The 122283-nt window shown below is 42.5% G+C and overlaps 5 protein-coding genes across 10 annotated transcripts; 1 reads left to right on the forward strand and 4 right to left on the reverse strand.

The window, feature by feature from the left end:
* Nucleotides 1-13279: 13279 nt before the first annotated feature.
* Nucleotides 13280-17655, reverse strand: c5ar1 (complement C5a receptor 1). The gene is made up of 2 exons (XM_066704004.1): nucleotides 17564-17655; nucleotides 13280-16533 (listed from the first exon to the last, which is right to left on the reverse strand). The coding sequence occupies exon 2, from the start codon at nucleotides 16518-16520 to the stop codon at nucleotides 15450-15452; it is 1071 nt and encodes a 356-aa protein (XP_066560101.1). The 5' UTR covers nucleotides 16521-16533; nucleotides 17564-17655; the 3' UTR covers nucleotides 13280-15449.
* Nucleotides 17656-36809: 19154 nt separating this feature from the next.
* LOC136749585 (protein LBH) lies at nucleotides 36810-51429 on the reverse strand. The gene is made up of 4 exons (XM_066704005.1): nucleotides 50984-51429; nucleotides 42062-42143; nucleotides 41130-41385; nucleotides 36810-38060 (listed from the first exon to the last, which is right to left on the reverse strand). Exons 2-4 carry the CDS (start codon nucleotides 42137-42139, stop codon nucleotides 38002-38004), a joined length of 393 nt encoding a protein of 130 aa, XP_066560102.1. The 5' UTR covers nucleotides 42140-42143; nucleotides 50984-51429; the 3' UTR covers nucleotides 36810-38001.
* Nucleotides 51430-56649: 5220 nt separating this feature from the next.
* Nucleotides 56650-90434, forward strand: dmpk (DM1 protein kinase). Of its 2 annotated transcripts, none has more exons than XM_066704006.1 (15): nucleotides 56650-57810; nucleotides 73410-73501; nucleotides 74180-74263; nucleotides 74644-74739; nucleotides 75253-75401; nucleotides 76219-76312; nucleotides 76931-77131; nucleotides 81529-81804; nucleotides 82784-82863; nucleotides 83890-83986; nucleotides 84334-84491; nucleotides 85131-85228; nucleotides 87054-87115; nucleotides 87467-87541; nucleotides 87929-90434. In XM_066704006.1, the coding sequence occupies exons 1-15, from the start codon at nucleotides 57657-57659 to the stop codon at nucleotides 88028-88030; spliced, it is 1818 nt and encodes a 605-aa protein (XP_066560103.1). In that variant the 5' UTR covers nucleotides 56650-57656; the 3' UTR covers nucleotides 88031-90434. The 2 variants fall into 2 exon arrangements, with proteins under 2 accessions (XP_066560103.1, XP_066560104.1); XM_066704007.1 differs by having other exon boundaries at nucleotides 56651-57810; nucleotides 81529-81777.
* Nucleotides 90435-94562: 4128 nt separating this feature from the next.
* fbxo46 (F-box protein 46) lies at nucleotides 94563-107340 on the reverse strand. Its single transcript, XM_066704008.1, has 2 exons — nucleotides 106969-107340; nucleotides 94563-97447 (listed from the first exon to the last, which is right to left on the reverse strand). Exon 2 carries the CDS (start codon nucleotides 97317-97319, stop codon nucleotides 95289-95291), a length of 2031 nt encoding a protein of 676 aa, XP_066560105.1. The 5' UTR covers nucleotides 97320-97447; nucleotides 106969-107340; the 3' UTR covers nucleotides 94563-95288.
* A 2308-nt stretch (nucleotides 107341-109648) lies between these two features.
* On the reverse strand, nucleotides 109649-121249 carry LOC136749588 (von Willebrand factor A domain-containing protein 5A). 5 transcript variants are annotated; one of them, XM_066704012.1, is made up of 19 exons: nucleotides 121141-121249; nucleotides 120527-120574; nucleotides 120093-120295; nucleotides 119658-119868; nucleotides 118651-118814; nucleotides 118150-118270; nucleotides 117073-117248; nucleotides 116746-116834; nucleotides 115898-116042; nucleotides 115581-115663; nucleotides 114120-114234; nucleotides 113170-113328; nucleotides 112693-112796; nucleotides 112183-112337; nucleotides 112051-112089; nucleotides 111571-111588; nucleotides 111189-111355; nucleotides 110571-110724; nucleotides 109649-110230 (listed from the first exon to the last, which is right to left on the reverse strand). In XM_066704012.1, the coding sequence occupies exons 1-19, from the start codon at nucleotides 121154-121156 to the stop codon at nucleotides 110151-110153; spliced, it is 2247 nt and encodes a 748-aa protein (XP_066560109.1). In that variant the 5' UTR covers nucleotides 121157-121249; the 3' UTR covers nucleotides 109649-110150. The 5 variants fall into 5 exon arrangements, 4 of the variants coding, with proteins under 4 accessions (XP_066560109.1, XP_066560108.1, XP_066560107.1 ...); XM_066704011.1 differs by having other exon boundaries at nucleotides 111189-111319; nucleotides 112183-112418; XM_066704010.1 differs by having other exon boundaries at nucleotides 110571-110697; nucleotides 112183-112418.
* Nucleotides 121250-122283: the final 1034 nt, after the last annotated feature.

Raw genomic sequence — 122283 nt, forward strand, 5'->3', positions numbered from 1 at the left:
ACCACATCTGTCTGTGATTAGAGTGGGGGATTGGGAGTTAGGAAAGTTGCATTAAAGAGGTAGACTGCTTTTGCTGCTCCGACCAGCCCAGCCCAGCTGCACAGAGTTTGAGTTCTAATAATTGGGTTATTAACTTAAGAAATTAAAGAGATTGGAGGAAGGTGGGGGGGGCGGGGAGCCAGAGAGATGGTATGAAGGGGGGGAAGTGAGAATAAATGTAGAGAGAGAAAGATAAAGCAAAAGAGCAAGTGAAAGAGGGAGGACGAAGGCGAGAGTGAGAGGGAAGGGGGGGAGGGAGAGCGCAGAGCAAAAGAGAGGACGAGAAGGCGCAATGGAGGGAAAGGGGGCCCGCAAGATTTTTTTTTGTCTTTCCTTCAATTTGACTTTCTCTTTCCCCTTATGTTTCCTCACTGTTCCTCTTGGAGTCCCTGTGGTAATTCCTTTCAGAAGCAATTACTAGCCTGTTTGTTTTGTTTATCACACAATAGCCGTCTTGATTTATTTATCCCTGTCTTTCAGAAATTCCTTTTTTTCTGTCTGCTTTCCCTTAAATAATTGATGGCCTGCTTTCCTCTGATGTGTTGATCATTCTTTCTCTTTCTTTGTGGAAAATTAGATTGAGAGTGTTGAGTTTTACTCCTCACTCCAATTTTTACTCACTCTCTTCCTCCCGTCTGGTTACACTTAAAGTATGTATGCAAATATGCAGACACGGTTGAAAGTACCCACACCCGTCATCTGAAACAATGTTATTTATAGCTGAACACCTATTGTTGATTATATGCTCATTACATTATACTTAGTCAGCGATGAAATCATTTCAGATACAAGAGAAAACTAAAGATTCCAGCTGGCAGAACTGATTTAGGACAGGGGATTGGAAAGCCATGCTACAGAAATCAATGGAATCTAATCCTGTCTTCCTAAAAGATTCTTAGACATAAGAGTTTAAGTTTAGAATCAGTAAGAGTGTCAATTGTCAGTTTATGGACAGTTATGAGCTGAACATGCAATATTTTGTGCTAATTAAAATGTTTATAATAATATATATAAAGCAGGCTAAATTATCAAATGAAGAATAATAAAGGCACTTAATGAAACAAAATGACTTCAATTCCAAATTAGGCTATACCTTGGAGTATAATACTTTCAAATAAATAAATCCGGACCATTTAAGTAACTGATTTAAAGTATTAGAAGGTACTACTACACTTTTGGGTATACATTAATTCAATTCAATACATTCACATCAATTATATAATACAGAAATAAGTTGCAGGATAATGCGTACATTTGAAATAGTTATAAATGTATAAATCAGCCATCCCTAGTTTACAGTTAGCAATCAGAACATTATCCTGAGACTAGAACTGCCTATTTAATATTCAGAGGGGGGGTTATCTATGTACCTATGTCATGGGATATTCTACAGAAGGGGGAAAGAAAACACACAACAAAAAAACTTTAAAACAATCCAGACTATTTCAGACTTAAGTCTCTCCAAAAACATTCCACCATTCTGGGACGGGAGCCAGCAGTTTAATGGAGATATGTCTGATCTAATCCGGAGATTGGGAATAATAACATAATTCACCTTTTAACAGCCGTCTTTCGCTGTGCTGTCAGCCGGACGACAAACCTCTGGGCAATCCTACATCTGTGAAGCAAGTGACCCCTGCTGACCGGAGAGGGTACAGCCATGTTGGATTGCCAGAGCCAGAGCTCCTGAACACGGAAGTGGATCGTAATGGTCCAGCGAAGCCAGCATTGACCGATCTTATGCACAGTGGCAGAGATGATGGTAGGAATCCCTTTGCGAAGCAGATGCTATAAGTTTGGAGGACAAACCAGAAGAGTATTTTAAAAGATCTTATTTTGCACAAATGCACAAAATATCCGGAATACATTGTCTGACATACAGGAGGGTGTAAAATGTGTAATGGCTCAAACTGCTACACAATGGTCAAATGATGGGCCACACATCTACCAACACAGTAATGCACCATGCAGTACAACGGCATTGCATTGAGGGAATTTCACAGGCTACTCAGTATCCTGACCTCATCCCCATAGACAGACCTACTCTGCCTGGAAGTGAACTAAAGCCACAGTCTGTGTGACCTTGTGTTCCCCCAGAGTGGTGTGAATGGTCCTCCTGATTACACACACAACCACTTGCACACAAGGGATACAGGAATTCCCCCCCAGAGATAGACACAGCTCAAAACTAGATGGGAAGTAGTGTGGAATAGTGGTCAGGGCTCTGGACTGTGAAGTGGAGGACTGTGGGTTCAATTCCAGGTTTGAAAACTGCTGTTGCACCCTTGAGCAAGGTACTTTACTTGCTCCAGTAGGTACCCAGCTGTATAAATGGGTAAAAAAAAAAGTGATATATTGTAACAATTGTAAGTCACCCTGGATAAGGGTGTCTGGTAAGCATATGAGTAATAAAAGTGAGACTGGTAAGGCAGTTTATAGCATTTTGGGTCAATGAAGGTGGCACAGAGGAATTTTGAACAGAATCACATTTATTCATATATATATATATGTGTGTGTGTGTGTGTGTGTGCAGTACAAATATATATATACAGTGAGGGGAAAAAGTATTTGATCCCCTGCTGATTTTGTACGTTTGCCCACTGACAAAGAAATGATCAGTCTATAATTTTAATGGTAGGTGTATTTTAACAGTGAGAGACAGAATAACAACAAAAAAATCCAGAAAAACGCATTTCAAAAAAGTTATAAATTGATTTGCATGTTAATAAGTATTTGATCCACTATCAATAAGCAAGATTTCTGGCTCCCAGGTGTCTTTTATACAGGTAACGAGCTGAGATTAGGAGCACTCTCTTAAAGGGAGTGCTCCTAATCTCAGCTCGTTACCTGTATAAAAGACACCTGTCCACAGAAGGAATCAAACAATCAGATTCCAAACTCTCCACCATGGCTAAGACCAAAGAGCTGTCCAAGGATGTCAGGGACAAGATTGTAGACCTACACAAGGCTGGAATGGGCTACAAGACCATCGCCAAGCAGCTTGGTGAGAAGGTGACAACAGTTGGTGTGATTATTTGCAAATGGAAGAAACACAAAATAACTGTCAGTCTCCCTCGGTCTGGGGCTCCATGCAAGATCTCACCTCGTGGAGTTTCAATGATCATGAGAAAGGTGAGGAATCAGCCCAGAACTACACGGGAGGATCTTGTTAATGATCTCAAGGCAGCTGGGACCATAGTCACCAAGAAAACAATTGGTAACACACTACGCCGTGAAGGACTGAAATCCTGCAGCGCCCGCAAGGCCCCCCTGCTCAAGAAAGCACATGTACAGGCCCATCTGAAGTTTGCCAATGAACATCTGAATGATTCAGAGGAGAACTAGGTGAAAGTGTTGTGGTCAGATGAGACCAAAATTGAGCTCTTTGGCATCAACTCAACTCGCCGTGTTTGGAGGAGGATGAATGACCCCAAGAACACCATCCCCACCGTCAAACATGGAGGTGGAAACATTATGCTTTGGGGGTGTTTTTCTGCTAAGGGGACAGGACAACTGCACCGCATCAAAGGGACGATGGACGGGGCCATGTACTGTCAAATCTTGGGTGAGAACCTCCTTCCCTCAGCCAGGGCGTTGAAAATGGGTCGTGGATGGGTATTCCAGCATGACAATGACCCAAAACACACAGCCAAGGCAACAAAGGAGTGGCTCAAGAAGAAGCACATTAAGGTCCTGGAGTGGCCTAGCCAGTCTCCAGACCTTAATCCCATAGAAAATCTGTGGAGGGAGCTGAAGGTTCGAGTTGCCAAATGTCAGCCTCGAAACCTTAATGACTTGGAGAGGATCTGCAAAGAGGAGTGGGACAAAATCCCTCCTGAGATGTGTGCAAACCTGGTGGCCAACTACAAGAAACGTCTGACCTCTGTGATTGCCAACAAGGGTTTTGCCACCAAGTACTAAGTCGAAGGGGTCAAATACTTATTTCCCTCATTAACATGCAAATCAATGTATAACTTTTTTGAAATGCATTTTTCTGGATTTGTTTGTTGTTATTCTGTCTCTCACTGTTAAAATACACCTACCATTAAAATTATAGACTGATCATTTCTTTGTCAGTGGGCAAACGTACAAAATCAACAGGGGATCAAATACTTTTTTCCCTCACTGTGTGTATATATATATATATATATATATATAATTTATTTCCTCAAAGCTGAAACCGTAGCAGCTCTGTCTCAGCTGGCCTGTGTGATTTCTTTGCCTATAAAGAGGATTTCAATTCACTGGGGCTATAGATCTGTGAAAGCCTGTCATGGAGGATATGAGGGGGAGAGGGCACATTCCCTTGTCAAGATATCAGCCTCAGAACTCTGCGATAAACATGGCATCTGTATGGGCTGCATGCTCTGCATAGCTGCTTTGGGTTTTCTCTCTATGCACTGCTTTCGCTGTTCATGCTCAGAAGCAACCCAGCTCCCGTGCTGACCAGTGGACAGAAATATTACACACTGAAAAGCCTTTTCCATCTTCAAAGCAGTCTGAAATGGAATTCCAGCAGGGCTGTGGGGAAAATACGGCACTTGGGTGGGGGAGGGGGTCTGGCGAACTTACACTTAAGTCCAGGATCAATCCCCCTCGCTCTAGTGCTATAACAGACATAGCAGTAGCAGAAGAAACAGCATCGGGAATTGTAGGAGCAGTACTCATGTCACTAATGGGGGGGGGGTCGATGGTGTTATGATCTGAGGCAGCTTTCGTCTATCTGTATAACACAGGCGCCCATGCTTGCGCCGTAAATCTGAAGTCTTGACACTCTCCATAAATCACGGTTTCCCACCCTACTCTGCTCAGCCCCCAGCTGTCAATGGCGACCCCCCTAGATGGATGGCTATTGATCGCTCCCCAACAGTTCCTCCGGCAGATCCGCACTCAATCCCATTAGCCACAAAATGCCTCTTCAGGGAATTCCCCCAACATCCTTTTCCCTAACTCTCCGCTGACTTCGACCTGACACACTATATATGATTGAAATCAATTTCAATAAGCCCTTCATAGCACTTCCCACTTGTGTCGTTTCTCTACCCCTAATTCCTGCTCTGTACGATTCTCCGCTTTCCCATAAGGATAAGGTTTATATATATACACGAATTGTCTATCTCTCTCTGTCTCTCTCCCTCTCTCTGTTGCTAGGTGCTTATTGATCCAACGGCCTCACTGAGATGAACTGTCCAGGGGTTGCAAGGTTCTGTGAAGAAATTGGTTGCCCACATCCACTACTCTTCACATAAAGACACACTTAATATTCTGTGTTAATCTTGCCCTGTCTTCGTCATGTAAACTATTCCAATAACTGAGGCTCATTTGAAATAAGATGATAAACAAGGAGAGAAAAATGGCACAATGTTTTAACAAGGTTTCTTTAAAAAAACGGGACATAGAAGTCTTTGGGACTTCTATAAGGCGTGCATGCAGTGTACAGCAGGGGCCCCAGACAGGATTTTCACTCGCAATGCACCAGATATTCACTTCTCGTTCTGTCTTTGCTCTTCGTTTCTTTCTCTCTCTCTGCCTCTCCCTCCCTCCCCACGCTCTCTCTCCTAATTTCTTCAGCTCCGTTGCTATGGAGTGTTTTTATATTTAGAATTGTATGGCCAGGTTGCCTTAGCTGTTATTAAGTGGGCTGAGAAGACATCTGGAGATTATGTACCAGCTGGGGGAAAAAACCTCTCCCAGTTAAAGGGAAAGAACGGGGCCTGGTCACTTTCCACAGTCCGCTGCCTATGCGTAAGTCCCGGTGTGGCTGCTGGGCGCTGGCACTTGGTTGGTCATTGTCAGACAGTGTGGGAGAGTTCACTGTCAGTTCATGGCTGGTACTCCATACTATGCACAGTGAGTAGAGTGCAATATAGTACCTGTAGATGTCTTGTAATGAGGCAAACCATCTTAAAGTGCTTTATAAAGAGTCCTAGAGTAATAGATAGTAATAGTCGTGCACAAAGTAAAATCAAGAAATCGCAATCCAGCTAAGATCTAGACTACTTATAGTTCAGAAACACTTGTATCATTTTAATTCTGTTTGTTTCTTTGCTATACCACTCACATTACTGTCTGTGCCATAACAACATGGCTGTGTGTACAGTTGCTTGTTGAATTTTAAGGCAATCAGAAAGGTGCCAATTTAATAATAATAATAACAATAATATTAATAATAAAAATATCCACAATCCATGTAGGAACTGCCAATTGCCTCTCGACATAGACAGGACAGGTGAGTTTATGTTGTGCTCCAAAACAGTGGGCACCCAACTCAGGACACATTTCAGCGCTCACCGAAAACACTGCAGGCCCGTAGACTCTCAGCTGACCTCAGGGTTCTCTGAAGCCCAAGCCGTTTGAGGAATCAACGACACCACAACCACCCCCCACCCACCTCCGATCCTGCCCACGGGACTGCTGCTTACAGCCGGCCAATGAAAAAGACATGATTCGAGTCAGGAATATATCACTGGACTTTTCAGCCCAGACAGTTCTGTCCACCCACAGATTGAGATATGGTGACATTTATAATAGGCTGTAACGTGTATCCAAGCATGACTGTGATACAGACACACAGAAAAGAGAGAAAGATTAAAAAAAAAAAACGCTGCACTAAAGTAAACATTTCTCCACTGATGAGAAAAAAAAATCTAAAGAAAAAAAAAATCACTATGGTTACAAAGTGCAGGAGCAGGATAAGGCAGAGCCAGAGGGAGAATAAATATGTACAGGTATGATGGGCTCTGCAACACGTCTTAGAGAGAAGCAGTCCAGCAGGTTGTAGAAATCACCCTCAAATCGATCAATTTATGCTTCATTCTCACCTCTTTGCTTATGGCAATTAAATCCTTTCAGTGATCATTTCGAAGGAAAGGCCTGAATGCCCCTTTGTCCTCGGGAACAATTTGTCGAATATATGCCTGCGCTTGGTTAATTGATCAATATCTAAAATGTGTTCTCAGTCTTTAGAAACGTGCAATTTCATTAACCCTATCAAATGAACAGGACTCGGGCTCTGCAGGAACAGGGATGCAGAGCGTTCGCTCGAAGGCTTGGTAGTTACTTATATGTATAAATCACATAGGAGAAACAATCACAGCCAGCCAATCACAAAGCAGATCACGAAGTGCTCGCCCAAACTGCACAGGATAACATCTCTTATACAATAAAAGACACCTTTCACACAACACAGTGGAAGGGGTAAGCTGTGGTTTCTGATGGATGCCCACATCAGTTCATGCTGCATTGTGGCCTGTACACATTCTGCCACCTCTTGTGTGTGAGATGCTTCTGGGAGCCACTCTGCTCTTTTCCAAGCTGTTCACCCCAGCTTATCCCTGCACAACGTGACGACGCCCCTCGAGCTGCTGCTGGGTGATGCTAAGCCAGCGCTATCACAATAGGGCAGGAGTGACTGTGGGGCTGCTGGGAGGCATTCTCCCTGCAGGATGTGGTGACTGACAAGTGCTCTAATAGTAGAAAGGTGGCGATGTGGAGACGGTGGGGGGTGGGGGTGCGAGTGGGTTATTGTTTATCTTCCCCACTGGGTGTCTCGGAGTGGAGAGGACTGCTAGCAGGTTGAACAAACAGCAGGCAGTAATGAAAAGGCAATTTGCCAGATTGCTACAGGCTCTGACGTGATGGAGCACTTACAGGGACCAGCCATCCTTCTTAATGGAGCTCCCCTTCCGTTCCGCTAGCACACATCAGTGCGGTTGGCTCTCCGGCTCCAGCGCCGTGCCGGGAGGGAGAATAAAAACAGCTACTCGTGGGCACGCTAGCTTTCCTTCAGCGGCTTTTGCTTTCCCCCCCACCCTGACTCTTCTGCCCTTGACATCTCCCCTTTCCTAGACTGCATATGATTCTTCAGCAGTTGGGCTCTTGAGCTCAATTCCAGGAGGGCCCAAGGCTCCCGATGACTGGACTGGGTTGATCATCTGACAAATGGAATGATTTGAATATTTCTCCATCTTCAATCAAAAATAGCATAAGAACATAAGAAAATAATAAAGTTTACAAACGAGAGGAGGCCATTCGACCCATCGTGCTCGTTTGGTGTCCATTAATAACTAGGTGATCCAAGAATCCTATCCAGTCTATTTTTAAATGTTCCTAAATTTTCAGCTTCTACTACATCGCTGGGGAGTTTGTCTCTCTGTGTGAAGAAGTGTCTCCTGTTTTCTGTCTTGAATGCCTTGAAGCTCAATTTCCATTTGTGTCCCCGGGTGCGTGTGTCCCTGCTGATCTGGAAAAGCTCCTCTGGTTTGATGTGGTCGATGCCTTTCATGATTTTGAAGACTTGGATCAAGTCCCCACGTAGTCTCCTCTGTTCCAGGGTGAAAAGGTTCAGTTCCTCAGTCTCTCAGTAGGACATTCCCTTCAGACCTGGAATAAGTCTGGTTGCTCTCCTCTGAACTGCCTCTGGAGCAGCAATATCTTTCTTGAAGTGTGGAGCCCAGAACTGTACACAGTATCCAGATGAGCTCTAACTAGTGCATTGTACAGTCTGAACATCACTGCCCTTGTTCTCAATTCTACACTTTTGACAATATACCCTAACATCCTGTTTGCCTTTTTTATTGCTTCCCCACATTGTTTGGATGGAGAAAGTGAGGAGTCCACATAGACTCCTAGGTCTTTCTCATGCGTTACTTCATCTAGTTCTATTCCTCCATTTGCTGTGTAATTATAGTGGACATTTTTGTTCCCTGCATGTAATACCTTGCACTTGTCCACACTGAATTTCATCTGCCAGGTGTCGGCCCACAACTGAATATTATCTAAGTCCCTCTGAATAGCCTGTGCTGCCGAGATTGTATCTGCTGAGCCACCTATTTTAGTATCATGTGCAAATTTGACAAGTATGCTAACTATCCCAGAGTCCAGATCATTATTATTATTTATTTATGTATTTATTTATTTTATTTTATTTTTTAATATAGATTAGAAAAAGCACAGGCCCTAGTACTGATCCCTGTGGAACTCCACTCCAGTTAGAAGCGACTCCTCTAATCGACACCCTCTGTTTCCTATATATCAACCAGTTCATAATCCATCTACTTACATTACCCTGAATGCCTACAGCTTCCAATCTGAGGATCAGTCTTTGGTGTGGAACCTTATCAAAAGCTTTTTGAAAATCTAAGTTTATCAAATCATATGCTTTCACGTGCTTAGCATGCTATGCCATTTTCTGCCAAATGATAACTGGACTCACTGAAGTAAGTGAAGACCTCAAGTGATGGAGACCGACACCCCTGTCCTACACTGACCTATACCAAAACTCAGTCATTCCCCACATCACTCTCTGTCTCAGCTCTGCGGCCCTGTATGTCCACTACAATGGATTCCTAACCATATTCAATCTGAGAGCCGCTAGCTTCTACCTAGAACTACATTAAATGCTGTATGGACATCTAAATATATCATCTCAAAAGCCTTCTGGGAAATCTAAATCTATAATTGAATGCCCTCAACTACTGTTATCCATAGCCACAGTTACTTGTTCAAAGAAATGCAACAAGATCTAACTTTGGGGAAATCCACAGTCTCTCAAAGCACTGCTACAACACCCAGACACTTCCTATTCATGTTTCCATAACCTGACATGTAACAGAAGTGGGCCTGATTGCTCTCTGTAATTACTGGGTTGAGAAATACTAGTAGTTCATGGTCTCTGAATGGTGTCCCTCACTGCCTGGAGCATGACTGGGAAGTTACCAGCAAAGCCCTGGCAATTTCATGCTTTAAGCACTGCTAGAGTCTTTAACATAAATGAAGGGACTTTCTTTAACTTGAAAGCAGACTCATTTGTTTCTGCCTACATGATCACCTGAGTAAAATACAGCATTGCTACAATGAAGGAGGGTGACACTGTATTAGTTTAAGCCCCTATGGAAATTGGATTTCTCTTGCTCAGCTTCTGTAAAGTATTAGTTTTTTCTTTGTGGATGTGGTCTGATATCGTCCTCTTTACATGTTCTACTAAATACTTGGAGCTGATATTTTTGCTTTAGTGACCCAGTAAACCATTTAGGTCACCAGCGTTTACTAGGCTTTGATTCACTAAATTCAGGGATGAATTGGTTCTGTGCCCTGAGGACGCTTCTTCGGTTTGTCTCAGACTTATGTCCTCTTAAACCTGCTGCTAGATTCTGTCTGTCTCTCTCTCTCAGGTTCTGTGCTATGGTTATTTTGTCTAGTTTCCAATCTCTCTCTCTCTCATATAATGCCAGGCTTAGTTTCACCTTCTGGACTCGAGTTAAATGTTGGTCTGCTTACAATGTGGTCAAGGAAACGATCCAGTAGATTAGAACTGGCCCTGATTATGCCTGTGCCATGAGACTCAAAAACAGGCTTGCAACTTTGCAGCCAGACAAGTTGTGCATTTCAATGACGACACGCTGACCTGTGAGAGAGGCCGCAGTCTCTCGGTTTACTCTCAGGCGCTTGGATTACATTGGAAACGTCCAGTCAAGCTCCAGCTGTGAATCACGACCCTGAGACTGTAATTGCTGTGGTTTCCATTAATTCACAGCAAGAAACCTCTGGCAAACAAACAGCTGCCATCAGATACTGGGTTTATAATTTACAAGTGTAGATTTGGTAGAGATTTCATTTAATTTAGCTTGCTCTCCGATACAGTGAGTGCTTCTAAAACTTACTGTGGCTTATAATCAGACATTAAATGTTTGTCTGCTTGGTTTCTGCTGCAGTTCTCTTGTATTTTTTGTTCCATTTCATTCTTCTAGACCTTTTGTATTTTCGTAACTGTACAGAGCACTGAGAGATAGCAGTCATAAATGGTGCTTTGTACATGCACTGGGTTATACAAATGACTGTAGCACGTAGAATCAGATATGCAAAATAAAAGGCGCAGACTGGGAACATGTATCCATTAGTCTATACTTAAAACACAGTGGCCAAGACAGACACATGCACAGTAGTCAGAACATAAAATAAAAAAACACATATCAATAATACTAAAATCTCAACTGCAACCTCAAACCTCACCCTGTAGTGCAGGTTTGAAAGGCAATCTGGATTAATTTCATGGTAAATTTCTCTGTGCGCTCCAAACCACTTAAAAGGATGTGATCTGCTTCAGTAGTTTTGAAAAAGAGAAAAATTAGAAGAAATTAGAAGGGCTATGACTTGCAGGCAGGCATTGATTAGATGCTAGGAAAAGGGAAAAGGAAATCTGGTTGGATCCACAGCACCGGAGCGTGGTGCAGTATACGGGCCTCTTGGGGACCAAAAACACCAGGCAGATGGTCTGCGCTTTTAATACTGATTACAAATCAATTGTTTTACGCTACATTATTTGCAGGGCCAGATTTAAAGTACACAGGGGTATAGGTTAAACCAGATTTAAAGGTCCCTATACTGAGAATGGCTTATTAGCATCACAGTGTGGCATGGCTACAAATTTCTTCAGTTCAAAACGCAATGATGAAAACAATACAACCATTATCTAATGCAGTCACTATTGCCGAAGCTACTTATAAATAATGTTCGTTTTCCCGAGTGGCGTTGATTGATTTATTGTTTGTCGTTAATTGTTTTACAGCACTTATAACATATTGTTCGGCACTCTTTGACAATTAAGCTAATAGGCTAAGGAGTGAGTACATATTTGAAATCAGGACAGGTTCATAATAATGCAACGTAATGAACAGTGTTTGAATTGAGGGTTGGCTTGTATTTCTTTTTCTTTTTCGGGGGCAGCAATACTCTTCTGTACAATTGCAGGTAGCTATGCTAACGTTACTCTGAGAAACGCGGTTACATGGAGCAAACGTCCTCATTCTGAATAAAATGATTCAAGTTATCAATTTCTCCTCATTATAATTGAAGAGAAAAGAATGCTTAGGCAGTCAGACACTAATCTTTAATTTAATGTCAGCCTATTTGCATGTCGTCTGTTTGTGCTCTGCAAAGAAATGTTTTAACAACTTTTGTTGTTGTTGTTGTTGTTATTCTCGCCTAAACCATATCTTCCTTATTTTATCACTGTGAGATCTAGTAACCTTAAAAACAAATTAAAAAAAAAAAACTGTCAAAGATTCAGGAAATGTAAAATGACACTGTATTGCGTAAGAAACGCAGCGGTGATGTTTCTGCATGTTTGTTCAGCTGGGTCTAGCAGAGGTTAGACAATGGTAACTAGTTGAATATTGAATTGAAAATGCAAATGTCTTCACAGAAACATAGGTTGTTTTGTCTATGTTTAGTTATCATTGCAATGGTTGTTATTTTAAAGAGAGATTATTAGATATTTATTAAGATATTTATGCCCATAGTCTATTCTTGAAGGATAATGTCATGACGAAGAAGATGTTTTGGCAACACCCCTCCTGGAAGCTGTAGGCATTCAGGGTAATGCAAGTAGATGGATTATGAACTGGCTGATGTATAGGAAACAGAGGGTGTCGATTAGAGGAGTCTCTTCTAACTGGAGTGGAGATCCACAGGGATCAGTACTAGAAAGATATCGCTGCTCTAGAGGCAGTTCAGAGGAGAGCAACCAGACTTATTCCAGGTCTGAAGGGAAAGTCCTACTGAGAGACTGAGGACCTGAACCTTTTCACCCTGGAACAGAGGAGACTATGTGGGGACTTGATCCAAGTCTTCAAAATCATGAAGGGCATCGACCACATCAAACCAGAGGAGCTTTTCCAGATCAGCAGGGACACACGCACCCGGGGACACAAATGGAAATTGGGCTTCAAGGCATTCAAAACGGAAAACAGGAGACACTTCTTCACACAGAGAGTCACAATCTGAACAAACTCCCCAGCGATGTGGGTGAAGAGACAATTTGGGAGCATTTAAAATCAGACTGGATAGGATCCTTGGATCACTCAGTTATTAATGGACACCAAACGAGCACGATGGGGCGAATGGCTCCTCTCGGTTGGACACTCTCTGATGTTCTGATGATCTAAATAAAATAGCACACACGTGTGTCCCTCTGCGCAACCCGGTTGTTATTCCGGGTGCAATATGGGACGCAGGTTCCCTGCAATCTGCCACAGCCAACAGTTCCGTGATCCCAAAAGGTCTGGCAAAATAATAGTTTTAGTTTAATATAAAACATTATTTGCCATTAAAGCTTTACAGTCGGAACATGGGCTCTGCGTCAACAGACACGTACTTATTACACTTATTTTTATCACCAGCTTCCAAAATCAGAATAATACAAAAAAAATGTGTTATGATTTTCAAATAGTAATTCAAGGAGTGTTTTTAATACGTGCTTTATTAACAGGCAATGCGTGTCATGCGTATTGCGGGCCAAGGCCAGCTGACTGGATCGGACGTGCGGCTCCCCGCTGCACACCTTCGCACCGGGTTTGAAAGTTACCGACAAAATGAAATACACAAAGCTGTAAATGAAGCACTTTTAACAGATTGGTTTACACTGCAGTATTTAATACAAGTTTTGTAACAACTGTGCTGGCGTCGAGTATTTTTTGTGCTTCAAGTCAAGCCTAATAGAATTTCTCGCTGCCCCAAATAAAATATTAAAATCCGGAAGATGATTACCTTCTGTAATAATAATCATCATCATCATCATCATCATCATCATCATCATCATAATAATAATTGTTTTTGTCATTATGTTGTGGACCTGTCGTGACGTTATTGTAATTCTGTTGTATTAAACTACTCGTATTTGGGTCGTCGTTACAGTTTCAAGTCAGGCTACACTTCGCTGATCAAGACAAAAACGGCTCTGCTGAGTAACTGATACTTTGGGTGGGATGTAAACCAGAAGATTTTTGATTATGGAACCACGGTCTTCAGATTAAACTAAATATTACAAAAACAAGGAGAGACTAACTCTGCTAAGAAGGTTATGTAACTGACAGAAACTCAATTCCTCTGTTCCAGTGCGGCTCCGGCTCCTGCTGCTATTTCCCTGTGATAAGTGTTCCCCCTTGTGGCGGAGTTGTGCTAGTGCACCTTAAATCAGATGAATGTGAGATGAATAACCTCCCATATTCAAGACGTTGGCATACTGGCACAGCTTATTTGTTCCCATATGGGGAACGATTTAACAACATACTGAATTCTCCACCTTAGTAGTAGACTTGAGAATCTGGCCAGTACATTAGGACACATGGGAAACAACCTGGGAAACATTATACTTTGACACTTCATAAAGGGGAGGTCAGACTTATAATAATCCGTGTCTCTGATATGGGTTTGACAATGGATTTACAAATACTTATTGGAGACACCTTACAGGGATAAGCTGTGAGAGGACAGATGATGGTGATATTAAAAAAAATAATTGTAATAATAATAATAATAGGTGTTGTAGTAGTAGTAATAACAGTAATACAATAATGACAAATTATACAATAGAAGTGGCTCTTCTTAATGAAGTGCACGTTACTTACAAATTAAAATACCTGTAATCTTATCAGTTGTGACAAGTTGCCACACCACAGATGGATAAACCACACTTCGCGTGTTCAGTTCCTCTTTTCATGGTCCCATACTAACACAGGGACACAGGGAGAAACACAGCCATTTTAGGTTATAAAATTCACACAAGTGAGCTCACTTCAAATCTCAGCTTCACAAAGACGGATCTCGATGTGTGAAAAGACTTGGAAGGGACATACAATGAAGTGGACACAGCATCGCACAGAATTTGTCCCTCTGAGCATCCCACTTACATCAATCACTGGTCATTTCAGCATTCATTTCATTGCATTAACTTTTTCACAGCTACTTTTAAAAACAATATTATGACCTCAGTAATGGGATGTCATACATACATGTCATGGCACCATTTTAATCATACAACCATTTCAGTACTTGTACTTTCAGTTTGTAAATACAAGTCAAGTGTGGGTGTAAATGGAATTAAAAGAAAATACAAAAATACACTATCAACATGAAACACAACTTCATAACTGCAGGAAACATTCCTTTGCCAAAACCTTTTATAAACCCTAAAATTATATATATATATATATATATCTAAAAAGCAAATACTCTGAAGACATTAACCTGTTCGGAATAAGAATAACAAAGTAGAAAGTTAGTCTTCACTGCACTGTATCACTTGACAGTAAGCACTGAGGCTCGTCTACAATAACAGCATCTGAAGCATGCATATAATAGAGAAAAACACAAAAAGCACAATCTGTGGGTGCAGTTACCAGACCCCAGACTTTGTTCTATAAGTAGCGAATAAAGCACACTTTGTAGTTGATGCTGTTCTGAATCAGGTTTGATGCTTGCCGAGATATTTTGGCGAGCTAGCAGGTGGGACGCTTCTCGGATCAACGATGACTCAAGCAGGCTTGAGATGTGGCCTGGAGATGCGTAGTGTTTTTGAAGTCAGCTGCGGCCTGGCCCAAGCTAACAGCCGCCGCCTCCTGCCCCCTGCCTCTTCAGCACATGCTATGCTGGGGCTTTTCCGACATGGTCCTGCTGGTGGTACGGGTGCAGATGGACTGGTTGGGGGCGTCCTCGGACATGAAGTTCTCCAGCACGCTCTTGAGGGACTTGCGCAGGCTGTCCTTGAAGCTGCGGCCCACGCAAACGTAAAGCACGGGGTTGAGGCAGCTGTTGAAGTAGGCCAGGCACAGCGCGAACACATCGGCAATGCGGATCTGGTGCATGTGGTGGGAGCTGGACGGGGTGAGGAGCAGGATGAAGCCCAGGATGTGGTAGGGGAGCCAGCAGAAGAAAAAGCCCAGCACCACGGCGCAGATCACCTGCCGCGTCTTGCGGGATTTGGCCTGGCCTGTGCCGACCCGGCCTGTGCTGGCCCGCCTATAGACCACCGCGTGACAGTACATGATGATTATGAAGGGGGTCAGGAAGCCGAACAGGAAGCGGAACAGGATTAACATCAGGGCAAAGTGGTCGTGGGTATAATTTGGCTGGCAAAGCAACTTATTGCTCACGGGGTCTCGCTTCTCTTTCATATAAGAGAACATAGGACTACAGAAGAGGAGTGCCAGCACCCAGACCAGCACACACACCCACCTGGCCTTCTGCGGCCTCCTCCAGTTCTGGCACCACACTGGCTTGCTCACCAGTGCCCAGCGGTCGAGGCTGATGAGGACGAGGAGGAAGACGCTGCAGAACATGTTGAGGAAGATCAGCACGTTGATCAGCTTGCAACCCAGGTCTCCGTAGGGCCAATGGTAGTCCATTATCAGGTGGGAGATGAGGAAGGGCAGTGACAAGCAACACAGCAGGTCTGCCAGCGCCAGGTTGAGGAACCACAAGGTGTTGACGGAGCGCTTCATACGGAAACCCGCGATCCAGATGACCAGCAGGTTGCCTGGCACTCCCAGCAGGAAGACCAGGCTGTACGCCAGAATGCCCGCCAGCTGCTCCTTGCCCACGCCTGAAGGGGTTTTGTAAAACCAGTCGGTGATATTGTAGTCCGATCCGTTGTAGTCCGGTCCATTGTAGTCCAATCCATTGTAGTCGTCATCGTATTTGTCCATCTTCAGTAAGACTCTGAAAAGGTACAAGGGCATGGTGAAGGGGTTAAGGGACGCCTCACTCTGAACAGTCCCGCTTGATCCATTAGCTCAGAATCTAATCGAGCCGACTGACTTGTCAACTGTGACCACAGTAGGGAAGGGATCCGTGTCTGCCAGCATGAGTCCCCAGATCAGTTAGAAACCATCAGGCCGATTGTTCCTGTACCCATTGAGTTTTGTTTTCAGAAGTGCATTCGAACACATAGAACGACATTTTTTATTTTGATGCTTAGATGTTAATTACACAACCACATCAATTTGATAAGATTTATAATTTATCATGCGTTAATTTCTTTCAGATTAGGGCAACACTAAACATGCATCTTGTTACAAAGAGCACTGTAATCACGGAACCAGATGACCACCCTATATGTCACTCCCATACCTCTAATTTCCTCTAAGTAATTATGTTTTATAATTTATTTTAGTGCTGGCGCAACATGTTACAACTGAAATCATCTGCTCTTGCCACACCGAAAGCGTGATCTGTAACTTTCCTATTTGCCTTCTAAAAAAAGTCAAAATAGGGCAATGAGCTTCCTGCATGAGTGTCATAGCTCAAAATTGAATATCAGGTGCAGCGCAGGCAAACGGGACGATTTATAATTAGGGGATGGATGTCAACCTAAGATGCCAATACAGCAAATTAGTGACTATTCAGAGAGACTTTGGATCCAAAGACTTCTGTGTTTCAATGGATCACAATGGGTTTTCAAATGCATTTTAAAACTATTTTTTCTTAGATTGGTTACCCAAGTCCTGTCACACAAAGGTAGATAGGAAGACACAATCAGACTGAAACCCCCACTGATCCAAGTGCCGTTATGATTATGCTACATACCTCACAGATTGCTATATCTTAATTCTAGCACAGACCTGCAAAATCTTGGTAATCGGTGGACTGCAAACAGTGCTTTTTAAGCTGAAAATCCTCATTATTATTATTATTATGATTATTATTATTATTAGTAGTAGTAGTAGTAGTAGTATTAAATCTGACTTACCTTCTATAGGCTGGAGTGCAGTGGAGCAGTCAGTGTCTGCAGTTCATTTAAGCAGCGGCTGTGTCTGTGAAAAGTGACCCGTCTTATTTCAGCATTTAGCAATTGCAAAACCGCGTCACTTATTTCCTTATTTCACTTATTGCACTTATTTCCTCAGTGTTGTTTGAACTATCGGACAGCTTGATGCTTCCTTTTAGCTGGTGCCATGATGATATAATTTGATTAAACAATACCTCTACACTTAATTGCACAGGCACGTGTTGTGATATTTTGGTCAAAACTTAAGTGATTAACTACCGTATTCTGGCAGGCAAAAGGAATATGTTTAAAATGATTATATGATTAAATGATTATACTACATTACATAGATGAGTTATTACTGTATTTTATTGCTACCTGCCCTTATGCCAACTGAACAAAACTGTAAATAAATAACAACACGAGTATATCGATAGAATATTGATAGTATTGCTCACTGTTGATATTTTATAATAAAGATTTTTAATATACAATACATATAACCATCCAACTGTCCAGAGAAGAAATATTGACGACTGACACTCAAGAAAGCTGGGGCTTGACCTCTGTATTGTTTTTATTCTGTATACAGTGAGGGAAAAAAGTATTTGATCCCCTGCTGATTTTGTACGTTTGCCCACTGACAAAGAAATGATCAGTCTATAATTTTAATGGTAGGTGTATTTTAACAGTGAGAGACAGAATAACAACAAAAAATCCAGAAAAAACACATTTCAAAAAAGTTATAAATTGATTTGAGAGAACCTCCTTCCCTCAGCCAGGGCATTGAAAATGGGTCGTGGATGGTATTCCAGCATGACAATGACCCAAAACACACAGCCAAGGCAACAAAGGAGTGGCTCAAGAAGAAGCACATTAAGGTCCTGGAGTGGCCTAGCCAGTCTCCAGACCTTAATCCCATAGAAAATCTGTGGAGGGACCTGAAGGTTCGAGTTGCCAAACGTCAGCCTCGAAACCTTAATGACTTGGAGAGGATCTGCAAAGAGGAGTGGGACAAAATCCCTCCTGAGATGTGTGCAAACCTGGTGGCCAACTACAAGAAACGTCTGACCTCTGTGATTGCCAACAAGGGTTTTGCCACCAAGTACTAAGTCGAAGGGGTCAAATACTTATTTCCCTCATTAACATGCAAATCAATGTATAACTTTTTTGAAATGCATTTTTCTGGATTGTTTTGTTGTTATTCTGTCTCTCACTGTTAAAATACACCTACCATTAAAATTATAGACTGATCATTTATTTGTCATTGGGCAAACGTACAAAATCAGCAGGGGATCAAATACTTTTTTCCCTCACTGTACATAATTTATTTTGAACTACATTCTGATTGCTACTGAGAGAGAGGGGGTGGGGGCTGGCAAACATTCTGTTGCTAGAGAAGTGCGGTTGAAATTTGTTTACCAATCATGGTTGCAAGTAAAATGATGACGCCACATCCCAGGCATGTGATGTGGGCATTACAGCTACATGTTTGGAAAGATCATCCACCTAATACAACTCACAGACCTCCCAGTCCCTCCCCCTTAGAGCAGTGCTGCTGGATCTGCAAAAAGTGCTCAGAGTTGGTTGTGAAATCTGGAATAACAGTTCCGTTTTTTTCACCTCCTTAAAAAAACAATTTTATTTTTAAACTATCCTGATTGCAAAATGACCAAGTTTGTGCAGCGCTTACAATGCGGATTTAGAATAGGTTCAATTCTGATCACGATCATGTCCATCACATCTCAGTTTTATGTGGAAGTTGTCATCTTAAAACTAGTGTGCTTGAGCCCCCACCAACACACTGTCCTGCTCCTTTACAAAGCTTTACAAAGTTAGATGTTGGTTTGTTTACACCAACAGAAGTAATTAGGAGGATGTAGAACAGTGGTGAGCAACCTAATTTAATCAGCGGCAAGTCCAGGTGTCAAATAACTGTGTGGGCCACAAGACCCCATCCTTCCATCTTCAAAACCACTCATCCTGGTGAGGGTTGCAAGGAAGCCAGAGGGCACAAGGAATACACCCAGGACAGGACACCAGTCCATTGCTGGGCAACACACACACAGCAATTTAGAGAGACCAATCAACCTAACCAACATGTCTTGGGACAGTGGGAGGAAACTGGAATGTCCTGAGAAAACCCATGCAGACACAAGGAGAACACACAAGCTCCACACAGACAGGCACCCACAAGCCAGGACTTGAACCCAGGACCCCAGAGCTATAAGGCAGCAGAACTAGCCACCATGTCACCCCTCTGCAAGACCCCTTTCACAATTACAAGACACAAATGCTACATTTTAATTAAAAACTAGCAATCTAATGCAATAAATACACATCAACAATGTATTAAAGCAGTCACACATTGATACAAAATAAGTTGTTGTCATATATATAATACTTTACTGTTATTTTATATAATTATTTGAGGGTTGGAGGTGGGTGGCTGTGGGCCCAAGTGGATGCACTTTGGGCCGCAGGTTGCCAACCAGTGGTGTAGATTCAATATTTTACGTTTTAAATGAGAAGCAAATAAGAGTGGCTGCAGTGTCTGATCCCAAAAAAAAATTATGTATACCCATTTGGAGAATGTTTTTGCATTAGCAGCAAAGAAAATGCTTTTTCAGATCCATTAAGAATATGGTGAACAATTTAAGCCGGCATGTTATAAACACATTGTAGAACCGTCTCGGAAATAAGTGGAGAAGTCGCGGAGACAAAGCAAATAGAACTTTAATCAAGCGGCTCGGAAGCCCCACGTCAGGAATAATTCCTTCAGTGAGACTTAATGTTTACAAACATGAGTGCAGCTTTATAGGAAAAATGACGTAACATCTTATGGCCGTTCATCCAATCAGAAGATATAGGTCCAGGTCCGTTTACGATCTGTCCTCCCGTGAAGAGGTGATGGATCCAAAGCAGATGTCCGTCTTTGATGTGCACTAGGATGATGCGATCCCACAGTCGTCATTTACCTAGTGTCAATCGTTCTTTAACAGAAACAATTCTGGAGAAACGATTAAGCCATAAACAAATTCTCAGCAGACATCTGTAGGCTATTTCGGCACTGTGTGATCTTTCATTACTGACAGGAGTTTCTAACAAACCAACCTTGTTGACCCTTTACTTGTCCTGCTAAATCTAATCTGCTCAGTCTGTATACAAACTACTTCTAATGCTAGTATTAATATAAAACATTATATAATTATCACAAAACATTTTCTTCAACATCCTATACAGAGTCTTCATTCCCTCCTTTTTGGCAATAGAGCGAAGCGAATAGAAGCCAAAATAATCGTGTTTGTCAGTTACAATAATTTCTTCCTCCTGAGGGGCAGGTGGTATAGTGCTGCGTTTTCAGGTTCCATCCATCCCAACCTGCCACCTACGAGGTGTGTATGTATGTATGGTGAGGTATTCAAATAATCAGGGGATAGGAATGTCTTTTTCTTTGCCTGGTTATATCATAACTATACCTTAATGAATATTGAGCTCTCTTATGGAAATTGCAGTGGCCACCTACAATTTCCTGGAGCTTTACTGTGTATCTCAAATTATATTTCATCTTGCCCCAGGTCATAAAGGTCAATCCCCAGTTACATAATACATACATTGTTTTGCTTCTAAAGGAATACAAAACTTATGTTATTTTTACAAATTCAGTTATTCACATATATTTCTGTTGCATTTTAATTTATAAACATTGTACATTCCATACATCTCAAGAGAAGGGCAATGGACTTGTTCTTACTTCATGACTCTTATTCTATTCATTTGAGTAATTTGACATCTCCACCAAAAGTACATTATAAATTAACTACCAATACAAGATATGCTACTGCGGATGTCATTTGAGCTGTTTTCACAATGTATTGCAGATTCCTATAATCTGGACAACCTTTAATTTCAGTATTTTAACTTATTTCTCCATTAAGTCAAGCATCACTTCAGCGTTGTGGACCTCAACATCGGTCTGTTCAAGATGCCGTGAGGCTGTCTTTAAAGCCGCGCCCTCGGCCTACTGTGTCTCAAGGAGAACACCAGCGTCTTCTCCATATGCACCTCTGCCACTACGAGTCAGACATCAGTTCCTTCAGGACACGATTCATAATGTGCATATCTGCCATGTGCAATAAATCGGTCATCTGAAGACACAATGTGTGGTTCGCACAACATCAGAGATCCTCCTTATAAAAGGCATCTCTATCACATGGACAGTAGTTGACATTCACACAATCTATGAGGTTTCCAGTAAAGGGACAATTCATAATAATAATCTTGATCCCAATTTATCACAGATTATTTCAGTACAGCACTCAGCTGTTGTCAGCAGCATCATATCTCCTGTGTTACTGAATCAACTTTACTTCCTAGTGTAAATACTCTTTTGTGTGGAGCTGTTAAACTTTCAAAACAATGTGCTTATCTCTTTCCTTTTATCTGACTTAAATATCTGAGACAATTTTAATAATTATTACAGCAGCTCTTTCAACAACATAGTTAATAGTTGTTAGGTAAATGATGGCTGTTATTAATCTTTTTCTCAATTCATTCTTTATAAATGAACCATCATTTGAAATTATTTCCATAGTTTCATTAGGAACAACTCCTGTTATTCCTATTTTCATTATTATTATTTATTTATTTAATATTTCCTTCCAACATTGCCAGTGTCTTGATTTGTATTTTACCCATTAATGGACATTCATTGTCTCCATATATAAATTTACTTCGAATAAACCTTCATCTTTAAGAATAGATTATATAATTCCTTGTATAATTCCATCCTATTTCTACTAAACCTTGTAATGACTGCTGTACACATCTTTGCATAAACATTATCATTATATTTCCCAAAAGTTAGAACCAAATTGGCACTGCTCTAAAGCCAATTCTATCACCCAATAGACTTATGCAATAAAACCTTTTTTTTTTTTTTTAACTAGAGCAAATATGTATTATTCGTTCATTTCAAAGCATTGGCTTTGTTATCACATACAATTTTTAGAACTAGTTTTTCACTCAATTCCCATATATAATAATACAATACACCTTAGTAGCATTATTCAGTGTGTATCCACTTACATCACTTTGAAACATCACATATCATTTCACACTTCAGTCACACATCCAAACAGCACAATTCTTTCAATCTAGTAGTCACTCTATTAAACTATGGAAAGGATAGTTCATGAAATGCCCATAGTCCCACCAGACTCTGTATCCTTCAATTGCGCTTAGATTTAAAAGAGGTTGGAGTTGTATGACTATTCATGTTTCTTTCCAATCTATTTCCATATTGTTTCTTCAGGCCTTTCTCCAACTTTTCCTGAAAGATAATTTTATGTTATTTTCAGCACCTGAAATCAATCAGAAATGCATTGTTAATAATCTGTCTGTCTATTCCTGGACATCGCCACCCTCCTGTTTGTCAATTGGAATCAGCAGAGTTAGTTAGTTTATCACTTTCACAATATTATGGTAAACATCGTATGTTTCCACCATCCCCCTCCCTCCTGTCCGTCCTCACACACTGGCATCAGTGGCCATGAGGACGGATTATGGGCCGCAGCACTAAGAGCGGAGGCCAGTGTGAGAGGGGAGACTATGCACTGATGTGTCATGGCATGTGAGTAGGGAACCTGTGGACTAAATGTGAGGGAAATTCATTGTTGCTGGTTCCTGTGAAGACAGATAATAGTAGTTATTTTTCTATTCATCTGTATCAACATCAGTATTATTAGCATTAGTAATGTAACTATTCTTGATTTCCCAGGACATTACTGTCAGTTGACAATGTTGCTTGGTTTGTAGTAGTACATCTGTATTTAGTTACAAGGCAGCTCTCTTATCTCTCTCAGTGGGGAGCTGGCACTTTCACTGCCCCAAACTCCCCCCTCCTTTTTTTTTTTGTTTGTTTGGGGGGGGGGTGAATCCCTTCCTGATTAATAGGGTATTTCTGTTTGGGAAAGCACTATTTCCATACAGTTTCATGACTTTAGATTTTAAACTATATCTCATTCAATGATTTATTTCTTTTACATTAAGTTATACCTTAAGTAACTTCCTTATTTTCCCTCATATTCCATTAAATCGCCATCAAAACTCTTGTGCTGAAAGTGGCAGCACATTTCTTTCACACATACCAAACTCCCTTTTTACAGCTTCCCAAGCCTCATCAACTCTTAAACCCCTTGTCAACGTCCTCAAACCTTCATCAACATCGCTCAGACCCTCTGAAAACATCACTCTGTATCCTAACAGCTGTTCTTTCTCCTTTTCCTAATTTCTTACTAGACAATTCAAGTTATATTTATTGACATGTATTATTACTATTTATACACATATTTCGCTCCATTATTTGAGTTAATAAATTCAGATATTTTCCTAATAAAATATATTTTTAGAAAATAAGCATTTTAATTGATTTCAATAATGATTCCCAGATACCCAGGAAATCAAATTTTCTAAAAATGTGTTCAGTCAATGATTTCCCCAATGAAGAGCCTGCGTGGGCACTAAGACTGTCTGCCTGCACGGCTCATATATGTCTTTATTGTGTCACTTCCTCCTATTGAAGTCCAATCTACACCGGTACATGTTCAGAAGAACTGTTCCCAGATTGAACTGATCAATAGTTAATTTCTTACCTACACCTTTGTATTTAGGGATCTTATATCTGGGGATTTCAAAAACTCTTCATTGTGGAACTCACAGCTACCAAATGACCACACCTTTAATTTCCTGGAGTATCTGGTTATCTATGTATTCATATCTTCACCAAATTTCACTGTTTCCTAAGATTCCCATTTCAAAAATTAGCTCTAATTCAATTTTCAACATTTAATTTTTTTATTTCTGGTTCGTAAAACTCATTCTAATAGTATTTTTATGTTTTATTTTCTCCTTCAAAATTATGCAATACTAATTTTAGCTCACTTATTCAATGCTCATAATTTATATTTCTATAGTATCCTTACAATTCTTACACTTTGACTAATTCACTCATCTTAAATCCAAGGTCTAATTTTAACTTTTATTTCAGGTATTTTATGCTATGCACCAATAACCAAATATTTTCTAAAATAAGACTATAATATGTCACTATACTGTTTACATTCTCCTGCTATGGATTTTACATCAAGCTGTCAGTCAGGGCTGCACCAGAGTGCTGCTCCTGTGGATTCCAGCCTTCAGTTTTCCTTTAATTTGACTTTACAGAATTTGTCCATAATATGATTTTTAACAAACAAATTCTTGTTCTTCTGAGTCTTAGAGGACATAATTACTATTTATTTACTTTATTAGTATTATTAATCTATGTATTTAGTGTATATTTTGTATTACTTTAACATTATTCTTATAATAGAATGCATTATTCATTTCTTATTTTTGATGCTTTATGCACTCTGTATACAGTTAGATGTCTAAATCCTCATTAATCTGTTGTTAAAACATCAATAACTGCGTAATTGTAAATATAATTCTGAAATTATTGGTTACTTCCCTTCTCAGTCTTATTCTGGACTATGCACAATATTAAAAATACAAAGCATACAAAACAGACATTTACCTTACATAACCTTCAGACTATTATGTTTATATATATATATATATATATATATATATATATATATATATATACATAAACACACAAAGCACATACAGATTGAAATCCAAAGATAATTCAGATATTAGATTAGTGGCGTGTTTTGTTGACCCTGCAGTGTCTCAAACAACCCTTAGCATTTATTTATTTATTATATTGTTATTATTAAAAATCAGATGTAAAATAATCTTTGAATTACACTACTTTGGGGTTTTCTTGATCTATTATGATCAATTTCTTCTCTAAATTCTTATTATTCAGACAAAGAATTATAGAAACTTTGTCAGTTTTTTATCTTGCCTTTTTACCTTACCATTTTAAGTTTAACATTTTAAACTTGTAGGAATTCACATACAGACACGTATTTTAACGCCATTATGCCAATCCTATCTTTGCCAACGATGGGGCTATATCGCTGGACTTTATGTACCTCGGGTTCCGTCTGGTTATTGACTGCCACTAACTCTGGCCCTAGTGTACAAGGGTTTCCTTGCTTAACTTGGAGCTCAGCAGGCCTCGTCATACCTTTAGGTTGCCTTGGTATCTCTCCCCGCAGATCTGTCTTACCTGGAGTTCACCCTACTGTGAACCTCCGCTGTACAGTCAACCTTTCTATTTGTTTTACCTCTGCCTCTCCACAGGTTCTCATTAAATTACAATCTGAGAGCCTCACACAATCCCGAGATCAAATCTAAATATACAGGGTGGTCATTTTTAAAGCTACTCACCCATATTTTGGTCCCAGGAGTGGAGGCAAGTTCAGATCCTCGTTCGTGACGCCAAGTTGTAGAACCGTCTCGGAAATAAGTGGAGAAGTCGCGGAGACAAAGCAAATAGAACTTTAATCAAGCGGCTCGGAAGCCCCACGTCAGGAATAATTCCTTCAGTGAGACTTAATGTTTACAAACATGAGTGCAGCTTTATAGGAAAAATGACGTAACATCTTATGGCCGTTCATCCAATCAGAAGATATAGGTCCAGGTCCGTTTACGATCTGTCCTCCCGTGAAGAGGTGATGGATACAAAGCAGATGTCCGTCTTTGATGTGCACTAGGATGATGCGATCCCACAGTCGTCATTTACCTAGTGTCAATCGTTCTTTAACAGAAACAATTCTGGAGAAACGATTAAGCCATAAACAAATTCTCAGCAGACATCTGTAGGCTATTTCGGCACTGTGTGATCTTTCATTACTGACAGGAGTTTCTAACAAACCAACCTTGTTGACCCTTTACTTGTCCTGCTAAATCTAATCTGCTCAGTCTGTATACAAACTACTTCTAATGCTAGTATTAATATAAAACATTATATAATTATCACAAAACATTTTCTTCAACATCCTATACAGAGTCTTCACACATAAAAAGCCATTACTGCTCTGGACCCAAATTGATTGCTACTCTTGGAGGAACATCCTACACTGACAGTCAAGAACAGAGACCATTACAAGGGGATTTAACAGATATTTAACATCTTGATAGCAGTTGAGGACATCTACCCCACTAACCTCATCAATCAACAGTGACAACAGGACAATGTGGAAACTAGATTTAGAAAGTTCAAGAAACTTAATCTGTGTGGTAAAACGACCCTTATAACAGTGCTTAAAAGCTACTCCGATGAAAGTAAGCAGTTCCGTGTATTAGTACACTACCGGTCAAAAGTTTTAGAACACCTCCATTTTTCATTTTTTTATTGAAATGTACGCAGTTTAATGTCTCCATGTATTCTTTTTACAATGGAAATCAAATATTGTTCGTAAAGTTCTTCCCAACACTGTTGCAGAAATTCCCACAAATGTGTTGCGCTTGTAGGTTTCTTTCACCCTTCTGTCCAGTTCATCCCATGTTTAGCGTCATCATCTTGCTGTAGGATGAACCCCTGACCAACTAGGCGTATACCAGAGGGTATTGAACTGTGCTGTCAAATGCTGTGGTAGCCGTTTTGGTTCAGGGTGCCACTCACTGTGCAAGTTGCCGAATGATCCCAGTAAAATTATTTAAAAGTTAGTATTTGGTAATCATTCATTTTTAAAAGTACTGTTTTACCTCAATGTTTAATTAAATGTTAAGCTTAAATACAGCACAATTAATAATAGACAGTGTATACTTATAGAAACAAGCAGTGAAACCACACCCTGACATTCTGGGTACATTTTGTGAAACTGCGGCAGGATTTCTTTAAAAGAATGTGGATAGTGAGGTGTTCTTTCAAGAGTCTAATATAAAACACAGGTATACATAGCCTCACTCACTGACAACTATTTGAGGACTCACACTGAGAATGGGCGCACACTTCCTGCCATTTTGCTCATGACATTTTGTAACCATAGTTACCATGACAGTATCTGCAAACCTACCCCAACGTCTGTGCCACCGGCCCCCAGTCTTCTGGTGCACCGCAGTGTTCCCAACCCTGATGTTGGAGGACCTGCTACCCTGCTGTGTTTTGTTCCAACCGAGCTTTCAATTACTTAAGAACGTAAGAACATAAGAAAGTTCACAAACAAGAGGAGGCCATTTGACCCATCGTGCTCGTTTGGTGTCCATTAATAACTGAGTAATCCAAGGATCCTATCCAGTCTGTTTTTAAATGTTCCCAACTTAACTGTCCAGATCATTAATATAGATTAGAAAAAGCAAAGGCCCTAGTACTGATCCCTGTGGAACTCCACTGACAACCTCACTCCAGTTGGAAGTGACTCCTCTAATCGACACCCTCTGTTTCCTATACATCAACCAGTTCATAATCCATCTACTTACATTACCCTGAATGCCTACAGCTTCCAATTTGAGGATCAGTCTTTGGTGTGGAACCTAATCAAAAGCTTTTTATATATCTAAAAAGTATATCATATATATCTAAGTATATCATATCATATGCTTTCACAAGATCTATAGCTACAATAAATTAGTAAGACATGATCTGCCTCATCTAAACCCATGTTGACTATCTCCAAGAATATGGTTTTCATTAAGATGCTCCTCTATTTTCTGTCTAATAATTTTCTCCAACATTTTACAGGTGATGCAGGTGAGACTGATTGGTCTGTAATTCCCTGTCTCAGTTTTGTCCTCTTTCTTGTGGATTGGTATGACATTTGCTGTCTTCCAGTCAGTTGGCACATCCCCTGTTCTGAGTGTCATTTGGAATATTTGACTTAGAGGCCTATACATAATTTCCCTCATTTCTTTAAGTACTGTTGGAAATATCCCATCTGGCCCAGGTGATTTGTTTGTTTTTAATTCTGCTAGTCCCTTTAGTACCTCCTCCTCATTTATCCTGATCTCTCTTAGGGTTTGACTGGACTGGCTGTTAACCTGTGGCATGTTATCAGTTTTTTCTTTTGGAAAAACCTCTGTGAAATACTCAGAGAACATTTGCCACATCTTGTTCATTTTCCAAAATACTTCCATTTTTGCCCTTTATGTTTCACTTCCTCCTTTATTGATCTCTTGCTGTTGTAATATTGAAAAAAGCTCTTTTCATTAGTTTTAGCTCCAAGAGCTATGTTTCTTTCTATTTCCCTCTTTGCTTTCCTGATCCCTTTCTTAAGGTCTCTTTGCAGCTCAACATATTCTATGTATTTTGTTTCATCACCATCCCTTTTGTATGCGCTATACAACATTTTCTTTCTCTTGATTTTTTTGCATACCTCTATTAAACCATTTTGGCCAATGTTTTTTGGTCCTCAATTAAAGTTTTTGTACAAATTTCTCCTGAGCCTCAAGTAGTATATTCTTAAAATATACCCATCCATTTTCAACTGAATCTGTATCCAATGTGCTCCAGTCTACCTCTTCTAAGTGCCACCTCATACCTTCAAGGTTTGCTTTTCTAAAATTGTAGACCATTGTTTTAGATTTGGTCCTTGTTTTTTGAAAGAATGTGAAGAACCCAGTCTTGATGCACAGATGATACCATGGATTTATTTAACATGCCAGGCTTGCGAGGGCACAACATGGGAGCTCTCCACCTCAGTAGGGACTCTTTGAACAACAGAAGTGGACAGCTTTTATACATTGCATGACATGTGGGTCTGTGGGAAGGGACAGTCACAGGATCTCAAGACAATGCTGTGGGAAACAAGTTCCTGTTGTGAAACTGCCCAATCTCACAGTTTTAACAAAGGACAATGAGGTAATCAGTCACTATTAATGTAACATCTTCAGCCTTGAGAGAAGAACAGGAAACCACAAACAAACACTAAGCATACTGGTATCTGTAGGCTATGTTTGGGTGTTCCTCTTATCATGATAAACAGAAGTCAAAGTGGAGAGGAGAATGTCTAGAGGATATGCCCTCAATAACTGCCTGTTGCTAGCTTGATTAATCTAATTTGCTCAGTCTGCATATTATTATTAATATAAAACATTATACAGCTTATATTAAACATTTATATTGGCACTTCAGAATGCCTCAACGCTAAACATATTGTGATCACAATTTGCCATTGGTTCTCTAACTAGTGTCCCTCTGACTCTGTCCTGGTCATTTGAAAAGATCAAGTCAATGCATGCACTCTCTCTGGTTGGTTCCCTGAAAAATTGAGTTAGAAAGCAATCATTTACCATCTCAGCCATTTCTATTTCTGCTTCTATTTTATTGAATCTTAAAGGGATACCTCAGTATTTTGGCATTTTAGCCTGATGTCTTACTCACCCAGAGTCATACGAATCCATGGAAAGAGTTTTCAATTCTGTGCATCCAGTTTGAAGAAATGTGAATGTATCCTTCCGTTAGCTTAGCAATTGCTGGAAGGAAATGGTCACACATCGCTGACTCTCAAAAGCCAGCTAATAGATCTTAAAAATACTTAAAGCCTGGGTGGACAGCACATTTGTAATTATAAAATCTCTACAAGTCTGTACAAAAAATCTAAAGTATTTTGATGAATATGTTTAAACAAAAATGTTTTTCTTTTGGAACTAAATGACTTAACTAAGCATTTCATCAGCTGTGATGCTGTGAGGTGCAAGGATATGCTCGCTGTTTGTGAATGAAAACACAGAGACCGCAGGTAGAACCAAAAGTAGTCCATAAATATGTGGAAACTTATTTCTTACAATTAACACATTTGTTGAACTATTTATAGTATTGTACGACTACAGATGACAAACGGCCAAGCTTTTGAGTATTTTAAAGATCTATTAACCAGCTTTTGAGAATCAGCGTTTGAAGAAACCCTCTTAAATTGACAAAACGGAGTTGTGTTGCAAATGGAAAAGAAGTCTTTAATCAGGCCGGCCCAGAAGAAGAACAGAGCGAAATCGAGGCAGTCTCGTGTTCAAACAGCTTTCTTACAGTTCTCTTCCGGGTTATGTATTTTATACAGTTGTATAAAGGTGAATAATGTCTAATCAGCAGAGGGCAGTGTCCCGGATGTGCATGTGGATTGGCTCAGCCCTCGCTTCTCTACTTCCTCTTCCTCCTTTGGAGTGTAGGCTTACCAAACAGCAGAGGTGACGTCACTGTTTCCACCGCAGAGCATTCTGGGATGCACAAAGGACTGTGGGGGAGAGAGTGGTTCAACGCGTTTTGCACGTGGAACCAGACGAAGAGAAAAGTGTCTGCAGGGGGAGGGGAGAGAGAGACAAAACTATACAACACAATATTTTATATATTCCATTCAAATAAATATATATATATATATATATATATATATACACATATATATATATATATACATATACATATATATACATATATACATATACATATACATATACACATATATATATAGATATATATATATATATATATATATACTCACCTAAAGGATTATTAGGAACACCATACTAATACTGTGTTTGACCCCCTTTCGCCTTCAGAACTGCCTTAATTCTACGTGGCATTGATTCAACAAGGTGCTGAAAGCATTCTTTAGAAATGTTGGCCCATATTGATAGGATAGCATCTTGCAGTTGATGGAGATTTGTGGGATGCACATCCAGGGCACGAAGCTCCCGTTCCACCACATCCCAAAGATGCTCTATTGGGTTGAGATCTGGTGACTGTGGGGGCCAGTTTAGTACAGTGAACTCATTGTCATGTTCAAGAAACCAATTTGAAATGATTTGACCTTTGTGACATGGTGCATTATCCTGCTGGAAGTAGCCATCAGAGGATGGGTACATGGTGGTCATAAAGGGATGGACATGGTCAGAAACAATGCTCAGGTAGGCCGTGGCATTTAAACGATGCCCAGTTGACACTAAGGGGCCTAAAGTGTGCCAAGAAAACATCCCCCACACCATTACACCACCACCACCAGCCTGCACAGTGGTAACAAGGCATGATGGATCCATGTTCTCATTTCATGTTCTCAATTTCTGACTCTACCATCTGAATGTCTCAACAGAAATCGAGACTCATCAGACCAGGCAACATTTTTCCAGTCTTCAACTGTCCAATTTTGGTGAGCTTGTGCAAATTGTAGCCTCTTTTTCCTATTTGTAGTGGAGATGAGTGGTACCCGGTGGGGTCTTCTGCTGTTGTAGCCCATCCGCCTCAAGGTTGTACGTGTTGTGGCTTCAAAATGCTTTGCTGCATACCTCGGTTGTAACGAGTGGTTATTTCAGTCAAAGTTGCTCTTCTATCAGCTTGAATCAGTCGGCCCATTCTCCTCTGACCTCTAGCATCAACAAGGCATTTTCGCCCACAGGACTGCCGCATACTGGACGTTTTTCCCTTTTCACACCATTCTTTGTAAACCCTAGAAATGCTTGTGCGTGAAAATCCCAGTAACTGAGCAGATTGTGAAATACTCAGACCGGCCCGTCTGGCACCAACAACCATGCCACGCTCAAAATTGCTTAAATCACCTTTCTTTCCCATTCAGACATTCAGTTTGGAGTTCAGGAGATTGTCTTGACCAGGACCATACCCCTAACTGCATTGAAGCAACTGCCATGTGATTGGTTGGTTAGATAATTGCATTAATGAGAAATTGAACAGGTGTTCCTAATAATCCTTTAGGTGAGTGTATATTTGAATATTTATGCAGAGCTGATGTCATTTATTGTATTTAAATTTCTGACAAGACATCAGGCCTTTCAGCGATTTATGACCATTTGCTTCCAGCAGTTGTGCTAAGCTAAAGAAACAATACATTAAAATTCCTTCAAAACTGGACGCACAGAATTAAAAAGTTTTGAATGGATTCATATGACTCTGGGTGAGTAAGAAATCAAAATACTGAAGTATCCCTTTAATTGAAGTAAAACAAATGCTTAGTTTTGACTTTTTAAATTGTGTAATAAAACAGTTGGTTCTTTAATAAGTTCTTTATATACAGATCTATATTTAACGTCAAACCCCTACTGTTTAAAATAACAAAAAGCCTCTGATTTAGGAAAATATTACTTAAATTAAGGGTTCAATTAAGACATTGACAGCTCAGTTGGAACAAAAACCAGCAGGGTAGGTGGTCCTTCAGGACAGGGGTCGGGAACCAATGGGCAGACATATCACTCTACTGGGGATGCTGGAGTTAATTCATTTGACCTTAGAGATAGGTCAAAGATCATGGCATTTCCAGATAGATCATACATGAGTTCCTATAGGTGTTCCATATAAAGTTTAAGCCTAGCTGCACTCTGAAATAAATTATGAGCCAGTTCTCACTTTGTCCTTAAAGAAAGGTAAAATGTCATAGGTCAATTTCTAACAGACCTTATCTGGGTTCCATCGCAACTGTTAGCCTATCTACACTTTGTACGGAAGTATCAATAATTTTAAGCACTGATTTAAGGAAAGGTCAAATGTTAAGATCAAGGTGCTTAGACTATTTTATCAGTAAAATGTATGATGTTCTTTACAAATCTGAAGTCAGACTGCAGCTTGAAGCATTGCATCTAGTCTAGTCATAGTGAGTTTGACCTTAAAGAAAAGGTCAAAGGTCAGTATCATATTCTGACAGCCCATATAAGTCCTATGTTCTATATTGACCACAGGTTGATCACTTCTGTGAAGCATTATAGAGCTAAAAGTGAAGAAATTTTGCATTTGACTGTAGTAGAGAGATCAATGCAGGGAATCAAGGACATTTTTAAATAATATACACATGCTTTACCATGTTCAGTACTAAATGTGACAGTCTTCAATGAAACCACTTATAAGTCAAAAAAGCATAATTCGTTGAACCCTAAAGAAAGGCCAAAGTTAAAAAATGTGACCTTGAAGGAGAGGTCACGTTCAAGGTCCTGCATGGATAGAGCAAATATGGTTTCCCATATGTGTTCTATAGTGACCTTCATTGTATCTGCTACCCAAAAGGCATTATAAGCCATCAAATGTCGATATATTTCTTGGCAATATCCCATGATCCATAGCTCAGATCAGAAAATGGTTAGCATTTTTGGAAACTTCATACAAAATTCCTATCTACAGTATGTTCAATAGTAATATTAAAATCTGCATCAAAATAAATATTTTTCAAATAATGCAAGTGCACAGTGTCATGTTATAACTTGCCAAAAGGCCTGTCAATCCCTCTTATGCTTTAAGGTTCTAACCCAGAAAGACAGACTCAGTCATGGCTGTGGTATGGCCATTAACCCTCTTTATTTTAATCAACATCAACGTACACCTCTAGTGTCTAACACGTGCAGTATGAAATGCCAGTACAGTTCTGTAGTGCAGCAGAGAAACCCACTGATATGCAGCCTGAACACACTCAGTTCATACGTCAGCAGCCATCAGCCTCACTGCATTTACAGATCACACCCTCGTTAATCAGGAAATTCATTCGGGCTGTTCTGAATCTGATCTGTTGGTGATCGCATACATATAGTGACTCCTATAGGGTCATATACACCAGTAGCTCAATAATTGGATCTCCCATTTAAAAGTCACAAGATAATTTCCATTTGTCCATGTGTGTAATCTGAAGTGCCTCCTGTAGCGTTATGTTGGGTGTATTTGGATAAGAGCATTTGGGCTCTGAGCTGAAGCACTGATCTAAAGAAAACCTCTCCCCCCCAAAGTTATCAGATTCCCTTAGCTCATCAGCTTGGAACTGGTTTACATCAAAGTGACAGTTTTGGGGAGGATGGCACCAAGAAGAGGCCAAATAGTTTGGAATTCTGCTATGAGATGTCTGGAGAAAGGGGCCTGTAGGTGATAAAAACTCTTTGAAGTGGACGAGAGCCGAAATCCCGACATAGAGCTGCGAACCCAGGCCAACCGGCATTTCCAAAAGATGGCATGGATTGACATCAGTCATAAATCAAGCCCCCCTCCAATAGGACACTGGGGGCTGAAACCGAAATCCAATCTCAAAAACTCAAGAACCAATCACCTATTGATCTGACAGACTATAAGGAACAGCGGACAGTCTTTCTCTCTCTCTCTCACCTGAACCAATAACTCGCTGCCACAGCTCAACCTGTAGCTCTGTTGCCAGAACCGGAACCAGAAACCAACCAAGTCTTTGCCGGCAACAGAAGAGTTAAACTGGGAGAAGGAGATTGAGCCGTACGAAGAATTCTTTAAAAGGACTTTATTAAATAAAGAACTTTACAGACTGCGCTGCCCACCTGTGCCCACCTGATCAGTGGAGTTTTACAGCTGGACAATTGACAAGTCGACTGTATACGAAAGTGTCAGTCATTTAAATAGCTATTTGAGTCTTAAGAAACTTGACCCTTGGAACGAACAGGGCCCTGCTTTCCTCAAAGACTTTGTCTTCAAATAAGTACGGTGAGAGACCCTGCTTGCCAAGAAGATTTTGTGCACAACCTTGGAGCCTTCAAACCAGTGGAAAATCTGTTTGGAAACGACTCTACTTTTGTGAAACCCCAACTTCCAGGTGCATCGACTGAGAGGAAGTTCTTGGACAAAGCCGAACCGGACTGCCTTTGTTCCAAACCACACGGACCTCGTGCCGTGTGCTGTTATCTGAGCCCGAAGACAGAGAGGCCTCTCTGCGACGAAGTTCACATAAGTTTAACAGTTTGGAGTTCATGATTCATGACATTTGAGAAATCAATTAGAAATGTTAATCTGTGATTCATAACTCTAGAATGTGTAATATCATATAGTTTTCTTAAATATAAATGTGTGTTGCATTAAACTGTTTTGTTGATAATTTTAGAAATAAAATCTGTCAACGTCGAGAAATATCTTCTCATTCCTGTTTAACTGTTTAGTCTGAAATTGACACAAGTTAATAGACATTAGATTATTGGTGGCCCTGCCTATCCTTAATCATTGAATAATAATCAGTTAAGGGAAATTGTGGTAACAAGTAATGATAGGATCTTTCTCTCCACCTAAACGTAAATGAGACTGATATATATATAACGAGAAGTTACCTGACATAAATACTAACCTGCGTAGTTATTTAATGTCTGACTAATAATACTAACGAGAGACTCCCCTTCGTCTTACTAACCGGTATTTTAGTCAATGTGTTTATAACCTTTTTTTGTTTAACGATTTGTGTTATCATATGCGATCCCATGGTCTTTGATTTGGTCACGGAAGTGATTTGTCTTTGATTTGTTGATCTAGAGTTGAATTTTAATTAGTTTTTCCCTTTTGTATAATTAGTGTAGTGCTACATTTAGTCTTTGTTTTGAATAAATTTGACAATTTATATCTTTGGAATTGGTGTCTGCGTCCAATTATTACAGAAATTGAATTCTACAAGATTCCAGGATTCGTGATAAGGTGATACTATAAATTCACTTCTTTAATTGAATTTTATAAGTGTACCTTACGCTACACTCCTGTGGGGCAGCCCGCCCCATCACAATCTCTTGTGACCTGGAGCAACTGTAAGCTTCTGATCCATTTAGCAATTCATCAGCTCAATATAATGAATCCGTGACCTAGCATAGATTGCCAAAGACAGGCTGCACAGTGACCACAGACCCCTGTCAGCAACTGAACGCGCCACACCCTGAAAGCCTTATAAGTTGAACACGGCATACACACAGTGCAGGGGAAAACTGAACCACATGTAAACAGTCACTTCTGTGTGTCTGCATACTTCCATCTGCACTTGAAAATGAAAGCGTACTTTTAAACTGATCCACTTTCAGTAGCTTATACCATTATATTGGCACATCACTGGAACAATATTGTTGAATATATTTTTTAAATAATAACTATGGAATAAAAAGAAAGAAATACCTGCACACTTACTACAGCTCCAAAATTTTAAAAGAATTTATTTAGCCCATGTTTCACAGATTTTTAGTACAAACAACGTTTCGATCTACCAGAGATCGTCTGATCTGATCTGGTAGATCTGACTGGCAAACAGTGCCTCGGAGCTCAGAGACTGGAAATGACATTTCAGCGTGTGAATGGCTTACCTTTCCAGAACCGCCCCCTGTGGGATACAATAGTTATAAGCCTCCATAACTTAAGCCTCTGCTCCATTTCTTTAGGTGTTATAAAACAAATGGCTCCCAGGTGGACATCGAAGAGCTCTAGCTTAGCTCTATAGTCCACAGATTAATGTTAAGATGTCAGTGGAATCAGATGCGCATACATATATTAGGGCCTATAATCAGGGTCTATTAATCAGCTAATGAATTGATCAACAACCAATATTTTCTCCATTGAATCGAGCAGATTTTTTTGTTTTGTTCCCCTTCATTATAAAGACTGGCTATTATCCGGTTAACACTAGAAGTGCCGATAGCTCTTTAAACGATGTGGTATAATGAATGGCAAACGAGTGAATAAAACTAGCACAAATGTAGTATTTTAATGGAAATATTAACATAAAACATTAAAATGATTGGTATAAATAACATCAAAGCGCTTTTGTTTTTTCTAAACGGGTAAATTGCACAGTCAAAATACATAGATGAAACAAGTGTTTGTGGTGTAATCACACTACATTTGTAAAAAGACCTCCCCCAGTTTGTAAGAATCCTCGCCCCAGTGTGCTCGCTCTGCACTAGTTGGTTGGACTACAGTCTGACATCCTATCACCGCTCAGATTCCAGTGGGCGGAGTCACAGTTACCATCTTCATCTGGCAACACACACATTTGTAAAACGTAAACCAACATTGAGGTTTCCAATATATAGAGGAAGGGAGGAACCCAATGGTGTTTGTTTAATTGCTCCAGGGAGCCCATTCCCAAGCCAACTGGAGATGATTTGGAGCTCCCCCTGGCAAAGAACCGTTCCGACTGGATCCCGGAACAAACATGAAGAATGTGTTGTGGGACTTGTGGAAACAGTCAAGGGGATCAGTCAATTGAGGCTGGGGAGGGTAGACCTCCAGCAGGGGCTTAAAAGAAACTAAGCCAGAAGATTGAATAGTGTACTCTGCAGAAAGTCAGCAAAAGGTCTTGTTGAGTCGAAGCACTATGGGAGTTGTCAGAGTCTCAAGTGCAGTCAAAGAAGACTTCCTTGGGGGATGCTGCTGGGTGGGGCTGGCAGTGTGACGGGGGTCTGGAACGACGCTTTGCCTCCCTCCCTCCCAGTTATCAGCATGATATGGCAGAAACAATTTTAAAAAGGGTTTCTGCAGCGGTCGCACAGGAGTCCTCGATTCCCAGAGTCACAGAGTCTGAGTCAAAACTGAACTGACAGAGTAAGGAAAGAGGACAGATGACTTGGGCGTTAAAAAGGGAACAACCCTGCCTAGTGGAAAAACAGGAAGAGCTACATTTGACAATCCATGGAAGCCCAAGCCTCGATCTGACGTAATCGGGCGTCCACTTGTGTCTTCAGTTTGGACCAGGACGAGAGCTTGTCCAGCGTGGGGGTTGCTGCTGTGGTCCAGAGGCAAGGGGAGCCGAGTTCTGTGATGGGGTTGGACATTGGGACGGGGGGTAGGATCAGTCGATTTGCTGTGACGAGGGGGGGTCATCTTTGAATTCCACTGCTGAGTGGAAATCTGCAGGAGACAGGAGGGGAAGAACAGAGATCTGAATGAAAATACAAAAGACTCAAAGAAAGCTCATGAATTGCATTAGAATCAATGTGTACTGGAGAATGTCCTACAGCTGTAATGTGTTCAATGCAAACTTAGTGGCAGTTATGCACTGTTTATCCTGACTTTAACCGCTGTAATTCATAGAGAGTTGATACTGAAAGCAATAACACTGTTTTTGTATTAACTTTATTCAGTGATTCTCCCCTCTTAACAGGGGACTTGGACTGATAGCCTGTATATGCCAATTCTGTGTGTATAGTTGTGAACACCACTTCTTTCAGGCCTTAAAGGGATACATCTGTATTTTGACCTCAACATTGAGTAATTTCCTACTCACCCAGTCATACGAATGCATGGATACCATTTTAAGGAGTATGCATTCAGTTTCATGTCGTTAGCTTAGCACAATTGCTGGAAAAAAATGGTCACAAATCGCTGACTTAATGGAAACCAAATGTGCACAATGGGTCAAATGGCCTCCTCTAGATTGTAAACTTTTGTTCTTATAAAATTTGTAATTATTTTTTACCTTTTGCTCCATTACTGGTTGAGTATTTTTTTAATACAAGCAATTTACATCTGTCTGCAATGATTTAAAACAGTTTTTATGTTTTTAGAGCCAACATGCAGATGGCAAGATTGCTTCAAATCCAAGGAGTCAGACATTACAATTGACCCCATAACCAGGGTCAGTTCTAACAGTAGCTAGGGTCAAATGTAACAAGTTGTGAAAATTCATAAAATAACAGAAAAAAACTGGTAAAAGCTAAGTGCTGTCAAGATGTAGGGTCACAGTCAAGGGCTACGGGAAAGGGAGCAAGGAGGAAAACAATCAAAAATGCAAGAAGCATAAAAAACTGTGAAGTGCTATCTGATAGAGGGTTAAAAGGACTAATATTATAAGTACTGTCTGAAAAGATGTGTATTAAGTAAGCACAGGAATGAGGTCAAGGACTCTGCTGTTTTGACATCAGTGGGAAGGTCGTTCCACCATTTAGGGGCCAGGGATGAGAAAGAGTGGCTCTGGAGGAAGGGGAGTGGAGAGGAGGCAGAGTTAGCCTTCTGGCACTGGAGGAGCGCAGTGGTCTGGAGGGGATGTATGGAGAGACGAGTGTCTGAAGGTAGCTTGGTGCAGTGTGGTCGAGACAGCGGTAGGTGAGGGTCAGTGTGTTGAACTGAATGCGTGCCGGTATCAGGAGCCAGTGGAGGGAGCGGAGCAGTGGAGTAGCGTGTGCGAATCGAGGCAGAGACACCAGACGAGCCACAGAGTTCTGGATGAGCTGGAGCGGCGGGTAGTAGATGCAGGCAGGCCGGTCAGGAGGGAGTTGCAGTAGTCCAGGCGGGAGAGGACCAGTGACTGGACGAGCAGCTGAGTCGAGTAGTTGGTGAGGAAGGGACGGATCCGGCGTATGTTGCTCAGGAAGAATCTAGAGGTGCGTGTCAGCATGGTGATGTGATGTGTGTAGGAGAGCGCAGGATCGAGGGTGACTCCTAGATATAGTCTCATGCAGCACTTTTTACTTAAAGTACTTAAAGTAAGTTTCTAAAGTACAATGTTGTCCAATTTTCAAGCTGTAAATGTTTTGAAAACTAAATCTGTGACTCACAATTCATATGTACATTTTGCTGCTCCAGTGCTACAAGGGTACAGATAGTGCAGGACCTGCGCTGGACATACACTTTCTTCCACATCTTTTTTCATACATTTGCTTTGCATTATCAATCAATCAATTATCAAGTGTTTTTCATTGCACTGTATCAGAGTATAAATACACCTGGAGACTATATACAGACACATATACATGATTGTTTGTTTATTACTTTTAAAATATTTTCAAACACACTTCCAACTGTTAAATTTGAATAAATGAAAATGATACCACTTGCTTTTTGGATTTAAGTCCACAACTCTGTACAGAACAAAATGTATGATCCTCTGCTAATCTAATGGGGAATCAGATCATAACACAAATCTGCAAAGACAAATATAAAAATTGCATTTTTTGTATGTGGTCAAATGTTACAACTTACCGCATCCCTAGGAGCCATGACTAAACTTCAATTTTAGACATGAGACAAAATCACCAATTATGTGAATTGAGAGTCGACATATGAATGATCAATATAATATGTGTGTGAGAATGTGAACTATGGAGCACTGAACTATATTACAAAAAGAAAATTGGTTAAAAAATATACAAACATAGCTAAAAAACGTTTTTTAGGGGATAAAATCTTTAGATTTTGTTACATTCAGCCTATTTCTCACAAGCAGGTAGGAAACCAAATTGTGCGTGTCCAGAGTGAATGACAGTCTGCCTTGACTTTGATTAGAGAAATTCAAGGTGTTACAACTGTCCCTGGTCTCCTTACAATGTTTCTGAATGGGAAAGACATCAATGGATGTGAAAATCAAAAGGTTTACAAACACACAGCCCAATCAACTGGATTTGTCCAGCTGAATCACAGTTGACCCAGCCCTGAGGTATATCATTAATTAATAATATCACAAGGCACTGAATAACAGTGTTGCTTGTGACCTGCAGAGGCATTGCGCCAGCACTATGACTGTCTCGGTCAGTTCACTTGAGGGAGACAGACAGATAACTCCATTCAATGCCACATATTATGTAAATCCCTCCATGGACAGACAGTTTTTATTGCGGGTGGGGGGGGGTTATCTTAATCTGCTGACTAAATGCTGCTGCTGAGATACTTAACCCAGATTGTTGCAATTTAAAAAAAAAGTGTATAAATATAGAAACAAGTTCCACGTGTATGTCGCTTTGCTTGAAAGCATCAGGCTAGTCAATTATTAATGATCATAAGCATAATTCACAACACAAAAAGAATATCAGGGCATGAAAATAAAGGTGAAAAAATAAACAATCCCCATTTTAAAAAGAAAGCAACATACAAGGAAATTGTTTACTTAAGTGATGGCCACCCAGCACACCAGGTGTGTGTGAGTGCGTGTGTGCGTGTGCACGTATGGGGGGTTAGTAGCGGCTGCTGGCGGTCAGCACCCACCCCTGTCGTCCTTGTCGTCCTCGTCGCCCCAGTCAGCAATGCTGGCGGGGGGGATGCACTGCTCCAGGAACAGGTCCTCGTCCTCCTCGAAGGAGCCCAGGTCATCGGGGGGCCAGCGCAGCTCCCCGCTCTCCACCTCGCTCACCTCCGTGGGCTCCACCACAATGGAGGGCAGCCGCTCCTTCTGGCGCATGCAGGCTGCCTCACAGCCCAGGCTCCCCGGGGACAGCACCACCTCCACAGGGTCTGGGAATATCTGTCACGAGAGAGTCCGACAGAGAGGAGTGGACTACATGTCCCAAAACACATTCATAAACAAAAATATAAGATCGCTAACAAATCATCTAGACGTCAGTTACTAAAATGTAGATAGAAGATTATAATATAGATTACAAGACTAGAATAATTAGGTTATTAATTGTATCCGAGGTAACTGAGCCCATTTTCTGAACACTAATGTCTAATCTTCCTCACCTATACAATACCAAAAGGGGAACGACAAACGTCACTATGAAATTTCAGTTGGGCATGATGGCGAATAAAACACAGGTACAAGAGAAGATCAGACTGATCTACAGGCAGCATCTAAGCAGATGGGTCTCGAGGAGAAGGTGAGGAAGGTGAGAGACTATGCAGAAGTGATGCTCACAGTCAAACACACAGGAGAACAGGACTGCATTCTCTTCAAGTCTATTCATTCAATTGAGCTATTTGTCAGTAGATATAAGGAAAATAGATTTTACAACAGAGAGTATTAAGATTAAAAAAAATACATAAAAGATGTGGTTTCGTCTCAGGGCAGCTGAAGACTAAGGGGAGTCAAAATATTTCAAAATATGAAAGTGAAATGGAACATTAGGGGTGATGGGAGGAAGGGGAGGTGAAGGGCTATGGTAGGCAGCAGCGGGGTGGACCGCTAGGGGCAGCTGTACCTGGAAGGGCAGTCTGTCCACTTTCCTCTGGGACTCTGCCTCCTCCATCACAGAGTCCTGTGGGGTGATCACTTCCATCACCCTGCAGAGAGAGACAGGGTGCACAGCCTGTCAGCTCAGCACACACAAACACAAATTGACACTTTCTCACACTCACACACAAACTGACACTCTTTCGCACTCTCACACATTCAAATCTCACTCACATTCTCACACAACTTAAACATTAAACACTTTCACTCACAATCTCAACAACATTCTCTCCCCCACCAACACATGCACACATTCACAAACGTTCAAGACGCATTGAAATGCACATTAAATACACTCACACGCAAGCGAAACCCTGCCAGCTTTCTTCTCACAAATAAATCCTGCGAGGCTAGACAACCAAATCCCTAATCTCTGCAACACTTCCACAGGAATCCTTTTCATTAATTAATCTATTTCTCCCTTTGGTTAGGGGTCGTGCTTTGCTGGGCTTCTCAGACGAAAGTGACATTAAAGTCGAAGGCATAATTTTTTAGGGGGCGGTGAAATGCAAATTGCTCCAATTCTTGAAACTGAAAGCTGTAAAGGTCAAATACGAGAACCAATCAAAAAACATTTATGTTGACCAATAAGAATACACCCAAAATGTTTGGTATGTGACCAATCATAACACAATATATTTTTGACCAATGAGAATGATCTTGGGACTTGGCCAATCAGGACGAACATACACATTTGTCCTGACAGGGAAAAGTCATGGCAGAAGGCACTGTTGTCATACGAGCTTAAGTATCAAGGGATGCGAGCACCTGTTCCCAGAGTCGTAGACAGGCAGTGCTCTGGTGCTGCTGGAAGGGGGGTGAGAGTGAGCAGCTGGCTCATCTCTGGGGTCAGAGGGCAGCACCACTGTACAACACCAGCCCATTTGCCAGCCTGTCCTAATCCACCCATTCCTTGCCAAAGCTGCCAGCAACCCCCCCCCCCCCCCCCGTCACATGGTGCACACTACAGGAGATTGGATTCCCCGCAGCAATCAGAGGGAAGCTTCATTATATCATAAAGGATTAGATCGCAAGTAATTTCATTCTCCCCAACTCTCCACCCCCTACATCATCTTCTCTTCTTCGGTTAACCCTCTCACAGACTCAGGTTGCTCATTTTGAGGAAATCTGTTAGTTGGGGATGGAATCAAAAGATGGTGGTGGCGGTGTTGTGAGCTCTTGTAAAGTGGGAGTGAACACATTTTCTTTCAAATTGCCAAATGCAATTACGTTCATCTTCGCTGTGTGTGGTGTGACTCTCTTCCACCATCTGAGTGGAATTCCATCTGATACCGCCGACCACAACGCAGTCTGCGCAATTGGCATTAGCATAATGGTATTCCAAGGGCGAGGAGGGATTAGGCCAGGAATTGTTATTGAAAAGATGTATTTAAAAAAAAATGATCATAATAAAATAAAATAAAAATACAGTTTGTAAAAAGATGGGATCAACAGAGTTGAAGACCCTGGTGGAATCCTGTGTCACGAACACAAAATGCTCCTGTTGAAACTCCCGGCTGAGCTATTGCTGCCGTTTCTTCATGTACCAATGTACAAATTAATGAATGAATAACAAATATTTAAATGTAAATATCATAATTGCCTGTAGGAGAGGCATCTATTAGGTCTAGGCCTTAAGTCAGGCACTCCTAGAGTTTTTTTTTTTTTCTTATGACAGTCTGTCACCGTAGAGAAGTTTATGTTTTTCTCTCCTCCTTGTCTGAAGGTTTACTTTCTCTTTGTACTACTACTATGGGTTGTTTAATGGGTGAAGCACTCAGTCAACTTTTGTAAAGGGCACTATACTAATTAAAAATTGATTGATAATAATACATGTAGCCAGTATTTGCACATTCCTGGAGGAGCCAATAAAATCTAGTGAATTTTTCCTACATCTCCCAATATCGTCAGCAGCTTAAGACCTGCCAGGAAGGGTTTAGCCGGGCCCATTAAGCAAATAAAGAGTTCAATTAGGTAATAAAGAGATCAGCTGTAACACAGGCAGAGACAAAACAGAGGACTCAGGCTCACAGACCACCGCCAAGCTCACTGTAGGTTGCATGAAGTGCCGTTTCCGTCCTGGCTCCAGTCTGGGACAAAGCTGGTTTTAGTAAATAGAGAAATTGGCACCATACACTTTCTCTCAATAGAAAGAGAGAGAGACACAATGAGAGGGTTTCTTATATCACATAAGAAAAGAGTAGAAGTTTTTTTTTTTTAACATTTCCAATCAAAAACCTCCCAACTATAGAGTAAAGTGTATTTACATTTAATTTCACTCACAAGGAGAAAAACTAAACATAACTTATCTAAACTAATGTACTAGCCTGCTTTACAAGAGACAAACTAAAGGAGGATGTGTTGATCAGGTCTGTGGGCCATCGTGAAACGGCAATAATCTGATTGGATTAGGGAGACCTGTTCGCTCAAAATGACACTACAGGAGCCAGCTATTTCTGCATTTCTAAATCATCCTGCACTGAGCTCAAACGGACATTACATATCTAAATATACAGGGGTCCTTACACATATAAGGAAATGGGAGCCTTTATGAATGTTTGGCCTTCTAGGATCAGGAAAGGCAAATTCACAGAGACACTAGCTAAAAAGGAGCAAGTAGCTGTAAATCAATGCAAGGAATCCAGCCTCTTGCACTATACGAACCCTAGTCAGTTTCAGGTATATAGTCAGGGTGAATACTGACAGCTGCATTACTAGAAATGTCAGAATCCTTTCTGTAAGCCTCATATAAGTGGCAAGTAGAAGCACATTGCCCATGACAGTAAAGTAGTTATATGACTATTACAGAGAAATGGGCCAGGGGATTCAAACAGGGCACCAGATACCCAGAGCACCTGGTGAAATACTTTTGCTGCTATAGCCTGTATACACAGCATTTCAATCACAAAGTCACCACACAGCAATGCAGATTTGTTTTCCACACTGGTGGTAATGCTATATTTTGTAAGTCACCCTGGATAAGGGCGTCTGCCCAGATTAATAATAATAATAATAATAATAATAATAATAATAATAATAATAATAATAATAATAATAATAATAATAATAATCTTGCGGAATACATCTACTTCCTCTTTTAATGCTATGAAATGAAAATAAAGTTACATGGGAAAAGAGTATATGGATCTGAATAAAGACCGCACTGACTTTGCCTTCTTTCTGATTAACTACTATATGACAGACTATAAAACCCAGCAACTTTTAGTTTTCATTGAACTTTTCTTTTTAATGTTGACAGGGGAAGTAAAATCTCATTGCGTACATTACTATATGACAGATGTGGTTGTGGGTTTCTCACTTATGTACTTGAAACTATAATCTCTTTGAAATTATCTTCCCACTTGGAAAATTCAGTTTATCTTAGGTTTTAGTAGTCCAGGGACACTAAGGGCATAGCAGAAGGAAGCTCCATGGGCCCTCCTTTCAAAGGATTTGCTTGTTCCACAACTAGATTCACTTCACCACTGTCGCTAATATTCAGACTCAGTAGAAACAGCTCACAAGTAATATCTGTGCATAGGAATGGGAGTGTATGTGAATGGGCTACACTCAGAGAGAGAAAATCTCTAATGCCCAGAAGGAGAGAAAAAAAGGGAAATCAGAATTACTTGCGCAGAATTGTATTTGCAATGTATTTGCTTTCGTGCTTCACTTTGTTTTGGTTGACAACAATCATGCAATAGTTCTGTTGAGACGTGCAAAGCCCTGGTGAAGCAACTGAAATTGATGTCATTAGCGTGTATTTAGATAGCTGAGTCAGTGGAAGTGTTATTACTCAAACAGCAGACTGCAACGCTTTGTTTCCCAAGAGCATCCGTTACCGTTCTCCTTCGTCTCCTGACACCACAGCGTCAGTTCCGCAGCACTCGATGGACTGCTCCGTTCTGTGTCCTGAAGGATGCAGTGTGCAATCCAGCTTAGCGATGCTGCTGACGTAAGAACCTGAGCCGTCTATAAACAGGCAGGTTACCAGATACTGCTCTATTCTCGCACACTCACGTTTCAAGCAGCCTACAGCCCTCTGACAATATAATCTCAAAGTGGATATATGCAGAACACCCAGATCTATATTAAGGGGAACTAGGTTGGCTTTTTTCCCCCATGAATAAGATGGCAGCAAAAACTAAATTAACATCAAGATAAGTGCAAAAGGTATTAAAATTGAAAATAACTGTGCAGTTACTGTACAAACATTACTTTTTAGCGCCCTCCCCAGTCTTTGAGTTTTGGGAAAGACTATGAACTTAATTACATGACTGGTTTACTGTGCTATGGGCCTTTGTGACATTGCTTGTAAGAAAGGAATTCTGGGAAAAAGCGGATAGTCATTTGAAATTGTATCTTCTCAGGTTTCGGTCTACTTTCCCCACTGAAGGAAAAAGATGCAAGGGCTCTCCTCCACATACCTTTGCACCCGTTCCAGATGCATACCCTGGAGAAATCTGATTCCTAAGAACATTTCATGCAGATTTTTTTTTATTGGAGAATAATCATCCCAATTTATTGTATTATTAGATGACATAAGGTTATTGTAATAGTATTTTGCCCACCTCTGGCAACAGCTCATATGGTTCCAAGACGGTTTAAGCATCATAAATAAGCCGGGGAAAGCAGATCAGTGTCGCACAGCATCAGTACTCCAGAAGTGGGCTTCAGCCTAGGCCCAGGCAGCGGCATTCACGCATAAACCAACCCAGCAGGGCAGGCGATTGCACAGGAAAGCAACTAACAGGTAAGTGCAGGGTGATGGACTGGATTCCTTCAGTTCCGACAGAGTTCTTAAATGGCCATGTGTGATGGGTAACAGCAGTGTGTATGTAGTGAAGTGGGAGGGGGAATGGAGGGAGGGGGCTGCATCTCCTCTAATCCCCTCAGTAAATCCTTAACAAGCTAACGAGGTCAGCCACAAGATGATGGAATTGACTTCACACCTAGGATTTGTGCACAGGGATTATAAGGTGCCACTGCGGGAAAAACCTGTTTCTAGTCCCAAATCTTCTTCCCGATGTGTCATTTTGCAGATTTGGGTTCCAGTCCGGCCCTGTAAGGCTGTTGTTTAGCTCTACATACTTTCTATGTTAACCACTTATGGCTGCAAGCACTCTTCAAGGTTGAATGGAAAGTCAAAAACACATCTGATGTGGGAACCAAGATTAAGACAAGCATTAAAACTACTATGTTTCACAAAGGGTTAACAATGCATGAACTATAGAGATTTACTTCAGGACTCTGATTTACTCAACGGCTGAGAACTGCATTGGCACCGTTGGCACGAAGATAAATGGAACAACTGGGATAATTACAGCCTCTTATGACACCAGTCAGCCCTGCCTGGAAGCCAGAGACTTAACAGTTAGGTGTCCGCCATGAAACGACTTCCTCGAAATCAGAAACCATGTGTGCCCTTGTACCAGGAAATAAGGGCAACACCTCTGCACTGACTGAAGTGAATGTAGATACCTATTTCCTGTCTGTATAAAGTAAAAAGGACTTCAATATCAAAACTCCCATCTAGTCCAGAGCTGAGCAATATACACTCACCTAAAGGATTATTAGGAACACCATACTAATACTGTGTTTGACCCCCTTTCGCCTTCAGAACTGCCTTAATTCTACGTGGCATTGATTCAACAAGGTGCTGAAAGCATTCTTTAGAAATGTTGGCCCATATTGATAGGATAGCATCTTGCAGTTGATGGAGATTTGTGGGATGCACATCCAGGGCACGAAGCTCCCGTTCCACCACATCCCAAAGATGCTCTATTGGGTTGAGATCTGGTGACTGTGGGGGCCAGTTTAGTACAGTGAACTCATTGTCATGTTCAAGAAACCAATTTGAAATGATTCGACCTTTGTGACATGGTGCATTATCCTGCTGGAAGTAGCCATCAGAGGATGGGTACATGGTGGTCATAAAGGGATGGACATGGTCAGAAACAATGCTCAGGTAGGCCGTGGCATTTAAACGATGCCCAATTGGCACTAAGGGGCCTAAAGTGTGCCAAGAAAACATCCCCCACACCATTACACCACCACCACCAGCCTGCACAGTGGTAACAAGGCATGATGGATCCATGTCCTCATTCTGTTTACGCCAATTTCTGACTCTACCATCTGAATGTCTCAACAGAAATCGAGACTCATCAGACCAGGCAACATTTTTCCAGTCTTCAACTGTCCAATTTTGGTGAGCTTGTGCAAATTGTAGCCTCTTTTTCCTATTTGTAGTGGAGATGAGTGGTACCCGGTGGGGTCTTCTGCTGTTGTAGCCCATCCGCCTCAAGGTTGTACGTGTTGTGGCTTCACAAATGCTTTGCTGCATACCTCGGTTGTAACGAGTGGTTATTTCAGTCAAAGTTGCTCTTCTATCAGCTTGAATCAGTCGGCCCATTCTCCTCTGACCTCTAGCATCAACAAGGCATTTTCGCCCACAGGACTGCCGCATACTGGATGTTTTTCCCTTTTCACACCATTCTTTGTAAACCCTAGAAATGGTTGTGCGTGAAAATCCCAGTAACTGAGCAGATTGTGAAATACTCAGACTCGGCCCGTCTGGCACCAACAACCATGCCACGCTCAAAATTGCTTAAATCACCTTTCTTTCCCATTCAGACATTCAGTTTGGAGTTCAGGAGATTGTCTTGACCAGGACCACACCCCTAAATGCATTGAAGCAACTGCCATGCGATTGGTTGGTTAGATAATTGCATTAATGAGAAATTGAACAGGTGTTCCTAATAATCCTTTAGGTGAGTGTAGGTGCTGGCTTTTTGACATTCCAGCTAGAATACACAAGAGGAGGGGTGGCCAAGCCTGGTCCTGTAGAGCAACAGGGCACACAGATTTTCATTTTATTCAGATCGTTAACTTCTTAATTGAGCCAATTGTGTTAATGAGGCAAAATGTCCCTGTGTTCAAGGTATCCAGGGACTTGTGATTTAGAGAGACATGTAAAACATACTGGACTGTGGCTCTCCAGGAACAGGGTTGGCCACCTCAGCACTAGAGCACTGGCTGTATATTGACCAGTTTCTGCACTGTAGCAGTCTCCCCACTCTACTCCACTCCATCAACACTCTAGACTCCCATGTTTCAATGCGTCAGGACGCACACGGAAATTACATTCACACAAGTGACTGCCGTTCGCTCCCATTAACTGGATCTTGTTGCAGCTGGGATACAAACTACTTCTTACAAATGATCAGTGTTTGCCCACCTGCTAGGCAATTCTCGGCTGCATCTGCTCCCCTGGTTCCCTCAGGGAGAGAAGTTTCCATGAGCTGGGAGCGCAGCAGTGTCGAGTCCGAGCAGACGTGACCAGCACTAGCAGGGGGTTAAGAGTCATGGAGTTGTGCAGCTCTTGGCTGTTCTAAGGAGACTGATGCCAATGGTTAATGGCCATTGAGGGATTGAGGGCTGCCGCAAACAACCCAGAAATTCCTTAACAGATTTGTGGGTCAGAGCCTCACTGGCTGCAACTGACTCATGCATCTCAGACAGGGCTCATTAAGTGTGGGCCTGGACAGCAGTCCTGAAGTACTTTTGGAGGTAGTGTTTAATCGCCAATGCAGAGAGACACAGAAGATTTCCCTTTAAGTAAATATTCGGCCCAATGGAATCACGTGGGGCTGCTTGTCTGGAATGAAGATGAAGACATGGTTTTGGTGTCTCTGCAACTCTCATGCTGTGCATCTCTCACCTCACATAATAACTGACTCGTTTGATCGGGAAAGGAAAACATATAGAACATCAAATCAAATCTATAGTGTTCCGTTCTTTAATGATCAGGACCTGATACAATGGAGAATAAAACGCTACAAAACCTCCTTCCTGTTAATATCTCCACATACACATTCACAGTCAGTAAAGTACAGTACAGTGGATCCTACTGGAACACATGGAAAGCAGTCATAGGCAACACTTTAACATTCCCAAAAAACAAACAAAAAAAAAGTAAAGAATTCCCTAATACACTCAACTCCCGTTTCATGCCTTTAGAGGTTATTTTAACATCAGCCTTCACTGTTAAGGCTTGAAAAATACATACATCTTGACAAGGGATTACAAATATCTACAGCATTCTTTGGAAAAACTAATTTTCTTTCACTGGATCTCAAAATAAGCAGATTCCAGTTCACCCAGGCAAGCCATCAGAGATTCAAAACGTCACTACAACAAATGCCTGCTTTTTCCCTAGACTTACTGCAGTTTTGTTTTTAATAGATCATTAAATAAACCCTGATGCTTATTAAATATTTATTTTTAATTAAAATACAGTAATAAGAATTGAATTCTTAGAAGTTAGACATAGGATTCTAAGAAGTTTTGTCTTGACAAAAATATCCTTGACAATCCCAGCACAATAGAAAAGGAGAGAATATCATGTCTCTGAAATAGTGCTTGAATGTGGCATAGCTCTATAAATTACTGATCTATAAGCAAAAGCTTTTTTGAAATGCATTTTTGAAATGTAGTTATTTAACTTACAGTTATCACAACATGAGGCGTATAAATTAAACAGAGATCGCATTCTGATCTTTGCAGGCAGTCAGCAACCCTCACTTCTTTTGCCCTCTGTGCAACTTATTGACAGAAAACAGTGAGCCTGCCCAGATCAGAGTCAAATCCCAAACAGCTTTGACAACCCTAGAGTGTTTCCCAATTGAACAATTACATATTTTCTAAGGATTCTCCCAGAGATATTTTGAAATCACAGATTAGGCACCATAGAAAGACATCCTTGCAACTCGGGTGTTTTTATATCAATAAATAAGTTTTATTAGGAGCAGACAGAATAAAGATAAGCACACACACACGCACACACATATAACAAATATATCAATAAAGGAGGTGCTTGCTATTGTCTTACCTGTTGCTGGGGTTGCAGGCATTAGTGAGCAGTAGCGAGGGCTGTGGGGGGGCTGGCTGGTGGTGGGCACAGCCGCCACAGCACTCGCTGTGCCCAGATTCCACGGGGTGGCCCCGGGCCTCCAGGGTGATGCCGGCAGGGGGTTGGGGGGATGATAAGAGGGGTGGGTGGCTAGGTTGAGGAGAAGGTGGAAATGGGAAATGGGTTTGCAATCCCAACTGCTGCACCGGTATTGGAAAGTACAGGGTATGAGGGTTGAGGGGGTAGGGGGGATTGGTGGCGTCCAAAAAAAAAAAAAAAAAAAAAAAATGAAGATACAAAATCCTGAGCTTCAAGATAACCAAGCTCCCTCTTTTCCCTTTCTTTCTTTGTTTCTTTGCTCTCTGCACTCTCTCTCTCTCTCTCTCTCTCTCTCTCTCTCTCTCTCTCTCTCTCTCTCTCTCTCTCTCTCTCTCTCTCTCCCTATCTCTCTATCTCTCTATCTCTCTATCTCTCTGTGTTTTTGATCTGGCCCAGGCTGACGAGCTTTACAGAGGAACAGGATTAACGTCGCTTTGAATTAAAGGAGCCGGGCTGTAGTGACGTCAGCCAGCCTGCCAGCCAGTCAGCCCGCACCGAAAACACTGGGCAGACAGGCAAGGTCGGAACATGTGTGATCGACAAGATAGATGCACAGAACAAGACAGAAACACAGAGAGAGACTGAAACGCAAGATCACACGCAAACAACAAGCTTTCCCAATACGCAACACCCCCCCACCTCTCTCCCTTCCTACAAGCGCTTCTACCCAGAGCTGTCATTCCCATCACAGTGGATTTGGGACAATTCTGGGAATTAGCAGATGGATCAAGGGCTTGGGGCAGTTTATATATAGCAAGTGGGGCTGTCGTTCCAATGCAAACACGAAAAGGACCCAAGGCTCTATAATCCTCCGCCACGCTGCCCAGCCCTGACACACGTTTTCTGCATTTGTTTTACATCACGTCAAAATCCCCCCTCTGTGCCACAGGCCCCTAGCCACCCCTCGGGGGGTGTCACGGCAAGCTGACCTTCAAAATAGCTGGCAGGGATTGCCGGTGTACAGCCGTCTGAGTCCTGGAGTCCTGGGTCCCTTCTGCGTAGCTCAGTTCCTGTTAATCTCAGTAATGCCAGTGCTGTAGTTACATACCTCCCCTCTCACATGAAAACAGGCATGTATGGATTCCTGTGCCCTCCCAGGTGCTGCAGCCCTGTAGCGTGACCTGTGAGTAGAGAAGGGTGTTCTGTATGAGCAAGCTGTGTGTGCACACCAGACTGGATCACACTGGGCCCAATCGTTTCATTCCACCCATCGTCTTGATGGGCTTCAGATGCTTTTATCTCCGAGTAATGTTTGGGTCTGGTCAGCGGCCCGCTCTGGGCTGCGGTCAGTCACAGGAGCTGCAGTGGAGCTGCTGTCATCATGCATTTGCTTGCTGCTGACAGGGAGCAGGGAGCAGCGTGTGATTTAACTTACCAGCAGCTATGCGGCCTGTAGACCGAGGCCAAATTTACAAAGGACCCTTACTGCAACCCGGACGAAACTAGAATTTTCTTATGATAAAATAGCAAAACGTGGATAAAACTGCAAAACGTCAGTTCACACTGGGATAACACTGAAACAGCCTAACACAGGGGTGTCAGACTCCAGTACTGGGGGGGATGCAGTGTCTGCTGGTTTTTGTTCCAACAGGAGCTCCCAATTACTTAATTACTCACGTAGGTTTATCTAACACTATTTTTTTTTTTTTGCCGATACAATGTGTCTGACTCAAAACACTGAACCCACAAAACATTTCAGAGTCTGAAGAGAAGTGTTCAATTAATCAATTTAATTGTTTAATTAGACCAATTAAGGAGCTGAGAGCTGGGCTGGAACAAAACCCAGCAGACACTGCAGCCCCCCCAGGACTGGAGTCTGACACCCCTGCCCTAACACCAAAATAATAATAACGCATGAAAACAAGTATACGTTCTAAAAAAAAACACTGATGAAATATCCCAGTTAATACAGAGCAGGATGATTGTAGCACATTTGACGTCTTAAGATTACAGCTTAACTGTGCAGAGAACAAGCTAGTTCCTAGCAATAAGAAGCAAGACACTGACCTCTGAATGCAGTGAACCACAACACATCAATTCAATCAATGTCGTGTGAAGCCAATTTTTTATTTTCTCATCGACGTATTCCTCAGGGCTGCAATTCTTCTGCTTGACAAATTAGATCTATTCTGGTGCACAAGAAGCTTTGTGTACAGATCCAGTGCTGATAGCATCATTTTGGTTAGATCCTGTGCAAACAATCACTGTTGACTGACTGACTGACTGACTCACACACATATATATTATCTATTTGTTGTTGTATACAGTATACAATATTCTAAGCCTTGTAGTTGTCACAATTGTTTATTTTAAGCAGTTTTTTCTTGGAGGCACAGTTCACCTTTAAGTGAAAATAACAAATAAATGAAACAATCCAATTTGTAAACACAAGAGGGCACCATAGGGCTTTAGGTAACCAATGCTTCCAGGTCAGCAGCCGTATCATTACGGACATTGCCAGAGATAAAGAAGAGATAATGATGATAATAAATCAATCATATTCTAGTCTTCTCAATTTCCCTCAGTTGTTTTTCCTGAGTTTGTAACAGTAATATTTTGCCAGACAGCCCCTACTATTACACAATACACTTGGAAGACCTCATTTGACAAGATCAAATACAAAAAGAAGTAGAGATGAAAGAGCTACCCATAATTCCTGGTCTGACTGGAATGTCATACACAGAACGATCAATTGAGTCTTCTCTTAAGTCTTGAAGGGGGAGATCATGAAGAGACTTCAATCAAGTAATGACAACCTGCGTGTCGAGTTCAACAATGAGAACAAGGACAATTGTGGAATTAGAACTCAGGAGTATTTCAGACTGAAAACAAGAGGCATGTCTGCACATAAAAAGAGTTGCAGAAGCCTGGAACAAACCAGCGGCCATGCTGCTGATTTCGGCTTCCTGTGATGCTATGCAATAGATTCGTGATTGAATGTAGCTAGTGCCAACCATATGATCAACACAGGTCAATTGCCTTCTTCGATTTTATAACCTTTCCTGCGCTAGGCTAATACCATTAATAAATACATAAACACACACATACAAAAAGGTCAAAACACACATTCCAGCCATCCCAAGAACACAGAAGGCACTTTATGAAAACAGTGTGATAGGTGGCCTGGAAGAAACAATGTCAGCCCATCAGTGCGTGCCAGTCCTAATTCATTGACCAGCCAGTGTATTTAAGTATCTAAGAGGACAGTCGGTTGCAAGAGATGGACCAGGGGCAACTTGCATTTATCTTACACTGTTTGTGGAGTTTAAGGGTGTTGCCCAAAGCATGGAAGTCAATACAGAAGATCAGGGAAGAGCTGCCGAGTTAGAGGCTTCAGTTATTGAACGCTGAAGGGCTGTTTTCTGGGCCTGGCCGCATGTCATTCAGCTCCACAAACTCTTCTCTGTTGCACGCGTGTCGCACTGCTGCTTCAGCTGCTGTAGAGGGTCAGTGAGTTCTGGTGCAAGGCGGTGGTGGCAGCCTGTACCGGTTCCCTCCAACCTGGCTGTTACGGTACACTGGCTTGTTGTTAGAAGTCACACAACAGTGCATTCTCACAGGCCTGAGCTGGGCAGGGGGGGAGAAAGAGGGAAGGGGCAGGAGTATGTGAGCGAGGCGGGGGCAGGACCGCCGGAGAAGTTACGTCAGTGTATGCTGGAGAGTGGTCTGGATTTTAAGAGAAAAAAGTGTGCCAACACCTAAGCACAATCAAGTCATCTTTATCTTTCTGGGGAGTTAGCTCGGGGTATGGTGTGTTGTTGTAGCATATCGCACTGCCTCTGACAGGGTCGTGGGCTTGTTGGTGGTTGTCCCATTCCAAAAGCAGTGGGGAACGAATGGAACAAAGACATTCAGTAAAAGACTCTGGCGGGTGCTTCCTATTTTCTGGATTGAGTTTGTCTGCAGTCACAGCTCTGCTATTGCCAGCATCCCACCATTGGCCTGAGCGACACCAGAGAAGGGTGGGTACAGGGCCGGCTGGGGAATCCTCGCATCTTTAGACACTTAGCAGACATTTGTGACTTGATGTGGTTCAGAGATTGTTATCTTTTTCAAACCCTGAGATTGGTGGAATAGCGGGGCAGGGGGAGGGACAAAAAGTAGCAGATGGAATTCATAATGGGCTTTTGGGAGGATGCAAGATTGTCTCATCCTTCCTGGAAGAAGAGGGAGCTGTGGCGCTGGGCGGAGAGACTATTCCTTATTGGGTCAGCTCCCAGGGGGGGGAAGGGATGAAAATACAGAAAATTAACACATAATAACAATAATAATCATACAAAAATAACTGAGGTGACTCTAAACAAACAATACAATTATTGAAGCTGTGAAATAGAGATAAAGTAGTGCGGGCCTTAGGTATTGAATAACTTTAATTATGGCAGCTTTTTCCTTACGAGCTAATCGAGCTAATCCAGTATGGTAAGATACTCTTTGCAGCCCCCCTTAAACTAAAGAAAGACTTCAAGTGGGGAACAATAAACTAAGGTGTTTCACAGAACTGGCCACTGTTCTTAATTACAAAAGGGTCCGATTGTGGAAGTGGGTTGAAGAATCCCAGCCTCAATCTGGCTTGCAGTGGCTCCACTTGTGGTTGCTGCCTTGGGCCAACACTGCATTGCTACAGTAAGGTGTGGCTGAAAGATTCAGTGAGTGCTGGCCAGACCACAGGCAGGCAGCGTATGTGGTGTATCCCACAGACCCGCCCATATTAGAACAGTGTGCTAAGAGTTAACCTTCATGGTATTCACTGCTGGCACCAAGAAAGCCAACGCTTCCTTTTTAAAACATTCCTACATCAGCTGTTCTGCCTGGGAAGAACAGAACTTGCAGAGCAAGAGAGAGGAGAGGGAAAACAAGAAAGTGTAGAGAATAAACTCCCAATGTGTGCACCAGGTGTCCACATGGCTGGGCATTTGTTTTGGTTGTTTGTATTCATCTGTTCAGGGAGGTACACATTGGGCAATTCCAAAAAGGAGGCAATACAAATATACAGTCCTCCTTGACTGGGTTAAAGTCACCCAGTTTGTGCCCCTGTGCCACTGCCCAGCTGCTCAAAAAACAATCTCAGGACATCCTGAGGTGGACACAGGTTAATACAAAAATCAAGGAAATTGATGCTTGAGGATTGGAGGTACTTCTTTCTGCAAAGGCTGTTGAAACCACTGACTCCCTGAACTATCTGAATGGGTCAAACTGACGCAAAGACACAAAAAGTCAAAAAGCCTGCTCCCTATGACTCACAATGCAGTCCTGGAAAAAGAGAGGGGATAGAGAGCTAGGTTGTTAAGACTGTATACAGTGGATAGGTAGACACAAGTTAATTGAATACTGTTTTGTAATGTAATATTGTTCTAGAGAGAAAGAAAGAGCGAGCAGAAGGGTAGAGAACTAGGAGAGAGAAAGAGAGGGAGGGAAGGAGGCCAGAGCTGAGGAATATTTATAAACAGAGGACAAGAATGGGGGGCGGGAATACTGTGAAAGGAAAAACAAGGGAAAGAAAAAAAAAAGTTGGGAGAGAGAGTGAGTGTGCAGGTCACTAAGAATCACTCGGCTGTGCACATCGAAAGAGGCAGAATGAAAGGAGAGAAAGGAAGACCGAGGCAGTCAGTTGAAAGAGAGATAGAGACAGATGAAGCCAGTGGAAGAGTGGAAGACAGGAACACATACTGAGTAATGAGAGAGCGAGAGAGAGAGAGGCAGTTTGCAATAAAAATAGGAACAGAGAGAGAGAGAGTGCAAGAGAGAGAGGGTGGAGTAAGGGAAGCAGGAATAAAACTGAAAAAGGGACTGGAAACGACTGGGCTTGAACTGAGAGGGGAAGGATATAAAGGGAGAAATATGTAGTTTTAAATACAGAGGGAGAACAGTGTGAGCACAGGGATACAGAGAGAGGGTGTCCAATTGTTTAAGGGAAGATGATCAGAGAAAGAGACAGATTGTAGGACAGGAAAAGGAAAAACAGATAGAGAGAGAGGGGCAGGACAGAGAGAGACAGACAGTGGGGCAGGACAGGAAAAAAAGACAGAGAAAGAGGGATACTGAAAATCCCTGACAGAACAGGAAAAGTGAGACAGTAGCACCAGGTCTTGTAGCAGCTGAGAGAGAGAGAGAGAGAGAGAGAGAGAGAGAGAGAGAGAGAGAGAGAGAGAGAGAGAGAGAGAGAGAGAGAGAGAGAGTGAGCGAGCAGGTTAGTGGAGAGCAGCAATAGAAGTCACAACAGAGTGAGAGGAAAAGAGAAGCACCAAAAAAGGCCTGAAGTTTGAACTGAGAGTGCAGGAGGTTTGACAGGAGTTCTAGAAACAGAGAGAGAGGGGGGGGGGGGGGAACAAAACAGAGAAAACTCGGTAAATGATACAGAGAGAAAGGGAGGAAAATAGAAAGAGAGGGCCTGTACAGGACTCATTTTGAGGAACAGGGCAGAGTGAAGAGAGAGGAACACCAGAAAGGGGAGTGGTGGGGCTGCAAAGTTCCTGGGCTTCCTCTTGCGGCTGCCTAGGGAGGGGCGGCACAGCTCCCTGAGAAATGGGGCTCTCTGGCCACTGAGCCCACTGCCATGTCCGGGGGCTCCAGACCCAGGGAGGGGCCGCTGCAGGTGCCTGGCCCAGTAGGGCTGCAGACGCTCCTGGATCTGCTGGTGGGGGTGTATGAGGAATTTCGGGTGTCCCCCCTGTCAAGAGAGAAGTACGTCGTGGGTTTCCTGCAATGGGGTGAGTGCAAAGTACTTCAGTTGGATTTAAAGAGCTAATGAAGGACTTGTAAAACGACCAAGAGCGTCACACTGTCCTCTCTCCTTATACTGCCCAGTCTGGAACAGGCATTGAAATGGGCAGTAAGAGACCAGTGCTGCAAAGAGGAACAAAGGGTGAGGTGGGCGAGGGGTGTTTAATGAAGGGAGAGAACTGTATGCACAGAGCAGGAAAAGATAAAAGATAACGTCCCACTCAAGAGAGCAGGGTTTTTAAAACTATTGTGAGAGCAAATGAGACATAGCTTTAGATGCATTTCTGAACAGCTTTAAGATTGTGTTCACCCCCTTGAGGGTGACAGTTCAGAAGTGGGCTGACGGGATTACGAACAGGCGCGTTGATTGAATTGAGTGGATGAATAGGAGTGAACGCAGTGTTAAAATTTGCCTAGAAGAGCACACACAGACAACATATTAGAACCCAAGTCTGGAATAAGCAGTAGAAGTGATGATTATGACCCTGATATCTTCAATACTAAAAATACTTCAATATTAAAAAAATATATATATATATATTTGTACTGCTCAAATTGTGAAGACCACTGGTCAAGCAGTAGGGGTATAAGATTCTGTCAGTCCATATGTCTGTCTGTGTGATGTCACTCGCTGTAATGGAAGCGACTTGTTGCCAGCAGGACCCTGGAAAGTGACGTGCTTTTCTAGGGGCAACTGTGAGAGATGGTAGACCGACTTCAGGAAATTGCATTCACCAATCCACAGTATCATCCAAGACAATCTGGGAAAATTGTGTGGCGTGTGGTAGGCTTACAAAACATGTTAAGAACGAATCGTCAAGAAATGAATTCTCAGGGACACTGATAAGGATGTACTGTACAATTGCTTTATTATATGGAAGCCTGTTAATAGATATCTTTATGACATGATTTGACCTATGCTATCTTGTACCACTCTGTACCACTCTTAAAGAGTTCTTGACTCCCAAACTAATTAACCAACAAAAAAGGTGCTCACAAAAAGTAATTGCTTTTCACAGGAAGTGTACAGGAGGATCTAAGTGTCACATCCTGCCTTTTTGGAAATGCATACTGGAGCAGTGTGGATCACACTTCCTCTGTTTTGGAGTTTGCTTTTCTGTTTGCTTTAGTTCAAATTAAAGTCAATAACTCGCTTATACTCCCTTTGCGATTTGATTAGTACTCCTTATTTCTTCAATATGTTTTACATCCAATTATATCATAATATATATAAGGCTTGGAGGTATTTTCATAATGACTTATGGAAATGTGATGGCAATAGGAAGCTGATCTGGAACAGCAACAGAGAGAACATAGAAAAAACACATGCCTGAAGGAAAAGACAGGCATGTGATATTAAAACTCAAATTGCCCATCTGCAGGATTGCACAGTGCATTGTAACACTAACTTTACCACACAGGTTACTTGCAATGTAGTTTAGTTGGATTATATTTTACCTGCTGAAAGTGCCCACACTTTACTTGTAGTATGTTCTACCTGTAAATGTGGAATAAACTGCTCAGTGCCAAGGGTGTTGATATTATCATTAATCATTTCTGAGTAGATCACACTAGTCACAACAAATTATTTTCAGAAGACATTAAATAATAGAGTTAGTGTAATTCAGTCAGTACACAGTAGAAGTCCTACTTAAAGTAAACTAAAGCAGTACATAGTAGAGTGCAATACTTGTGTGCAGTGGGGTCTAAGTCAGCAAAATTACCGATCGTATAGAAGCACTTACAAAAAAAAAAAAGCAGTATCGAGTACCTAATTAGGAGGGAGCAATTAAGTAAGGGTAAGTGTGCGTTTCTGTGCTACACTGTCACCAGGCCCTGCAGTCTTTGTTTGGTATTGTTCTACAGGATTATGCTCAGTTTCTGTCACTTCTCCTGATAGTTTAGTACAATCTTGTGTGGTTGTAATCCTGTGGTCTCTCTACTCAGTATGTCAGTCAGGGGAAAGAGCCCCGCAAACACATAGAACTGATTTAATAGAAAGTGACTTTAAAACTAATCATTGCAAAGCCCATGAAGAATACTACACCCCAATGTAAACAAAGACCTATATTGTTTGAAATTACTGATTCCTAGTAGGCACCATTCCACATGAAACTAGTCGGCAGTAAGACAAATAAATGGAAGCACAGTGTATTGTGTGTGTGTGTTACACATTCTGCCTGTGGAATGCGGCAGTAGGATGTGACCTGAATGGGATGTACAGTGTGAGAGCGGTGTGGAACATAATTGCCTATCCTAATTTATTTAGCAATTTGTTTACAATGGGAGTTCTTCCAGAAGCCCATTCATGTTGGGCGGATAGAGGTTGCCTTCAAAGACAAGCTGGGGGGTGGGTTGGGGGGGGACTAGCGAGACAGACGACACAAATATCAGGAAAGCGAACACCATTCTGTATCCATGCGAGTCCAGGCAGAGTATTTTCGTCTGTGACAGTATGTTAATACCGGAGCATGTTTCACTCTTCAAGAATTAAAGGGCATATCTACAAGGGATATCCAGCCAGTGGCTGAGAAAGGGATGTGTGACGCTCTGTGCCGGGAATAGATAAAAATGCTATTCCCATGGAGCATGCTGCACAGGGATCCAGTACCACTTTTATTTTTAAAATGTATTTATTTTTCTTTAAGGCGTCCGTTTCTGTACTCATCCCTCACACGCTAAGAAATACAAATTACCCACAAATGTACTGCTTTTACACAGAGAGAGAGCTGTGGCATCCCATCTGCAACTGTTGGAATTTGCTCACGGTTTTATTTTCCGCTATATAAACAGTCACAGACATTACTGCCTTCTTTCTGTGGTGTGAGCAGCACAATCATGACAGTGACAAGCATCTTTGACAGGCATCTCCAGAAAATTATCTTGAAGTTGATCGATTCGCATTAAAAACATCTGCCTTTCATTAATAAAAGGCTGCTTCTGTGTTTTTCTGACAGGATGTGTTCTGTTCAATAATTGAGAAACACAGCCTGTCATGTCCACTGAGGGGTAATTACATACAAGCAGCAACTGCATGAGAAGTCAATCACTTTTAAAATTTATAATCATTATTATGAATCACATATGAGAAACCAGCCACTCACAGCATTTCCAAAAAATCCTATTCCTCTTATCTGGTGTATAAATGTAATCTTGTGCGTAGAACAATCAGTATTTAAAAATCATTCAGTGACCAATGACACTTAAATGCTGGTGGTGAAAGTTTCACAGGATGTACATTTGTTTTTAAAAGTGTCATTACATTTAAGCAGAATGAAAACACAACACAAAACAGCTACTGTAGGTCAGCGGATCTTGGATCTTGTTTCGATGGGGAGAATCCTTATTTTTGTTAAGTGGGTCTCATTACTATTATTAATAAATTATTGGCAGACACCCTTATCCAGGATGACTTACAAGTTACATGTATTATACAATATAGTGTTATTATAAGAGATATCATTTTGCACAGTTTATGGAGCAGGAACTGCTCAGTGTTTCTTTGTTGTCCTCTCGCCCAAGCTGCAGGAGATGACATCTCCTATACAATAAAAGACACCCCTTCACACGACCTATTAACTAATAAAAGCTGCAGAATACGATACAGTATGTCAAACCATACATTAATATTGCAGATTTAAGATTAAATACACCTTGGTAGACCTTTTAGCACATTTTACTGTCTGGAGCTAGAAAGCTCTCATCTCCGTAGGTCACAGTAGGTCTGAGGAGAAGTAATTGATCAGAGAGGAAAGAGCTAGTGATGTGGGAGTCTTAAGAGGGAGCTGGCGGTGCACTCTAACACTGCGGCCGTGTTGAGAGAGCAGTGGGCACTCCTGGCAGAGTCCTGAGCAGGCAGCTGTCAAAGGTTGACCATTTATACCTCAGTGTAAATGTTTCCATTCTGGTGTCTAGGGAAAGACAAAAAGTCCTTCTGTTACCTGCAAGCGGACTGTGAGCAGAGAGAGACAGCAGGCAATAGGACTGAAGGGCCTGTGCGTGGCAGGAGAGTCCCATGGCACTGGCCAGTACTGAGCACTAGCCAAATCAATTTTTTTAGATTCTTCTGCGTCTCCCCTGCATGTGTCTCACACTGCAGCAAAGTGCAATAGTGGTTAGGGCTCTGGACTCTGGAGTGAAGGTTCGTGGGTTAAATCCCAAGTGAGGGACACTGCTGTTGTACCAATGAGCAAGATACTTTACCTAGATTGTTCCAGTAAATACCCAGCTGTATAAATGGGTAATTGTATGTAAAATTGTATGTAATGTGATATATTCTAACAATTGTAAGTCACCCATAATAAGGGTGTCTGATAAGAATTGTAATAATAATAATAAATACAAATAATAATGTTGCATTTCTCACTCCCTCGCTGCCCACTATTGCATGTTAAATCTCTATTCCCTCTTTAGTAAGCACTCAGGGTAACACTACCACTCAGGTTCAAGAGTGCAGGATGTTCCCTTGTGGCCAGTAGACCACTGGGGCAAATTTAGGCATTGCCCACAGGATTGGTGGGAGTGCCCTGGAGGCAGCCCACAGTTGGCTGGGTGCTGCAAGGGTTGGGTTTAGGGTTGGCAATATGAATGTGAATGACAATTGTTCATTCTGAACAGGGCAGGGGGTGTGAAGGGGAAAAATATCTGATTGTAAATAAACTGGCAAAAAAAGCAAAGAACAAAGGCAGAGTGCTCTGAAGTCTATTTAGTAGGGGTGTCTTGGGCACTCTGTGTATCACGGAGACTGGCTCTTTCTGTGCAGCAGTTTTTAGGAGAGCTGCTGAAACCCCCCATAAAAAGGAGCAGCACCAATAAAAAGCAGGCATTGCCAAACAAAAACTTAAATATAAAGATGAATGAGTGGATCTTGCCACAGAAGATCAGTGGATCCTCAGCCAAATTATGGACTGCCATAGGCAACTCCTCCAGATTTCTCTCGGGGGGCTGGTGCACAGTAGCAGCCTAAAGTTTGGCTGCAGCCCCTGCTTCATTAAAGAGGTTTATCTTTCGGCAATTCGAACCCCCAGCGGGGAGAGGGTCTGTGTACTGTCAAGACAAAACAGGTCTCTTCAGCACTCAAAGCACTTCCACACACCCCAGTTGAAAAACTCCAGGAGAGGGCTGGCTGACAGGCCTCACAGGCTTCAGCACTCAGATCCCCAACCAATGGGATGCAGAGGAACGTGCAAGACATATAGTCTTCCCCCACTCCATTTCCTGTTTTTTCTTACTGTTTTTGCCTGTAGGGGTGTGTGTGGAGTCTGGCATGTAAAACCTGTCATCACAAAAAGATTCCTGGTAATCGACAGCAGGACATTTCTTCTACCAAAGCTAATTTCTGCGGGCGTGTAACCGTTGAGTAACAGAAATAAAGATGGGAACAAACAGCAAAAAAGCCAGAACTGCAAGAAAAGGAGAACAAAAAAAACAATGAGGTGTGCTCTATTGAGGAACTACACAAATCCGATAAGCTCCTAGATGGGCAACGAACGCAACAAATGAACAAGGCAGGCAACATACTTGTGACTTGTTTCTACTCGACTGCAGAGGCAGGAGTGGTATTAAGTCGAAAACACCATGAGCAAACTAATCTCATTGTAGAGCGCCTACTCTCTGCAAGGGGGAACTCCCAAACATGGCTCCTGCACGGTAACATCCAGACCGAAGGGAGATGCACAGACTAGTGAATTGTGCCTTTTCCCCATATTTGGATGCCTGTTTAAAATGGTGCCTTGACTTACCAACTATATTGTCCTGTTTAAGGGTACTTGTGGGTCAGTATTTCAGGCTATTAGGATTACTCTGCCTTGTAAGATTCACAACAGGGAATGTGTTAATCCCTTGGTCCTAATACAGTGAGCAAGTCATCATAAAAAAGGCATGCAGCCAATACTCTTAAACAGGGGAAGTTCAGATGGACAGGAGGTACTGTGGAGTGGAGAGACGGGCACTGTGTAATTCTCATAGGGCAGATGGGTCCCATGACAGGGCACTAGCAGTGCAGATGAGTCCCAATGAAAGGAACAGGCAGTATAGAGTTAACTTTCTGTTGTTTTTTATTTGGTCTGGTTGTTAAAGGGCACACAAGACTGGCCTGTGTCACATGCAGACCTTGTGAGAACAATACCCCATTTTACCAGACAGAGCCAGCATGGGAGGCCTCCAGCTCCCGGGTAATGAAATAAAGCGGATTGTGCAGAGGGACCCCAGAGTGGTGCGCATGATCCACAAGGCCAAATCTCTATTGCCCTCCCAGGACTGCGATCGTGTACACAGAATGATACTGTTGTGTCTAGCGGTGCAAATGAAGGGATTTGCATGACTAGCTGAAAAGGGCCTTTGAATTACAACAGCATTGCTAAAAAACTTAATTGGCTGCAGTCTTTCCTGACACTCTTGTGATTGTACTGAAGAGTGGGAGGGGGGAAAAAATGTACAGAAATATTTACGCCTCGCTTATACCATGGATGGAACATGAGAAAGTTCTGTGTAAGTATTGCAGTTGATGAAAAAATTAAAAATAAATAAAAAACAGGGATGGCCCTGGTACTGCAGAGAGACAATGAAGCGGGATCTTAATAAGCTTTAAAATCGTTGGTTTTCTGAAGACGAAAGGGTGCAAAAGGACTTTCACCAGTTAAGGAAGTAATTTGTGAAGTTAATTTATTAACTTTTGCAATGAAAACCTGAACACCCTGCCTGTCCTTACTGTACCAGATAATTCCATTTCTGATTTACCTTAATAATAATTAGTTTTGAAGTAAAAAAAATTACTTGCCAAAACAATGTACTGACCAAACCAATATATTTGGTCTTAAGAAACTGATGATTAAAAGGGCTATACAAGTGACTGGATTAGCTCTCCAGAGCTGACCACCACCAGCTTTAAAACATATAGATAATTGTGTGGACATACAATACTTTTACACATAGTCATACTAAACATCCACTGTCTTAGAAAATGCCAGGCTTTCAAATTAAAGTGTTTCTTTTCAGCTGTTTATTTCAACCTGTTTGACCTCCCATTATTTAGTTGGTCTACCACCTGTTAGAGGCTGACAGCACCAGTCAGGGCTCCTGTGCATTAACAAATACTCACAGAAAACACAAGGCTGAGACTTGATAATCATCTGTTTCCGACTTACAACACTAAAAGTCCCAGCAAGAGCTTTTATTGATCGCTGCATCACTTTTTGTTGGGTTGTCATCCCTTCACATGCTTTAGCATTGCACTTTATTCAATACCAAACAGCATAAATAATAATAATAGCACAGTTTTGACATAGGGATAACACACGGTTAAAACAGTTGTACCCCTTGATGTCCTTGGTTCTAAATACAGCCTGCTCTTCTGTTCGCTACTGGTGAGTTAGGCTTCCAGTCAGCACATGACGTGGTGTAGAGACTCGGCACAGTGTGTGTGGAATTTTGGTCATGCATTCGACAACCTTGACACTGCTTTCCTATAGGAAATGTCTTTGGGCGACTGTGATGGAGGCCAAGGGGCGAAATGTTTCCGGCAAGTTTTGTGTCAGGCAATCCTGTTGCATGTACAGGGGAAACCGGGCTTGTTCGGGTCATAGAACAATCTGCTGCAGTCTGTCAAGATGTGAGCTGGCACTGGCTGTAGGAATTCCCTTTGAATATTTGCTTTTGGGTCTGAAGGTGCATTGCCAACAGTTTTTATATATATATATATATATATATATATATATATATCTCCTGGGTCCAAATCCTGCAAGAGGCATCAGGATTTGGAAGTGGATGCTGAACCAAAATGTTTCAATGGGAGTCTTGAGTACTGACAAAAAGGGGAGAAGCTGAGAAGTGTCTGATTACAGTCCTCTCTGCTTTCTCTAGCTTGGTGTCACAGCACTGCAACAGGAAGAGGAAAGGCACTGAAAGTCCAGTCCAGTATGTGTCTACTGGTTAGTATTGTGCATGTTACACAGATTAGATTCCCAAAAGCATGGGGACAATAGACAAATGTCTCAAGAGTCTCTACTCAAAATGCACTGTTTTCAGTTGTAAGAAACTAAGTTGTTGTAAAAAAGGCCCCGACATATTTTCAAGGAATCTGAAACAGGGTGAAAGTTGGGTATTATTGTGAATGTTTGGATGCTCGTTATATTCCATGTTTTATTTACCCTACATTCACAAGGTAAGCTTTTAAAATAGAAGATAGAATTGATAGTCACATTCACTGAAAATATCCAGGATCCCAATAGTCAAATTACACTTAAAACACGAGTGCCAAAATGCCTATATAACATAAGCACGGCCGTTAGCGTCACTCCATTAATTAAAATTGTTGCGCGGATCTGTGGCATGTTCTTTATAGTCAGAAGATCTCATTAATCACGTTTCCATGCAGAACTGATGAGTTCCCGCACTTTTACCATTCATCTCTGAGAGGGAGACTAATTTCAAATGAAAGTTCTGGCTGGGTGCCACAGCTTCTCTTCCCTGTCTCTCTCTCTCTCTCTCCCTCTCTGGACCCAAGCCTTAATTGGCCAGGACGGGAGAGATGTCTGCAACATCTCCGCCCGCAGTCGCCAAGCCAGGGCAGCGGTTTATAGGGAGAGAGAAATAGTCGCCGTTACGTTAGTCCATAAAAGGGCCACCAGCAAACGCCTGACAACCCACTGTTGTCTAAGTTCTGGCTGCTTGGCTCCCAGGGTAGGTGCCAGTGCAAACAGCAGCTCCCAGATTATTATTTTTGTATTATTATTATTTAATCCATCTGGGGAACCGCTTCAGGAGAAAGTGCAAAGGACACGCAAAAGATATGAGTGTGCAGGTCATACCGCTGCTGGCATCCGTTAATAACCCTTATTGAAATGTGCGTTTAACAGGCCACTTCCTAACAGGATACTTTAATGGTGCCTCTAAATCGTAATAAATCCAAGGGTAAATGGAACATTATATCTTTGCTGAACTGATGTGGATATATTTGCGCCAAGCTTCGGTACCAAGCAATAAAACAGTTATCAACAAGTCTCATTCTAGAGCTATCTGAAACAGTTTCCAAACATGCTACTAAATCAGTGTCCTGTAAAATCATCAAACCTGGCAGTTAAGCTATTATGGATGAAGCTTTGAGTACACATTTATATTTTTCCTTTCCTGCCAACAAAAGCAGTTTATCATTATTATTTTTTGGGACACAGTACAGTGAGGGAAAAAAGTATTTGATCCCCTGCTGCTTTTGTACGTTTGCCCACTGACAAAGAAATGATCAGTCTATAATTTTAATGGTAGGTGTATTTTAACAGTGAGAGACAGAATAACAACAAAAAATCCAGAAAAAACACATTTCAAAAAAGTTATAAATTGATTTGAGAGAACCTCCTTCCCTCAGCCAGGGCATTGAAAATGGGTCGTGGATGGGTATTCCAGCATGACAATGACCCAAAACACACAGCCAAGGCAACAAAGGAGTGGCTCAAGAAGAAGCACATGAAGGTCCTGGAGTGGCCTAGCCAGTCTCCAGACCTTAATCCCATAGAAAATCTGTGGAGGGAGCTGAAGGTTCGAGTTGCCAAACGTCAGCCTCGAAACCTTAATGACTTGGAGAGGATCTGCAAAGAGGAGTGGGACAAAATCCCTCCTGAGATGTGTGCAAACCTGGTGGCCAACTACAAGAAACGTCTGACCTCTGTGATTGCCAACAAGGGTTTTGCCACCAAGTACTAAGTCGAAGGGGTCAAATACTTATTTCCCTCATTAACATGCAAATCAATTTATAACTTTTTTGAAATGCGTTTTTCTGGATGTTTTTGTTGTTATTCTGTCTCTCACTGTTAAAATACACCTACCATTAAAATGATAGACTGATCATTTCTTTGTCAGTGGGCAAACGTACAAAATCAGCAGGGCATCAAATACTTTTTTCCCTCACTGTATATATATATATATATATATATATATATATATATATATATATATATATATAAGGAATACAAATACAATGGTTTTTTTCATATATGGCCTAACTTCTCTATGTTAAATCTGCCGTAGTTAAATCAACAATACCCATATAACAAAAGAATTGAAGCTCAGCACACATTAATTCAGTTCAGAGGCAGTTTTAAACACCTGTTATATCATAGTGGGATTCTGGGGCCAGCTGGCAAGTCTGCATGGAGGTGTGCAAACTCTGGTCCTTACATACTTAGTCACATTGGTTGGGGAATGCCACTGTTTTGTACAGGATTGTTCATAACCCCGTCAAAATTCGAGTGTGGCTGATACAGGGGTCTGTAACACTGGCAGAACAAGGCCTTGTGGTTTTCAGTCCAACCGAGGCAAAATGATTCAATTAAATGTGTATTTGGTACAGTGCTCTTTGCCAACAGATCACCACAGAGCATCTGACCGAGTCAGAGGAGTATAAACACAATGAAAAGGGTGTTAGCAGCACAGATTCAGGCCCGCTGCAAACGGTCTCTTCACACAGTCAAGCGCAGTGAAATGAGATAAAACCATTTATCACAGGCGAGCGAGAAACAAGAATTCTTCCAAAATGCCTCCAGGCTGTGAGTCCAAAAGTCTGATGAGGATTCCCCCGGCATCAGATCATGTCATCAGCACAGAGTTATTTTACTGAACTAGATAATTCATATAAATTAATGGGGTTTTTTTTGTTTGTTTTTAGACTTTTACTGAGAACACCTAAAAAAGCATTGGGGATCTCCAGGACGAAGGCTGGAGACCCTGAGAATAAAATAGAAGCCAAAGCCACACCAGGCCATGCAGGTCTGGAATGTAACACACACTGGGCAAATTATGGTGCATAAAGTGAATACTGGACCACAGAGGGGTATTCATTAGAAATTTCCAGAAATATATATTTAAAGCTAGTTATTTGAAACAAACTGACAAAACAACAAAACATAATTGTTACATATTTGTAAGGAACCTAGCATTTGTTTACCCTGCTGAATCTCATTTTGTGGCAGCACTTTGGTGTTATGTTGTGGGGAGTGCTATATTATATGTTAAGCACAGCCAGGGGAAACAGAATCATTTTCCTATAGCCCTTCTCATGATCATCTGACACAAAAGGGTGGTAGGATATTCACATTTATTCTGGTTACTCCTTTTATCTTTCTGGGATAGCAATGTCTGTTTGTACTGAAAAGCCTGGAAGTGAACACAGTATTGTATTCCATATGCTAAAGACTAGGGACTATCAGGGCTTTAGCAGGGTTTATTGGAGAGCCACCCAGTCTATTGGCAACAAGGTCATGGTTTTACTACTAGAGATGTGTTTGCCCTAAAGTGGCCTAAAATGGATAGGTTTCCTGGAATGAACCATACCTCGATTCAGGGGGAAGCGTGCAATCCCAACAGCCCAAAAAACAGTGATACCAAAGAGATACCACTGAGTGTCTGTGGCTGTCCTTTCCTGTAGGGAAGGCAGTGCCGTGTGCTGCGCCTATTCTGTCCTCCTCAAGATATTTCCATTTATGAAGCTGGCAGGCTGCCTGGCACTTTGCCACAGGAACTGAGGATACTGTAAACAGAGGGAGCGGGGAGAGGGCAAGGGTATCTAGACACAGTGTTACCTCCCCTTGCAGGGAAAAAAAAAGAAAGGTAGAAAATAAAAAATTAAAGGAAAGTTTCCACTTGCACCCTGGTTATTCTCAAGGTGGATTTAATGGAACAGACGCAGTGGGTCAGGTCAGCTTGGAGCCTGCCTGTCTCCCTGTTTTAACCAGAGGGGAGCTGCAGACAGTGTCATCTCTCAAGCCGCCCAACCTGTTGACACTCTGAACCTTAAACAGAGAAGCTGAGCCTTATGGCTTATGAGCACCGTGACATAACACATTGCTGATCACAATCTGACATATAGGAAACCTCAAGATAACACACTAAACATGCCCTTTTAAAGTCTCGTATAGGTCTACTGAGCAGTACTTCCATAGCTATATTATATATATATATATATATATATATATATATATATATATATATATATATATATACATACATATACACACACACAAACACATACATACACACACACAGTGCACGGCAAAAGTATTCAGACCCTCAAATGTTTTCACATTTTGTTGCTTTAAAGCTTGCAGTAATGACACTCTGAAGCAGGACTTAACTGTGTTAAATACATAACCCTATATTACAAATTCAAAGCAGAGAGAAGTAAATAGATAATAAGAAATACAAATGGATTAGTCATGATTGCATAAGTATTCAAAGCCTTTGGTGTGGCACACCTAAATTAATTCAGGTGCACAAAATGAGCCACACAATTAGTTGAAAGGTGCAATTACAGTGGTTCTCATACTTTCAGAATAAAAATACCTGTCTCTAGGAGGTTCCTTGGCAGGTAGCAGCAATCAACCAAGAAGACCGAGGAGCTTTCAAAGCAAGTGAAAGTCATTGAAAAGCGCAGCCGAGGAGAAGGGTAGACAAAATATCGAATCTGTGAATCATCACGAAATGGAAGGTGCACTGTACCACCCAGACACTGCCTACATCATGCCTTCCCTCCAAACTGAGTAGCCGGGCAAGGAGGAAACTGGTGAAGAATGCCACTGTGAGGCCAGCAACAACTTTAAAAGAGCTGCAGAGTTCAATGGCTGAGATGGGAGAAAATATGCATCAGTCAACAATAATCAGAAGACTTCACAAAACTAGCCTATATGGTAGGGTGGCAAGAAGGACGTCATTTCAAAGCCTGCATGGAATTTGCAACAAAGCACCCATGTGATCCTGCAAAAATGACTCGACAAAACTGGAACATTTTGGTCTAAATGCCAAGCGTTATATTTCACATCTCCCAGTTAACACCGTCCCTACAGTCAAGCCTGATGGTGGCAGCATCATACTATGGAGATGTTTCTCCTCAGCAGTGACTGGAAAGCTTGTTAAGGTTAACGGATAAATGGATGGAGCAAAGCACAGGCAAATACTAGAGGAAACATTGTTTCAGTCTGCTAAAGAAAATTCACCTTTCAGCAGGACAATGATCCAAAGAACAAAGCCAAAGCTACATTGAAGTGGCTTAAGAATAAGTGAAAGTTCCCAGTCAAAGTCTTCACTTGAATCTGTGGAAAGACTTAAACTGCTATCGTTAATCAATCCCCAAACAACTAGAGAGAGCTAGAGCAAATCTGCCAAAACGAATGGGTAGAAATATGCACCAAGCCAGTGTGCAAAGTTGGTAGAGACTCACCCTAAAATACTTTCAGCTGTAATTGCTGCCAAAGGTGCCTCCACCAAATATTGAGTTGATGGGTCTGAATACTCGTGCAATCAACATTTCATTTTTTTTCTGTATAGTCTTTGTTGACATGTACAATAACTTCTCACTCATAGAAGTCTTCAGTTTGAGTCTCCATGTTTTGGAAAAAATATTAATTTATACAAAATGTGTATTCATCACTTTGTCTGAAATGCGTCTGAATACTTTTGTTAGTAAGTACAACCACCAATCTGTTTCTAAGAGCTTAGAACTAGATTAGAAGCCAGCTGGGAAGTAGCCCAATTATAAGATGACTTGTAAATTGTAACAATCTGACAAAAGCTATGTGGCAACCGAGTCTTCTGGGTCTGGCTACTTTGAAAACTACATTTTGCACTATCGGGGGCAACAGTTCAAACCCTCTGTAATGGGTTACGCAACGAGTATGAAATGTACCTGATAAAAACAGCTCTTTAGAAACAAATAGAAGCAAGGTAGTAGTTCATAAAACAAGTACCACAGAAGTACTTTTTTAATGGACTCAGTGTTGACTAATTAAGTGAGACTTGGTATTCAAAGAACTTCCTGTCTGCTTCTACTTAAAACAGTTTACATTGGTTACCTTGGGTTTAAACATTCTTTCCTTGTTGGAAGCACACTAAATCTTGGCGAACAAAAACAAAAAACAGCGGCGGTCTTGAAATAGTTTCCTTAAAACAGGCTTGAATGCTGGCAGCTATTCTTAGACCCTGGAGTGCTATTTTTGCCCCTGTCATGTCTTAAAGGAGAAAAATCCCACCAGTTCTCAGAAAGGCAATGACAGCCAGACTGGAGGTAAAACTGGGCATCTGTCAGTCACCTCATAAGAACATGATGATCTAAATAACATTATAAAAGACACAGTCATTCATACCATCATTATAGTGTTGCAGAAAATTAAGATCTTTTCAGTCTGTCCCTTGAAAGATTCTCAGAAACCATCTTCCTTAAGACTTCTCAAACATGCACTGCAGTGCCTCCTATTTTGTGGCTCTAAATGCACTTTTACATAATGTTCATTTACAACATTGAATTGGTAACCTTTCCTTAAATATGTATACATGCATACCTACATACACCGATCAGCCATAACATTGTCAGTGGGTGGGATATATTAGGCAGCAAGTGAACATTTTGTCCTCAAAGTTGATGTGTTAGAAGCAGGAAAAATGGGCAAGCATAATGATCTGAGCGACTTTGACAAGGGCCAAATTGTGATGGCTAGACGACTGGGTTAGAGCATCTCCAAAACTGCAGCTCTTTTGGGGGTGTTCCCGGTCTGCAGTGGTCAGTACCTATCAAAAGTGGTCCAAGGAAGGAAAAGCGGTGAACCGGCAACAGGGTCATGGGTGGCCAAGGCTCATTGATGCATGTGGGGAGCAAAGGCTGACCCCTGTCCACTGCCGAAAGCGCCTACAATGGGCATGTGAGCATCAGAACTGGACCACGGAGCAATGGAAGAAGGTGGCCTGGTCTGATGAATCACGAGTTCAAGGTGTTGACTTGGCATCCAAATTCCCCAGATCTCAATCCAATCAAGCATCTGTGGGATGTGCTGGACTAACAAGTCTGATCCATGGAGGCCCCACCTCACAACTTACAGGACTTAAAGGATCTGCTGTTAACGTCTTGGTGCCAGATACCACAGCACACCTTCAGAGGTCTAGTGGAGTCCATGCCTCGACAGGTCAGGGCTGTTTTGATGGCAAAAGGGGGACCTACACAATATTAGGCAGGTGGTCATAATGTTATGGCTGATCGGTGTACATAGATACATAAATGCATGCATGCATACATACATACATACATACATTTGTAATCAACAAACCATAAACACTACAATTCCTTTACATGTCTACAATAGGGAAGAGAAGTAGACAACTTTATGTCCAACTTCTACAACGTGCACTGCCAGCCCAATAGGATTCAAAACTGCAAATCCAAAGCATAGGCAGTAGACCTACAGCACAACTACAGCTGGTAACTAGGGGTTCAGAATTTCTAGTGAAATATTTTTTCAGGTGCAATCACACAGAAATGTAATATTTGATCAACATATTAGGAATCAGGTTTTATTCAGAAATAAACTGAGCACAACATTCACAAAGAACAAACAAATACTACATGGACCACTATTACTACTTATTAACCAACAAATTCATAACTAGAAAAACATCTAAATTAAATTATTACTAAATAAACAAATTCAAAATAAAAAAAAGGCCACCCTTATGGGATTGTACCCTCAACCAATCAGTGCAGGTTCTCTTGTTAAATCAGATTGTCTCAGTCAACAATGTTCACAGAGTGTTTATTCTTCTCGTCCAATCACAGCCGAGCCCCTGGTCAGCCAGGTGAAGAGTACCCGCCTCCAAAGAGATGACTTTGAGATCCTCAAGGTGATTGGTCGAGGCACCTTCAGTGAGGTGAGGAGAGTGACGGACAGTAGGTTGCACTGTCAATCTACAGGGGACAGATAATAAAGGGAGACTGTATCAATGACAAGACTTGGCAAAAGGGCTCACTTTAACAAAAAAACATATAGCTGAGAGAGGAAAAAAACAAGACAAGATGCATTTCACCAGAAGTAAATGAATGGATATCAAGCAACACATTGAAACAAAACCCATCTCAATCCTCATGCCTACAAAATGCACTGACCTACTGTCTTAAACTGCATTGAGCACTCCCCCAAAACTCTGGGTAAGGGTATCTGCTTAAAAATAAATAACACTCCCACACTGTCATTCAAAATATACAAGCTATTCCTCTAAAGAGGGCCATGTAAACAAACATCTGGGTTTCCTACTTTGTTGACTTCATGCATCACCACTGATTGCTTCATGTGCAAATATCTTGCATGAAAGGATTTCTTTAAAGGCAAGAGAGAGAGAGAGATTTCTGAATCAGTCCTGAAGGGATTTTGCAGAGACCTACAATTGTATCCTCCAAAAATGCTGCAGGATTTGAGTTTTTCAGGATTTCTGCTAGAGTTATTGTTGTGAATGGGGAGAGGTGGGTAATAGTCACCTTCCATGCTGATGAACAAAGACGTCAAGTCAGTGCTCTGTGTCCGAAACCTCGGCTCTCCCCTTCTTGGGCAGGTGGCTGTGGTGCGGATGAGGAGGACGCAGCAGGTGTATGCCATGAAGATCATGAACAAATGGGACATGCTGAAGAGGGGAGAGGTAAGCAGGATCAGCTACTTTCAGGGTCGGGGAAAAGATTTTGTACAAATTAAAATGTACCTTTTTCCATTCTCTAGTGGTTTAATTTTGTTAGTTCTCCTTCAAAATATCATTATTATTATTATCCATTCATCCATCGCTAATAACCACTTTGTCCTGTATACAGTTGCTGTGAGAAAGACCTTAAGCCAGCAACAAGCTTGTCCATTGCATTTACCTATATATAAATGAGATATGAGGGGAGAAGAAAAAGCCACAATATACTTAGGGCCCCGTAGGAAGCGAAAAATGCAAAGCAACACAAGTCGAGGAAAGACAAACTTTGGCTCATCCCCCCCTCCCGCCCCATTTCCCTTTCCTTCCCTGTTCCATCTCCACAGACGGCCTGCTACCAGGAGGAGAGGGAGGTACTGGTGAGGGGAGACCGGCGCTGGATCACAGAGCTCCACTTTGCCTTCCAGGATGACAACAACCTGGTTAGTACGGCACACTGCTGCCTTGCATGCCACCAGTACAATGCCAGGCTTGAGTCTCACTGCTTGGAATTTATTTTGATTCCATGTTTGGTCTTCAGGAGCAAACTCCCAGCCTTCTAATGGCATACAATTCATTTTTATTTTTTTCGCTACCGATTTGGTGGTAAAAACAGTGCTCCCACTTTTACTTTGGAGTGGGTTGTACCTTGTTTACCTTTAAAACTGATGTCCGTCATTTCATTGAGAAACAGACATGGATTGCAGACAGCAGCGACTGGTCTTTGTCAGCTGGAACATGAAGCAGGTGGGGATGATTAAAAAGAAACTTCCAAAGCAAGCAACCCCATCGATATGAGCTTCTTGTAGAATTAGACAGCTTGACGTAAGCATGCATTTTGGTGAAGGGACACACAGGATGTTTTTACAAAATATCAGTCACTTTGTCCTTTCTCTCTACAAAAGCGTGTGATTTCTCAGTCACTATGTCCCCTCTCCCCCACCCCCTCCCTGCAGTACCTGGTGATGGATTACTACGTGGGGGGTGACCTGCTGACCCTGCTCAGTAAGTTTGGAGACAGGATCCCAGAGGAGATGGCCCAGTTCTACCTGGCGGAGATGGTGATGGCAATAGACTCAGTGCACAGGCTGGGCTATGTGCACAGGTAAGGCCCCTAAGAGTCGCCATCTTGGTCAGGGCCTTGTTAATCCTGAAATTAAGAAAATTACGATTTTGGTAATTTGGGACACGTTTTTTTTTTTTTTTAATGGATCGTATTTCAAACGGTAGTATAAATAGGGTACCCTATGCCTTGGTTGTATTACCAGTAATGAAGATGGCTGGTCTATCGTTATGTCAGGTTTTACCCTGCTTGTATGCGTCTGAGAACCAAATAGAAGGTCTATATTTGAAACTTAACAATGGATTCGGAATGATGAATGGGAAAGTAGAGTGTTGCTTTGTTAGTATCTTAACTTTATATCTGTACCCTGGATTTCCTCTGTTTGAATGGTGCTCTAGGTGGATCATATGAATATCCATAGTATGAAAAAAAGAAAAATGGCATCTCCACAGCCCTGGACTTGGTAATGATTAACACAATCTCATAGCCCAATTCCAAACCAGAGCTCTCTGGAATATAGTGCCCAACTTGTGCTGTTACTTGTTTAACCAGTTGAGTCACTCGTAAATCCAAGACATTGTTTTCTAAATCTCAATGAGCTGACCAATTTCAACTAGACTATTAACTCAATCACCTGTGGAAACAGGGCAATGGGTGGGAATGTCTGGGTGCTGTTGTCTTAAAATGTAAATGAAGAACGAATGCATTGAAACTGAAACATTTATGTGCTCAACCTTGTTTTCCTGGATTCAAATCCATCGGTTCTGCAAATGCCCTCTGAATGCCGAACATACCTTTTGGATTGACGTGCAGAAAGGTTGATATCAGGGGGGTTTGTCTTTGTGTTCTACGGCTCCAGGGACATCAAGCCCGACAACATCCTGCTGAACGCTCAGGGTCACGTGCGGCTGGGGGATTTCGGCTCCTGTCTGAGAGTGCAGGAGGATGGCCTGGTGAGAACTCATTTGATCAGCACCATCTACCACCCTGTTATCAATTGCAATTCCTGGAAGGTTTTCTTGTCAAATGCTTTTTTGCATTTTCTTCACGCAAGTCACATTGATAGTTGATAGTTTATCATAGGGTGGGAGGACCAAAGGGACTGGTGTGCCACCCCACATTTTATTGTTAGTAGTTGTGACGAGATTAAAAATGTTAGGAAACACTGTGCTAGGGGACTCTGCATTGTCTCTGCCTGTGCTTTACACAACACATAATGAATGAGAAGAATTTATGCTGTTTTGAAGGCAAAGGGTGGTCACACCAAATATGGATTTGATGTAGTTTTTTCTTCTGTTCACTCACTTTGCATTTAGTTAATTGATAAATATAATCTATTAACATGTCTATTTTTGAAAGCACTTACTTTACAGCATTTTTTTACACCTGCCTAAAACTTTTGCACAGTACTGTATGTAATAAGTAACATCTCAAAGATGATTTAGAATAAGTGTGCACGCAAATGGGCAGAGGGTGTTATTTGACTGCTTCATCAATGCACTTTTCTGTGACTTTCAATGTCTCTCAACATCCCTAAATTCAAGCCCTTGACGTGTACGATATGCCTGCAGATCCACTCCTCGCTGGCGGTGGGCACTCCCGACTACCTGTCCCCGGAGATCCTGCTGGCGGTGGAGGACAGCGCAAGGGGGTACGGCCCCGAGTGTGACTGGTGGTCCCTGGGCATCTGCGCCTTTGAGATGTTTTACGGAACGACGCCCTTCTACGCCGACTCCATTAGCGAGACGTATGCCAAAATCATACACTTTCAGGTAACCCCCTCCGGAGTGTAATAAATACTTTAAAAAAAAATCTCTTAAAATATCAAATAGAGCTCTGGAAAAAAAATTAGAGCACTGCAAAATTATCAGTTTATCTGGTTTTACTATTTATAGGTATGTGTTTGGGTTAACATTTGTTTTATTCTATTATAACTACTGACATTTCTCCCAAATTCCAAACAAAAATATGAATGGAATGGAATGGCTGCCATACTTGTAGAGATGCTGATTTAAGAAACAATTGCAGTGGTCTCTTAATGGACATAGAGGATTATTTAGCTTTTCTAAGAGAGCAAAAAGAAAAGCTTAATTGTCACGTGATTCATATTAAACATCGTATATTATTACTGTCACGTTAGTATTAAATTACTGACCTAAAATAATGTTTCAGAATTATTGACATTGACATTACATTGACTCAAAAACTCACTATACATGTATTGTATAGTTTAAAATAAAGATACTTAAAAAAACACTTACTATACAAAATATAATAAGGAAACACACTTACTTGAGAATAGGATGACAAAGCCAAACATGTTGTATTTACATATTGATAGCTGTCACTTTCACATTTTCAATGAGTACTTCCCAATTTAGTTTTTCAAAAAACCTTGGTGCAATTTGGTTTTAATCTGCTCTCGTGTACAAATGATAAATCGATCATTGATGCGTAAGACACCGAAAACCCAAAGATGTGAGTAATCAATTATTTAACTCGATTAAAAAGCCGTTTTAAAAACTCAATACAACTATGTAGGTTCGATGGACACTTTAAATGTTATTTACTTATTTAGAGATTACTTCTATTAAAACTAATAAAAGCTATTAGCTTAACAAATTTCAGTGTGCTAAATAAAGACAGCAGAGTTGCCCACTGTTAGAACTAGGTTTTGCTTGGTGGTAATGTTTTTATCATATCTGAATTTGTATCAATCTGTAGAAACTTAAGTGACTGAAGTTACGGTTAGGTAGGTTAATTCGAAGATTATGTTTTAGTGTTAAAGCTTGTATATGGAAGTTCGAAATTCAAGTGAACTACAGGGTACTGGGTTTGCAATCAGAGTTAAGATATCCAACAAATTACATGAGCCCTAACAAGAAACAGATCCCCACATGTAGCAAACACCAAAATGTGAAGGTACACTCTCGGTGCAGCAGAAAAGGAAGCCTAACTCCAGTGTGAACCTGTATTAAATGGGAAACCCAACCCTAACCATACATCAACTCAAAGTCTAACCTTAATCTATGCAACACTATTAAGACACCCAGACAGAACAGTCATGAATCAAACTACCAGAAACTTCTAACAGGGTAAAATCTTCTAAATCAATGCGAAATAAATATTTAGACATTTGTGCTGATATAATTCCTCCTAGTATTATAGCATCAATTCAAAGTTAAGGTCATATTTTAGAGTTGTGCTTCTAAGTTTAAGAGGTGACAATTACAAGCCTGTCTCAGTGTCATGGGAAAAAAATGAGGCCAGGTGTCCATCAGTTCTGTAACTCCTTGACTTCTGACCTCCACTGTCAGAGGTGTTCAGCCAGCTGTGCCATGCCTCCCGTTACAGGCTTCCTGCTTCCCGTCCTGTCTCAGGGCACTCTCTGTCGCTCTTGTTGAGTCTAAGTCATTCCTTCTTCCTGTTCACGCAGAGGAAGAGTAATTACTACATACGAGGCTCCCCAAACAGTTCATCCAAATAAAAGCCATTCATTCTGGGGCAAGGTCTGATACCAAGGTTCGCGGCAGTGTTCATTTTGGCAGCTATTTTAGATTTAGTTTAAGTCTTACTCTTTTGCCTAAAATGCTCATCAGTTTTAGTCATTTCAAATTTCATTAGTTTTAGTTAATATTAGTAGACAAAAAACTGTCATTTTAGTCAATGTAAGTTTAGTCCATGTATTTATTTATTTTTACTTCATTATCACCATTATGCATTATGTCTGACGTCAGATGTTTACATCAATTAGTGGATGGGTGCAAAAAAAACATATTGATTGACTTAATTTGAAATTTTTTTGAAAATCAAGTCACAAACAGCTATTGTAAACTTCATGGTCACAAATTATTGTAATTCACGTTATCTTCAGTTAAGTCTCTCTTGAAAATGTGTGTAATAAGAATAGAGCTACAAGAACAGTATGGAAGCATACACTCACCTAAAGGATTATTAGGAACACCTGTTCAATTTCTCATTAATGCAATTATCTAACCAACCAATCACATGGCAGTTGCTTCAATGCATTTAGGGGTGTGGTCCTGGTCAAGACAATCTCCTGAACTCCAAACTGAATGTCTGAATGGGAAAGAAAGGTGATTTAAGCAATTTTGAGCGTGGCATGGTTGTTGGTGCCAGACGGGCCGGTCTGAGTATTTCACAATCTGCTCAGTTACTGGGATTTTCACGCACAACCATTTCTAGGGTTTACAAAGAATGGTGTGAAAAGGGAAAAACATCCAGTATGCGGCAGTCCTGTGGGCGAAAATGCCTTGTTGATGCTAGAGGTCAGAGGAGAATGGGCCGACTGATTCAAGCTGATAGAAGAGCAACTTTGACTGAAATAACCACTCGTTACAACCGAGGTATGCAGCAAAGCATTTGTGAAGCCACAACACGTACAACCTTGAGGCGGATGGGCTACAACAGCAGAAGACCCCACCGGGTACCACTCATCTCCACTACAAATAGGAAAAAGAGGCTACAATTTGCACAAGCTCACCAAAATTGGACAGTTGAAGACTGGAAAAATGTTGCCTGGTCTGATGAGTCTCGATTTCTGTTGAGACATTCAGATGGTAGAGTCAGAATTTGGCGTAAACAGAATGAGAACATGGATCCATCATGCCTTGTTACCACTGTGCAGGCTGGTGGTGGTGGTGTAATGGTGTGGGGGATGTTTTCTTGGCACACTTTAGGCCCCTTAGTGCCAATTGGGCATCGTTTAAATGCCACGGCCTACCTGAGCATTGTTTCTGACCATGTCCATCCCTTTATGACCACCATGTACCCATCCTCTGATGGCTACTTCCAGCAGGATAATGCACCATGTCACAAAGGTCGAATCATTTCAAATTGGTTTCTTGAACATGACAATGAGTTCACTGTACTAAACTGGCCCCCACAGTCACCAGATCTCAACCCAATAGAGCATCTTTGGGATGTGGTGGAACGGGAGCTTCGTGCCCTGGATGTGCATCCCACAAATCTCCATCAACTGCAAGATGCTATCCTATCAATATGGGCCAACATTTCTAAAGAATGCTTTCAGCACCTTGTTGAATCAATGCCACATAGAATTAAGGCAGTTCTGAAGGTGAAAGGGGGTCAAACACAGTATTAGTATGGTGTTCCTAATAATCCTTTAGGTGAGTGTATATTGGACTTTATTTCAATTGCAAATGTAATACTACAGTTGCATTTTCATTTTCCATTTATGCACATGTTATTTAGGTCACAAATAATCATCCCATTTGTATTTTTATATTCCAGGACGCACATTCGCTAACAATATTACAAAATATTACTGATAAACAAAATATTGGATTTTTAAAGTGATATAGCATAAGCATATCGTTAAGCCCTACTGTAGCCAAGCATGAATTATGTTTCATGCTGTAAGCGCTAAACTTAAATACTAATTACAAGACCCATACTTACTAGTCCTAAATACAGAAGAACAGGCGTTTAACTTCACACAATCAGTATTAACTCCATGTTAAGCCTAATACATTAAACCACATCAAGTGTGTTCAATGTTTAGCAATACACACGCTTGGGTACAGCTGGGTCCCATTCTGTTGCGCAAATTTCCGCGGTTCACAGGATTTCGTCTTGTTATCGTCATAGTTATCGTCACTGAAAATAGTGTTGACGAAATACCAGTGGTTAACAGAGTATGGTCAAAACAAGAGTGACCCTGATTTGGTCCCTAAGCGATTACATTACCCAAAATATTACTCTTATAACAAATGTAACAGAAAGACCATTTGTTCCTCCTTTCACAGTGTTAGACACCTCTTTTCCCATCTGTCTGTATAAACTTGCAGAGAGATGTTCTAAAGGTAAATGAAAAGCCTTGCCAAACTGTACGTTCTCACATATAAAAGTCAACTCACATAACCATAAGAGGAGACATTCTCTTAGCTATACACACTGCCTTAAGAGACAAGTCTATCTTTTATACATATTTACTTATATTGGGTTTAACAAGGTAGTTGCTTGGCATTTTTTCAACAGAGGCCTGACCTGTTTTTGCACTACTAAAAACCACCCCTTGTCTGTACGTCTGTCTGTCTGTCCGTCTTTCTCTCTGTATCTGCGTGTCTCCATCTGTCTGTCTGTGTGTGTATGTGCATGTGCATTTGTCTGTGTGTTTCACTTCCAGGAGCACTTCCAGTTCCCTAGCTCTGACCCCGTGGTGTCGGAGGAGGCCAGGTCTCTGATAGGTGGTCTGATCTGTGAGCGCACTCACCGGCTTGGCACTGGTGACTTTGAGGACTTCAGGGGGCACCCGTTCTTCGCAGGCATCGACTGGCACAACCTGCACCACTGCCAACCGCCCTTCCAGCCCGAGGTGTCCAACGCCACTGACACCTCCAACTTTGACGTGGTGGACGACTGCCTGAGCGATGTGGTAATACACACACAGACTCACGCCCAGGTTAACACCCCCTGCTTGGAGTCAGTGGAGAGAATAAATAAATAAATAAAACCTGTAGTTGTTGACACAGATCTGTCTGGTTGGCAATTGGTTGGGAGATGGTTTATGGCATGAGCAGGACACGGTAGATCACAGCTACAAGAGGAGCTCGGCCTGAGTAACAGTAGAGAGGCTGTGGATGCTGTCTCGCAATGTTTCCCAGTTGCCAGTGGGAGAAATAGTGTAAACCCACGATGCGTTGATTTTGCATCTACATTTAAAACCTCATCAAGAAACTAAGGGGAGTTACTGTGGGAATCTGTGAATTTAAACCAGTTTTACAATGAGAGAGATGCTCCCTCCCTGACTGTAGAACAAGTCTGCACTACTGTAGCTCAGTTCAATCACGTCTCACATGATAATCGCATATTTCATATGATATGTTGTGTAGCCTGTGCAGCACTACAAAGCTGTGGCTGGAGCAACTCCATCACAAACAGCAGCTTACAAACATGAGGAAAGGCAAATGCCAAACCTGACAGAAAACACAATACCCCAGGGCTCAGCTCCCCACCCTCACCACTAGGATGCATTCAGACAGATTGTAATATGTAATACGATAGCATAAAGTCCTTCATTGCTCCAAGATCCCCAAGTGCAGATCTGCTGGTGATTCCCCAAACAGCATCCTGGCCGAGTCGGGACTGCCAGTCTGTGCAGCTCCAGTCCAGCTGACATGAGGAATGCTAGACCTCCAGATTCCATTTCTCTTAATGTGCTGCTATACAACTGGTTTAAATCCTGCAAGCTTATACACAGAAGTCTTGCTTCTGATGTCTGCACACTAAAGCACACCGGGAATTGTGCTCAAGACAATCAGTTTGTGTCGTCCCTTGCTCTAAGATCCCAACAAAAGGCCGCCTTAGGCCCAGTGGTCAGCGGGGCCTATATAGAGGTTTACAGACTCAATCGATAACCCGTCTATTCTTCTCTACCCTAGGAGACCCTGTGTGAGGTGCTGGAGAGTGCACCAGTGGGAGTTCACCTAGCCTTTGTGGGCTACTCCTACACAGCCACCAAGTAAGAAGCAAAGCCCTTTACAGTCTTGATTTCCCAAATCTACAAACTTCCTGTAATTGCCTTTGGCTGGCTGCATAAAAAAACTAAACTAGAATTCCCTCTTAGTTTTTAATATTATCATCATTATACCTTAGCAGATCCCCATACTGAGGTTAACTTGCTGTAGTCCTACCAAATACTTTTAAGTACAATGAAATACAGTACACAACGCCAGGATATGTCCTACTTTAACTAAAATCAGAAACAAAATACATTAGTGTGATATTTAGAACAGTATTGTGTATTCAGTGTACTCTTCAGTGTTCCTTGACACAGTGAAGACAATATACTCATTAAGCTGTAGTCAATCCTTGTTTTATGCAATTGGTCTCTGCCCATTATTGTTCTCTGTATGTAGTTCTTTGTACACAGATTGTCAAATTCTGTCTGGGTTGTGAAACTTGCTTGCTACTACTGTTCTCGCACTGTAACCTGACTGATGTAAAAACAGACTTAAGCTGACTGATACCAGACAACATTTTGTAATCACTAAACTGGAAACCCCCCCTTCTTTATTGAAAACACTCTGGAATATGAGTGACTGACACTATTCAAATACACATCACACACTGCCAAGCATCTCTGTCTCAGTGCTCTCAAGAGATACAGCTTGAGTTTTAAAAGCTGAAAAGATTCACTGTGATTCAGTCTTGTAGCCAGATAAGCTGCTTTCAACAACTCAATGCAGCTTTAAAAGTCAAAAATTGGGGGCTTGTACTGAGGCTGAATTAAATTATCCCTACACCCCAAGTAGATGCATCCCGAGATTTAAAGCGTTGTGGGACATTCATTTAATTCTCTCAATTCCTGGCAGAGTTATTTTCCTAAGCATGGTAAAACTGGGAGGGAAAATCTACACACACACAATGCAGCAATCAAGCTAGACAGACAGTGTAATAAATATAGGAGAGTAAGACGTACACAGTACCAATTCACCATGAAGAGAGGATTTAAGGGTCTTGTCCTGTCCACTGCAACCCCCCCCAGAGAAACTGGTGCTAAGGACCGGAGTCAGGACATCATGATGGAGATAGACCGGCAGCAGCTGACTGAGGAGGAGAGCCTGCTGTTCCAGGAGAGGCTGGTATGGGTGGAGCCTGTTAATGAAATGGAAATAAAAACTAAACTAAACTAAATACATTGGCTGTGTTTACATGATATATGTTTTTCTGCTATAGCTCTGTGTATATGAAATATAATATGAACCAAAACGAAAATCCAGATATAACACCATAAACAAAGTAATGACTCTTAATTGAACAGTGGCTCCCCTTTTCATTGATTCGGTATCAGGTATAGAAAGTAACATGTATAAATAATAGCAGGTCTAATTATGAGAACCTACAACAGCACTGGTGCCCTGGCTGGCATTTCCCTCTGCATCCCCCTCAATGCTGCTCACACCCTGATCGTGGTGTTGGATCTCCACAGGGACTCCTGCAGACCTCTCCTTGCTGTGTGGCTCTACAGGATCAGGTGTGGCTGAGGGAAGGGCTGCCCCCTGAGCTCCCCCTAGTACTGGAGCAGGGAACCACAGAGCCCCATGACGAGACCAACCAGAGTTCAAGTCAGAATGAAGAGCTGCAAAGGTACACCGCAAACTGCTTTTGTCTTCTCTCGCTCTCTCCGGAAAAACACAACATAACATCGTGGTCCATGGCTGGGTGGTGCTCACGCCTGAACTATGAGAGCTGTACTGCAGTCATCTGAATATTTGTGTGTATGTGAGTGTAAGGAGAGGCTTCCATGGGCAGACATTTTATTATTTATTAGCAGACAGCTTTACCCATGGCCATTTACAGTTTTCACAGGAAACCTTTTAACAACATTACAAGTGCAGGGAATATAATCAGTACAAAATACAATAAGTATACATCCTAGTACAAATGTAAACGTAATTGAGTTCTGTTCCTTGTATGTGCTAAGGTAAAGTCAATCAGAAGAGCTAGAGTGTAGAGCTGCCAAGGACATTGGGCTGTGGTGTCATAGGTCCAGTGTGATCAGATGCCTCTTGAGCCGCCACTGGCACTGTGCAGTCTGGTGGGAAGGGTGGAAAAGGAAGGTGCAGGAGGATAAACAGCCATCAGATTGTTTAATCTAAGATATCCCCCAAAAAACTCTCCTTGTGTTATTAAAAAGACTGGTAGATTAACTTGGTTAAATAAACACTGCAAATGAGGAGTCCTCTTTGCACACTGACTGCAATCGAGCCCGGCTTTTCTCCGCAGCCGGCTGCAGGACGCAGAGAGACGCAACTGGGAGCTGGAGGAGGAGATCGAGAGGCTAAGGACAGAGGTCCAGAGCCTCAGGTCCAGTCGGGAGACAGGCAAGTGCTGGGGCCAATCAGATGGCTCGGTCAGTCGTGGGTCACAGTTGGAGGAGTGGAGTGTCAGCCTGGTAGCTGCGCTACACTGTGGCTGGAGAGGAAGGAGCATGAGTTCAGGGTGTTACTGGGGATGCAGAGGAGTAACCAAGGCCTGGACTGATGCAGAGGGACCAGATGTCAGAAACTGTCCTTCTGATTTAGGCCTACAATGTCCTGGATTTAATTTTTTTCCTCACTGTAGAAAGTAAAGGAGAGCAAATATCTAAGATGTGTAATGCAGAAGCTCCAGTTCTGAAACCAGCTCCCTAACTCCACCCACCCCCAATCTTGTGGTTGACCACTTACTCCTGCAAAACACATGACCCATTTTTTTCAGCTCTGTAGATCCAGGTAACCCAACACTGATGTCACTGGGACCATGGTTATCCCCAGAACCTGGGCGACAGCCATTGGTGAATGCAGATCCAATTCTGATGCAGTGTATAGACAAGAGTCCCCGGACTGCAGTTTTGCTTGACACAGGGTTGGCTCTGTCCTCTTGCTATTTTGCTACCTGAAGAAAGGGCCATGGCAAACTTTAGGGCTAATCTAAAGGACGCACTGGTGAGAGTTTGAGGGGGTTTGAGTACCACTGTAACTGGAAGAACTCATAAAAGCTTCCTGGAGACTAGAAAAGTGTCAATAACATATGTAGGTCCTATTGCTCCAACAGTGTGTTAATCCAATAGGACAGACAAGCCCTGTCAGAGTGGTCAGCTATAAAGTGTTTGGCACAGAAAACCCCAGATGAAAGCAGCGGGTCAATATTGGAAGGTACCTGGAGCATTATCTAGTGCATAACTAAATCATGGTGCAGTATGTGTTCTAGGTTTAGAACAACAACCCCACAATCTTTTTTTTATTTTCATTATATTTATATTTGAAAGGAAGCAGAATGGCATTTCCCTCTCCACCAGTCAGTTCTTACCAGGGTTGTGGTGGTGTCTTGGATTCAGTGGCCGCAGAAAGGGATCTTGGGTTTGGTGCAGGAGTTAACACAGGGCACAGCAGACCCCTGCAGTCACTCATCTCGGCCTGTAGTATAGTCAACAGGCTGCCGAGATAGTCCAGACCACCACAATAAATAACCTCTCCCAGAATAGGACAGGGTGTTATGCCACCACTTGCTCATGGCAGGATGAGTTTTCTATAAATCATCTTAATAAAATACAGTCACCTCTGGAGCTTAGAAGGATGTTTCTTAGCAAGCGTTTGGAGCAACAGTGCTGTTCTTTAAGTGAGAGGTTTTCTTGGTAATGGGTAACCATGAGCATGCAGTTTGAGCGGGGTCTCTTCTCACCCAAGGAACCTCAAGATTCAAGCTGGTCTTTGTGCATCTACTCATATACTGTAGAAGTCTTATAGGGTAAAAACAAGTCAAAATGAGCAAGAACACTACAGGTGACACAAACTAGGCTCCAGACTTTTTGCTGTCTTGCGTTTCTTTTTGAACAAGGTAGCCAATCACAGCACTCCCAGCTACTGGCTTGTCAAATCACGCAGCTCAGAGTGGCCACCTTGCTTGATCCAATCCCAGTAACCCCAACAGCCCCTTTTGCTTCTTTCCTAATCCACCCCTACCAGCATCACCACCACAGGTCTGCCGATCTAACCTGCTTTCTCCACACCCACCAATCACAACCCTCACAGCCACATGCTCCTCCAATCACGCAGCAGAGAAAGCCCCTCCTTTCTCCTGCCCTCATCACAGGAGGGTGTGGTCTCCTGCTTGCTCCAATCACACAGCCAGCTACTCTAACCAGCTTCTCTCTTCCTCCAATCACAGAGCTGAGAATCTGCCAGTCGTGCCTCACTTTGCCTGCCTGGTACCCGGATCTCATGGGGGATGTAAGCTTCTTTTTCTGCTATATCTCTATGTATATGAATATAGACTGAAATTGTTCTTGGTTGAGCATTAAATAGAGGAAGATATGAACTGGCACAGCTAAGACTTTCTATTCAGTGTGCAACATTCCTTATTCCTAGCATTGTATAAAATGGTGAAACGCCTATAGAGGCACAAATGGGCTACGCCACTTTAGCCATCCAACCGAACTGGGCAAGAGTGCATCGACTGGGCAGACAAAATGTGAGGAGCTATAGGGGCCTGGGGTGGCTCTGACAGAAAAGCAGGTAAGGTGTGAACCCTGCCAGCAGAGCCTCCCTCAGCGACTCACCTGTGACTGTTTGTGTCTGCAGAGCTCAACGGCACCCTCTGCCTGCCAGTACCCTCTGGTCATTTCTCTGCATCGCCACCTACTGCTGTTTCACAGGGTAGGTCTATATGCCTCTCCTCTCTAACTTTGGGTCTTTGCTCTGGGTGATATATGTACATTGATACACCTGTACATTCTGGGGTTTTAGGTCATGTTTCTTTCTCTTTCTCTCTCATCCATGTCTTTCTCTACACTACCCAACCTCTCTCTTCCCCCCCACCCCCCATTTCTCTCACCCTTACCCTCTCTGCCCCAATTCTACCTCCATTTCTTCTCTCTGCCTCCCTCCCCACATCCCATGCTCCTAACTCTCTCCAAACTCTGCCAATCCTCTTCCCTGTGCCCCCCAACCCTCTCTGTCATCTCTCCCTTCTCAATCCCATGCTTCCCATAAATCCCACCTCCATCCCCACCCTCCCACCCCACCTGCCTCTCTCTTTCTCAGGTGCACCGGCCACAGGTGAGGATGGAGAACTACCTGCTGGTGTGTGCATCTGGGAGGGAGCTCCTGGCGTGGTCTCGTCACTGCAGCACGGAGGTGTCTTGACGGGGGCCACAGAGCCACCCCTCCCCGGCCCCTCTCCTGGTCTGGAGGATCAGCCGCTAACAACCTCATGAGAGGTGTCGAATCCATTCCACGAGAAGCCACTGGGACCCTGAGATACTAAAAATCAACCAGGGGTGGGCACTGGACTGCAGTGGAGCCCAGGTCAGGAGGGCAGCATGGTGGAGGGAGGAAAAGGGGGAGGGGGGGCAGCCATCTTCCATAGCATCCCAGGGCAGCCAAACTGCAACCAACATCGGCTGACCCCCAGCTGGCAAACTATCAGCCTCTCTTTATACTTGATAGGCACAAAAAAACTAAAATTAAAATCACAAAATTCAAAAGCACCTAGTTCTTCTAGGGGTGATTCATAAGCCAGCTGTATTAAGCATTCACACCTCAAGGGCTGTGGGTAACAGATCACAGGTCACACGGACCACGTCCCTCTGGCTTTTACTGTTAAGCCGCCCATAAAACTGGTTGCTGTGTCTCTGTCTTTGAGTGGATCAGTAATTTGGATTACGGCTCTCTTTTACCTCTCCTTAGTGGCTTTTAAGACAACTGGGTAAAGTGGGGGTGGGGGGAGACTCAATTTGTTCACACAGAACACATGGTAAAGCAGAGTATGTCAGCAGAAAGCATGACTCATCAACTGTCAGTCCAGGGTTATATCGTACCCACTTGTTCACAACAACTGCTCTGGTTGGCTGGGAGAGAGGGGGCCCTAGGGAGCAGAGCTGATGGAGGCTCTCTCTATTAAAGTGACAAAGATGCCAGAGAAGGCGAAAAAAGGGAGGGAAAAAGCTCCAGGTATCAGCCAAAACAAATAAAAATTAAAATAAAATAAATATAAATTACGCACACAGGTAACGGGTTAAAGCAGAGTATAGTAGCTGCTATGGTGGAGTTAAAGTAGAGAAATTAAATGATCCTCTATTCAGTACAAAGGTAGGGTGGAAAAGATCCATGGGGGTTCACAAGGAGTATGGGAGTGAAAGTCAGATATCATGGCTCTCTGTAACAGGCAGGCAGGCAGGTAGGCAAAACCAAGTAAAGTCAGAGACAGACCAGCAGAGATAGAACCAAGTTAGACCAGAGTGGCTGGGGTTGGTTGGGTTTGTGCTCCCTCCTCCAGGGATCGTATAGCTCCACAACAGCCCCTGCTTATGATGCGCTATATCAGAATCACTGGGTGAACGAGGAGAGGATCTGGGCTTGGCAGGGAAGGCCCCATCTGCCTCGTGTCCTTCACGCAGAACTGGAGTAAAGGCCGAGATTAGCGTTAACACGTGCTAAATGGATTAAACTTCATTTATTCAATTCTACTGCAGCAGGAATCAATGAACACTCATGAAAAGAAAGAGCAAAAAGTTGGGATGTTTCCAAAAGGGGTGTCCACTGGGGAGAGTGGTCATGAACTTCAGTGCACCGTGGTAGCTGTTCTCACTTTCACAAGGTTCCCCCACACCTACCCCATAATGATGGTCTTTGCACTACATCAGTGGCCGCCTGAGGTGTATGTTACTGTACTGACTGTATTCTCTTAGACAAGCCTTTGTATATGCATTGATACATTGCTGAGCTTACCACTCATGGAGTCTGTTGTCAGATCAATAGCCCCCCGGCCTAGAGTGCCAAGGACGGAGAGAGAAGTGCACTACCTTGTGAAATATGAATACCCCAGTCAATAAGGGCCTCAGTGCAGCCTTGAATGTTACAGTGTTAAAAAGCTGGAGTCTGTATAATAGTCCACTGTGTTTTAATGCACATCTTCATTTGTTTGATCTGTGTGATGCTTGGTGGTCGTTTTTGGTTTGGATGTACGAACTCCATCCCCCACCAAAAAAACAAACAAACAAAAAAAATAACCTGGTTTCAAATGGAGGAGTTAGGAAAGTAAACAGTCAAATTTAAAATAACTGTGGTATGAAACCCAGATTACAAGGGCTGGGCATATTAACCTGATATATGAATACTGGGGATACAGAGATTTCTTTGCCAGGGCTAAAAAATAAAAAATATGCACCAACATGTTTACTGTAAGAGTGCTGCAGGAAAGGGGGGTTTATTCTTCCCTACGTGTTGCTATATCTCTGTAAGTAGCACGCCCAGTGTCTGTCTTGGCCTGTTACAGATCCCCACAAATTGACATACAATCTGTACAAGACTAAGCTGGCAGGCCCATGCATGGTGAGCACAGCCAGTGTGTGAATGAAAACTGTGCAATATTCAAGATAGGAATGCATGACAGACACAATTTTACAGTTATCTAATAATAAAAGTTAATATATTGTGAATTTTAGTTGTTTTTTTAGGGATATTTTATAAGAGAAAGCCATATGTATGTTGATTACTGCTCACTTATGATGATTATTATTAAAATAAAAAAATTGTCCTATTAACTGGTTTCGGATCTGTTAGGACGATGTTTTCCAGAACACGGGGCCACAGTACAGTGGAGGCCCCTACACACACACACACACAAGAATGCAGGGGTTGCATTGTATGAGTTCAGCTATTGGAAGTATTTTGTGTTCCCTCTTTTTAAAATGCATTTTGCTCAAATTTGACTCCTGCTTTCTGTCTTCTTACTTACCAAAACTATAAAATGAATATATTTTTTTCTTACAGATATTTATTGAAGGAAAAAGAGCTGATTGGCCCAATTAAGTAGCATTAGTTAGCTGCACAAACCGGTTCTTTTGGAAAGCTTTAAAGGCTGTGTATCCTGCAAAAGAGCTCCTTAACAGCATGTTTTCTGCAGGTTAATTACAGCAGATGAAAAATGCTCTCAGTGGTAGAGATGTATGCTGCACGTATGAGTTTATGCTGCCATCTAGTGGCATTTATGTATAAATACATAGTTGACTATGGTCTTTGTAAGTCTAAATGGCTTCAAATGTTATGTTTTTAAAGACTACTTCTTATGCTACTATACTGGCTATAATAGTCTATATTTTTAGAGCTTATCTGGTAAAGAAATATTCATTCAGAGATCATGAGCAGAACACCAGATTGGAGCTGCTATTAGATTGTCCCTTCCTGCATCTCAGAAAGCGTCAGACAGTAAGACACTCTCATTGCGCTCCTACAGACAGCAGGAACAAATATACAGCTCCTCCTTAACCACAGTTTAGCCTAGCTGTCAGCACTGGAGAAAACCTCTCAATACATTGAAAGCTGACATTATGGATGTATTGCATGATAAAGTAACCATTGCATCATAAACACACTTAGTTCCCAAACTACCCAAACCCTACATTGCATACCAGTGTGTTGAGCTTTGCTAGAGCAGTAGAATAACTAAACAAATGGGTTTTAGCTTTACTGACTATAATGTTAACTGTGACTTCCAGACTACCAGAACCCATGCTACAATATCAAATCAGCTATTCACAGGAACCACAATCACAAGTTCAGATCCAGGCTGTGCCACTCACCTCTTGTGGCTTGGAATCTGTAGTCAAGTGGCTCAAATATACCTGCTGTACATCCTTTATACAGTCATCTCATAACATTCATCAGGTAGGGCAAAACTGATGCAGGGACACTGAGACTGCAGGGGAAAGAAACGGACTGCAATGTAAAAGATCATCTTTCAGTACGATCACAGATCTACAAAGCACCTCACTAATGATTAATGAAATCCAGTTTAAAAGTGCTAGGTTTGAACAGGCAGTGTCAACATAAACACACGACTGTCACCAGCTTGTCAAGTGAGCCTCGGGGTTTCCCAAGATACTTACCTGTATTGTTGAATGAATACAGATTTGTTGAGTTATTGCATGGAGGTGCCTGAGTAGCTACTGTATTAGTGAATGCTGAAGTGAAAACGAGCACTGAACAGCCCCACAAGTCCACATTTTGGGGCAAAAATATACGAAATAACTATCCTTACTCAAGTCTGCAGAGTGTTAGTTTGTGTTAGTTCCTCCTACCACCCCCCAACACCACCATCACATACACACCCCTCCAGTTTCCATTTTTCTTTGCACTAGACATTTAATCTAATTACACATGACGGTCACAGATGACCACACAGTATAAAGGACAATGGCTAGGAGTCCTCCAATGCTCTACAAATAGTCTCAACAGTACATTATGTTATAGATCGATTCCTTATAAAAAGCCAGCCAATCACAGAGCAGCAGTGCCAAATCATAAATCCCATACAAGCAAGCAGCCAATCATATTCAAACATCACCAAAGCCTTTGTCTTGTGTATAAATGTCACACGGGGAGAAGGAGGGTTGATTGTTAGTCAGATTAGGAAATTGAAGGCGCACCATCACATTCTTATGGGGCCACTCTGTGTTGTTTCCCGACAATGTAAAGGGTAGTTTTCAATTCTCGCTTTTACATTTTCCATCCACACTTCACTGCTGCTACAAACCACAGTGCGATAACTTCTATAAAAGCAATGGAAACTCCCAAAACGTCCCAACAATGGGGTCGCGGAACAAACATGAGATTTAGAGAAGCAAGTATGCATCTTACATCCTTCAGAAGTGAAACCTCTTTTACTGTTGTTTTTTCACTCCAGGACAGAAAACCCATCTGCAGTTAACAGGTTTAACTTGGTTGATAATACAAGCTGGTATCACAGAACTCCATTCACACCTGTTTTAGACCACCCTACCTAATCTTGAGTAATCCAAGACTAGTGCTCATCTGCTCTATGAATGTGTCTCCTAATGGTTAATACCTGTATCTGTATCTCTGTCAATGACCACCATGTATGAACTAAAAATAAAAGTTATAATTGGAGCCAGACTAAATTTGCGAGCACAGATTTGATGAAAACCTGCAGAAAATCATTAGAAGTTGAATTCCCACAGAATTCAAATGATGCACAAAATGAAAGTATTACCATGTGTCACACAAGAATATCATAATCACATAAAATACAAATCACAACAAAATGAATCCATAAAACAGTGCAGATTCTGTACACATGTACATAATTAAAAAAATATTAAAACAAATAATTGTTGGTTTGAGAGCTGCATTTCGTGTTGTGATCTGAAGTACAGCATTCACGTATTGGATATGTATCTCTGAGACTTCAAATAAAATAACCTTGTGGCACAAAACTACAATGCCAAATTCAGTGGAAAAGGGAAGCATAGCAAAGATTATGAAAGCAAAAAAAGACATCTACCAAAATGCAAGTGACCGTGCTCGAGATGGGGATTACTTTTTGTACCTTCCAGCAGCACACCATTGACTCTTGTTGGAAGCAGACAGCCCTAGTCATAATTAAAACAATGTTTCAAGGCATAAATGAGGAATTGTTTACATTAAGCATGTAAATCACAAAACAGTAATTCATCTCCTTGAAAATCTACTGTGATTTCGTCCAGCACAAATAGATTAAGAAATATCCTTGTACTGAAAAAGGTCACAATGGTTATTTCTGTATGGTGTTATTTTCCTGTAATATATAGTGATTTTAATTGGATAATATAGTATCTTTAGGTTCTGTAGGCATGGCAGCGGCGAAATTCTTTCAGTCTTTAGATGTGTACCACAGTGAATCCTGTTCTTCATCAGAGTCTCATGTACTGTTTACTGTGAACAAGCCCCAAGCTCCTTTAAACATTTTATGAGATTTCAGTTGAGGATTAACCATTCCTAGTTCAAGATTTAGGCCAGGCATGCACAAAATACTTTTTAACTTTGCCAGAGACATATTGCATCTAAATAATGGCAAGCCAGCAATAACTTAAGGATTTTGTAATTTGCGAAAGTTGGGTGGGGCAGAATTCAGATCTATTATGAGCCTTTGCTTGGGGGTTTTCTGGAGTAGGCAATTGCAGGAGTCAAGAGAAAGCCTTAAGGTGAGCTCTCCAGGTTTGAAGACCTATGAAGATCTGGTCCCCATCCAGCTTTCCACAATCAAATAGACTGTCACTATGAAAAGACATGAAAAACACACTGGCTTTCAATGTCCTGCCTCTTACAGCCTATTTTTGTTATGGACACAAAAAAGGTGATAACAGAATCATAATATAAATAAAATAAATGCCTCAAGCCTCCTACTAAAAAGCATTTGGCCTGATCAGCTCTCTCTCCTCACTGTCCCATGGCTCGAAAGGGTAACCCTCCTAAACCACCCTCTTTCCCAGCAGAGTCCTTTTCCTTAGCTTTCTTACAAGAGTGTAAACTACTATGCAACTGTAGGGGGCCCAGGGATAAAAATAAATAAATGCATACCTCACCCAGACTGCGAAGGTGAGGAAAGAATGCAACCAGTAACAGAATGTCTGCAAAGGTTTTCATAGTGATCAGAAAATTTGGTGTTCAAAAGTTGCCGTTTTATGTCCGTAATGGAAAATTATTTTTGATTGCTTCAATTTATTGGCATTTTAAAATATCGGAAAAAACAGGCAACTTTTTGTCAAACTGGTAATTAACCAATCACTGGCATGTTAACCTCTGACCATGAGTTAGGATTAAAACAAAAAAATCACATCAAACCAAACAAATCAGGGACTTTGATGAGGAGAAACCAAATCCACACACTAATACAAACTACTTCACAGGTGATTTAATCCAGTTCAATCCAACAGAATACATGTACATGGTTGACGTTCAGGCTAACACTTTCTAGGAACTGTGGCAGATTTACAGGAGAATCAACCTTTGTGCAAAATAATCAACAGCCAGCAGATGCCAGTTAAATCACTTTAGTTTATTTGAGAAGCAGAAATGCCCTTCAGCATTGTACAGCTTGAAACCTACGTATAATTTTCCCACACCACATTACTGACACAGGTTCTCGGAGTTTTGCAGAATCTGGGAGAGAGGGTGGGAGAGGGAGGGGTTAACAGTGAGGGCTAGGGGCTGAAGAGGAACTGAGGGGTTAAGGCTTGAAGCTGGTGTTGTGTGTTCTAAGGTTCTCTTTCACATGGCGCGTCACTTTGGCAACACGCGTGACCTACAGCAGTTGACGTGGAGTGTGTTGGGAGAACAAAAACAAACTGAAACAAACATACAATTGGGGAAGAGAGGGAGGGAAGATTGTGCATCGGAAAGGATCCTCTGAAGAATGTTCAACTGAAAGAAAAACCAAACGCACACACACACACACACACACAGGCACACAGCACACAAACTCAAACAGTCTTACAAAGTGACATCATGTCGCTCCTTTAAATCTTTAAAGTTTAGCTTTTTTTTTTCCTTTTAATCCACAAGCGTCCGCACCCAAACCCGACAGTCTCTCGCTCTCTCTCGGTCCGTGTTTCGGGAGCTCATTTCACCTCCCGGGGATGTCCTCCCTCTTGGCTCGACTCTGCACCAGTTCGCAGGGCTGTACCCAATTGTTGTCGTGCAGGCCTACGCGGCAGCCCGGCGTGTCCTTGTCGGTGCGTCGGCAGCACATCCAATAGGAGCGTCCATAAGGCAGGTCGTGGTGGTAAGGTTTGGGGTGCCAGCGGCAAAGCGAGACGTCACCCCGCTCGTAGTGCCTTTTGCACTGCTTACAGGGGTCGTCACGGTAAAGCGGGTCCTGGTTCCAGCGTGAGTCGGTGGCGTGGATGCCGTAGGTTTCGATCAGCACTTTGAAGTAGTGACAGGTGCACTTGAGGGCAGCCAGTGAGCGGGTGGGCAGGTAGCTAAAAATGTTGACCATGATGTGGTCGGGGAGAAGCAGCATGTACTGCCGGGGCTCTAGCAGCCGCTGGATTTTGAAGCGGATCTCCAGGAAGTCGTGGGAGACGTGGCGATACAGGCGGCACAATGAAGTGTCGGAGGGGTCCTGCTCCGAGCCAGCCGTGGGGGAGTCGGGCCGGTCGGGGCCCCCAGAAGTACCGTTGTTGTTGGTACAGTCCAGGGAGCCGTGGGCCAGCCCTTCCTCCTCTGCCCTGGGGGACTGAAGGAAGAAGAGCTGCCCAGGGGGAGGGTCCTCGCAGGGGTCAGATCCCTGGGAGCCCACCGTGAAGCAGACAGTCTCCTCCTGCACGTTCTCGGTGCTGTCCTTGCCATAGAACACGCACTGATCCACCGCACCCGTCACCACCACTTCCACATGGAAGCCCGTGACGCATTCTCTGGCTTTCTTGTCAGCGGACCCTGCTTCCACGGCCGAGTCGGAGCCAGAGGGCAGCGTGGGGCGCTCGGCAGCCGTCTCCCCACGGGCATCCCCCTTGGGTGAGGTGGCCAACAAGATCTCCATGTTGCCTGCAGGCAGAGGGTCGCGGGAGGAGGGGCTGACCAGCTGGTAGAGGTCGCAGGTGATTTTCTCCTTGGCTCGTGCCCCAGCCTGGCCACTGCTCCCCCCTCCACCACCGCAACTCAGGAACATGCAGTTGGGGCGCCCTGCTGGCTCAGACTGGGAGCGTAGGTCCATGCTGGACACCCGGAAGGCTATCCTGACCTCCCCTCCACCACTCCCTCCAGTCTCCCCTCGCCTCTCCCCTTCCCCAACATCCCGCTCCACCCCGCTTTGCCTCAAGAGGGCGCCCTCCAGCTGCTGCTGCTGTGATTCAAAAAGGGCGATAGCCTGGGCCACCCTGCGTGTGTCGGAGGCCTGCTGCTTGTCTGAGGCAGAGGAAGAGGATGGAGGGTGGGGGTCTGAGGCTTCAGAGAGGAACATCACAGGGCTGGAGCCTGAGGAGGAGGAGTTTCTCAGGGGGCTTTGGGAGTGGGACTGGAGGGGACCATGGGCCACAATGCCCTGCAGAGCCATTGCTGTCCTCTGCTCCACCAGGGCCACCATCTCGGCCACAGACAGGAGATCTGTCTCGGTAAGCTCTGGAACCTCCTGCTCGGACAGCACCTCCTTGGCTGTGGGCTCGGAGAGGCCGTCCCGCACCCTCCCTGGGGGGTCATAAGAGGAGCAGCGGCGGCGGCGCTTGGCCTTGGAGCAGTCAGTGCTCCAGTTCCCTTTCACCTTCATGGCATTTGGGCGCGTGACCCCCACCCCGGTGCACTGGTGCGCCACAAAGAAAGCAATCTTCTCCTTGGTGTTGCCCGGCTTGATCACATACCAGGTGTCCAGCAGCACCCTGCCGTCCTCCACCTGTGTTCCGCCGGCAGGGGGTTGCGGCGCTGAGCTGGCCGCGGGGGGCGGGGGCGTGTTCTCTGATGCTGACTCCTCCTCTACGTCATCCCCCACTTCTGGCACCACACGGCTGATCAGGTCTGCGCTGGTCTTCCGCAAGGTGCCACCGCCACCCCCCGCACTGCCCCCTCCCCCCGCCCCACCGCACGGCTTGTTCTGGGAGTACGTGCCAAACGGCCGGGGGCACCAGAGGCGGATGTGGGAGAAGGTATCGGGGTCCATCATGGGGTCCTGGGGAACATGTCTTCGTCCTGCTGCTGACCTGACAGCCTCACACCTTCAGGCCTGGGAGTTTCCACAATCATCCTCGGAGATCATGCTCACTGGGCTGGGGGACTGGCATTCGAGGGGATCTGTGGGGAGGAGAGAAGCCACATTATTAAGGCTATAAGGTCTCCTTCAGGGACATTTTATTTATAGCTCTGACACAGTAACTAGAGGAAGACAAACAATGATAACGGATCTAAAAGACTTGTTAACTCGCTAAGAAGTAATTATGGTCCACTATTTCTCATTTTGTTTCTCAGAAGGTTTCAGATGTTGCTTGATACCACATTTTACTTCAACTGAACTCAACCATATAAAATAAAACACTATAGTTTTTTGTGTGTGTGTGTGTGTGTGTGTGTGTGTGTGTGTGTGTGTGTGTGTGTGTGTGTGTGTGTGTGTGTGTGTGTAACATCATTTCAAATTTCTTTAGAAGGACAATTTATCATCTACTGAATATTAAATTGAAGATTAACATTTAATCCCATCTCTCTTGAAATGTGACAAAAGATAATTCAATCCTGCTGAACACAAATGTAAGATTAACCCCAGTTCCTCCTCCACCACAAACACGTTTGCAGTTTTCTAACACTGTTTTGCTCCTGTTCACAAAAACAGGAGGTCCAGGTTGATTTTCAATGTATGGAGAATATAAACTACTACACTACATAAACAGAGACCTCGGAGTCAAGATGGCACTGAATAATTGATCTGCTATGACCTTCTAAAACCATGCCCGTTATACATCACTCCTTTTCAGGTAAACTCCCAAACAAAATATACAACTAAATGTATTCCATTGTAATTATTAATTTGAAACCATAAAAGTGTAATCTATATGTGAGATAAAGACTTGAAACGCCCTTTTACTGTAGTCATAAACCTTCGGCACAACAAGCCATTGACTACGCTTGCTTCTCCTTTGTCAATCTTGCCCGCACTAGACAAAGACCACAGCTTCCTCTGTTTTAAAGCACAAAGTCCTAGTACAGGTTTGATTATGGAGGCCTGGTTTCATATGCCTGGACTGTACTGTATTACAGACACCCTGCTCTCTGCTCACCTCCCTGCTAGGGTCACCAGGCTCCCAGTAGCACCTGTGCAGTGAACCTAGCCTGCTCACCAATGCCTCCTGCAAAAGGCATAAAAACATGAGCTGATCTCCCATTCCCAAAGCCTAGCTATGAGAAAGATGATATAGGGCAGTGTTATGCATCATCAACACAGCTGTCCAGGACTCCCGAAGAGGAGGGGGGAGGCAGGAGTATTTACTAGTATAATGCTCGATTTTACTTTCTACATGACACATCCACCAAATTCTATTACCAGTACACCTCTTAACAGTGGTAGGGGATGTTAGTGTGAAAGTGGCTTTACACATTACTACCAGTAAGAGGTTAAAGACCTATAGACCTGGGATTCCATGACTAGGAAGTCTACATAATGTTTTACAGTCATCAGATTACACTTAAGAATCAAGACGACACCTTTCATCTCCCTGAACGATCCAATAATTGACTGTTCCAGAGATCCACTAGCTTGTTTATGAGGAGTCCCACCCTTTATTTTCCCAATTGTATACCAGCATTCTACAATAGCTTATCATTCAGTATTAAACCACAGGAGGTCTAGGCTGTAAGGGCTGTACACACTGCTGAAAAATAAATGTACTTTCCTGCTGCAAGTCAACAAAAAAAAACAGATCAAACTGAAACAAACAGGAAGTACGATTCTGGTGTAATCCTTCCTAAGGCCTTCTGCAGCTTGTCATCTTATCCTCCAAATTAGAAGAGGAAGGATTCTAAATTAATTTAAAATTGTCTGTTCTTCACTTTCTCCAGTAGGTAACGCTGGTGATGTTTTCCAGAATGCTTAGAATATGATACATTGGTATGACTTCAGCACAGAAGAGGAAGTCTATATTAGTGGGGAGAAGAATATTAATTAATAAAAAAATATTGGAGGATAAGGCCACTGCAATACTTTTAACTTTGCGGTTTCAAATTATAAGGTCTCATCAGAGTTGCATGACAGCATCGTGAATGGGGGAATATAATATCGATTCTTGCACAGGTTGGAATAAATGACTGCAGCTATTATAAAATAAATGGAAATTAAAAGCTTCCATTTCACATTAAATGAAAGAAGCAACAATAACGCTGTGCGATACTGATTCCATGCAGCTTAAAATTCCTGCAAAATTATTACAGCTGTTGTAGGACACAAACACACACACAAAAAAAAGTATTTCAGATTTGGGGCCCTACTAGGATTAATGGCATCTGCCCATCTCTGAAGGACTCTATAGCAGTTTACCTTTGTCTCAATGCAACCTACTTCTACGAGTGCTTTTCTCTTTGTGATTGGATTACCAGTCCATTACATGCAAATTATTCCATTTGAACAAGAACAGGCCTTTTCGTTCCAGTGTGCCAAATTGTGTCAGTCGCGACTGGAAAGCAACCAGGCCATCTCACAGCTTGTCACTTGTGTACAGACGCTAAGCTTCCACGCTGGTGATGATCTTGATTGTTAAATACCAGTTAACTAAATGAGATCTTGGTTGTCCCCTTCTTGGCAGATCAGGGTAAATGACACACTGGATGTACCAAAGCAGAGCAAAAGTTGTTAAAATAAATGTTTGACCCAGATAAGCAACATGCTAGTAACTCACTCAAAAACATCCATCAGGGTAATCTAGAGTATAGAAAGACATACATGTTTAACAGTATGCAGGAGTAGGCCTACATGAATTGAATTGCACTATTCCCAGACCACCCAACTGGTTGAGAAAACACAAGAGGAAATCAGCTTTCACAACAAATCAGTGATTAAAGGAATTAAAAATAGAAGAGCTTAAAACGATAAAAGATTTTATTTTTTAAATACAAAAAAAGATGCAATCATTCAAAAGTTCTCATCTGTGAAGCACTGAAGACAAGGGTATATTGACTAAGTAGACAATTTCTGATGCAAATGCTCTCAGCTCTTTTAAATCAAGACACCGATGAGTGTCAATGACAACACAAACAAGTGATGCTTGCAGTTTGTTTTTGTTCCGCAAATCTTCCATACTGGAGGGCAGTTCTTCATCGTTTAAAAATCCACTGCGTCAATGCTCTGACGACACCATGGACCTTGACCTCCAGCAACGCAGCTCACACTTAACGAGCTACAGCGATGCATTCAGGCTCTTTTTAGACTAGAGATCTACAAGAATCCACTCCAAACATGTCCTGCCATCTACAATCTGCACTCTGTGTGGTTTGCCCACTTCTGCCTCATGTATTCTGAAGCCAGTCCATGTGGCTAAATCTGTCTTTTAAATTAGTGGGGGTTTTCTTTTTTTACAGTACACGCTCACAGTGTCGTTAAGAAGTTTATCATCCTGAGCGTGTTAAAAGCATGCTGCCTCAGATTTGCACTCTGTATGAAATCCAACCTCTCTCTCGCTCACTCACTCTCTATCCCTCCCTGATGGTCTCTCTCATTGTGTAAAAAGATTTTGAGATATTAAGGGAAAGCACTCACTCTTAAGAGTCAGAAAAAACATCATGGCTAGGGAAACGAAACAGATTAAATATATTTAAACACACATATACATATAAAAATGTATACTTTATTTACAGCTCTCCTGTATATGGACTGCCTTCTACCTACTTGAGAATGACCTTTAATGTTGCAGACTGCAACTCAGTAAATAAATATCTGAATCACTCCACTGCTGATTGTAACTGAATACCCTTTTCCCAGATGTCGTTTTTATGAAGATAACCACATTACTTCAAAAACTACCTTTAGAAGAGGTAGAATATTCCCAAAGTTTGGAAAAGGATCGAAAAATGTGCATGTTTAATGCATTAGAGAAGCAGCTGATTGTACTAACATCTGTTATATACCTTGCTGCATGTGTCAGGTGTAATTCAGGGATTGAAGGTTCTATTCAATCTGTTCTAACACATCCTATCAAAAGCAAGCATCCAAAAAAAATGAGAGGACTGAGCAACCACAGGGAACTGAACATGTCTGAAGACTGCTTCTACCATTGACTTGTGCTTGGGGTACAACACTCAAGTATTCCCTGCATACACTTAGTTAAATCCAGTTCAAAAAGCTTCACAGTTAGATACACTACTTCTCTTTGTAGGTCAAATGAGAATTGGAGAGGAAGCTCATATCATTAAAGGAGCAAATCAGTTTTTGATTTAACAGGTGTCATAACAAGCAACAGCATAGAGCCCCTCTGACAAATGGGTTGAAGGCAAACCTAAAAGCAAATCAATCATTTACTTATCAATGTCCTCATACTGAGATTAAAGCAGCATCAGTACTAGAAGACATGCTGTATCTTTAGCTTACCTCAACTCAGGGCCTCATTGTTATTTCTTTTCTTTTTTTTTTTTAAGCAAGAGGCAGAGCAGAAATAAATACACAAGCACAGGAGTTTTGGAGGCCAATGCATTTGGATATTCACAGCAATTGAACAGAATGCTGGAAACACTTCAAAGGCGACATGGGACATGAAAACAAAGAGAGATGCTGAGTAATTGGATTAAGTGACTTCTACAACTCACGACACTTATCCAGCTTGTGAAGAGAGGCTGAAGAAGAAAATAGTCAAGCAGCACTAACAAAGTGCTAAGAAACACAGAAGACGACAACAGGCTAATAGAAGATTATACAGACTCTTAATGCAGGTAGGTAGCAGAAAATTATACCTGATGTACAGCTGCTATAGCCAATTTGGATGCTTGGACATTAAAGGATTATTTCAAACCAGAAAAAAGTAAAAAAAAAAACACAAATGTACTGTCTCACCCTCTTGGAATTCGGGCAGAAATCAGTGTGAAGTGCCTGTGGGAAGCCAGGGAATTCTCACTTGCAAACAGCTCGATTTGACATGAGTGAGGCTGTAAGCAGACACAGAGCACAGCTTAAATTAGGCAGGTGACTCACAAAGCCCAGTGTGTGTTGATCTCTCCTTGATTAATAATGTAAAAGAGGAAAGAAGAAAACACAGCTCAGAAGAAGTGCTCTTGATACGCACTGATCTTCAAAAAGAAAAAAGTTGGGGTCAGAGGTTATTCCCCAGCGACCAGCAATGATGAGGCACTTTTCACATTTGAAACGACTCATGCAAATTAAGGCCAGCATTAAGCTTTTTGCATAATCCTGTAAATCCTGCCCCAGCTGAGCACTCCAAAAAATGATTGTCCCATTTCCAGTGACAGCTCTCACTGGTGCCACCCTCTGGATGCTAATGCCAACCCTTACCCTGTACAGTACAGCAGTGGACTACTAACCCTGGTGCTGGAGAACCACAAATTATTCATCCGTCTTCTATTCAATGGTAACATCACATTAATACTCTCTACCAAATCATACTATCACCCGAATTAAATAACCTAGAGCAGTGGTTAAAGGAAAAAACAACAACTCTATATTTCTCAAGGATCTAGGATTGAGACCGCTGCTGTAGCCAGACATGTTACTTTTGTATTTTAAGCCATGTCTGGTCCAGATACCTTCCAGATGACTATGTGGACAGTCATTCTGACACTCCTGTATATAAAATACTCATTTTTTTCATAGATTTATAATACACCATACATATTTACATGTTAATGCATGAATCTCCTACATGGGCTGCTCAACTAGAAGGAAAATTAAATGTAATCTAGAAGTAATCCAGACAGACAGTGTGTTTCAAGCATTACAAAGTATTAGTTTAAAAATTCATGTGCATTGAACACGCACTGCACTTTTGCTGCAGAGCACAATGTACAGCTCAGGTTATCTAGCCCCTAGTACTTTGCTCGTTCCTACCATCTCTGTTGTCAGCTGCAAACATACGACCTTCCCAAAGATAAATAAATAAAAAAAGCTACATTTCCATTTCCTTTGGGGATTTATTGCGTAAAGACTGAATGCTAACCTATGCCACCACACAAACTCAATTAGCCTTAGTGGCCCTAAAAAAATAAATATATATATATGACAGCATTTATCAGAACTATGCAAGACTTCAAGGTCGTGCTGGATATTATATATCCCAAATCCACTTTGCAGAGTGTGTGGGAAGGTGAAAAACAGTAAGACTCAAAACCTGATTTGGGGTGCTGGCTCCTACATGCTTCAATTAAGAACAGAAGAAATGTGACAAACGAGCGGCAGGTGCCTCTTCTTAGCATGTTCTGGAATGAGTGTCAAAGATTAAAGGATCTCATCGACCTACTTGAGTAAAATACACTACCACCTTGACTTGTACAAATGAAAAGTAAAAACCATTGTAGCCATTCTCAACAGAGATTAGACATCACATTTATACACTTAAGGTGGAAGTAGTAACTAAAATTGAATGAATAAAACTACAATAATAAAACTATTCCCATTCAAATCTGCAATCCAAGCTCATGTCATCCATGCCACCCACGAAGCATTTCTGTGCCTCCTCCTTCTGCATCACTCTGGGGTTCACTGGAACAAACAGGTGTGATAAACTGTATATTGTCTTCCCCTTGGCTGTCTGCAATACATTATACTGATCAGCTATGAAAATCGGCCCCTGAACTGTCAAATGAGTAGTTAAGCAGCACCTTTAAGTTGAGGCAAAGTTCCTTGGTAAAACTATTCAGACAGAAAACAGATCTAGTAGCCTTATCCAAAAGTCTGAAGCCCACTGGGTCCAGGACTGAAATGCCACTTTCAGTCCCAGACACACTCACTGAAACCCCAGCCTGTTCTTTAAGGAGGGAAAAAAAAAAACTCTTCATTGGATGCTTAAATGCATTAAAAGCCTCTGACTTGAACTGCACAACCCCCCGGGAGGACACAAACCAAACTCCCGCTCTCTTCAGTGCCATGCTCTTGAGCCACAGAAAGTAAATTCTGTTAAAGCACGACAAGCGCTTTTGGACATGTTTCTACCATGGCTTAAGACGGCAAATCCTCGAGGAGACGGACCGAGCCAGACTGTACAGACTGAGATTAGCAGCAAATATGAATAATAGGGATGAATATGAAACCAGGCTTTTGCAAAACTTCCCTTTAAACATTTAGCTCAATAGATCCATTTCCAAAGCTCCCCCCTAAACTGTTATGACAATAAAGCAGTAAAGAGGGCTCCATTCTCTCCTCCAATTGGTGTGCTTTTTTTTTTAAATGTGCACTTACACTGCTGTGCAAATGTATTAGAAAACTTTGTTTGTATAGGCTGTGCCTTTGAAATCAATGCACTGTGGCAGAGTTCTGTGAAAAAATAGGGAAAAGCAGCTATTGATGTAAAATGACTTTTATATTCCCACACATGCAAAAGGGATATTACTGCAAAGTCAAGCAGTTAGGTTTGAAAGCAGAGTGAGTGACATCTCTCCACTTCTCTTTTTACCCAAGACAGGAGAAGGAAGGTTTGTATAGATAGTGTGTAGATTCTGCTTTTGCATTAAGCATATGGTGTGACAAGACACCAAACCTCATGTACGATGTCTCCACTTCATAATCCTACGACAGGCGTCTAAACAAATACTGGAGCCACTGCACGTCTCTCACATACTCACCCCAAATAACATCTTTTTATATAGATTTATTTTGGAGTTTCTGTTCTATCCTACTATTTAGGTGATTTTCAATCATGTCTGGGGATTTACTTGAGGCTCAGTTTGCTATGCCCTGCCAATTAATGTCAGGAAATAAGGATAAAAATAAAAAAAAGATTAAAAACAAGACAAAAAGAACACAGTGCTCAACACCAGCAAGAGCACACACTGAAAATACAACATGCTCGTGTTTTGTTTTGTTTAGACTTGTAAATTATTGCTATAAAATCATAAGCACATGCACCTTCAGTTTCCAGCAGGTCAGACCATTTAAAGATCAACTCTGACAGCTGGAAATTGGATGTTGCTGAAGTGGGAATTACAAGCTAAATGTTTATAATTTTGCTAAGACTACATCACATCAGCCCTTGACACACTACATATAAAGCCCTGAAGGACTGAGATCCTCTACAGCAGAAGTTTACATGTATATTCATTTATGCTTGTTTCTTTGCTCTCAAACCAGCCCCAATCAATCTCTTTGTGGTTCTCTACCACTGTTTCTGCTTAGACCCGCCTTTCTAATTGGAACTATAATTCTAATTCACTACTATAACAAAAATATCTGTCAGATATGTCAATCTGAAGAAATCTGGGGGTGAGGGGGGAAGCATTTCACGGTTGCACTTTTAAGGAAGGCAATCCAATAATGGACTTCTGAAATGTGTACAGCACAAATTGCCTTCCCCAACAGCTAACTTTTAGGTGGCATTAATATTTAGCCAAGTGAAATAGAGACCACAGCCTATAGGACACAGAACAAGCAGACTAAAATAACAGGAGAAAACAGACTACAGCTACCAAAGGGATTTAATCACTATGGTGGATAAACAAATGATGAAAGCTCTTTGCATAACAAGCTACATAAAGGACTGATGCCGAGTACAGAAGAAAACTGGTTGTCATCTATGAAATTACCTCTAGATGATCGAGTGATAATGAATCATTTTAATAGATTTATGGGCTTCTCGTTTAAAACACAGCTTGGTCGTGACATTTGGTGCCACTAACGCAACTGTTAGGTTTCAACACGCCTTGGATAGAGATAGCATAGTAACGTGGCTTAGGTGACAACAAAGCAGAACTAGATGGGAAGTAACCAAATCTAAAGCCAAAACACAAATGACACCCAAACACAATGAACTAAACTGCAGTAACGACCCTTGTCTGCATTGCTCTGGGCTGCCCAATGTATAGAAAACGTGCTACTCGATTGAATGATTTGGTTACTTTCCGATTCAAAACAATCAAGGCTGGTTTTACACACGGTTGCTGAAAAGGGACATTCAACTACATTTGTGAATAATTTCCCAAAACCTCCTGCAGAGTTTCAAAACAACAAAATCATGAAACCGCTCGACACATATTTACAGTTTGTGTAAATGAACACAGGGGCAGGGTCCTGTCGCATTACCTTTGATATTAGAGGTTAACCTATCCGACCGCAACCACAACCTGCTCCCTCGATATTGTCATCATGTTTAAAACTAAATAGCAGCCAGGTCATGTTAAAAACACATGCCCTCTACTTCAAAACAACTTACTAGACAAAAGCATCCAGTTGCCAGTATCGATCTTTACTGCAGCACGTAATAAATACAAATACTGATGGTTTAATACTTTGTTTAGACCAGAAACTAACAACAGCCCGGCTTTTCTGTGTGAGAGGATGTGCGATGGATGACACTTACTTTAACACAGTGAGTGTGTTTGTTAAATGCAGTTTGAGGGGGTTGTTTTTCTCCATATCAACTGGTTAGCCTGTGTAACCCGGAACACGACTCGCAATATCGACCAAAGCAATACGTGCATTTAATCACCAATTTCCATTTTTTGTTTTCTCATTTGACTTGAATATCAACCAGTTGGACGCCCTATTAATTATTATTATTTTTTTTTTAATATATATATATATATCGATCTTGTCGTACGAGATCCATGTTTTTTTTTTGTTGTTGTTGTTGTTGTTTTAATTATGATTATGATTATGTTGTTTCTGTCGTCCAACTTACCCTGGGAAACAGCGTGTCTCCCGATGCTCCGGGAGCTCTCCAACCCGCAAACGGTGTCTGTCTCCCAGCGTGCCAGCTAAATCCACCCCCCTGCGTCGGCCCGATTTCCCAATAAAACCAACTGCAGGGGGGAAAGCAGGAAGGGGACCTTTCAATAAGCAGCAGCCCCTGCACTCTATGTTATTTTTCGTCGTCACCCTCGCAGACGAAATTCAAATTATGAACACACCGCCAAAACCGAGGCCCACTGTCACTGCCGACCATATACGTGCTGGTTTGTTTGTATTGTGTTTGTGTAGGTGCGGGCCTACTTCTACGGACTGTAATCACAATAATCGGCCCGGGCAGAGGGAGGCCATGTTGTTGACAGGCATCCACACAGGGCCGGCAGCCAATAGGGAGGCAGAGTCGACGGCGTGTCCATATAGGGCATCAGTGATGCCCCCTCCTCCACAACTCGCTCCCCCCCCAGGCCGTGCTGTCAGTAGAGGCTTTGAAAAGGCAGAAGAAGGCAGGCAGTTGCATGAGCCCTGTGCAATCTTTACACTGTTACTCAGTCAGTAACCCCCCCCTCCATGATGCTGAGATGAATGGTTGACTGGATGGGGTCTCTGTAATTGCACTACATTTTAAAAGTATTATTTTCAGGGGAGGCAAAGAAAACAGGTGTAAACTGTTAGGGCTGCAGCCTGCAAATATCAACCTGCTCCAGTGAGAGACACCCTGTTTGGGGGACGGAGGGACACGGGGTAAAGTCACACCGGACAGGCTTGGAATAAATTCCACTGCCCCCACCCCCCACCATGATATCTCATGTCCCATGCCGTGTCCCTGTGCTTATACGGCAGCTTGCCAGTGAGTTTGGGGAAGGATGTTAAGGCAGACACTAAAATATCGAAGGGGGCTTTCGGATATTGACAGATGGCTTTCCGGGCCTTCTGTGTCTTCCCCTTGTTTTTGTGGCTTTTAAGCAGAATCTCTGTGACGCGACGTCCACCGCCTGCCGTTGCAAACCCCTACGTGGACCACAGAAGGCAACATTGCAGTGGCCAACCGATACGTGTCAGTGTCAATTAGGTCCAGATGTGCTTCGAGAAGTCACACTGGGAGTCATCACAGTCTCGCCATCCAGTGTGGCGTTGTGGGTCTGCGTTAAATTGTAACCGATTGGGACATTTTTGTGGGATGCATTTGAGTATAATTGTGTAATCAGCCTTGATGCACTCTCAGGAAGCTGTTTATTCAGGATAAACACTGCTTCTCCCAGACTCCAATGTCGTTTATTTATTTTGGTATCTGTAAAGTGGCTCCTGATTTGTAGTTACGCTCCTAACAACATAAGATTACAGATGATACAAGTTCTATCTCGCAAAGTTTGGTTTCTTGAAGATAATCAAGTCAAAAGTTTAAACCAGACAGACACTTCTTCCAGGAACCCAGCGAGTCTCCTTCAGCTACACGGCCGAAGAAGCTTTTTCTATACATGCCATCACACACACTGATGCAACTCTCATATCCTGATGAAGATCTCTGGTAGATCGAAATGTTGTTTGTGCTAAAAACCTGTGAAGCATGGGCTAAATAAATACTTTTTTATTTTTTGGAGCTGTAGTAAGTGTGCGGGTATTTCTTTTTAACTCCCAATAAAAGCAATACCTTACAGCTTTTCTGTGCACTGACATAGTTTCACATCTCAATCAATGTAGGTGTGGCGGGTCTACATTTGTGTGTTTGGGAAGGGGCAGGGGATATTGGGTATGTGTCCCAAGTCTTTTGTCACAGGAGTGCAGGTTAGATAGGAAGGCAATCACTGTCACCGGACATGGTAATTAAACACAATGAAAACAATGAATCGACTGCGCCACAGAAAGGATACTCAGTGAAAACTATTCATTTTGGTGTCTGTCAGCCAAACACATTTCTAATTTCCTATGTAGATTATATATACCATCTAATTACAACAGTGTTCACAGCACTGCCATTTACAGGGTTCAACAAGCTGCCGCCAAACCCCCCTCTGCAGTCATCCCCAGAGTGCACCATGCAGAATACATCTAGTGTGGAGCACTGTGGGATGCACACTGCAGTGAGCGATGTACGTTATTTCTATAGACGCATGCAAGGGCCCTATATGCAATCCTGTGCTTTTGCTGAAACCCCATTTGGTACGGACTGCAGGATCTGCTTGCAAAGTATGATTGTGTGCTGCAGCTCTTCTGAATCTCTGTGCAACTGCAACAAAAATGAAAATAATTCTGCCATGACCAGCTGCACAGAGCAGGCTGTAGATTGTTAGACACTCCTTATAGTTGCAAACTACATAAAAGGTTTCATTAGGCACAGACAGTCTGGAAAATACTGCAGCAGCCAGACATGGAGTACTTTAGCGACCTTTTCAACCTCTTATGTTTTTTTTAATGGGTTGAAGACCATCCTAAAGTCTCCCTATCTTATCATTATCCCTTCTGTGAGTAATACAATCTTTGTAAAGCTTCCTGAGAGGTATAATGCAAACAAGGGGGGTCTGCTCTTGGTTTTCTTCATAAGGGTTACTAGGCGAGTGTGTAAAATAAACATATTAGTGTATGGACTACAGTTATTGTTTTTTTTTTTTAAGGTGGGGGTGGGGTATTAAGTTATTCGAACTAGTCAAAAAATAAAAAAGACAGAAGAGTCGTAATTTAAACAAAGAAAAAGGTATATGAATTTATCAGCCCACTGTAATATATACCAGATAAGAATAAGTAGCCTCCCACACCAGGTTAGGGGGATAGTTACAAGAGGGTATAGAGGACAAAGTGATAGATATCCTCTCTAAAACTATGCGTTTACATACATATGCTTTATCTATATTCATTGCAGCAATATCACATAAGAAGTTAGGTACATACATTACAGTATATGTAGCTTAATAAAAAGGGTATTTATTTATCTCTATAAAAAGTTGGGCATCACACCTTTGGTCAGGAAGGTAACCCCCTTATACAGCATAATTTCTATGGGAAAAGCAGCTCCTCTCTCCATTGGACTGCACACTCTGACATCCATTATAGAAACAGGATCAGAGGAAATAGGAGTAACTATTACTGCAACATTAAGAAACACAAACAGCAACAGGTATGTAAGGGCACGTATGTGTGTGTGTCCTCCCCGCTCTGTGCCAGGCAGTGGTCACTTCTGCCTCACAGTCCCAGTGTCTGTGGCTTCACCTGGCAGCCCAGCAGAGAGTTCCCAGCCTCCAAATACTGTGTCATGCTGAGCCCTGAAACACACAGCACAAACACACACAGGAGCGTCAATACACAGTCACCACGACCCCCCATACGTACAGTGTCAAAGTGTCAAATTTAGATTAGTCTAGTGGTTTTGACAAGTCTAATACAGTTTTATGCAACCGGCCCCCAGGATTGTACTCTGATCTCAACGCTGGAGCACACTGAACCTGTGGGTGGTTTAAAAGCACACGCTGTGATACAGTCGTCACCTTATTTTCACTCTGTAGTTCCTCGGCGCACACAGCCAGTGAGCATTCAAGACTGCTACCCTAGCTACCCTGTGACCCAGCGGGGAATTTTCCCAGCAGGCATCCCGCCTCCCTTTACCTGGCCGTGCTCTGATCCAGGACGCTGCTTTGGCGGCCATCAGCTCCCACTCATCTCTGGAATCCAGCTGGAATGTGTGCAGCCACAGCAGAACCAGCACCGTGGCCCAGGCTGCCTGGCTCTGTGTCTGCAGAGGGGACACAAAAGAGGGAGTCTGGGGGGAGGGGGTAGGGGGTGTAGGTCAATCACGATCCAGAACTCTGCCCTGTTGCAAGAGGACCACAGCCCTACAATGTCCTCCTGCTACTCAGAAGAACAAGCATCCCTCAATCAGTTTAAGACCTTGTTCACTCAGGACTGTTGTCTAAGAGCAGGGGCTTCCCTCATTGGCTGCCTGTGGGGTCATCCTCACTGGCCCCCGCTTGCATTGCACTGTGCTGGAGAAGAGTTAATGCACTCGAAAACAAAAACAAAAACCAGAAAACACACTGGCCATGAGTGACTGGTCCTGTGAGACAGCAGCTGTCTTTGGAGAAACAGGGTTGTGACTAGTGACTACCCCCCAGTACACCTTTCACCTGTGGCAGGGCAGCCCCCCAAAACCCCAGTGGTGATTTAACCCCCCAGAAAACTCTTCCACCCCAGCATTTGCGGAACTTTCTGTCAGTTCTTGGTTACCTTTTCAGGCATCCCTCCGTTCACTTCCTCGTCAGTTTTCCCCAACACAGAGACCAGCGCGCTGTCCACGGCCCAGGAGCCATCGGCCTTCTGAAGAGTGACGAGCTTCAGCAGGGCGCTCTCTTCCGCAGCTGAGGAGAGCGGAGATGGGTCAGTGCCTTTCACTGCTACGGAAAGACCATCAGTGAGAAAGGAAAGCGTGCAAGCTAAGTATTTGATTCACGTATTGGGCATATATTACATGAATAAAGCAAGCGACTGTCTTGCCATTTCTAGATGACCACATAGAATCACCATTAAACTCACAGAACTGACCTGGATTGCTCGGTTTTACTTTTGATCACTTTTGGTGACTTAGGAAACAGATAGAAAAACATCTTACCTTCATCTGGCAGCCAGTCTGAAGGAAATACACAAAAAGACGAATTAATACTATAGTCACACAGCATTAACATTATTACACTGATAACCTACCCACATACCCAATACGAGCCCTAACAACAGTCTGATCCCCAGATCGAGAAAATACAGAGACTAATACAGTAACACGTTTCATGCATTTTTGCTTCATTTACATTTCTAGCTGTTGGTGCTGTACTGTGTTCTGACCACTATGTGTCACCCTTGTACATGTGTAACAAGCCTGCAAGAATGAGCAGCGCCCTTGTTAGTTACAACAGGCTTTAAAACACTGGGAACGTATCTGCCTCTGTCTTGCGGGTCTTTTTTGGGGCAATAAGGCAGGATTGACTAGTCAGTATTTGTTGAGTTTACAGGCATTTGTTCTATGCAGCCCCCGTGAAGATATTGTAACACCTTACAAATGTGTCCGTTACAAAACTGGAAAAAAACTGAAACGTACCTTCCACCTTCTCTTCAAAAGAACACGCGACTCCTTCACCTGGAAAAAACAGGAAAAGCTGAAGAAAACTTATGGATAATGGACAACATCACCTGAACCTTAAAAAAGACCCAGACACTCAGAGACACTCACATGTCCAGCGGGCATAGGACTGAAAAGTTTTGATGGGTGACAACCCTTCCACGGGTTTCTTGGTGTCTCGTTGGACGGTGATGTAGTCAGTGATCACACAGGCCACTCCAGAGTCAAAGCTCAGCCCCACCAGCTCCTGCACCTTCCTTTGATCTCTGAAATAGTCACTCCAGTAGTCATGCTGCTTCTCCATGGAGCGAATCACAGCGCGAGCGTGGAGTCTATGCAGAGCCAGCCTGAGAGGAATCCAACCATAAACACCACACTGAGAGCCTGGAGCTCCTCACAGGACTTCTCTCTGTCTCTCTGTCTCTCTCTCAGGAAGGGCTTCTTCAGAAGAGTGCAGTTACATGTACAACACGCAATACAGACTTTCACTATTGGGTCTCCACTGTATGTGTTTGTACAACTCACGGTCTATTACCAATCAGATAACCCTGATCATCTGTCTCTCTCTCTCTTTTTCAGGAACAGCACTGCATGGACAAATAATCAGCTGCTCAGTCTTACCCAGAGTCCTTCTGAGGCTTGAGACTGAAGCTCACTTCTTTCGTGAAGGACTGCCCTCCCAGAGTGTACTGAATATGAGCTGAGCCCACTGCAGCGCTATCACACTGAGAGAGAGAGAGAGAGAGAGAGAGAGAGAGAGAGAGAGAGAGAGAGAGAGAGAGAGAGAGAGAGAGAGAGAGAGAGAGAGAGAGAGAGAGAGAGAGAGAGAGATTTTCTTCTTTTATGATTTGGAATCAGAAATTGATATCATCTGAAATCATTTGTATCTTGGCTTAAGCACTAGGCCAGTTGCTCTAACACAGAAAGAGCAGCTTTGTGTCCACAAACCATGGCAGTACTTCTGTAGCAGCCCAGGTGCAGGGCCAGCGATGTCTGGACTACAGGGACTGAATGTGTGTCTGTGTGCACGTGTACCTCGGTGTGTCCGAGTCTGTCTGTATGTGTACGGGATGCTCAGATTGCTCTCTGTGTGCTGACCTGGCCTCTGAGCTGGGCGTACAGCAGGGCCCTGTGACCGGGGAATACCACAAAGGGCTGGGGGGTCAGGGGGGTCACCTCCAGCCCAGGTGGGACGTCCCAGCGCACAGAGATCTCCTGCACAGCAGGCTGCAGAGCTAAGCGCAGGGACTGGACCACCTGAGGGAGAGGGAGAGACACCAAGAAAGAGGAGAGAGGAGAAAGGAGAGAGGAGAGGGGTGTTCACCGGTGTATATACTGTTCCTAAACCTTTTAGAGTTTGAATGTGATAAAGAAAGAAAGCAAGAGAGTTATTTTGGTCCAGAGCTCTACTAACACCAATACAATTACCATTTTGTAATTGTATTGATTTTTGCCATCTTACATTACATACATCCTAACCACCCCCTTAAAGAGACACGGAGATAATGACTGACAGGTTTACAAACACAACACTAAGGCCGAGACCAAATCAAAACTTTGACCAACCCACGAATGGCAAATAAAAAACCGTATCACAAATCGATTTACAAATAGTTATAACTGACTTAACAATAAATCATACTGCAGTGGGGTACGGGGTTGTACATTGCGCTTCGCTAGTAGGTCAAAGCTTTGATCTGGTCTAGCCCTGAATCTCTAAATGGAAAAGCAGATCATCTTTGAAGAATTCCACAGAAAAGTACAACAGAGCTTGGTGAACTGAAAGACAATCCTGGCACTACAATGCAATATTCCCGTGCTTTACTTCCAGAGGAACCCTGTGTCTGCTGCTTTTCATTCCAACTAATGGCTTATTGCAACCTTGTTCTGATTTTCAGGTTAAATTTATTTAATGATTTTAAAATTGGGTCCAATTAAAATGAAAGAACACAGTCAAATCATGTGGCATTTTGTATTATTTGATCAAAAATGTGGGTAGAAATAAACAATAATAAACAGGTCACAGGAGTTGGCTCTGTGGCTCTGACCTTGGGCAGCAGTCGATCCGTCTCAGTGATGATCTGGGACAGTCCGGACGCCTCCTTGGCCAGGTCTGTGACCATCGCACTGGCGGACCCCTCCCCGATGCCAAAGGTGAAGCACCTGAACACAACAGCACACAGGCACACGATACAGAACAGTGCGAGACACAACAGACTGCGACACACAAGCTAGTAATACAGCAATAAAGCTCAGATAACTGGCCATGTCAAAGGACATTTTATAAGGCACTATTCAGTAGTACAATATAGAGTCCTGTGTTCAAATATGAATGATCAAATTTGATAGTATATATACACCGATCAGCCATAACATTATATATTATAACATTAGGTGAAGTGAATAACACTGATAATCTCGTTATCAAGGCACCTGTCAGTGGGTGGGATATATTAGGCAGCAAGTGAACATTTTGTCCTCAAAGTTGATGTGTTAGAAGCAGGAAAAATGGGCAAGCGTAAGGATCTGAGCGACTTTGACAAGGGCCAAGTTGTGATGGCTAGATGACTGGGTCAGAGCAAATCCAAAACTGCAGCTCTTGTGGGGTGTTCCCAGTCTGCAGTGGTCAGTACCTATCAAAAGTGGTCCAAGGAAGGAAAAGCGGTGAACCGGCGACAGGGTGATGGGCGGCCAAGGCTCATTGATGCATGTGGGTAGCGAAGGCTGGCCTGTGTGGTCCGATCCAACAGACGAGCTACTGTAGCTCAAATTGCTGAAAAAGTTAATGCTGGTTCTGATAGAAAGGTGTCAGAACACACAGTACATCACAGTTTGTTGCGTATGGGGCTGCGTAGCTGCAGACCAGTCAGGGTGCCCATGCTGACCCCTGTCCACTGCCGAAAGCGCCTACAATGGGCACGTGAGCATCAGAACTGGACCATGGAGCAATGGAAGAAGGTGGCCTGGTCTGATGAATCACGAGTTCAAGGTGTTGACTTGGCCTCCAAATTCCCCAGATCTCAATCCAATGGAGCATCTGTGGGATGTGCTGGACAAACAAGTCCGATCCATGGAGGCCCCACCTCACAACTTACAGGACTTAAAGGATCTGCTGCTAAGGTCTTGGTACCAGATACCACAGCACACCTTCAGAGGTCTAGTGGAGTCCATGCCTCGACGGGTCAGGGCTGTTTTGGTGGCAAAAGGGGGACCAACACAATATTAGGCAGGTGGTCATAATATTATGGCAGATCGGTGCATATATATTGCTGCACCCTGGAAAGATCAAAGAAGAGCAATTTGAGAAATTCCATGACTAAAAAGGTCAGTGGATGTGGTTGATTAAGACACAAGCCCGCTAGTCCTGCAAGGGGAACCCTGAACATGAAGGAGCCCCAAATCCCTTGAGCTCCTCCAGTCCTATTGTCAGCTGTGATAAGACCTTAGCCATAGATCTCCAAACCCCCTGGTTGATCCTTGAAAAGAGAGAGAGGGAGACACTGGCTTACCTGTGTGAGAGAGCGTTCCTCTTCACAAATGCTGTCCCTCTCATGCTGTCCCATGTGATTCCTCCATCTGTTAACAAAAATACCTGCAGGATCGGATTGAGGGGGAAGAAGGGAGAATGGAATGACGATGTAGATAGATTGGAAAGAAAATGGAACAGGTAGCATGTAAAGGGATGAAAGGCAAGAGAGAGAGAGAGAGAGAGAGAGAGAGAGAGAGAGAGAGAATCCCTCTCTGCTAATTCTGCATAAGGCTCGCCAATTTCCAGTGCAGAAATGTTAAATGGAAAGTCAGAGTGCAGTGTCTGAGGCCTGTGTACCTGGCGGGGGTGTGCTGGTAGGCAGGGCTTGTTGTGGATCTTCCAGAGGGGTAGGAGAATCATAGTGTCTTTCATATTGGCCTCCATCTCCTGTATCATGGTGATGGCGATGTCCATAGTGTCCTGGCAGTACCGCACACTCTCACTGACAGACCGGCACACAGAGAGAGTGCTGAGGTAAGGCCTGGTCCTGGGGGCCACACTGTCCTGCTGATTTTTGTTCAAAACGAGCTCTCATTGACTTACCTGAAGCATAAATTAGACTAATCATTTGGATAATCTGAGGTTTCAAGTGAATTATAAAACTATATAAAGCACTTGAATTCTCCAGAGATTGTAAGATAAGAAATTGCAAAAGTCAACGTAAGCCTTATATAACAACTTATGACTTCAATTAAGATTTGATTTGAGTACCCAAGAACTTGGTTGAAAACAGCAGGACAGTGGGTTCGCCGGCATCCCCCCACCTCCCCCGGACCGTCTCTTGACAGCATCCCCACCCCCCCCAGACCGCACTTCACAAACAGCCCTCCACGAGTCCAGGTCTGTTTCTTGGTCCCAGTCCACCCCTGCTTCAGACTGAACTGAGTGCTAGGCAAAGCTTTGAAACTATATCAGTCACGAAGAAGTACAGTTTAATGAACGGTTTGCATAAAACCAAAGGGTGTCAACATTTTAATAACACAGTGGAGGACACTTGGGACTACAGTACACTACACTACACTACAGTAGATTTTGACTATAGTCATGGGAAACCTACACTTGAGGCAGATTACAAAACACACAGAGGAAGCAGATATTTGCAGAATACATTTATATACCGAAGCGTGGCCTGTCTGCTTACTCACGGGAAGACCGACTTGTGTTCCATCCCGAACATGCAGACATTGAAGTAGCAGCCAACAGGCAGGCTCCTTAAGAGGAGCTGGAGAACATCCTGGAGAGAGAGTGAGAGGGACAGAAGGGGAGAGAGAAAGAAAGAGAGAGAGAAGGGGGATGTTAATACACTGTCCATCAACCCTTCTGTCAACCAGGTGGGAGAGTAAGTGTCCTTAAAGACAGGGTCCTCTGTCTTTAAGGACCATCTCCATCCTTCCCCCCCTCTCCCTGCTTTCCCTCTATCGGACTCTGCCCCTCCTCCTCTACACCACCTCCCACTCCCTCCCTCTCCCTACCTTGGCACACTCCAGGCGCCTCCGGCCTCTTTTCTGACTGCCCATAGGTAGCCCCATGCTGCCTGAGCAATCCAGAAGAAAAAGGAACTCTCCACAGGAAGACTGGGATGACAACACCTCTGGAGGGAATTCTGGGAAAAGACCGAGCATGACCACTGGGTCTTTCATCAACGAGTCTGTGAGAAAAAGAGAGAATAGAGAGAAATGCTCTCTTACGTTGTGTTTTGGTTTGTGTGTTTCTTCCTTGAATAGGGTAGATGGAGAGGGAACATCCTTTTCTGTGTGAGACTGATATGATCTAAACTAACCTTTTCTGTGGTGGATGATCAACTTGGGAGATTACAAACAAAAAATAATGCTATATTCCACTGACACAGCTCAACTTTAGATGGACTGTAAGCATCTAAGTGTCTGTTTGTTTATTTCGCTTCAGGGGCCATTTTAACCAACCTGTCCTGTCTCAAAGTGGTCTGGACTTTTGGGCCCAGAGAGAAACCCTAATTGTGCTTCTGTACAGCCTCCTACCCATCTCTCCGCTTTGCAAGTTATAAAGTGGGGGTGTCAGCCTGCAGTCCTGGAGGGCTGTGGTGTCTTCTGGTCCAGCTCTTGATTAGCAGGTCAGAAGGCTCTTCCCATTCGGTAATGGTTGACTTTCTTTTTCGGGGAACCAAGATTATGATAATCACGTTTTTGGTCAAGCCCAGCTCCTGAGCTTTTGAGTAGTCAACATATTTTAAGTTATCAGCTATACAATTAAAATGTAAAAGTGTGAGATAAGGCTACCTGAGAAAATAGTTATATTGATTGAAAAACTGAGAACTCTTGTTGGCACAAAAACCAGCAGACACTGAGACCCTGGCACTGGAGCCTGACACCCCTGTTATAAACTGTTATCACCAGTACTGCAATACAACACCCTCCACTATGTAAAGTGGAACTGTTAGGTCATTCATAAATGATTGGAACTCATGCATTTGCTGCATTATGTTCTATTGCATTCCTTGCATACTAGTCACAGTTAATTAAGCTTAATTGCTAATTCAAATATATGACAAATTACCTGAGTGGCAAACAAACCTTTTTGGCTCTCATCCAGTGAGAGCCCCGCCTCCACAGTTACAGTGGGTTGGTGGGGGTTTCTATAGTATATCAATAGCTCCACCTTCTGGTTGAACTGCTGACCTGGACACAGACTGACCTGAGAGGGAGGGAGGGAGAGAGAGACAGAGAGAGAGAGAGCAGGAGAGAGAGAGAGAGAACTGTTAAGTTGTCCTGTATAAGGTACTACAGCAGAGACAGAGAGAAGCAGAGACGAGACAATGTTTGTGTTCTGTCCTATGTGGAATATGAAAGAGGGACAGACAGATGGATAGACAGACAGGAAGATCTCTGCACTGTCCATCTGTGGAAAATGCCAGAGGTAACAGAGACAGAAAGACTGCAGTAAAGAAAGAGAGAAACAGACACACAGACATTGTATACTAAGGTTTGGGTGCTTTCTTACACAGAATACACCAGAGGTAAGTGACAGACACTGACATGCTCTAACTGACTCTGCAGCTGAGAGGCGATGCTTACCCTGGCCTGTGTGTGGTCGGGGGTGAGGTATTCCAGGGGGCTGAGGGGGCAGTTGGCCCGCACTGTGTCAATGCCGCTGGGGAAGATGATGTGGGCACTGAGAGACAGGCTGGAGGGCACCCCCCCACCAGAGGCAGAGGGCTCAGCTGGCACACTGTCAGAGTCTGAGAGAGGGCGCAAGGGACCCGGGCAGAGGGTGGCAGAGAGTAAACACTGTAATGTGTAACTCAGAACGACATCATCTGTAAAACTGTGTTCAGCTCCATCAACATTACACAAAAGGACACCACAGGACAAGAAAGTGTTCAAAGAAAGGGGGAATAGAGTAATCTCACAGCCATAGCCTATACAGTCAGCTTAAAGGGACTGAAGCTCTACAGTCTGGAAAAGAGGACATGTCATTCAAGCATTCAAAATCCTGAACGGTATGTAGAAAGTCAACTGTAAGGACTAACTGGAGGTAAACAATGAAACAGAAACCTGAGGTCCTCACTGAAAATTGAGGAAACAAATGTAGTGCCGACTAATAAAGCAGCACTTGGTTCTGAGACTATACAGAATTGCAGAAGAGGCAGAAATGCCCATAGGAATGAATGTCCCATCTCTATGAAATTAATACGACTGTTTTTGGAAAGGGGGAAATGCTATAATGCCTGTTTTATTACAGGAAATACAATATGAACAATCAAGATAATAACTGTCGATTCCAAACAAACAGCAACGGTCCACTAGCTGGTGTTCAGGCATTGACTGACTAAGAGTCAGTGGGCCTGATTTTCCAAAAATGTAACATGAGTAAGGACAGGAGGCTTTGTGCAACAATCCAGTGTAAATACACAATCTGTAAGCGTTACAGTAACTATAATAACCAGTTTTCTGGCCTTACTCATAAGTAAATCCCTGAACTTTGGAGAATGTTAAGTGTTAGTGTATGTCTGGATCTGGGGTGTTATCAGAGCCCTTGGCAGACCCAGGTCTTGAGGACTGCTGCAGGCCAGCGCTCTCACCTGGAGGGGGGCAGCGGGAGCTGATGATAGTGGGCAGACTGAGCTGCACAGCCCCCCTCTGGACAGACAGCTCGGTGATGCAGGACAGACGGATAGAGGCGATCCCCCCAGGGGCCAGGCTGCCCAGACTGAGCCGGAACAGGTCAGGGCCTTCCTGATTCTTGCACAGGTGCAAGCCATTATGCGCATTATACCTGTAAAGTCCTGTGGCCTGAGAAAGAAATAACACAGTGGAAGCCCAGCAGAATGAAGAAACATATGGAGACATCTAGAGGCATTTATTATTGGACATCTACTTATTAATATGATTATATATTATTTTATTTTTTACAGTGTTCATTCTTGGGAAAAGTGGACATTTTTATCGGTTATTAGATCCTTAAAGTTTTCTTTTTAGTGCAACTGGCTTCAGTGTGGGGCAGAGCGCAGCCTCACCTTGAATTGTTCTTCAAGGGCAAACTCCATCTCCGTCTTCCCAATCTGGGCCAGGAAGTGAGTGACCACACAGTTGCCCTCCGTGGGGAACAGGAAGAACACATCAGCGGGGCGGGGCTCCCTGCTCTCGTACTCCAGGGTGAAGGAGAACTCAGCCAGCCAGCCTCGCACTGTCACCTCCACTGACACGGCCTTCAGAGCCACTGAGACACAGAGAGGGAGAGAGAGAGACGGTAATACACACACACTGCCGCTGTCTACAGAGGGACTGGGTGCCACAGAGAAATGAATCCACACAGATTGACACAGAGCTGGATTAACACGCACACTACACTCACCGACACACAGAGACAGAGACAGGGGTTAATACACACACAGAGACACAGAGTTAATACACTGAATAAGCAGTAGTCCTCAGAGAGAGACTGGTTTACCGGGCATCTGTTTAGTAGTCAGGAGTCCACAGTACTCCTCCATCTTGACTGAGTGAAAAGAGTGAGAGGGAAAACACATGAGACATATGAATATGCTTTAATTTGCACTACACAAGCATCTGGTTATGTATCAGAAGGACATACAGAAGTGATTGGGGATAGGAGTGTACAGCTGTCCCAAAACTTGTCTTACTGTGGTGCTCATTCATGCCAGGCTTACTGGGACTTGTGCAGAACATGGCCTAAACGACAGATAGGACTACATGGATAGTTAAAGAAGCACACCATATACCCTGTAATCCATATTAAGTGTTAGAGATTTCGATTCGCTTAATGAGACAGATACACATACATTTAATTTCTATTGTGTTTGAGATCAAATGATAGCAAGTACTTTTCTTGAAATGACATTTATTGAACAAGTTAAAGCCGTAATAATGAGAGGATACGGGCGCAGTTCGTCCTCACTGGAAGTCCAATTATGATCGTTTTCCTGTATTACGTTCATTTACACTGACGATTGACTTGGCTAAATAGGATTATTATACTGTGACACTGTGGCAAATTATTCAATTCAGTTAAACCGACGAAATAAAGCAAATATTTTGTCTTGCCTTCAGGTGTACCCATTTTATTTGAACGCTTTTCCACTGCCTTCTCAGATCAGGTTGACAACCTAAACCAGTCAAACAAGGCTAGTAAGAAACCCGAGCAGCTGGTGTGAAACAGTTCCTGTTGCCGGGAATATGAAACGTGAGCGCCGATTGGCTGCGCTGGGATTATGCTACTGTGTCGTAATGCTTTAGAATTCTCTGTTCTCAACGTTCGCCAATCGGCGCTGCTGCACTGGGGCTCTATGTGCTGTAGCGTTGCTCTATCTGAGACTATTGTAACCAAACCTGCAAGTTTGTGTTTAACTGGATTTGACAGTAGCGTGTAGCTGCCACCACTTTTGTTTTACCGGAACGGTCCGGACAAATAACCCTGGAAGCTGGAGGTAGTTATGTAAAAGGGGAGAGTGAAATGACAGGAGGAAATATACATCAGTCTTTTTAATAAACAATTCAATAAAAGATGGGTACACAATGTGCATTTTAGGCAATAGAATACAATCACATTATCACTAAACAATCCATAAAAAGTCAGTATCCATTCAATAGTTGAATTAATTTCTCAGTCAAATCAGTCCTCACACATTGAACCAATTGTTAAGATCTAACAGCAAATAACCTTCAGCAAAATAATACAATAAACACAAATGTAAGTGAAAAAGAACCATAATATAAATATCAAATAAACCTTACAATAAACACACCAATATAGATAACCACAATTCCAACACAGTAATTCCAACTATAAAAAACAATTGCAAATTCTTCAATATAAACCCAGGATTCACAATAAACCACAAATAGGTTAATTGTCTTTTTAGATCAGTTAATTTGAATAATGTAATCTAGCACTGTTCAATCAATCACTTGGCCCTAATACACAGATTGATAAGCAGCAGTATGTTCTTAAGTCTAATTCAAAAGTTCATGATTAAGTTAAAACTGCTCTTATCATGGACCAGGACTAGCATAAAACCATATTAAAACAATGAAAGCATTCAATCAATTACATACAATTGCACATAATCCCACAAACAATGTAAACACATATTACATTATTTGTCATTTAGCAGACATAGATTTAAAATGGAGCCACAGAAGTTCCTTTCAATTGGACACGATTTGGCACAGCACACAGCACAGAGT

The sequence above is a fragment of the Amia ocellicauda genome, chromosome 5, assembly GCF_036373705.1.
Source record: "Amia ocellicauda isolate fAmiCal2 chromosome 5, fAmiCal2.hap1, whole genome shotgun sequence".
Lineage (NCBI taxonomy): Eukaryota > Metazoa > Chordata > Actinopteri > Amiiformes > Amiidae > Amia > Amia ocellicauda.

Bases quoted from the DNA above. Each gene is read 5' to 3' on its own strand.
- c5ar1 (XM_066704004.1), bottom strand. From the start codon at position 16,520: ATGGACAAATACGATGACGACTACAATGGATTGGACTACAATGGACCG.
- LOC136749588 (XM_066704009.1), bottom strand. The intron at 116,043-116,745 runs GTGAGTAAGCAG...CCGGTCTGTCAG, and splicing joins GAACACAAGTCGGTCTTCCC to TGAGAGTGTGCGGTACTGCC. The intron at 112,090-112,182 runs GTGAGTGTCTCT...TGTTTTTTCCAG, and splicing joins GTCCTATGCCCGCTGGACAT to GTGAAGGAGTCGCGTGTTCT.
- fbxo46 (XM_066704008.1), bottom strand. From the start codon at position 97,319: ATGATGGACCCCGATACCTTCTCCCACATCCGCCTCTGGTGCCCCCGG.
- dmpk (XM_066704006.1), top strand. From the start codon at position 57,657: ATGTCCGGGGGCTCCAGACCCAGGGAGGGGCCGCTGCAGGTGCCTGGC. The intron at 73,502-74,179 runs GTGAGGAGAGTG...CTTCTTGGGCAG, and splicing joins GTCGAGGCACCTTCAGTGAG to GTGGCTGTGGTGCGGATGAG. The intron at 85,229-87,053 runs GCAAGTGCTGGG...CTCCAATCACAG, and splicing joins CAGGTCCAGTCGGGAGACAG to AGCTGAGAATCTGCCAGTCG.
- LOC136749585 (XM_066704005.1), bottom strand. From the start codon at position 42,139: ATGGAAGTGATCACCCCACAGGACTCTGTGATGGAGGAGGCAGAGTCC. The intron at 41,386-42,061 runs GTACAGCTGCCC...CTCTCGTGACAG, and splicing joins TGGACAGACTGCCCTTCCAG to ATATTCCCAGACCCTGTGGA. The intron at 38,061-41,129 runs GTGGGTGCTGAC...TGTCTCCTGCAG, and splicing joins GGACGACAAGGACGACAGGG to ATTTCCACTCAGCAGTGGAA.